Raw genomic sequence first — 133301 nt, 5'->3', positions numbered from 1 at the left:
ATGTGACACAAGCACAAATACTCTGAAAGGAACTGTGGGCTCCTGCTTCCACAGGATGAGTCCAACATCTGAGTCTTCTCACTGTGCGAGGTGCTGTATCCGCCCTGTACTACATGGTAGCAATGTCACCCATGAGCTCATGCTTCCTAAGGGAGGCAGGGAGCTGGTAGTTGAGCTACGTATGATCACACACCCATCTGGAACTCTCCTTTAAAACAAGCCGGCCAAAATTTTCTTTTGTCCAGATAGATCCAGGAAAATCCATCGTTTAGCAGCGCTCATGGCAGAAAGGAAGAACGCACACCATAGGGAGCTGTGGGGTGTCTCCACATGATAGGATTTGGGCTTATGCTAAGTGATGTGGGGAGAACTTGAGGAAGTAGGGCTGTGCTTAGGATTGGATATTGTCAGGAAACAGGTAATTCCATGATTGAGTATCTTAATCAATCTTACCTAAAAGGAGAGAAGACTAGGGGTGCCTGGGTGGCTCAGTCGGTTAAGTGTCTGACTCTTGATTTCAGCTCAGGTCATGATCTCATGGTTCATGGGATCGAGTCTGGCTTCAGGCTCTGCGCTGACAGTGTGGAGCCTGCTTGGGATTCTCTCTCTCCCCCTCTCTCTGCCCCTTTCCCACTCACATGCATGCACTCTCTCAAAATAAATAAACAAACATTAAAAAAAGAGAGAGAAGACTAGATGGAGGCTAGCCTATAATTGGTAAAGAAGCAGCAGTCATTCATATCAGGCAGGATAGAAGGCTGTTTAGTAATTTCTGTGGTTTGCACAATGTTTATGTCTGTGTGCAGACATGATTATGGAGTGGCCTTTTTTTATGGTCCTTCATGGTCATGGTCACAAAGTGGCCTTGCCTGATGTTGACATTCTATGAAATTGTTGATGTGCAACAGGAGAGCCCCAAGGCCTAGCTGACAGTACCAGGCCAATTTCCGGAGGTCAAGAGCTGCTTGTCTCTTTCTCAATACATTTCAGAAGAAAAATATAATTACCTTTGTGTTTTTTCTCAGAGTCGTATAACATGGAGATAGTAAAGTGACAGACTAGACGGAATTTTCTAGATGAAGCACATAATCTTCCAAAATGGCAATATTTGTGGGTTAGGCAGAGAGAGCAAAACCCGTGTCGCTGGTGTGACCTTTACAAATTTACAAACGTGATCACATGTTTCGTTTAATAAGTTGAGTCCATGTTAGCAAGGAGTTTCCATACTCGTCTTCCTCAAAAATGTCCAATAATGGCAGGTACAGATTCAACCTGAGCGTGGAGCTTTGTGGGTCCATCCTCTCCCAGGAATCAAGTGAACACTGGACTCTGATAAGTCGGTTGCCTCCGTTTGAGTCCACAGGTATCACCATTGAAGACCGGTTTTGCAGTTTGATGGACGATGTTGGGATGCCCTTGCTGGTCTGATCGATGGCTGCTGATCGCGGAAGTGCCATACACTGGGCACTAGGTTATAGCTGGTCTTGTTTTGTTTTGTTTTTCAGCTTCTCGGTGTCTCTTTGCAGGGCTACAGTTCCCAGATGTGGGTTAGGCAGCCAGGGTGCCAGCAAGCTGGAGAGATGCCTGGCTGCAGAGTACTAGCTGAGACCTGAGACCCAAGAAGTGAATTCAGTGCCCAGGGTAGTGTCAGGACATGCCAGTTCTTCTTTTCCTTTTCCTGAGAGAAGAGATGTGGACTTCTGCATCAAGTAGCTTTGCTTTAATTTCCAGCACAGTAACATATGAGCTGTGTATCCTTAGATAAGTTAGTCTCTCTGAGCCTTTTCTCATCTGTTAAGACCAGGAGTAACAGTGGCCTTGTGCTTTCCGCTTCCTTTGTATATGGCATCTTCCTTCACATAGCAAGCCTCTCCTTTTCCTCCCCTTTCCACTTAATGGGAATCCTACCCATCCTTGAAGACCAAGTTCAGTCGCTGTTTCCTCAGTGGCTCCAACCTACTGTGATCTCTGCTCCTTTTGAGGTTTTTATAGTAAACAGATACTCAACGTACTGCTCAGTTGGCACTTATCAGTCCTTTCCTTTGTAGAACGTTATTCTTTTTTTTTTTTTAATGTTTTTTTTTCAACGTTTTTTATTTATTTTTGGGACAGAGAGAGACAGAGCATGAACGGGGGAGGGGCAGAGAGAGAGGGAGACACAGAATCGGAAACAGGCTCCAGGCTCCGAGCCATCAGCCCAGAGCCTGACGCGGGGCTCGAACTCACGGACTGCGAGATCGTGACCTGGCTGAAGTCGGACGCTTAACCGACTGCGCCATCCAGGCGCCCCTGTAGAACGTTATTCTTATGGAGAGAGAAAAGAGCCAAAGAGGTAGGTTTAGAATAAACTGTTTTGTTTATTTTTTCACCAACTTTCTGGTTCAGGTCTCCTCTTTCTGCATCCTTTTCTTTTTATTTTCTTAAGATTTTATTTTTAAGAAATCTCTACCCCCAATGTGGGGCTCAAATTCATGACACCGAGACCAAGAGTCCACATACTCCTCTGACTGAGCCAGCCAGGCATAACCTCCTCCTGCATTCTTGATCTCTCAGCAGTAAAACATATTGCCCTGGTACTTCTTAGATATTCCACTGGGAGTTCTCATTGTAGTTTGAATGGGGGGGTGGGGGTGGGGGAAGAGGCAAAAATGCCATTGGACGCTGCTTCTCCACCAGGGGTGTGAGGCTTCTCACTTTCCTGGCCATTCCCCTCACCTCCCACTAGATTAGGAGAGCTATAGGCTTTCCCTCTAATGACTGAGATCAGCTCCACCATTGCTGCCAAATGACAAAACGTCAGGCGAATTTCTCGCCAGTTGTTGGAACCATCTGGCTAACACGGGACCCAGGCTAAACTTAAATCTTTTCACCCCTGCTGGTCTCCAGCAAGAACTTTCTCCAAATCGCTCCTGACGCTGCAACCAACGGTGTTTTCTTGCTCCCGAATCTTTGGCCAGGCCCTGCAGCGATCTAAAATGGTCATCTGGAAGCTCTACTCCATTTCTAATTTTTTTTTTCAACGTTTTTTATTTATTTTTGGGACAGAGAGAGACAGAGCATGAACGGGGGAGGGGCAGAGAGAGAGAGGGAGACACAGAATTGGAAACAGGCTCCAGGCTCCGAGCCATCAGCCCAGAGCCCGACGCGGGGCTCGAACTCACCGATCGCGAGATCGTGACCTGGCTGAAGTCGGACGCTTAACCGACTGCGCCACCCAGGCGCCCCTGGAAGCTCTACTCCATTTCAAAGCTGATCCCCAGCCTACAAAGAGCTTATTCACTCTGGCTCTGTGTCTGGCCCTACCCCACTTCTGTCTGGGATTGTGTCATACCATTAGCTTGGAATAATTTTTTATTATCATTAAAAATGTTTTTCTACCTCTTGACCCCCTTCACCCCTTTCTCTCATCCCCCACCTCTCGCCTCTGCCAACCACCAGTCTGTTCTCTGTATTTCTGAGCTTGTTTTAGTTATTTAGTTTTTCAGATTCTACCTATAAGAAGGATCATATGGTATTTTTCTTTCTCTGCCTGACTTAACTTCACTTGGCATGATGCCCTTGAGGTTCATCCATATCATCACAAACGGCAAGATTTCATTCTTTTTTGTGGCTGAACAATATTCATTGTATGTGGATATATGCCCCAATTTCTTCATCCATTCATCAGTGTACCCTTAGGTTACTTCCATACCTTGGCTATTATAAGTGATCCTGCAGAGAACATGGTGGCGCGTATATCTTTTCAAGTTGGTGCTTTTATTTTCTTCAGATAAATACCTGAAGTGGAATTACTGGATCATATGACAGTTCTATTTTTAACTTTTTGAGAAACCTGCATACTATGTTTTGTAATGGCTGCACCAATTTACATCCCCACCGACAGTGCACAAGTGTTTCCTTTTCTCTACGTCTTTGCCAACACTTATTTCTTGTCTTTTTGGCAATAGCTATTCTGACAAGTGTGAAGGGCCATCTCATGGTGGTTTTGACTTGTATTTCCTTGATGATTAATAATGTTGAGCATCTTTTCATGTACTTGTTGGTCATACATGTCTTCTCTGGAAAAGTTTATTCAGATCTTCTGCCCATTTTTAATTGGATTGTGGGGTGGTTCTTTTTTTGCTATTGTTTATGAGTTCTTTGTGTGTTTATCAAATATATAATATGCAAATATTTTCTCCCATTCAATAGGTTGTCTTTTAATTTTGTTGATGGTTTCCTTTGTTGTACAAAAGCTTTTTAATTGGATGTAGTCTCCAATTTTATTTAATTTTGTAGTCTCCAAATTTATTTTTGCTTTTGTTGCTTTTGCTTGTGGTGTCACATCCAAAAAAATTATTGCCAAGATCTATGTCAGGGAGTTTACTGCCTATGTTTTCTTCTAGGAGTTTATGGTTTTAGGTCTAAAGTTCAAGTCTTTTAATCGATTTTGAGTTGATTTTTGTGTGTGGTGTAAGAAAGTGGTCCAGTTTTCCCAGAATCATTTATTGAAGACACTATCCTCTCCCCATTGTATATTCTTGGCTCCTTTGTCATAAGTTAATCAACCATATATGTATGGGTTTATTTCTGAGCTCTTTATTGTGTCTATTGATCTATGTATCTGTTTTTATGCCAATATGTTTTAATTGCTATAGCTTTGTAATATAGTTTGGAATCAAGGAGCATAATGCCTCCAGGTTTGTTCTTCTTTCCCAAGATTGTTTTGGCTATTCACGGTCTTTTGGTTCCATACAAATTTCAAGATTATTTGTTCTATTTCCATGAACAATGCCACTGGAATGTTGATAGGGATTGCACTGAATATGTACATTGCTTTGATCAGTATGGACATTTTAACAATATTGATTCTTCCAATCCATGAGCACAGAATATCTTTCCATTTTTTTGTGTCTTCTTCAATTTCTTTCATTAGTGTCTTGTGGTTTCCAACATACAGGTCTTTCACCTTCCTGGTTAAATTTATTCCCAGGTATTTTATTCTTTTGATGCAATTGCAAATGGGATTGTTTTCTTACCTTTTCTTTTTAATAGCTCATTATTTGTGTATAGAAATGCAACCGATTTTTGTGTTATTGATTTTGTATCCTACAACTTTACTGAGTTTATTAGTTCTATCAGTGTTTTGATGGAATCTTTAGGGGTTCCTATATATAATATCATGTCATCTGCAAATAATGATGGTTTTACTTCTGTTTTTCCAATTTGGATGCCTTTTATTTCTTTTTCTTGCCTAACTGCTCTGACTAGGACTTCCCACACTATGTTAAAATGAGGAGAGGGGGCATCCTTGTCTTATTTTTGATGTTAGAGGAAAAGCTTTAGGCTTTTCACCATTGAGTATGATATTAGCTGTGGGCTTATCATATATGGCCTTATTATGTTGAGGTACATTCCTTTTGTATTCACTTTGTTGAGAGTTTTTATCATAAGTGGATGTTGAATTTTGATAAAATTTTCTACAGTTTTTCTACTTCCATTGAGATGATCATATGATTTTTATCTTTCATTTTGTTATTGTTATGTGTCACACTGATTTGCAGAAGATAAACCGTTGTTACATCCTTGAGATAAATTACGTTGATCAGGGTCGGGTGTGTGATCCTTTTAATGCAATGCATTGTTGAATTTGGTTAGCTAATATATTATTAAGAATTTTTGCATCTATATTCATGTTCTTGTGGCATCCTTGTCTGGTTCTGGTGTCGAGGTAATGCTGGCTTCATAAAATTAGTTTGGAAGTGTTCCCTCCTCTTCTATGGAATTGACTCCTGGTTCCAGTTCATTATGGCAACATAGGAAGATCCTGAACTCACCTCCACCCACAGACACACTACATACGGAACAACTCCTCTTTAAAGAACCTAAAGTGTGACTGAGTGATGACTACATTTTGGGCAAATGAGAAGAAAACCACACTGAAGCAGATAAGAAAGGCTGGGACACAATCTCACCATAAATCCCTCCTCAGCATGTTGACCCACAACCAGGACAAAAATCAAAGCCTGGAAAACTCAAAACCTCTTCACTCCAAAAAACAAGGGGTTTGTACCCCATATCAGTCAATTTAACTTTTAAGATCCGCACTGGAGAAATGAGCCCCCAGAACATCTAACTTTGGAAACCAGTGGGACTCATGTCTCAATATCTACAAGACTGAAGTGATATAAGAAACAGCTCTTAAAGGGCCAGCCCCGCCCAACCCAGCTCAGAGGCAGCTGATTGCACCCAGGCTTAAAGCGAAGAAGGCTCATATGAAAGCATCTGCTTGAAGGTCAGCTACCTAACTTAACACACACATGTAGGAGCCTGCTGGAGCATCCTCTGGGATGGACTCTAGCAGGTACCACCTTTGCTCTATCCCTTTGCCATGCTCCAGAGCACTCGCATCTTCTGGAAGGGAGCTTTTTTGTGGCTGCAGCCTGGGGGATGCCTTGGCTACCTGGCTCTGGAAGTCAGCGGAGCTTGTGTTCTTGCTCCCATGAGATTATAATTATTGGTGTCACCCAGAAAGGAGCTCATACCCCTTTCTGGTACCCCAGTTTTTGCAGCTGCCACCATGGCACTTCTATATCACCTGGCTCTGGTGGCCTGTGGGATTGTGCTCACAGGTCCCACAGGACTGTAATAAAGGGAGAAAGGATTCTTAAACAGTACTACCCCCAGAGCACAGCAAGACTCAGCAGACCCAGGAGCTTGGTCTTTCTGTGAAGGAGGCTTCTTAGCTAATCATCATGGCTGCAGCCTGTGGGGAAGGAGGCTTCTAATTGAACACCCATCTAGTGGCTGACTGTAATTCCTTCCAGAGACTTCAGAGGGTCAGCACTATCTTCACACTCTCCCTGTGCTGTGCTCCAGAGTGCAACTCTCTCCTGGAGGGGAGGGTTACATGCATCTGGTACCCTGGTTTTTCTGTCTGATGCCCTGGTTCTTGTGACTGCTACCCAGGCAACACCACCTGATTGCCTGGCTTTGGTGGCTATGGGGGCTTGCATTCCCAGATTCCACAGAACTGTGGCAATCAGAGATAGTTCTTAGTAGGCTACCACCCCCAGGCCCCTGCACAGAGAACAGAGTCTTTGTGCTGACATATATCTTCTTTTCCTGGTGTGTTCAGCTCTTGGAATCCTTGGTCAATTCTTCTTCTAGCAGACTTTGGTCACAGTTCCTTTTTGGACCCTTCACAGGTTTTTCTACACTTGAATCATGGAGATTGGAGTATGGGGCCCTGATATCTTCTCTCCAAGAAGGCCCTAGGTTTCTAACAGGGACTGAGTCATCTCGTCCCCAATGACCAGCTCAGCACACCAATGGGAGAGACAGGTTTTGTTAAGACCAAAAAAAAAAAAAAAAAAAAAAGTCCCTTATTCCAGAATGTTGGGTGTCCACTCACCCTATATTTGCATAACTAAGAGGGTTACTCAAGTGATCCTTCTCCAGATCCAGAAGCTCAAGTTCTATCAAGTTTAAAAAGGCAAAAATAAAAACAGTAGAGGATAGATATCCTGCTATATTAGCAAAGGAGAAGAAAAGTTTAAGAGGAGAACAAGAGAGACTGTGGTAAGGAAACCAGGAGTTTTATAGAGGTGAGTGATTAATAATTTCAGTCTTTATCAGGTTACATAAGTGGAGACTAAGAAGGATTTGGTCTTTGAGTCATTGTTGGGTGGACACATGATTGCACTGGTTTGAAAAATGAATGAGGGTGAAGAGATTAAGTCTGCACATTTCTTATAAGAACCTTGGCTGTGAAAAGGAAGTGAGAAGGGATGATTTTGTATGTATGTATGTCTGTGGGGAGGTGATATTGGAGCTAGCCTTTCTCAGAATAAAGGCAGCTTCAAGGAATTCCAGCCTCACTTTTATTATCTGCTTCTTTAGGGATTTTGAGTTAACTAAGACCTGGTGTTTCTTGTTACAGGATCCCATTCAGGATACATAACATTTAGTCATCATATCCCTGTGGGCTCCTCTTGGCTATGACAATGTCTCAGAGTTTCCTAGTTTTAGATGACCTTGACAGGTGGGTTTTTTTTTTTTGTTTTTTTTTTAAACTAGGCTCCACGCCCAACGTGAGGCTTGAATTTATGCCCCTGAGATCCAGAGTCTCATGTTCTACCGACTGAGCTAGCCAGGCACTCCATGACCTTGACAGTTTTGAGGAGTACTGTCCAGGTATTTTTTGTGGAATGTCCCTTGACTGGGTTTTGTCTGGTGCTTTTCTCCTAATTAGACTGGGGTTATGGGTCTCTGAGAGGAAGACCTCAGAATGTCATTTTAATCACATCATATCAAAGGTACATACCATCGACATGACTCATCACTAATGATGTTAAGCTTGATCACCTGGCCAAGGTAATATTTGTCAAATTTCTCCACTGTAAAGTTACTTCCCTCCCTCCCCTTCCATACTGTCCTGTTTGGATGGAAGTCACTATGCAAAGCCCCCTCTTAAGGAGTCAGGGGCCAGGTTCCACTTGCTTGAGGGTGGAGTATTTACATAAATTATTGGGAGTTTTTCTGAATAAGAACTTTGTCTCTTCTCTCCCAGATAAGTCAATTCTTAGTCCCCCTGTGAAAGACTCAATGACTTCTTGCCTTGCTTACTGAGATTAAACTCGTAGGACAAAGTTCATCCAGGAAGTTAGCTGTTTGATTCATATTTTTTAATACAGATTAACATACTGACATAGCAGAAATTGAGAGCTTTGAAGAAGAGCCTCACAAAAATAATACTGAAAGCGTTTTACTCACATATTTCTGCTAGCCGTTAACATTTCCACAGACCAAGAAAAAGTCATTTAACGGGACTGACTTAAAACTGAGTGATTTGAATAACATGAAGTTGAAATACTGTTATCAACACTTCTGTCATTTAAAATTTTCTAGTTTCGGGGCACCTGGGTGGCTCAGTCGGTTAAGCGTCCGACTTCGGCTCAGGTCACGATCTCACGGTCAGTGAGTTCGAGCCCCGCGTCAGGCTCTGTGCTGACAGCTCAGAGCCTGGAGCCTCTTTCAGATTCTGTGTCTCCCTCTCTCTCTGCCCCTCCCCCATTCATGCTCCGTCTCTCTCTCTCTGTCTCAAAAATAAATAAACGTTAAAAAAAAAATTAAAAAAAAATTTTTCTAGTGCCTGCATACATAAGACTGTTTAAAAAATTCAAGTTACTGAGTTTCATGTCCTGATAATTAGCATTGATAATGAAAGAGAAACTACAGAGTAAAACTGGTACAGTAAGCAGCCGTACTTTATCTAGGCTCTACCACTTACTAGTTGTGACCCACTGCTTCTGTAAGCAAACCTCCATTTCCTCACCTATAAGTTAGAAAAAGAATAATCCCTACATAACAAAATTTTTGAGGATTAAGTTTCTGTCTCTCTCTCTCTCTCTCTCTATATATATATATATATATACACACACACACACACACACATACACACATATATATGAATATATATATATATATATATATATATATATATATATATATATATTTAATTTTTTATTTAAATTCCAGTTAGGGGCACCTCTACCCCTCCTCTACTCGTACTCTCTCTCTCTCTTTCAAAAATAAGTAAACATTCCAAAAAAAAATTAAAAAACAATAAATTCCAGTAAGTTAATATACAGTGTAATATTCGTTTCAGGTATACAATATGGTGATTCAACACTTGCATACAACACTCAGTGCTCATTAAGAGAAGCACACTCCTTAATGCCCATCACCTATTTCACCCATGCCCCAACCCACATCCCCTCTGGTAACCCTCAGTCTGCTCTCTATAGTTAGTCTGTTCTTGGTTTGCTTCTCTCTCTCTTTTTCCCTTTTCTCATTTGTTTTGTTTCTTAAATTCCACAGACGACTGAAGATAATATATTTCAAGATGTATTTGTGACCTATATTTATATATATTTATGCCTCACATTCGTTAGATTGGTCACGGCCCAGGCTGCATTAGTGTTAAGTATGTTGAACATCTCTGCTGTCAGCTACTGGCGAGACACGCAGAGTCAGCTTCCCGCTGGCCCTCACAGCCATTAATTTATGTACTGTTGGAACTAGCGGTGTCATATGGGCCTGCCCTCACTACATGTAAATAATTAAGATGCCTTGATTCCCGGGGATCCGGAGGTGTGGAGCCAGGGATTGGTTCACCATGATGGATTTTGAAAGGGAAACCTTGCTCTTGCAGAAGGTATTCTTGCTTTGCCTAAATCAGCAAGGCATGCTGGGAAGCCCTTCCCAGTGTAAGCACAGACAGGTGGACACACATGCCTGTACTCACACCTGAGGTTCTGTCTGTTGGTGTGAACATTGCGGGCAGTGGACATATGAGTATTCAGTAAAGATAGTTTTGTTCTTTTCCTTGATTTCCTTTTGTTAAAATGTTACCCCAAGCAATGAACACAGGAGGGAAACCAGTCCCTGAATAATTTCCCGAGTATAAGCAAGTTAGATATCATAGAAAGCCATGAAAAATTCCAAGCCATATTTAATACTGAGTTAGGATATAGCTGCGCCAGGTGATTACAAGACATCACAGGGGTTTCTCCTCAAATACATTGTAAATTGAAGGCAGTTTATTGAATCAATTCCACTTCTGTTGTAAAAAATTTCCTAGTGCTTTTGGAAGAAATACTTAATAATATCAGAATTGTCCAATCACATTCCATGTTTTGTTTTTCCAAGTCAACATTTTGGCTAAAGCATTCAGTTTTTTATTTGTAAAACTGTATCGGTTACCTAAGATTGAATACACACATTTTAATAATTGTAAATCATTTACTAATATATATTTTTAAAGGTCATCGTTTTGGGGAAAAAAGTAATTATCTACTCTGTTTTGGTATTAAAATTTGAAATCAATAGTGCGTATGGAAAAGCAAGGACAACTCAGCCTCCTTCTTATTGCCTAACGTTAAAGATCTGACTTCCGTTTCAAGGATGTATGCCACTATTCTGGGGTAAGAATGAGAAATCAGTGCACCATTCCAGAACTTGGCGGTTTCCCTTCCATGAGTCACGAGTCTTATGGTAAAAAAAAGTATCTTCAGATAGTTCCTGGAGATAAGGTTTTTAACATCATTTTATTCTTCTATATCATCCATTAATATGTTATAGTTAAAAAAATTCTTACCACTGAGCATAACTGTCTTAGTTTAATCTTGTTAAGCATATCACTTGAAATATTGAATCTGAATTCTACTAAAAAAAATACATATTATCAAAGAAATTGGGGGTGGAACTGGCCATGAAAGCCACTCGATTTACTTACATATAGTGTGACTCATGCAATATCTGGATGTCTTTAATTGGTGCAGGAGCCAAGAATTTTAAAAACCAGAGAAGTTCTTAGAAATCATCTTCTAATTTGCATTTTTTTACAGTTGGGGAAATTGAGTTCTCAGAGTTAAGGAGCTTGTGGTGAAACAGAATGCTACTCTGAGAGAAACTGAGCCCTTTTGGGGTCCTGTGTTCTTTGAGCTGGATTTCCCTGCTCCCTCCTCCACCCCTCGCTGTGCTGATTAAGGCATACAGAGGTCCCCCATTATCTGCGGGCAGACACCTGAAAACATGGGTAACACTGAACCCTGTATATACCATGTTTTTTCCCACACAGGCGTTTCTATGATAAAATTTAATTTAGGCCCAGCAATTGCACTACTAGGCATTTATCCATGGGTGTGCTGTTTCAAAGGGACACATGCACCCCTATGTTTATAGCAGCACTACCAATAATAGCCAAAGTATGGAAAGACCCCAAAGGTCCATCGATGGATTAATGGATAAAGAAGATGTGGTATATATATATACAGTGGACTATTACTCAGCAATCAAAAAGAATGAAATCTTGCCATTTGCAACTACGTGGATGGAACTGGAGGGTATTATGCTAAGTGAAATTAGTCAGAGAAAGACAAAAATCATATGACTTCACTCATATGAGGACTTTAAGAGACAGAACAGATGAACATAAGGGAAAGGAAACAAAAATAATATAAAAACAGGGAGGGGGACAAAACAGAAGAGACTCATAAATATGGAGAATAAACTGAGGGTTACTGGAGGGGTTGTGGGAAGGGGGATGGGCTAAATGGGTAAGGGGCATTAAGGAATCCACTCCTGAAATCATTGTTGCACTATATGCTAACTAATTTGGATGTAAATTTTAAAAATAAAGAATAAAATTTAAAAAATTAATTTATAAATTAGGTACAAGAAGAGATTAAAAGCAATAATGATATGGGGCACCTGAGTGGCTCAGTCAGTTAAGCTTTTGACTTCAGCTCAAGTCATGATCTCACGGTGCTTGAGTTTGAGCCCTGAGTCAGGCTCTGTGATCACAGCTCAGAGCCTGGAGCCTGCTTTGGATTCTGTGTCTCCCTCTCTCTCTGCCCCTCCCCAGCTCTCTCTCTCTCTCTCTCTCTCTCTCTCTCTCACACACACACACTCTCTCTCTCTCTCTCTCTCTCAAAAATAAATAAACATTAAAAAAATTTAACAAGCCAATAATGCTAGAACAATTATAATGCTATAACTGTAATAAAAGTTATGTGAATGTGGTCTCTCTCCCTCAAAATACCTTGCTGTGTGGGACTCACCCTTCCTTTGATGATGTGAGATGACCAGATGCCTGCGTGAGGACATGCGGTGAGATGAGTGACCTAGACGGGTGATGGGGTGACTACTGACCTCCTGATGATTCGTCAGAAGGAGGATCATCGCTTGTCCACAGCGGTTGACCCAGGTAAGTGAAACTGCGGGAAGCAAAACTGCAGATAAGGGAGCACTACTCTAGTTTAAGTCCAATAAGAATCAGGTGCCTCTGCGGGCTTGGGCTGTAACCGAAACATTCCTATGCGGGCTCAAGTAAGTCGGTAAGGCTCAGACTTTGGGTTGAAGGTGTGTTAGAAGGAATATTTTATTATCATTAGTAAAATGTGTAAATGTATTAAAACTGTGAATTGTTACAGTAGTGTGATTTCTGTTGCAGGGGATACAATCCCAAAAAGAACCCGCTAAGACAAAGAAAGGGTGTTAAGGATGTTAGGATTCTGGGGTATCTCACACAATCGAAGAAGAGCTGCATTGCCAAATCAAGATAAATTTGTTTTCAAGAACAGCCTGAACAGAACTGAATGCTGCTAGACTCTCATTCTCTCTCTCTCTCTTCTTTAAGCTTCCACTTGGAACTTCTGGGGATGGTGGAGTAGGGGTGTTACTCTACAATTACAAACTGAACAGAGAACTGGTTCTGAACTCAGGTTTGGGTGCTTGTGGTTCCAAAATCAATACTTGAGAGAGAAGTGATGATGGAAAAGGAAAGGTTGTTTTATTCAGGAAGCTGGCAACTTGAGAAGATAGTGGACTTACGTTACCAAGACAATATTCCCAGTCTGGGGGAAGACAGAAGGCTTTTTTTTTTAAGTTTTATTTATTTATTTTTGAGAAAGGGGAGAGAGGGAGCAGGGGGCGGGGGGGAGAATATCCTAAGCAGGCTCCCCACTGTCAGTGCAGAGCCCAACGTGGGGCTCGAACTCATGAACTGAACCATGAGATCATGACCTGAGTTGAAATCAGGAGTCGGAGGCACTTAACTGACTAAGCCACCCAAGCACCCCAGCCAGAGGGTTTTAAAGGGGGAAGGCATGGAAAAAGGGAGGGGGACTACTGGCAGGAGAAGCAGGTGTCCAGGCAGTGAGTTGTATGTTGACCTGACCCTGAACAGAGTTGGTGGCAGCCATGACAGCTGTCGTCAGACAAATGTAGTCAGGCCTTATTTTCTGGCAAAGTCTGGTCCTTCACTCCTCAAGGCCAGTGGTCTGCATATCTCAAGGAAGGGAAGTTAGTTCCGCTATAGACCAAGGAGTGCAAGCAAGCAAGGAGTGCATAAACTTGAAGCAAGTTAACCCTTAAGACTAGTTGGAGTGCTGGGGCTCCTGGCCGGCTCAGTTGATAGAGCATGTGACTCTTGATCTCAGGGTTGTAGGTTTGAGCCCTATGTTGGGTGTAGAGATTATTTTTATTAAAAAAAATTTTTTTTAATGTTTATTTATTTTTGACACAGAGAGAGAGACAGAGCATGAGCGGGAGAGGGGCAGAGAGAGAGGGAGACACAGAATCGGAAGCAGGCTCCAGGCTCCGAGCTGTCAGCACAAAGCCCGACGCGGGGCTCGAACTCACAGACAGAGAGATCATGACCTGAGCTGAAGTCGGACGCTCAACCGACTGAACCACCCAGGTGCCCCTGGGTGTAGAGATTACTTTTAAAAAATGACTAGTTAGAGTGCTGTTATGGGGGAGAGGTAGGCGAAGAAGTTACTATACAAAGATCGAGAGCTTTGGGGGTCAATCAAAACTAAGTTCAAATTCAGCTTTGCAAATTTACCTATTTAATGGCTCTGAACAGACAGAAGTCAGTTCAGCAATAACTCTCTCTCAGATTTTTTGGGGAGAATTACATGTATTGATATACATAAGGCACTTAGCGTAACACTGGCCTATAGTAGCTACTCAATAAATAGTATTATTGTTATAGATTTAATATTCTTTCCTGCCTGCTCTTTCATCTCTCCCTGGCTGAAAAGCTAACATACAAAAGTTGCAAAGATCAGCTTTAATGGCATCTAAGATGCCATCACTTGTAAGATAAGCCATTATTTTATGCACCATTAAAAAATAAGATATGCCGCCAACTATACTACAGCTCACGTTCTAATCACTTAGAATTTTTCTTTATACTTCTTGAGAAAGCTTTTTTAGACCTATTTAGACACATTATCAAATACCACTATTGTGCATACATAAAAAGGAAACTATAAGCAAAAAAACGGTTAAAATATTCCTGAAACTCCTTCACATTCTGTGTCTGATGACTGTGAATCAACATATCAAGTCAGAGGCATCCATGCTTGTGTTTTTCCACATGTATCATCCTTTATTCCATCAAGAGCATCAGTGAGATGCATTTCTTTTAAAGAAGTCACTTCCACTAACACTAGTGTTCTAGAGTTTTTCCCAAATTGCTAATACCATCCTGCCATTCTGCAAGTTCTGAGACTGCTGCTTTCATGATCTCGTCAGAAATCGTGGGATCAAGGAAAACATCCAAATTAATGCATGTGCAAGCCATATCGATGTCGGCTGCCTGGCCAATAGCCAATGCAAAGTGCCATCAGTGGTATTAAAATTCTCATCTTCAGAGTTGTTAAAATGTGAAAAATATGTGCATCTAAGAATTGAGGTACAAATGGTAGATAGCCCATGTCATTACAGGTCCCTCACTTAGAAAAAAATGTCTCTATAAAATTATTTGAAATAGTGAGCTTGCTCAGCACATTAAAAAATATTTGAATAATTCCTCTTTAGTCCATATAAAATGAAGGGTACTTTTATCAATCACATTTTCTTTTTTGTACACCAACAGGGAATGATAGGCTGAAGTTTAGGCTAAAAACAACTTGCCCTAAGTGCAGGAGTGGTTTTCTTCAGTTCTATTAGCATCCTACTCATGGAGACAAGCTGGTGCCATAGAAGACACTCGAAACCTGCAGCTTTTTCTTGTCATGATTTGTTCTTATAAAGATCAAGCAGCAGCAAGGCTTAAAGATTTTTAAAAGAACAACTTCGTTTGGTTTTCAAGTTGAGGGCATACTCAGCTCAAATTCAGGAAAAAAAAAGAGTCTTAAAAAAGTATTATGAACTTACTAACCTGTCTTCTTCCCCCAGTACTCTTTTTTTTTTTAAACTGAGATATACTATATATAAAATAAAATGCATAGGTCTAAAAAGGTACAGTTAAAAGGCATAAACTCATGTAACCAGCACCCCAATCAAGAAATAGAACATTTCTGGGGCACCTGGGTGGCTCGGTCGGTTGGGCGTCCTACTCTTGGTTTCAGCTCGGGTCATGATCTCGCAGCTTTGTGGGTTTGAGCCCCACATTGGGTGCTGCACTGCTTGGGATTCTCTCTCTCTTCCTCTCTCTGCCCCTCCTCCACTTGTGCTGTTTCTGTCTCTCTCAAAATAAATAAATAAACTTAAAAAAGAAAAAGAAAAAAAAAGAGAACATTTCTATCATGACAAAAAAGTTCCCTGGGCCCCTCCCCAATCATTAGCTCTGGTCCCCTTCAACGTAACATGGTCTTTTAACTTAAATCACGGTCAACAAAATATTGTTGAAAAAGAAAAGAAAAGAAAAGAAAAGAAAAGAAAAGAAAGAAAGAAAGAAAGAAAGAAAGAAAGAAAGAAAGAGAAAGAAAGAAAGAAAGAAAGAAAGAAAGAAAGAAAGAAAGAAAAGAAAGAAAGAAAGAAAGAAAGAAAGAAAGAAAGAAAGAAAGAAAGAAAGAAAGAAAGAAAGAAAGAAAGAAAAGAAACTTCTTAAGCGATCATGAGTTATAGGGTAAAAAATCTGTTTAGTAACTTAATTTTAATTACTACATCTATGTTGTTATATACAACTAGCCTGTCTTCAAGTGACTTTGTTATTTTTTAAATGATTAATATTAACTGAGTAGTAAATAAAATACATACCCTAGTCACACACACAGGTGGAAATATGATATATTTTTAGCCAGGCTGGATCAGGTACCATGTAGTGTCCCATTTCAGTTCAGGACATAAACACTATATAGTTTTACCTACCCTATGAATTCCAGACAGCCCAGCAGTCTCAAAGCTTTATATTGTATATTAGCTGTGATAATTACTTTAAAATTTATTTTTTCTTTGCATATGATAAAGTGAAGTGGCAACTGTGGGAAACTATTACTCAAACATAGAATTACTATAAAGGTGATAATATAGTTCTCCCATTCACTTTCCTGTATGAAACTGTTGGGTATTAGTAGGAATAATCCACTCTTAATTGCCCGTTACCTCATCACTCTGAATGTGATCCCAGTAAAGACACAGGTAATAATCTACTTGCCTAATCGTTGATGTTTATTCACATGCTCAAGGGCTAATAAAATCTGGTGGGAATCGGAGTAGAAGTAATAAGAAAAAATGAACTACAGTCTATTTACTTTGACACTCTAACTCTGGGTTCACTCATTCTTGGTTTATTCCACAAACATTGCATGCCTTTTAATGCCAGCCACTGTGCCAATGTTGGAGATACAACCAAAGGTGGAATAGCCAGACCAGAACCGAAGACAATTTTGGACAGAGTCAGGGCTCATAAGTTGTCCACCCAGCAAAGAGTCAATCACTGTCCAGAGAGCTAGGACAAGCACAGTGTCTATTACTCATCTCATGAAAGTCATACTCTACTGGAGTTACAGACACGTGAGCAATTACAATGCAGTCTCGCAAGTGTGTAAATACGATAAGTGGTGGGCCCTCAACTCAGACTCAGAGGGAGGGGTGCAATTCAGATGTAAAGAATGAGTAAGAATTTACCAGGCAAAGAGGTGGGAAAGTATCTTATGAGAAAGAGAGAGGAGACAGGACGAAGTATTTGGTAATATGATCCCAATAGTAGGAACCCTGGCTATGCTTCTCCTTAAAGTGTAAAGTTCCTTTTAAAACTAAAGAAGCTATCAGTGAAGAAATTACTGGCCAATTAAGGTTTCAAACAGCAATGAGAATCACATAAATATAGCAGGATTTTTATCTGAAACAATAGACCAGGTATTCCAGCTCAACCTTCCTATTCTAAGATTGTTTTTGTATTTCTAAGGGAGACCCTTAAAAGGGTCCCTTCCAAGTGATAAAGGTGCCACAAAGGAATTTTTTTTTGCCTGCTTTCTTGACTTGGTTTGTCTCTCCATAGAAAATAGAACAAAACAGAAAAGTGAAAACAGTAGGGAAATACAGAAACCCTACCACAAAGGGACTATTGTCTTGATCCAGATTGTGTTAGAAACACTAGCAAACCAATGCTTCTCTGTTCCAATTGCTGGGAAATACATCACTGTCATTATGAAATTCTTGAGATGCAAGCAGAGAATCTCACCTACTCCCATGATTTCAACAGACTGCAGATTACCAAATGACTTACCTCTCAAAACCTATCACCTGTACTCCACTACAACTTCTGAGAGGTCTGTGTCAAAAACCATTTCCGTGGGACCTGGCATAATACTAGGCACATCGTAATGAGCTCAATAAATGCTTACTGAATGAAAGTAAAGTTTTATCTTCCAGCCATTTTGTACTCCAACTTTCCTCCTTGTAGCCTATGTTGGAGAATGTCTAACATAATGGCCAAACCAGGACTCCTCGGCCTTCTCTGAAAGCTCTCAGTTTACCTGGCAGGACGCTTATCGCCTGGTTCCAGGAAAGGTTGGTGCCTCTCCCAAACTGGATTTGGAGCTTCTGGAGGACAGTGACTGTGTCTTATTCAGTCAGGGAATGCCTGAGAGCTCCTAAAGTCACTAGCATATAGTAGGTGCTCCATAACTCTGTTGAATAAGAAATTGTATAAAGAGTTTATACACTTTGCAGTGAGCTTATTTGTATCACGAATACTCACTGAATTCCTAATTTGCTAGGCACTCTTTTAGGCATGGAGGGTACAGAGGTGAACAAGACTGATAAGGCCCTGAGCTTCCTGGAAATCAAAATTCTCATGGAGACAGACAATCAGCGGGTCGGACTCTGTTTTTGATGTCTGGCTGCTGACAGCTTTCAAGCCCCAGCCCTCCCTTTTCTCTTCTGTTCCACCTCCAGACAAGTGGGTAAGAAAGTCTGGGCACTCCCTCCCTTGTTCAGGCCACAGAAACCCCAGGGAGGCACAGGAGAATTCTAACCCCGGACCCACCCCCTAACCACAGTGAACAGCAGAGCCATCTGTCCCTGCCTTCAGTTAGGCCATTTTGAATTGCCCTGCTCTTCCCAGAAAGCCTCAGCATGTGAGCAATAAACTCTTTCAGACCCTCCTGGTGCATGTGTGTCCTCATCACTTTGTACATCTGAACCACTTTGGTGGTGCTGGTGGGGCACTGATCCTGTTTTCTGTGGAGCAACCACGAGACACATGTAAACAAATAAACAAGTTGATTTCATATAATGGTAAATGTTATGGGAAAAATAAAACGAGACAATGAGACAGACAGTGAGGGGTGGTCGCGGTCAAGGGATGGAAAAAGGGTAAATTATGTGTGTGACGACTTAATCTCTTGACTAAAACTCCACTTGATGTGGTGGGGACTGCCAGCTGCCTCCCAATATTTTCCCTTTCTCCATAATAAGAAAGGAATAATAATAATAATAATAATAATGGTTCATTTCTTCCTCTACTTTTCGCCTGATACATGGCCTCTCAGTAAAAATGACATTTTCCAGCCTCTCTTTTAGCTGGGAGTGGTCATGGAACTAGATTCCAGTCAAATAGATTGGACAGAATCCTATTCTCCTGCCCAGATATAGACTTGGTGGTTGGAGTTCCGATGGCCGCCCTGCAGCACAGCACGGCATGCACGGGGATCAAAGCTGTGCAGGGTAGGGCCACCGAAGGGAAAGACAGTAGGTCCCTACGCTGCGGGGTACCCCAGCGCTGCCTGCCTCCCTCCTCTTGAACCTTTAAGACAAAACCACTTGTCCCTTGATAAGGGCACTGAAGTTTCAGGTTTTATGCTTTTTCTTAGGAATGAATCCTAAGCCATACATTTGTTGAACACATGTATGTGAACACACGTATGAACTTTAGAACCTGTTATCTTCTTTTCTTTTCCCTTCCCTCCTATTTCCTCCCTTTTTTTTCCTGTTCTTTTTTTCCTTATGAGCAGTATGCAAAACTCAAATATCTGACATATTTTCTATTGAATACATTTTAAAAATTAACTGTTATTGTAGAGAATATAAAATACACAAGAGTAGACAGAATAAAATACCGAATCCTTCTGCACCAAAACTCTGCCTCACCAATTATTAATCTATGGTCAACTCAGCCACATCCACACTCTAGCTTCTCCCCATCTTCCTACATTATTTTGAAGCAAATCTCAGACCGCATATTATTTCCAAATGAAGTTTTCAGGTCTCTCTGTTGCTTAAAAAGCAGATGAAGCAATATTCTTCTTTTAGAAATAAAGCCAAATTTTAACTCATGTTCTTCTTTACTTCATAAAAAATCATCCTTTTTGTATCATCTTCTCAAGTGTTCCTATTTCCCAGCTCTTTGCTCCTCCCCCACTCCTCTTTTTCTCCCTCATTCCCTTGTCCCCTCCCTCTCTCTGTATCTAATACATCTTTTGCCTATAGGTCCCCCACTTTTAAAAAAAAAGGAAATCCAGGTCTAATTTTCCCATAGATGTGGTTCTTTGATCTACCTCCCTCTTTCAATTTTCAACCACAGAGAATCTATTTTGCCAAAATGGCAGAGTTTCCTCATTTATAGTCCCTTTATGAGTCTGAAAGGAAGGATTTTTAAAAAGTCACACAGTCTCCAAACTACCCCCCCCCCTTTCCCTCATAATAAAAACTGGCTACATTGGTAGTACAATGTGAGAAAATATAATTAATAAGAGGAATCCAGTTACAGTAATTGCCAAAGTTAAGTATTGGATGTTATTTTAACTATACAAACTCTAATACCCTAATGGTACTGAAGACTTGTTTTTATAAATTGATAAGGCATTGTGGACCTGGGCCATGTGGATGTTTTCCCACAAAGCAAGCTGGAACTGTTTTGCTATCACTCATGCATAAGAATCAAGCGTGTTTTTCATAGGCAGAGTGTAACCAATCTTTTGGAGTAAGTACAGATTATCTGGACCTGGTAGAGGCAGATCTTGCCACAAAATGGTATAAGAGTCACTGTCAAATTCTCATGGATTTTATTTGCTCTTATTTTGTTATCTTGGTGAAAAATAAAGTTGTTGACTTTCACACTGTAACAGAACGAAAAGAGCTATGGCCAATCAACACAACTGACTCTGTGTGCTTTTGGAAACCTACAGTGTTCCCAAGCGTTACAAACATATTCCTCCTCTGGGAACTTGTGGGAGGTACACCCATTGCTTTCACCTATTGATACTAAACTTTGCACCAATATGGAAATGTGGTGAAAGAACCTGTAATTGTTGCTCATTGTGTTTACCCAGCTAACCGAAGACTGAAGTCTTTGAGAACAAGGTTCGTTGCTTTCATCTCTATATTTCAAAACACTCAGCTCTTAGGGCCAGACCAGTCAACAGTCCAGGTGTGCCCAAGAACTTTTTGTGAAATAAGTAAATACAGAAAAATACAGAAATTCTTTAGACAAAACCAGTAGCACAACTTAACTGAAGTTCAGGTTCATTTAGCATGTTGGCATTTAATGCCTCTTTTGTTCTTTAAGTGGTTCTTTCTCTCTCTCTTTTTAAGTTTTTATTTTAATTCCAGTTAGTTAACTTAACAGTGTTATATTAGTTTCAAGTGTACAATCCTCTTGGTGGTTCTTAAAAGCATTTTTACTTGTCTTATAGTTATGATCATTTTCCTTACCACGTCTCATTACTTCAGTATTTAGCTTTTTTGACATGATACTAACGTTTAACCAACCTTTCCTAATACTCTTTTTTTTTTTAATGTTTATTTTTGAGAGGTGGGGAGAGGCAGAGAGAGAGGGAGACAGGATCCAAGGCAGATTCCACAAGGACAGCAGAGGGACGGATGCAAAGCTCAAACTCACAAACCACAAGATCGTGACTTGGGCCGAAGTTGGACGCTCAACTGACTGAACCGCCCAGGCGCCCCTCTCCTAATACTCTTAAAATTGTGTGTTCCACTTCTATGCCCAAGTGGGGTTTGACTTAAAATTTCAGATACAGAGTGAGTATTTAGATCTACACACTACTCACGATAAAGTGAATAGAAGTGTTTTCCAAGAGAAGTTAAAGGAACTATCTCCTGGGCTAGTGGTTTTAACTGGAGATGAAAGATTGAAAACTTTTCCTCCTTATGGTCTTGGGAAAACAACTATTTAGAAAAGTTGTATGTATAAATAATATTCTAGCCACCCATACACTGTTTGAGGGAGAGGAAGTGGCAGAGAGAGAGGCAGAGAAAGAGACAGTGATCTAACTAGACATTCATCCACATGTCTAGACATTCATTCCACATTTAAATATTTAGAATTTTCAGTAGCCTGTGAATACAAGAAAATTTATTACATTAAGGTAGGCTTTAGATATTTGACATGTAGCTGATATTTTCATAGTGTGAGAAATATCAAGCTGACATTATACTTTCTCTGTGATGATTATTTCCAAATGTCAGAGAGTAGAAACTTATTCATGGGATTTCAGGGCCTTAGGATAGTGTCAATTTAAAAGACATTCACATCGACTTCTTTTTTATTTAAACATGCTAAATGGAGGATGAAAAGCAGGTTAAGAAATCAACAGAGAAAGGAAGAGCAAAGAAGAAACCTATTGACAAGAAAATTTTGAATAGATTGATGTACTCTTACATAAATTTCATGGAATCCTAGCTGACAGCAGCCTTCCTGATTGTCTCCTAATATTTCTGACAACCGGAGTCTTGCTGTTCACATTACTTCACTCATATCACTTACGTTGAATTTGGGAAATTAAAAAAAAAGATATGAACTATTTGATTTTTTTATAGACCACTTTTAATAAGTCAAATAACTAATATTTGTATTTTAATACTGACATTAGACTTTAAAATTAAATAACTTAGTGATATGTTAAATTAACAATTTATTCTTTTGTTCACCAAACTCCTTAGAAACTAGTTATGAACCTACTGCACTGCTGATATTTTGGAAATAACTCAAAGAAATTTAAAAAATTATTATTAAACAAATTGGCCACCTCAGAGATAATTGTGAGTTTAAATAAACTTTCCAACTATGTGCATGGCAGTGCTCTTAATTACTTGGGGTCACGGAAATCCCATGGCAGGGCATCCTGTGAAATGCATTTCTCCCGCAGTCTATCTGGTTAGATTTCCTTTCTGTTTTTGGAAGTCAGCATCTTTCCTTTTTAAAATCCCTCTTTAGCAACAGTGGTAATGATGTTGAGGATGGTAACATGGATTCAGAATCTTAAAACCAGTCCCTTTTGTTGTGACATCTGTAGGTCAGTGACAGGAGTCACTGTGTAGCCATCTAAATTCTCTGATTTATCTTACAAAATGTTATTTCTGATACAAACAAAAATTGTGGAACTTCCAAGAGCTAGACCAGCTACTTCTTGGCATTGCAAAATTTTAAATTCTTATTTGGAAAAACAAAAGGACAAACCAAACATGCTGACTGATAGAACTATCACAGAGGATCACCGTAATCTTCTTGTTCACTAAATCAAAACTGGAACAAAAGGGATTGATAATTCTAAAACCCTACTGGTATTGCTCAAATTCTTAAACTGAGGTGCTGGATTCAAGGATGATCATTACATTATTAAGCTTTAAGAGTCACATGTTTTGTAAGCATCGAATATCACAAAATGAATAATACTGAAAAGCCAGCGATTGCTACATTTACACACTTGATTGTACCCCAAAGACCAAGGAGTCTGGGCTATCCTCTGTAAAGGCAGGAGACAAATGGGGAAGGTGAAGACGTTAAGAGGCCTATCCAGGACCACCCCAGTAACATCCGTAGAATGGCAGGACCGGCAGGTCCAGCCCTCTGCTTTTGCCGGGTTGGGAGAAAGAGGTCCCAGGAATCCAGCCCTGGTCCAGAGTCCCAGCGCCAGTTACAGCTCAGCATCTGGGGTTGTTACTGCCCCGGGGCCTTTTCCGGGAGTCCCACGCTGCCAGGGTCACTGCAAGCTTCATCGGACAGAGTCTCACCTGCTCTGTTACCTCTCATGTCCCCAACACCTACTTCAATTCTGAGCCGGACGAGGGCTCACCTCCCCGCTGGTCACTTTCCTGCTTGTTTTTATCTCCCTAATCGCCAAAGTTCCTTTCGCCCAGACTGTTCTCTACCCAGGCAGCCTAAGGCCAAGTCTGGGAGGGAATGGTGGGCGTTCAAAGCTTTAGCCTGGGCTAAATTTAGGAGATCTTGGGCTTTGCCGGGAGGCCTCCTCCCTCTGTCAGGAAAGCAACGGGTGAGCTGCACGATCGCCGCAGGCCTCCGGGAAAAGTACCCCCAGAACGACCGAGCCTCGCATCCCGAGTCAACCAGCAGGAGCTTGTGGGCAGGACTCCTACCGCCGCCGTCCCCTCGCGGTCCAGCGCGCGGGAGAGGCGCGGGGCGCCCCCCAGTGGCTGCCCAGCCGCACCGCTCGGGGCCGATGGAGGGAGGGACGGCGGGGGCGGAAGGGGAGGGGCGGCGGCGGCGGCAGCGGCGGCGGGGTGGCCATGGTGGAGTCGGCGCGGGAAGAGCTCTCGGCCCTGGCCGCGATTTTCTGCGGGCCCGGCGAGTGGGAAGTGCTGAGCCACTCAGGTGACTACCCCGCGCCGGAGGGGCCGGGCGCCCTTCCTCCCCACCACCGCGACTGGGCTCCCTGCCCCGGGGCCCGCTCTGGGGGACCCGGCTAGTTGAAGGACGGAACGACCCGCCTCGGGACCGGAGATGTGTGGGAGCTGGCGGGAGAGTGAGGAGCCCCCCCCCACCCCCTCCGACGTGAACAGTGGCGCGGAGCGCTCGCCGGCCCGCCCCGCCCCACTGGCATCGGCCGAGCGCCGGGCCCTGCTCTCGGAGCGCGCTCCCCCGCGCTTCCCCGGCCGCCCGTATCGACTTTAGATCTCACCTTGGAAAGAGGCCTACCCTGCCACCTTCTGCTTAAACCCGGCCGCCCCAAATTGCATTTTGTGCTTTGTAAGCTCTGCATTATTTCCTTCAGGTCATTCGCCATGGTTTTAACTCCATCTGGGCATTCAATGTCCCAGCTTACGGGATGGCAGGCACCCTGTGTGTTACGTAATCACAAAACTCCACGGCCCCAGGACAGTGCCAGGCATACGGTAGTCAGTAAATGTGAAATGAATTTTTGAATTCGCCCAGTGCTCTATCCAAACGTTTTCTCGGTCATGTTTCCAAGTTGATTGCTTTTTTGCTTTTTTCTAGTCCACTGAAAGGTGGCTGTCTGTTGCTCTTGGGGACTCGAACCATCAGCTCACGTGTGCTGATTCCCTGTAAACACTGACAAGGTTTCAAAGACACCGCCCGTGCCCTCTAGGAGCTTACAGTCTAGAAAGGTTCTTTTGGCTATTTGTTGATGATAGTTAAAGCTAATTCTGTCCCTGTCTGTGACTTCTGTTAAGTAAAAACCAAAACTGCAGATTATGAAAAAGTGCAGTGATGCAGATAATTTTCAGTTTTCATTTAGATTTTAAATACATTATGTACTTTTTTTGGCATGGGATTCAGCCTTCTGTTATGTTTCAGCAACTATTAAAATTGCCTTTGTGGCCATAACTTGGTTGACCTTTAAGTAGGTAGTCTAAAAATGGTCTGGGTGTTGTGAGAAAGCCATCTAGGACTAAGGTTTCCTGGTATCGTCTGGTGGCCTCTTCACACAGGAAGCCAGAGCTGGGCCTTTTCGTTTATTCTTCCTTGCATCACCTGTGTTCGTGTGACCACTGCTCTGTTCCAGACACTGTGAAGCAATTCGGATAATGGAGCTTTATAATCCATATGAAGGAATTTACCTGTAGTGTTTTCTTGTCATCCCATTTCTTATTGGATAGCATTCATAATTTCTCATCATCTTACTGTCTCCATGTCTCTTATTATTGGTAATTACTTCTGTCTGAGGCAGGCTATTTGAGAGATCATCAGTTTTCCTAAGTTCCTTCATTATGACTCAGCTGGGAATAGCCTGGAAAAATGAACATATGGTTTCCCATCACACCTCCAAGAGGATGAAATGGTAGTGGGGCTGAGCGTAAGACGCTGCCAACAGGTCAGAAAAAACCCAAAAAAGTCAGCATAGAAAGAAAGCAGTTTCTTAATAGTGAGAACACTGTGGACCCTTTATCTGCTGTTAAATTGAGCATGACTTTCAAGCCATGCCTCCTAATTAATTTAATTCAGCGTTCTGGCATCAATAAGTAATTGAATTATAAAAGAATTCAGTGTAACAACTTAGGACATTTTGTTGCTGAAAGGTTCGTTGGAGAATAGAACAATTCAGTGACTCAAATAGGGATGTTTGATGTTCACAACTGGGAATTCAGGGTAAGGTAAGGACTTCTTTAACAGACCACAATAAACATACAGTGGGCTGCTGGCTGCCATTCTCATAGTCACTGTTAGCTTGGGTTGGAGGATATAAGCTTGATACCAGAATATTCTTAACACCATCACTTCCTTTCTGGCCTCCCCGCAAATATGCTGCTTCTTGTTGCCACTGGAATCAGGAGAACATCATGGGACATTGTGGGTGGGATTGTACTTCCTGTATGAGGTAGCCCAGGAAGGGTTAGGCTGTCAACCCGAGGGTCAACTAAAAGGCCTTGAGATTGAAGAGGCTGAATCACTGGAATCAGTTAAGTTGGCCTAATTTGTGCTGGGAATTTCAGGGAAGTTAAGCACGTGGCCTCTTTACAAAGGTTATAGTAAGCTTACAGTAAGAGGCATCAGGTATAACTGTTCTCTTACGGGTACGAATTATGTAAACCCTCACACTCCTGTCTACTAGGCAGGGCTGTGGGTAGACCAAATCAGGAATATTCTGCCCTTCCCTGTACAGTGCAGTCGGGCCAGGTGCCAGATTTAATGGAGTCACCTACCATGTACCTGATACTTCAAGTGCATCGAGAAGTTCACAGATGCTCAGACTGGTTAAGTAGCCACCTGGCACCAGAATGTATGGACCCTTGCACTGTATCATACTCCTTGATAGTAATGGGGCTGCTGCGTGAGGAAGATAATTCTTAGCAAAGATAACACTCGTGAAAGAGCAATAATGAGCACCCAGAGAAAAGAGATGGGTATGACCCAACTTCTGTTCGGAATGAGTCTAAAGGGGAGTGTTGTGCATGTATATGCGTGCACACCGATCAGAGGAGAGTGATACTGTTATAAATCCTCATTTTCCTGATGAGATACTTGAGGGTCACAGATTGTATTGCTGTAGTCGGTGCTCATTATATGTGAAGTTGTATTTCTAGAAATTATCTTGCGGATCAGAAAGTTGTAAAATGGGAGCTATGTAAGACTCAATAGCATATAATATGCTTGCACGGTAGCTTCAGAGTGAATTTTTGTATTCTCTAACACTCACGTTCAGATTGGATTGGGCCCTCTTGCAAAATGAATCATGACTGTCACCCACTGACCCCTCTAAATCTGCTCAGCTCTGTTTCCTGCTGTTTGTCAGTACTGAGCTCACCTCTGTAAAACCAATTCAGCCTTGAACTTTACTTCTAAAGGATGGGATTGCCACTTTTAGCTTCCCTTATTTTTAGTTTCCCTTTTTCCTTTTTTCTCTAACCACATTTTAAACACCTAAAAACCCAGCTGTAACATAAAAACAAGCACAAGGGGGACGCATGCTTGTGGTGAGCTGCCTGGGAGCAAGAGGAAAGAACACCCTGTGCAGGGAAGTATCAGAGGATACTGGGGGCCTCTTATCGGTTTTCTGAACAAAGTCTTACTCTGAGGATATTTAAAAATTGAAAAATAAAAAGCAAGTATAAGGAAAGCCAGTTGTATATGGTTTCTTAAGTTCTTGAAGAACTTCTGTTAGATTGTTTACACTTTCCGATGTCTTCTGTTATTGGACAGCATTTACTAAGTTTCTCCTGCGTGACTATGAAGTAGGGGAAAGCCTTAAAAGTAACATTGCTGTGGAATTCGGTGTTCAGTTTTTCTAGTTTGAATTTCTGTTGTTTGGAGTGTGATTAGGTATATAATTTCTTTCATGTATTTGTAAGGAAGAATAAGGTTTGAAACCTATTTTAGTTGGTGTTTTACTTATGAAATTGATACACTTATTATAAGGCAGAGTGACTTATTTAAAAAAAAAAAAAGACTAGGGAATTTGTTAATTCTCAACCAGAGGCAAGACCTGCATCTTTTGGTGGGGTCTTTAGATTAAAATCGTCTTGGGACTTCGGAAAATTTTGGTTTTCTAGGGCAAGCATAAGTTTTCTAGGGCATAGGTGTTTATTGACAATGATGAATTTGTGAGTTAAACTTAATAATGAGTTTTTTGAGGCCAGGGAATGGCAGAGCTTAGCATTAGATTTAGAGCATGATTATTTTTCTGTTAATCGCTGTTTCTAAGCTGTTAATAATCTTAAAGCAGATAGAGACAACTTTGTTTTTTGAATCTCTTTTTTTAACGAAAAAATCAGATTGACAGTACATGTGGTTACATGAAAAATTCTGACTTGAGAGACACCCAGTTTAGTTGCATGTACAAACCAAGGCAGATATGAAATGGAGGGGTAATATGCTTACTTCTAGAGTTTTAGGAAGAAAACGAGTTTTTAAAAGAATATGTAATTTTATTATATCAGCAGAGTGGTGTATGTTATTGGGCTTTTCATTTTCCTGCAGCGATAATATCATTTTGTGTAATTTTAGTTTGCAGCCCCAGTGTGTGTGTGTGTGTGTGTGTGTGTGTGTTGGCAGGGGGGAATGGGCAGGGAGTCACTGTCACCAAGAAGACCAATTAGGAAGAATGTTAATCCTTTCCAGTTTTTGAAAGACTCAAAGCAATTTTTCTTCTAAACATACAACCAATAATTTTACAATTTTCTAAGACAAGTCAGGATTTCTCCCATTGCTTTTCTTTTTGCTGACTGGGACCAGAAAATTACTAGGAGAGGAAAATGAAAATTGGTAAGGATTTGAATGGCCAGCTCAGTAGCCTTTTCATACTTTCTCCCTGGACTGCTTGTTTCTGTCAGTTGGTTATCTGCACTGGGGAGGAACCGGTGGGTACTTATATGACAGGGATTGGAGAACACTGTGGGTTTCAGAGTTTTGTCAGAAAGAGATCCTGGCTAGAACGGAAAAGCTTGCTTTGTGGGTACAGGTATAGTATTAGTTTCCTGTGGCAACTGTAACAAATTTCTGAAAATGTGGTGGCTTAAAACACATATTTGCTTTTATAGTCCCAGAGGTCAGAAGCCTGAAATCACTTTCACTGGGCTAAAATCAAGTGGTCAGCAGGGCTGTGTTCCCACTGGGGACTCTGAGGGTGAATCCATTTCTTTGCCTCTTCCAGCTTCTGTAGCTGCATTTCTTGCACCCCTTGGCTCATGGTCCTCCTCTGTCTTCAAAGCTGACATCATGGTATCTGGCTTCAGTGACTATATTGCCTTCTGTGGTACGATCTCCCTCTTCCTTACTCTTATAAGGACACTTGTGTTATATTTTGTGCCCGTCTCGGGGTCGTTAACCTAATCACATCTGCAAAGGCCCTTTTGCCATGTTCTGGGGATCAGAACACATGCATCGTTGGACCATTGTTCAGTCTCGCACAGGTAGCAGTGACTTCTGCACCTGTGAGACCCATGGTGACGAGCTAGCCACCTAATGCTTAGAGCTGTGTAACTGTAAAATTAAAAAGTTTCTTATAACTTGTAAAATTACTTCTTGGTTGTTGTCTAAAAAGAAAATTGAGATACTCCAATGTGAAGAAAATAGTTCATTTGGTTCAACTGTAGTAATTCTGGTATGAAAGTACCACAAAATAAGTTCAAAGTACCATGGGAATCATAAGACAGATTTTAGGTGAATGTTTGTTGACTGATGAATGTATGAAGATCTTCAAAAGTTAAGCTTCCCCTCGAGAGAAAAATTGGGCTCCCTAGAGGTTTTCTGGAGAGTTTATTCAGCCTGATGGTTATACGTTGCCTGTAGGTGTATTTATAATGCCCATTTCACATAGTGAAGTGTACTGATCTGACATATACAGACCCTATTTAATAATAAAATATTTAAAAATGAGGAACTGGCCGGAAGAAACAAGGGTTTTGAGAAATGTGATGGATCGTAGAGGAATGTACTAAAATTTAGAGAATTTTTCTTTATAGAGTACACATTTTTCTTATGTCAACAAATTTTGGCTGTATCACTTTAATACGATCTTTATAATGGTTACCATTCGTGTTTCTGGGTGGTGTCTTAAAATAGTAGTGCTTTGCAGCTGATACTGAAGAGTCTATTAAAAACAAAAAACAAAACACGACAAAAACCTCTGTGCAGCAGATCTGTTTGGTCCTGTATGAATCAATGTCTGTCACAACAGCTTCTGTATTAATGGGATCAGATGGCTAGAAAGCCGTTTTAATGTTCCATTTGGTTCTCTTAAGGGAGACACATTCAGGTTCCAGTTGTTGAGGCTGTGGGGCAGCAATCCAGGTATGAAAATGAGAAAGGTTTGCCTGCCTCTCTTGTGAAGGAGAATGGAACGAGGGCGTGTGGAGAAAGAAGTAGGGGTAGAGAGAGGCAAGTCGGCTTCAAAGAGATCCGTCTGCACCCAGTTCTCTTCTACTCTGCTCTTCTGATCTGTGTGCTGCTTGCCCCCTGCAGAATGAATCAGCCTGACGTTTTATCAACTTTTTGAAAAGTGGGGTGAAGTGGTGTGGAACACATCAGAGGGGTGAAGTGGAGCAAATCTGAAAGAGAGCAGAGTGTTTCATCTCCTATCCTGTGTGTGCTTCCCCCCTCCTCCTTCTGGAGCCAGAAAGGGCTGAATTGATGTCCGCCCCATTTTAGTTCATCTTGCTACCTTCATGTTGCACTGATACTAATATATTTGAAGTAAGAAAAGAGCAGGGCCGGGCAGTTACTGTATCATGCACAGTCATCGGTTTCTCTGCCCCTGCAACCACACAGCATCCCGGTGTTTGCTTTGACTTGAATTTGCCCCAAAGTGACCTTCCTTGAACGTACTGTATCACTTTTTAATTAATTACTGATTTTATATATACACAATACTGTTTCTCTGAATGTTCATATGAGTTTATTACGAGTTTCCAGAATTATAACCAGGTCTGGATGGGAAAAAAATTTGTGATGAGAAACCCTCTGGGAAATCTGAATAAAAATGGGGCAATAGCTGGTGTAAATGCCAGAGAAGTCCTGGGTGCTGGTATGCATGAATCCATGAGTATATATGTATGGCTGAAGGAGATCATCTGTAATTCACAGCTCGCTTAGTATTATGTGTCTCTTCGCAAAATAACTCAAGTTTTCTCATGAAAAATAAGTAGATCTGGAAACACAAATTTTGACTTCTTAGTGTTCCATTCAAATCACATTATGTATAGCTAATAATTATTTTTGGGTGCTTTCCAGAGACAGATGGGACCGTGTTCAGAATTCTCACAAAAGCTGAAGGACTTATGGGTGAGGATGTACCTTTAGAATTGCTGTTCCACTTACCGGTAAATTACCCGTCGTGTCTACCTGCCATCTCGGTTCACTCGGAACACTTGACCCGGGCCCAGTCCATGACCGTGAAAGAGAAGTTACTTAAGCAAGCAGAGAACCTTTTGTCGGAACCTATGGTTCATGAGCTGGTTCTCTGGATTCAGCACAATCTCAGGCACGTCCTCAACCAACCAGAAACTGGAAGTGGCCGTGAAAAGTGTACCTTTGCAACAGGCACGACTGTGGATGATGGACTGTGGATGACTCTTTTGCATTTAGATCACATGAGAGCAAAGACCAAATATGTCCAAACTGTTGAGAAGTGGGCTTCTGATTTACAACTGACAGGAAGACTGATGTTCATGGGTAAAATAATACTGATTTTACTACAAGGAGACCGAAGCAATATCAAGGTGCCAGAAAGTTTAATGTTGAATATGAATTTGGCTATTTTCTGCCAAAATGGTGTTAATGGATCTCTATCTTCTTAAGAGTGTCTTTAACTTCTTTTAAAATTTTTTTTTTTTTTAATGTTTATTTATTTTTGAGACAGAGAGAGACAGAGCATGAATGGGGGAGGGTCAGAGAGAGAGGGAGACACAGAATCGGAAGCAGGCTCCAGGCTCTGAGCTGTCAGCACAGAGCCCGACGTGGGGCTCGAACCCACAGACCGCGAGATCATGACCTGAGCCGAAGTCGGACGCTCAACCGACTGAGCCACCCAGGCGCCCCTTAACTTCTAATTATATCTACAAACTTGTAAAGCTTGAATAAGTAGATGATATTTGAAAAATCATTCCAGGGGCGCCTGGGTGGCTCAGTCAGTTAAGCGTCTGACTTTGGCTCTGGTCTTGATCTCACAGTTCCTGGGTTCAAGCCCTGCATCAGGCTGTCTGCTGTCAGCACAAAGCCCACTTTGGGTCCTCTGTCCCCCTTTATTTCTGCCCCTCTCCTACTCTCTCTCCCAAAAAAATAAATAAACTTAAAAAAAAATCATTCCGCATAACAAAAGTAAGGGGTTATAAAAGAGATCTCTGTGGTGCATGAATGTTTGTAATTAGCTTTGAGCCTTAACTTTATAAATGTGCACGAAAAGTTTGTGCGTGTTTGTATTTCATCCTTTGGCACAGCACGGTGTCTATTTGTGGGTAGTCTGTGAAAGGTTAAACTTTTTGGCAGTTAAAAACACATTCTGACACTTTAATTTGGCTCCTCTAATACCTGGAAAGAGGCGCTGGTCCTTCCTAAGGAGGATTTAGTGTTAGTGGAAGTAGAATCGTTAGGGCTGTCAGCTTGTCACCACCCACCTAACTTTTGCTTTCCACCTGACTTGTCTCAGCAGCTGCTTTCAAAATCATCATCTTCAGATTTTCCAAGTTCGAATTCTCAACTCATCTCACCTGTTTTATGTGGTACCAGACAAGGAAAGCTGCTTATTATATTTTATATCTTGAAAGCGCTACAAATCACTTAATAGGTTTTGTGCTTTCAGATAGGTTGGGTCAAGAACACTTACAATTGAATTTATTCAAAACCGATTAAGCTTGCACAACCTATAATCTGAAAGATTTGTAAAATAACTACCTAGCTTTTTTTAGGGTGGGCGCTTATCACAATACGTAATTGGTATTTGGTTAACCGGATGAGTGCTGGGTTTATAGCATACAGATACCACAAATAATTAAAGCTTAATCTAAATCTTGGTTTGAGGTCTGACCAAAAAGCCGGGTGTTTTAAGGTGATTTATAGTATATCTACAAAACTTGATATTTCAAGTAAACTACTGACTGACAAAATGAATACAAATTAATTTCCGTGTTCGTATTTCCCTGAAAGTCTCAGATTTTTCTTTAAGCCAGCTCAGGAACGTTAGTCTAAGCGCAGCTGTTCTGCAGATGTTCTGCAGATTGGATCCATCAATCAATTAGCAAGTATTTATTCATTTGACTCGAACTTTGCTAATGTAGAGAAATTACACTTTTTAAAAAGTTCTATTATTATTATTATTATTATTATTATTATTATTATTAGCTTTCCCTAAAATGCCACTTCATGTAAATATCTCTGTTCGATTTTCTAAGATTGCGTATCAGGGTGGAGAATTACAGGTACATATTTATAGATGCCATGCCATTTGGAATGGCAAGTGCTGTGTGCCTGTTAACCTCCTCCAGACATGGAAGTAGTGACATTAATGGCAGTAGTGGGTACCATTAATTGTGCCATAGCTGTGTGTGTGGCAGCCTCTCTGAGTGCTTTGCATGTATTAACTCATTTAACCATCACAGCTTCCCATGAGGTAGGTGCTGTTATGAGTACCATGTCATGGAGCAGGCTCTGAGGCACAGAGGGTGTAGGTGGCCAGACTGGAATCTGATCTAGTAGGCTGCATGGTCCATATTTAAACCTGTGTAGTTTGCATCCTTCCACCAGCACATTATGCTGCCTAGTGTAGAAAGACACCATAGCCCTCTTATTGCTTGATTCAGAAAGGGGCTACTCTTTACGTAGGAAAATAAGCCTGCAGATTTATGGCTCCTTTGAAACTAGGACTTTGAGATTCAGAGTAGCATCTGTTTTTAATGTACTGATTTATCATTTAGGAATACCTGATTCTTCAGAAAACCTCCAAAGTAGATGTGGACTCAAGTGGAAAGAAATGCAAAGAGAAAATGATTAGTGTACTGTTTGAAACAAAAGTACAGACAGAACACAAAAGGTATAATTTAGTACTATTGCAGAACGAAAAGTAACTGAATCGATAATTATACTCTGACAAATCTAGGCATATTCATGAGTTTCTCTTGTATAATGCAGGTTTCTGGCATTTGAAGTCAAAGAGTATTCATCGTTGGATGAGTTACAAAAGGAATTTGAAACTGCAGGACTTAAGAAGCTTTTCTCCGAATTTGTGCTTGGGCTGGTAAAATGAAATGGAAGACAGGAATCTTTTAGTAAGATAGCAGTGGTTCTTTGTTTTGTTTTGTTTTGTTTTGTGTTTCACATTGGGTTTTGGGAATGGCTAATTGAAATCCTCACAAGGGAACAATTTTAAAGTTTCTCTGAAGCAAAATGATAGCTACCATTCTAACTTCAGGAACAAAACCCAATTTTGCTTATGGAATATTAAACAGTAAAAACATCCATGTATTCTAATTTTTGCCAGCAAAGACTAGGTTCAATAGATGGAATGTTATTTGCAAGATAAATATAAGATGATGATGGTAAATGAGCCCTTGTGTTTGTATAGCAGATTTGTTTGGAACTGTGCAATTTTCTGGCTAATTTTCTTGTAATTAAATGAATTTTTTTAAAGGTTTGTTTTTGTGTTTACTTTTTCTCATGTTTACATTTTTAGCATTTGATCACGATTTTCCCCTATTCAGCTTATTATATCTAATGTTTTAAGTTGAATGTTAAGAAAAATATAACACTGATTTCTTTGTGGAAGTGCATGAATTGTTAGCTTGAATAAAATCAAAGAAGTTCTGTAGAACTTGATTTATGATCGCTTTCTTTGAGGTCCCAGATAGCACAGTACCTGCCAGTTACAGGACTAGAGAGTCTATTTAAATTAGAATTCTTTTTTGAAAAATTCACCTTCTGGTTTTACAAGGGGAAAACTTTCACACAAAATGAACTTGACTTGTTGGATGGAGGAAATGATACAGAGATACCATTAAAAAAATTTTTTTTAATGTTTATTCATTTTAGAGGGAGAGAGAGAGAATGTGAGCAGAGAAGGGGCAGAGAGAGAGGGAGACAGAGAATCTGAAGCAGGCTCCAGGCTCTGAGCTGTCAGCACAGAACCGTACGCGGGACTTGAACTCACAAACAGCAAGATCATGACCTGAGCTGAAGTCAGACGCTTAACTGACTGAACCACCGACTGCGCCCCAAGATACCATTATTTTATTTCTTAGGAAATCTGTTAAAGTATGATAATCTTAAAATATATTTACTATAGGGGGCGCCTGGGTGGCTCAGTCGGTTGGGCGGCCGACTTCGGCTCAGGTCATGATCTTGCGGTCCGTGAGTTCTAGCCCCTCGTCGGGCTCTGTGCTGACAGCTCAGAGCCTGGAGCCTGCTTCATATTCTGTGTCTCCCTCTCTCTGACCCTCCCCTGTTCATGCTCTGTCTCTCCCTGTCTCAAAAATAAATAAACGTTAAAAAAATATATATATATATATTTTTACTATATAGTAAAGAAGAAGAGAAGACACCAGAAAATAAAAGCTTGCATTAAAATCTCTAACAAGTGTAAGGAGCCATTTACATTTCAGAAAGGATATTTGTGTTCACAAAGCCAACTGTACTTCTGAAATAAGGGGCCAAGTGATGGAGGAAAGGCCACACAAATCCCTCTCCCTGCGATCTATGAAGTACAGTGATGTAATTATAAAATCCTAACCGATGGGAGGCATAAGCGAGGGCATGTTCGAGCATGCCGGTAGTGTTCCTTGACAGCGTTGCTCTGGCATCGTGGTGGTTCAGTCTGATTGTCTCACTTTTCAGGCACCCTTACAATTAAGTTATTCCTACCTAATGATCATTTTATGGGGTTCCAGCGAAGGGGGATTTTTGGTTCATTTTATCTCATTCAAGGATATTTGTGATTTTTTTTCCTGGAGAACTGGTAAATGTTAGGTTGTTCTATGGGAACGGTATGGCAAGGAGACACTAGGCTACTGATACGCTAAACTGAAAATAGGCTTGAAAATTTGGGACTGGACGTTATTACCACTTTCTTTGACTTAACTAAACGAGGGGATTAAAAGTTACTGCCATCAAGGTTGTAGCAGTAGCAGTAGTAGGAGGCTGGGTCTGAATTTTATCACAAGAGAACTGTGAGTGCTTCATTTTGCCTTGACTCTTCTGTGCTCAAGTGTTTGCCACACCATGATTTAATTTATGGTTCTTCAAACTCTCATCTTCAGATTTGACCTTCCACCCCTAGAGAAGAGCTTGAATCAGGCAAAATTGAATGTTGATAATGACTTTCTCCAAATTAATTACATTTCTATTTGCTAAAATGTTTTAAAAGTATTGGTTTTGATTTTTTTTTTTTTGTGGATGTTCACATCTAAGTCTTTCACAAATGTATACACATTGGAATGCAAAACTAACCTTGACGGTGTTAGAGATTTATATGAATTTAATTTGATGATCTCTGAATAAAAGAAAATTTAAAATCATGTGCAAAAAGTCTGTAAGAGTCTCTGGTATTTTCTTAACTGGAGGAAGATGTTTTTTTATCTTCTTATATTTTTATTTTCTTAACTAGAGGAAGATTTTACTAAAACCCTGATGCTTTCTTTTCAGCTTGAGGTACTTCTGAAAAGCTAATTAGGACTTCCAGAAGATAGAAGATGGGGGGCCAAGGGCTGGGACCCCTGAAGGACTGCACTGTGAGAGTAAGTACTAGTTGTCCTAGTACTATAGCTAAAGTTGGTGAGTTCTGTTAGGTCCAGAATGTCTTAAGCTTTGAATTTGGATTAGGGTAGTCCATGATTCTAATGCCCCATATCCTCTAAGTCTTCTTTGGAATCAGATAACATTATCCTAGGTGTCAAATTTATAAGTAATTTTAAAATTCAGTATTCAGCAGATAATCAGAGATAATTGGACTCATGAAGAGACAAGATACTATTAATGAGAAACAACAGAAATAATAGACAATAGAAATAGAACCACAGGGACTCTACATGCTAGAGTTATTAGACATAGATCACGAAACAGGCTTAGTATGTTCCAGGAGATAAAAGCCAAACTTGGAACTGGAATTAGAAAATGTAAAAGGTGACATGCTATATTTATATTTGAAAAACAAAACAAAAAACAAATAGAAATTCTAGAACTGAAAAATATTAAGAATTCAAGAATGGTTCATTAGTTAAAGTGCAGTTAGGAACCCAGAAACCAGCCTAGGTATTTCAAACAGTGAATCTAAAACAGGAATTGGTTAGAAGACCAAAAGAGCAAAAAGGAGAGGGAGTGGAGCTAGGTGACAGAGAAGAAAAAAAGAGGGGAGGGCGATCTACTCAGCGTCTAGAAATTATGAAACATTTACCTGCTGCTGCACTTTAAAGACTATTGTAGTTGGTCCCAGAGCTACCGCTGCTGATAGGTACTATCTCTGGTCTATTGGAGTTGCCACTTGCTGCCACTGCAGCAAATGCCAACAGCCGTCACAGTGCTGGAAACTGTACCACTAGCAGAGTTCCCAGCAGTGCCTCCTATTGAGCAAACTCAACAGGAATCCACCTGGTAAAGAAGTCTGGGAAATGTCATTTGAATAACCCGACCCCAGGAGAACCACAAAATGTGGGAGGATGGGGGTGTGTGTGTGTGTGTGTGTGTGTGTGTGTGTGTGAAGTGAGAGGGGAGAGACCTGTGTGCCTATAGTAAGTAACCAGCACAGCCTTCCCTTTTAGCTTTTAAGCATTCACACCTACTCCCTACCCACATTTAAACTTCTGTACAAGTACAGGTTTATGCTTCTATCAGATTTAACTATTTTTTTCTGTACAGGTGAAGACTTTTAACTTTCCCCCCAAAAGTGGAGAAATAAGGTCCCATCAGTTACTATTAGACTCACTGGTGTTAATTCTTTTTTTTTTTTTTTTTTTTTTTTTACGTTTAATTCTGTATTTTGAGAGAGCATGGGGGAGAGGCAGAGGGAGAGAGATGTGGGGCTTGAACTCACAAACCGTGAGATCATGACTTGAGCCGAAGTCAGATGCTTAACCGACTGAGCCACCCAGGCGCCCCTGGTGTTAATTCTTGTTCAGTCACAATCCCACCTGGATGTTCTGTAACCTGAAGATAAACTGTAAAGTTCACCGCTACCAACCTTTCTTATATAACTTGAGAGAAGGAAAGGGAAAAACTTGAGGAAAGTGGGAAGGAAAGACAGTTAATATATACAAAGATACACAGAACAAGCAATGAAGCAAATTTGCATGAGTACTTTGATACTTGTTTCTATAACTGATCTTGAAGCTGTAGCTGATATTTATAACTTCTCCTTCTACTCCATTTTTCTTTGCTCTTGGTCAGCACATTCTCTAGTTAAGGCTCTCTATCTAGTAGGGTAGCCAACTCTTCATTTTGGAAGGATCTACGTTTTCAGGAGTTGGGTTGCTTATTAACTTTGACTATTGAACAAAAAATATTAAGAGGTATTCCCTGGGCTATTGACATAGTTCTTGTCAACCCCATGGTGTAGCAATAGCCCAGTTTTCCTGTAGTAATCTGGATCAATCACCCCTGCCATTTTGCGAACCTCTTTCTTTGCTTGTTCATTTAGTGTTCTAAGGAGCCTAATATATTCAGGTGTCAGTCTCACCTTCTAATTCATTTGAACCATTTTGTGTGGCTGGTAGAAACATTCCTTCCATGAGAACTAAGACTGCCAAACCAGCATAGCCCAAGTTTACAGAGTTGGGAATAAAAATTTTGAGTGGATTATATGTATAATACAGAAATCCATCTTATTTTAATTCCTTGATTTCTGGACCCATGTATCCTGGCAGTGGGAGAAATAATATCTTATATTGATCACGGATTCAAAGTACATCTTTGTATTGTATGATAGCACCTCAACTTTCAGAGTCTTGTCTTCTAGCTAGCCAGATAACTGACTCTTTTGTAGGTCATTATATTATTCTATCAAGCTAGCCACTTCTGGGCGATTTGGCACATGGAAGGCCTATATGTTTCATAGTCATGAGCCCATTGCTACATTTCTTTTGTTGTGAAATGAATTTTTCACTTCGAAATTATATTGTGCTCTCACAACGTCTATAATATTGTGGTTGGTAGTATTATAGAAAGGAACTTCTGATTTATAACTGAAATAAGTATTTCTCTGAGGACAAATTGCTGGCCCTTCCACTAGAGAAGAGATCCAATGTAATTAACTAGTCATGAGGCAGTAGTGTCTCCCAGGATATGAGGCCCTACTGGTGGCTCAGCATTGATCTCTGTTCATAGCAGGTTAGGCACTCAGCAGTGATAACAGCAAGATCAATATTGGGGAGAGAAATTTTATGTTGCTGAGCCCATGTATAACTTCTATCCCTGCTGCCATATTTGCTTTGTATTAGAGCCCACTGAGCAAGCACAGGGGTGCTAGGGAAAGAGGATGACTGAAGTCTACAGAATGAGTTAGCCTGTCCATTTAATCAGTGAAGGCTTTCTCTGCAGTGGTTGTCCTTTGATAAACATCACATGGGACGTAAATATTCTCATATTTTATGCTCATCCTGAGGGGTCCATTCATATATATCTGCCTCAGATCTCTGTCATTAGTCTTCTGATCTAGTTCTTTCAAAGTGACTGATTTCCCTGGCCAATCCATTAGCCAGTGCCCATGATATACTATAGATCTACACCATGGACATTTCTTTTTTAATTTTTTTTATTTTTTAATGTTTATTTATTTTTGAGAGAGAGAGAGAGAGGCAGGCTGCAAGCAGGAGGAGGAGCAGAGAGAGAGGAAGACACAGAATCAGAAGCAGGCTCCAGGCTCTGAGCTGTCAGCACAGATCCTGACGTGGGGCTCAAAACCACAAACTGTGAGATCATGACCTGAGCTGAAGTTGGACGCTCAACCGACTGAGCCACCCAGGCGCCCCACCATGGACATTTCTTTACCTAGGTAAAGTATATAACCAGAAGTACAACTCAGAGATTTACCCACTGAAAAGGTTTTTTCTCTTCACTTTCATCTCTCCAAGACACTTTAGACTGGAATGGTAATTGCTGAAGAACCATCCTCAGAAAGCCTGAGTTCGTTCTTCCTCGGCTAACAAGTTATGGGTATTCCCCGTGATGCTGGAGGCATGATCCTGGAAGAAGCAGCTATGTAGTGGTTTCTATGGTCATCTGAGTCACTTGGTCATGCAGCTTGCCTGTGCCTTCAGGACCTGCTGGAGCCTGCTCTTGGACACATCACTTCATTGTACATACCCATATTTATGACTTCATGGATGAAATAATATCCAGTTCAGGACAGGTAGCTCAGGTCACATAGTCAGTTGGTGTCCCACAGTCAAGTGTTCAGTGTCAATGAAGAACCAGGCGCAAGCTAGGAGCTCTTTTTCAAGAGAAGGATAACTATATGTAAAAGAGCATGGCTTTGATATAAAACCTTAAGTTCTATTGTACTCTGACTACATTGGGCTCCATTGCGTCATCTGGGCTGCAAGGCCCACGCAGCAAGACAGCTTATACTCAGTTTGGATCTGCAGCCTTTTCTTGCTCTGGGCCCCACTCAAAACAGGCAACTCCAAGGGTTAATCATCAAATGGGGCAGAAAATCACATTAAAATATAAAATATATTGCCTCCAGAATCCAAACATGCCTAGGAAGCATTGTATGTTAGCGGTAGGAGTGTAAGGTGAAGCAACTTGGGATATTCTGGGATATGCCTCAGAACACTGGACCCCTAAAAACTTCACCATGCTGGTGAGCTTCTGAATTTTCATGGGCTTTTATCTCCCTCTTTTTGGTAAGGCATTTAGAGTACTTGCTACTTTCTGTTTGCCAGGTCCAATCAGCATCATGTTCAGAGGGATGTTAAAATGAATGAAGAAGTCCTTGAATACTGAATTATGACACAGAGCCAGAGAGCTGACATAGTCCTAAAGTAAGATATAGTCCTGAAGTGAAAGTGTCAGGCTGTACTTGCCAGGTAAAAACAAACTACTTCTAGTGGTCTTTACAAATTGATACCAAGGAAAAGTATTTGCCAGATCCAGAGCTAGATACCACGTACCCAGGGCTATGTTGATTTGCTGCAGGATAAGACTACATCTGGAATAGCAATTATAATTGGAATCATTACCTACCCAAATTTGATATTCTGCAGCCATTCTCTGAGACCCATCTGCTTCCGCCAAGCCCAATTGTTGAGTTAAATGAGGATGTTCCAGGAATCATGCTTGGAAAGGACAGAACAAGGTCCTGGAACAACTGAGTGTCTGCATTGGAAAAAAAAAATTAAATTTTGCCCCTACTTCACAACCAAGATGAATTCCAGATGTATTAGAGGCCAAAATGTGAAAGGCAAAAATACTTTAGAAGAAAATACAGTAGCATATTTTCTTCACCTTCAGATCCTGGTGTTAAACAGGACACAAAAGCAAAATCTTGACGGGAAAAATTAGTAAGTTGGACTCCACTAAAATTAAAAACGCATGTTCATCAAAAGATACCATTAAAGATAATGGAAAGGCATGCCACAGAATGGGGAAAGGAATTTAACATTTTATTGATACAGGTCTCATTTCCAGAATATTAATAAGAAATAGGCAACCGGATAGAAAAATGGGCAAAGGAATCTTGAATAGGTACTTCACAACTGAAACTATCCAAATGGCCAAAAACAGTATGCAAAGGTACTCAATGCCATTGGTAATTGGGGGGGGGGGGGGATGCAAATAAAACCACGATGATACCACCAGCCACCCACTGGAAGAATTTATTTCTTTGTTCCATATTGAAAGACTTTTAAAATGTTTTTTATTTATTTTGAGAGAGACAGAGAGGGAGAGGGAGAAAACCCAAGCAGGGGAGGGGCAGAATGAGAGGGAGAGAGAGAAAATCCCAAGCAGGCTTCCCTGTGTCAGTGCAGAACCCGTAGCAGGGCTCTATCCCACGAAATGTGAGATCATGACCTGAGCTGAGATCATGACCTGAGCTGAAATCAAGAGTCTGCCACCTAACCGACAGAGCCACCCAGGTGCCCCCCACTAGAAGAATTTACAAGATGATTAATAATAAGAGTTGACTAAGAAGTGGAGCAAGGTCCATACTGATGCACCCTTGGCGGGAGTATAAATCCACCCAGGTACTTTGAGCGAACAGTTTGATCTAATCTAGAAAAACTGACAATTGCATACCCTATAACCCAGCATTTCTGCTGCTAGGTATGTACCCTCCAGAAACGTGCATAAATGTGTGAGGTTACCTATACAAGAATGTCCATAACAGTATTATTTTTCATAGCCCAAATGTGGCAACCCAAAACCTCCACCAACACGGAACAGACAAGTAAATTGTGGTGTAGTCATGCAATGGAATCCTATAAGCAAACTAAGTGACTGAAGTATGGCCACATAGAGCAACATGGATTCAACTTAAAAAGGCAATACTGAACAAATGAAGTGAACACAAAAGAATACGTACCATATGATTCTAAACGTTCAAAAGCAGGCACAGTGGCACTAAATTACAGATGCATTCTTGGCTTTTATTATATGGCTTACAGTTACCTGTGGGGGGAAAGGATGGGGTTGTGGTTGGTGTTGCACGTGACGATTATTTTTGGGGGGTGGGGATGAGGGTGGAGGAGGGAGAGCGATGGCTACGCTCTACTTCCTGACCAGGTGCTGGTTTCTCAGACATTTCAGTTGTAGTAATTCATTAAGCTGGATATTTAATGTGTTATTTCTACTTTTTTTTTTTCTCTTGTGAAAGTAGGCCTGGCTTTTAAAAATGCCGGTTATTACAATATATTTCGTAAATAAGAAAAATATTGAAGGTGATTCTTAAATCTTTGTAATTAATGGCAACTTCTCCCATCATAAAGGCTCATCCACATTCAAAAATTGGAAGGGAGGCACAGAAGAATAGGCTATTTTAAGTCGAGTGGTTAGGGAAATCTTCTCTAAGGGGGTGACATTTGAACCAGTGCCTGAATGAAAGAGACTGACCAGAGAAAAGTAGGCAGTGGAGAGTTCCAGGCAGCAGGCCCTGTAAGTGTAGCAAACACGAACCTGAAGGAACATAGCCTGTTTGAAGTAGACTCAACTGGCTGAGGTTTCTGTGCCAGAAGCTGTACATCCGCCTCTCTTAGCATGCCAAATGGCCTCCGTCTTCCCTCAGTGATGCTAGCTTTATGAGACTTTCGCGTGTCAGCACTATTTTTGACCCTTCAATTTGCTGTTTTCCACTTACTTTTATACAAAAGGGAAAATGTAGCATTCAAATAATTGTACAAATACAGCGATAGAAGATGAAGATGTTAACGGTTCTGGCATTGTCGCACAATAGCTTAATTTGTCTATCTGTCAGTTGATGCACCCAAGTCTGGATTTGATAAATGAAAAACTACATTTAAAGTTTCACTACTATAGATTGCAGAGGGCACAAAAATGAGTTTGAAATACGGAGACTAAAAACAGGGGCAATGCCCCCGTATTATGAAAAATAGACAAAAATGTCTGAGGATTGCAAACCTGCCATTGATGTATAAAAATTCTCAAGAGATGAGAAAAGCTGGGGAATGGAATCTTCTTCTCTGGTCACTTTGTCATTTCAGCTACTCTGATGCCTCAGTTTGCTTTCCACCATTTGGTTTTTGACTAGATTTTTTTTTCCCCCAAACAAGCTGGATCATAGGTTTCAATTGCTTCAGATCATCTGAAGTGATGTTGCTTTATTTTTTCTATACCCTCTTGTATTAGTTAGGGTTCTTCAGAGAAACAGAACCAACAGGGTATATATTTATTTATTTTACGGAATTGGCTCAAGTGATTATGGAGGCTGGTAAACCAAACATTTACAGAGTGGGCCTGCAGGCTGGAGGTTCAGTAAGAGCCGATGTTGTAGTTTAGGTCCAAGGCTGCCTGTGTGGAGCCCTGGGGAAAAAGCCAGTGAAGGCGGTCATTGTGCTGGTAGAATACCCTCTTGCTTGGGGGAGGTCAGGCTTTTGTTCTATTTGTGTTTTCAACTCATTGGGTGAGGTCCACCCACATTTTGGTGGGCAATCTGCTTTCTCAGGGTCCACCGATTAAAATGCAAACCTCACCCTGAAACACCCTCACAGGACCATCCAGAATGATGTTTGACCAAATATGTGGGCAAAGTGGCACAGCCAAGTTGACATACACAGTTAGCCCTCACACCTCTCAGGAAGTTGCCATCCGTAGCTTTGCTTTTAGAGGGGAGGAATGTGGCTTTCAGTTCCTAGCTGCTTCACTCATTGCTGTCTCTTACTGTATCTGTGTCCGTTGGCTACAAAACATTAGATACTGATATGAATCTGTAGTCGTACTGGTAAGAAAGATACTGTTAACAAAACAAGTTAAGAGCCTGACAAACTATAGTTTTCTTTGGCCTGACTGGCTCCTTTTGAGTCAGAACTGGCCACAATAATAAATTCCACAAAAAGTTGCATTTCTACTAGCCCAGGAGTATAAAAAACGTAGACTCAAAGACATGTATTGATTTTTTTTAAAAAAGTGAACTCACTTGCTTTGGGACAACTTTCCAGAGCTCTAAACTTGTGTTTGCTTAGTACATTGCTGGCAACAGACACCCTGAAGTGTTATTAGGAGAAAATTCCAGAATTGTACTCCTTCTGTGTGAACGCCAGCCTAGTTCTTTTCTGATGTGTCTGACAATCCTGCTTCTCCGTCACTGGGGGACAGTTAGTCTCTGCTAATCTTCAGCAGTAGACCTTTCATGCAACCAGGAAAGCTATGTTGTAAAGTGCTAGTGGTTTCCAAATTTCTATGCATGGAGTTTTTCACTTCTTTATTACTTGAGAATTTCATCCATTTGCAGAGCTTTCATTATCCCCTCCGTGTAGCCCAGGCTCAAGTTTACACCTCTCAGGTCCTGACCTCTTTCCTGAGCTCTACACACCCATTTCTAATTCTGCCTGACATTACAATCTAGATTTTGGATTGTACAATCTACACAACTGTATACATCAAATCTAGTATGATTAAAACAAACGATTGCATTTTTCTTGTTGTTGATATTGTTACCGAAACTGTCACTGGGCTCCTAGTAGGATTAACCTTGGATGTTTGCATTGACTTCTTCCTCACTTTTTTGCATCCAATTAGCTGTCACGTCTAGTTTCTACTGATTCTTATATTCACCCATCTTTTCCATTCTCGTGGGTACACCGTATGCCAAGTTCTTATTTTTTTCTGGCCAGGACTATTGGAAGTCTCCAATCTAGTATTCTCATCTCTGTTCTCCCTCTGTCCCATCCTATCCATTGCTACAGTTAATATTCCCTCATATAAAACTTGAGGTCAGATATGTTTCAGAACCACAGATTTTTCTTTTTGATTGTTGAAGCTTTAGAAAGGTAACACGGAGGGGCGTCTGGGTGGCTCAGTCGGTTAAGCATCCGACTTCGACTCAGGTCATGATCTTGCTGTTTGTGGGTTCGAGCCCTGCATAGGGCTCTGTGCTGACAGCTCAGCACCTGGGGTCTGCCTTGGATTCTGTGTCTCCCTCTCTTTCCCTCTCCCCTGCTCATGCTCTTTCTCTCAAAAATAAACAAACATTAAAATTTTTTTAAAAAAAGAAAGGAAATATAGAGAAGATACTTTATATTACAAAATCTCCCTAATGGAGTCTGGAGAAGCATCCTATAGTCAAACCTTGTTTTTCTGCAGTGAAATGTATGAGTATTCACTTTAAGGAAGATAAATAAAAAGTATCACTGGTTTTGTATTGTTCGTGTTAAACTTTAATGCCAAAGGAGTTTAGATAAGACTGGCTTTTGTTTCCAAGTAAACTAGCAAAAAAGAACCAAAATAACATCCCATCATTTTGATCTTTAGGACTTTTGGTTTTGGAACTGTGGGGAAGACGTGGTAGATGTGGACTAGGTAAATCTTCCTCACGTAACCATATCACTCCCATTTCCTGCTGGGTTCGTTGTAAACTCTACACTCTGCCATTTCAAATGCCTTCTCGATTTGGCCACAAGCCATTATTTTCTGCTTTTATCTTCCACTCATCTTCTACATATTGTTTTGATCTACCTCAACTGGTTAAATACTTCTTATTTTTTCTTCTACATATACTCAGGTTCATCCTTTTTCCTGTAATGTCCTTGCCTCTTGTCCATTCTTCTGCCAACTAACTATCTATTGACATTTTTCTCTGTTTTCAGAATGTTTCCCTCCATAAACAGTTTGATCCCCATTCTTGGATCAATAATTGATCTTTGGTCTGAATTCTTGTAGCAAGCTTCAGTTTTCCTGTATGCAAAATGAGAATCATATCACTGTCTTACCTCTCAGACTTGTCACTGGATTAAATCCTGCACAAATGCACCTAGCACAGTGTGAGACCCATTGTGGAACTCAACTGGAGCTAGTCCTTTTTCTTCTCTTCCTCCTTCCTTGCTTTTACTTAGAATACTCTGTAGTTTATGTTATTGTTTTAAATATACTTTTAATTTCCCCACTACTAGATCAGAAGTTTATTTTTTTTCTTAAGTCCATTTATTTATTTTGAGAGAGATAGAGACAGAGTGTGTGGGGGAAGGTCAGAGAGAATGGGAGAGAGAGAAACCCGAGGAGGTTCTACACTGCCAGTGCAGAGCTCTATGCGGGGCTTGAACCCATGAAACTGTGAGATCATGACCTAAGCTGAAACTAAGAGCTGGATGCTTAACTACTGAGCCACCCAGGTGCCCCACTATATCAGAAGATTTTTGAGGGTAGAACTTTGCTTATTAGAAGCTCAGCACTTACTGAGTTATGGGAAACGAATATGAATGGTGTTACTAGAGACATTTCAACCCCTCCTTTGGATTCTGGACAGCCTGATTTCTGTGCCTATGAATGTACATTCAAAAACTCAAAACCAGATCAAACCTATGATCACAAGACCCATCTTGATGTTTAGTGTCATAATTTCTGTTTCAGTGGAATTCTGAATGTCCAGAGACCTTATAATGGAGACTGCCCACCCAGGATCTTGGCAAGCCTCACGGCCTAGAGGGGCACATTCTTTCACGTACACTAATAGCCAACCACTGGGCGGCCTTGCCAGAAACCAGTGGGCGGGGCGACTAACACAGTTCTTCCGCATTGGTGAGATGTGGTGCTCACTTGCATGGGAGAACGCAGATTCTGTTCCTGTGCCATTTTCTGGGGCTCCCTGGAGTAGCCCTGGGCCCCCTCTGGGAGCAGGAGGCCTGAACATGACCATCGCTTTCGTGCACTGCTCCTTTCAGGTTGGTTCTTCTTATCTCCAGGCTCTGCTGTCTCTCTCCCAAAACACCTCCTCTAAAGCCCCTTTCATCCCTAGCCTCCAAGAGTAGTATATCCTCTGGAGAGAGAGAAAAGCTAGTGTTGGTAGAGATCACTAGGTGTTTTCCTAATTTCCATTCTAACCTTCTTTCTTAGTAAATTTTCTTAGTAATTTTCTAAGTAATTTCTTTCTTTTTTTAAATTCTAATGTTATTTTTTAAATTTACATCCAAATTAGTTAGCATATAGTGCAGCAATGATTTCAGGAGTAGATTCCTTAATGCCCCTTACTCATTTAGCCCATCCCCCCTCCCACAACCCCTCCAGTAACCCTCTGTTTGTTCTCCATATTTAAGAGTCTCTTATGTTTTGTCCCCCTCCCTGTTTTTATATTATTTTTGTTTCCCTTCCCTTTTGTTCATCTGTTCCGAGTCTTAACGCCCTCATATGAGTGAAGTCATATGATATTTGTCTTTCTCTGACTAATTTCGCTTAGCATAATACCCTCTAGTTCCATCCACATAGTTGCAAATGGTAAGATTTCACTCTTTTTGATTGCTGAGTAATACTCCTTTGTATATATACCACACCTTCTTTATCCATTCATCCGTCGATGGACATTTGGGCTCTTTCCATACTTTAGCTATTGTTGATAGTGCTTCTATAAACATAGGGGTGCATGTGCCCCTTCAAAACAGCATACCTGTATCCCTTGGATAGATACCTAGTAGTGCAGTTTCTGGGTCATAGGGTAGCTCTATTTTTAATTTTTTGAGGAACCTCCATACTGTTTGCCAGAGTGGCTGCACCAGTTTGCATTCCCACCAGCAGTGCAAAAGAGATCCTCTTTCTCTGCATCCTCGCCAACATCTGTTGTTACCTGAGTTGTTAATGTTAGCTATTCTGACAGGTGTAAGGTGGTATCTCATTGTGGTTTTGATTTGTATTTCCCTGATGATGAATGATGATGAGCATTTGTTTCTTGTGTCAGTTTGCCATCTGGATGTCTTCTCTGGAGAAGTGTGTATTCATGCCTTTTGCCCATTTCTTCACTGGATTATTTGTTTTTTGGGTGTTGCGTTTGATAAGTTCTTTATAGGTTTTGGATACTAACCCTTTATCTGATATATCATTTGCAAATATCTTCTCCCATTCTGTCGGTTGCCTTTTAGTTTTGCTGAGTGTTTCCGTCGCTGTGCAGAAGTTTTGCTTATCTCAATGAGGTCCCTGTAGTTCATTTTTGCTTTTGTTTCTCTTGCCTCTGGAGACATGTTGAGTAAGAAGTTGCTGTGGCCAAGATCAAAGAGGTTTTTGCCTGCTTTCTCCTCAAGGATTTTGATGGCTTCTTGTGTTAAGTTTAGGTCTTTCATCCATTTTGGGTTGATTTTTGTGTATGGTGTAAGAAAGTGGTCCAGGCTCATTCTTCTGCATGTCACTGTCCAGTTTTCCCAGCACCACTTGCTGAAGAGACTGTCTTTATTCCATCGGATGGGTATTCTTCCCTGCTTTGTCAACGATTAGTTGGCCATAAGTTTGTGGGTCCATTTCTAGGTTCTGTATTCTGTTCCATTGATCTGAGTGTCTGTTTTTGTGCCAGTACCATACTTTCTTGATGATTACAGCTTTGTAATACAGCTTGAAGTCTGGGATTGTGATGCCTCCTGCTTTGGTTTTCTTTTTCAAGATTGCTTTGGCTATTCGGGGTCTTTTCTGGTTCCATACAAATTTTAGGATTGTTTTTCCTAGTTCTGTGAAGACTGCTGGTGTTATTTTGATAGGAATTGCATTGAATATGTAGATTGTTTGGGGTAGTATCAACATTTTAACAATATTAATTCTTCTCATTCGTAAGCATGGAACACTTTTCCATTTTTTGTGTGTCTTCTTCAATTTCTTTCATAAGCTTTCTATAGTTTTCAGTGTATAGATTTTTCACCTCCTTGGTTAGGTTTATTCCTAGGTATTTTATCATGTTTGATGCAATCATAAATGGTGCAATTCCTTGATTTTTCTTTCTGTTGCTTCATTATTGGTGTATAGAAATGCAACCAATTTCTGTGTATTGATTTTATATCCTACCACGTTGCTGAATTCATGGATCAGTTCTAGCAGTTTTTTGGTGGAATTGTTTGAGTTTTCCATATAGGGTATCATGGCGTCTGCAAAGACTGAAAGTTTGACTTCCTCCTTGCTGATTTGGACGCCTTTTATTCCTTTGTGTTGTCTGATTGCTGAGGTTAGGACTTCCAGTACTATGTTGAAAACAGTGGCAACAGTGGAAACCCCTGTAGTGTTCCTGACCTTAGGGGGAAAGCTCTCAGTTTTTCCCAATTGAGGATGATATTAGCAGTGGGTCTCTCGTTTATGGCTTTTATGATCTTGAGGTATGATCCTTCTATCCCTACTTTCTTGAGGGTTTTTATCAAGAAAGGATGCTATATTTTGTCAAATGCTTACTCTGCATCTATTGAGAGGATCATGTGGTTCTTGTCCTTTCTTTTATTGATGTGATGTATCACATTGATTGTTTTGCAGGTATTGAACCAGCCCTGCATCCCAGGTATAAATCCCACTTGGTCGTGGTGAAGGATTCTTTTAATATATTGTTGGATCTGGTTGGCTAGTATCTTGTTGAGAATTGTTGCATTCATGTTCATCAGGGATATTGGTCTGTAGTTCTCTTTTTTAGTGGGTTCTTTGTCTGGTTTTGGAATCAAGGTAATGCTGGCCTCATAAAATGAGTTGGAAGTTTTCCTTCAATTTCTATTTTTTGAAACAGCTTTGAAAGAGTAAGTGTTAACTCTTCCTTAAATATTTGGTAGAATTCCCCTGGAAAGCCCTCCGGCCTTGGACTCTTGTTTTTTTGGGGAGATTTTTTATTACAAATTCGATTTCTTTACTGGTTATGGGTCTGTTCACATTTTCTATTTCTTCCTGTTTCAGTTTTGGCAATTTATATGTTTCTAGGAATTTGTCCATTTCTTCCAGACTTCCCATTTTATTGGCATATAATTGCTCATAATATTCTCTTATCATTGTTTTTATTTCTGCTGTGTTAGTTGTGATCTCTCCACTTTCATTCTTGATTTTATTTATTTGAATCCTTTCCTTTTTCTTTTTGATCAAACTGGCTAGTGGTTTATCAATTTTGTTAATTCTTTCAAAGAACCAGCTCCTGGTTTTATTGATCTGTTCTCCTGGTTTTGTTTTCTTTTTGTTTTGTTTTGTTTTTTGGTTTCAGTAGCATTGATTTCTGCTCTAATCTTTATTATTTTCTGTCTTCTGCTGGTTTTGGTTTTATTTGCTGTTTTTTGTTCAGTTCTTTAAGGTGTAAGGTTAGGTTATGTATCTGAGACCTTTCTTACTTCTTTAGGAAGGCCTGGATTGCTATATATTTCCCTGTTATGACTGCCTTTGCTGTGTCCCAGAAGTTTTAGGCTGTGGTGTTATCATTTCATTGGCTTCCCTGTACTTTTTAATTTCCTCTTTAACTTCTTGGTTAGCCCATTCGTTCTTTAGCAGGAAGGTCTTTAGTCTCCAAGTATTTGTTATCTTTCCACATTTTTTCTTGTGGTTGATTTTGAGTTTCATAGCATTGTGGTCTGGAAATATGCATAATATGATTTTGACCTGTTTGTACTTGTTGAGGGCTGATTTGTGTCCCAGTATGTGATCTATTCTGGAGAACTTTCCGTGTGCACTGGAGAAGAATGTGATTCTGCTGCTTTAGGATGAAATGTTCTGAATATATCTGTTAAGCCCATCTGGTCCCATGTGTCATTCATAGCCATTGTTTCCTTGTTGATTTTCTGTTTAGATGATCTGTCCATTGTTGTAAGTGGGGTGTTGAAGTCCCCTACTATTATGGTGTTATTATCAATGAGTTTCTTTATGTTTGAGATTAATTGATTTATATATTTGGGTTTCTCCACATTTGGAGCATAAATATTTACAATTGTTAGGTCTTCTTGGTGGCTAGACCCCTTAATTATGGTATAATGCTCTTCTTCATCTCTTACTACAGTCTTTATTTTAAAGTCTAGATTGTCTGATATAAGTATGGCTACTCTGGCTTTCTTATCTACCATTAGCATGATAGATGGTTCTCCATCCCCTTACCTTCAAAGTGAAGGTGTCTTTAGGCCTAAAGTGGGTCTCTTGTAAACAGCATATAGATGGATCTTGTTTTCTTATCCATTCTGTTACCCTGTGTCTTTTGATTGGAGCATTTAGTCCATTGACATTTAGAGTGAGTATTGAAAGATATGAATTTGTTGCCATTATGTTGCCTGTAGATTTGGAGTTTCTGGTGGTGTTCTCTGGTCCTTTCTAGTCTTTGTTGCTTTTGGTCTTTTTTTCCCCCCATCTTTTCTCCCCTCAGAGAGTCCCCTTTAAAATTTGTTACAGGGGTGGTTTAGTGTTCATGAACTCCTTTAATTTTTGTTTGTCTGGGGAACTTTTAATCTCTCCTTCTATTTTGAATGACAGCACTGCTGGATAATGAATTCTTGGCTGCATATTTTTCTGATTCAGCATATTGAATATATCCTGCTACTCTTTCCTGGCCTGCCAAGTTTCTGTGGATAGGTCTGCTGCAAACCTGATCTATCTTCCCTTGTAGGTTAAGGACTTTTTTTCCCTTGCTGCTTTCATGATTCTTTCCTTTCCTGAGTATTTTGTGAATTTGACTATGATATGCCTTCTTGATGGTCAGTTTTTGTTGAATCTAATGGGAGTAATCTGTGCTGCCTGGAATTTGATGTCTGTATCTTTCCCCATGTTAGGACTAAATTTTCCACTATGATTTCCTCCCATAACCCTTCTACTCCTTTTTCTCTCTCTTCATCTTCTGGGACCCCTATGATTCTGATGTTCATTTTTAATGAGTCACTGATTTCTCTAATTCTTAAATTGTGCTCTTTTGCCTTAGTCTCCCTCTTTTTGTCTGCTTCATTATTCTTCATAAGTTTGACCTCTGTATCACTGATTCGCTGCTCTGCCTTATCCATCCTTGTTGCTGTTGCATCCATTTGAGATTGCAGCTCAGTTACAGCATTTTTTAATTCATCCTGACTAGCTTTTACTTTTATCTCTGCAGAAAGGGATTCTAATCTATTTTCAACCCAGCTAGTATTCTTATTATCATGATTCTAAATTCTGGTTCAGATATCTTGCTTGTATCTGTGTTGATTAATTCCCTGGCTGTCATTTCCCCCTGCTCTTTCTTTTGGGGTGAATTCTTTTGTTTCCTCATTTTGAAGGAAGAAAATGAATTAGTAAGGTAAAAAAATAAAATTAAAAAATTAAAAACTACATATATACACAAAAAAAATCAAAAGATGATGCTAGATCCTAAGTGTGTTTTGGTCTGGTTGTTGAAAGGAGCTTGGTAGATCAGAGAAAAAAGAGAAAGATAAGAAAAGGAAAAAAAAGGAAAATGTTTGAAAATTTGAAAAAATGAATACAATGAAGTAGAATAAAATGAAATGATGTAAGTAAAATAGTGTTTGAAAAATTTACAAAAAAAAATATAGTAGAAAAAACATTAAAGAAAACTATTTGTAATAAAAATTGGAAATACAAATATTTTTTTCTCATTCTATAATCAAGAAAAAGAAAAGAAAAAGAAAAAAAATTGAATAGATGGACCAGCAAACAAACTGAAATACAATTGAAATTATATCTGTTTCCCCTATAAGTGAAACTATGAAGCACTTTATAGTCCATAAATTAAGCAGGTGGAGAGACTTGCAGTGTTCCTGAAGAGCGAGCTTGGCCCAGTTGGGCAGGGCTTAGTGTAACAGCTCTGTTCTCACTAGATGGTGCTGCTTAGCTTACTGGTGTCAATTGTTGTGGCACTTGTAGGTGCGTATGCGCATATGCGGGAGGGGTAAAAATGGCATCACCCAGCTACCCAGACTCTAGTATCAGAATTCTGTCCTCCCTGACCAGCAATTGTGCACCCCTCCTTCGTCTCTGGCTTTTGTTCATTCCCCACTTTTACACTGTCCGTGACTAAGCAATCAGGTTGCTGGGCGGCCCTTCCCTCCTGTGTTTTATCTCAGATGCAGCTGTGTTTCCCAACCCCTCACTTCTGAGGGACTGCAGCTTTGGCCCGCTCAGATCCTCTGGAGGAGGGTCTCATTGAGCAATGGCTGGGTGCCCACCCACCCCAGGGACATTCATGGGACCGTGCTGCTGCTGATGCCCAGAGACTGCAGCTAGGTGCCAGCCCGCCCCAGAAAATGTTCATGCAATCATGTAGTAGCAACGTTTCAGGGATTATAGTAAGTCACAACACACATCTGGCACCAGGCTTCCCCCTTAACATCTTTGTTCTGGCACCAGTAAATGTGGTTGTTCTCCAGAGTCCACTGGGACCTTTGCCTGTGGGGTGACCGCACAGCCTCTACCAAATGTCCTCCCAACAGGAAAACTGCCTCTCCTTGTTTGGCCCGAGGACCCCTTAGACCTTGCTCTCTGCTCCTGGGAATTTGCCTTCCCACCAGAGCACTGCCAGGTATTAAGCTGCGGAATTTCATACTCTGCACTCCCCCTGTTTATAGAGTCATAATGGAATTTAAACCCTCTCCTTTCTCCTTTCTCCCTTTTTTTCCCCCAGTCCCTGTGGCTGTTTACATGTTTCCACTTTCTCTTCAGCTGCTTTTTGGGGGGTCCCATACTCTCCCCCTGTCTCCATCCTCTCTCTGCAAGTAAAAACAGCACCCTGTCCTCCGCGGCTTCTCTCTCTCCCAGTTCACCTCTCCTCACTGCGTACCTGCTGTGTTCTGTGGTTCAGGTTGTGCAGATTGTGTTAATCCTCAAATCAGTTTTCTAGGTATGCAGGAAGGTTTAGTGTCGATCTGTCTGTATTTCATGGACAAGAGATGCAAAGAAAACTTCCATGCTATTCCTCCATCTTGGCCTCTCCCCCTACAAAGATGGTTTAATCCAATTGCCCCCCCCACACACACACACCTTTTTAAAAGCAGAATACTGAAGTAAGTAATTTATCTTAGAGCGTTCATACATCTGGTAGCAAAACCAGGACTAAGACATAGATCTGTAAATCTTCATTTGGAAGAGAATTATATTAGTTCCTTAGTCCAATATATAATGCAAGGAGACCTCAAGGAGCCAAGCAAACAATTGTTGTCCAGTAACTACAGTCTCCAGGGAAATATCTGCTCCATTCTGTTCTGGCACTTTCGAGAGGAGACAGAATCTCCTTTATTCTTGATTTGTAAAATTATCCCTAAATACATACTCATAGTTACTTCACAGAGTTTCTTCACAAATGAAAGCTGTTTTCCTATGATTGCAATTGTTTATGTATGGATAGAACATACATGACCCAATGCCTGAAACTTGTTTCATACATACTGTATGTTTTAAACAGCTAAATGATTCTTTTTAGTCAGGGGTAAGCACTCTGAATATCACAGAGTCTTATATTTATTTTTTAAAAAACCTTAAAAACATCTTAAAATAATGGGCATATAATAAAAATCTTTTACATTGAATTTGGGTATTTCACCTTCTCTAGAAAAGTAAATTCTGAGACTTGGACAGAAACATAGAGTTTTAGTTCAACTCCCCACCCAGTGCAGGAATTTTTAAAAGTTGTAACTCTGACAGATATCCAACTTCTGCTTGAAAACCTCCAGAGACTGGTATCATCCTTAAGAGGCAGCTGTTATTGTTACTGGACGGCACAAGTGGATAAAAAGTTCCTTCTTGCATTGCATCAGAGTCTGCCTTCCTTAACTTCTAGCTTTTTATCCTAGTTCTGGCCTCTGGAGCAACACAGAATTAGTATATGATTCTCTCCATGACAGCCCTTCAAATATTTGAAAGCAGATATTATACCTTTTCTTATTCTTTCCTTCCCAAGTTGCTTGAATAATTTATCAAAAATTACAGCTTCTCCTATTCACCTGGACATTTGCCTTTCATTACATTCTAAGTGGTCAAAGTCCCTCTTAAAATGTGGCACCCGGAATTGAATTCTATATTATAGATGTGGTTTAACTAGCTAGAAATCCAATAGAACTGTCATGGGTAGTGATCTGTGGGTAGTAATTTCTCATGGAAGCCTCCTAAGTTCCTTAAAGGAAGGTGGCTTGTATGAAAACACTTGGTAAACTGTAAAGTGCTTTATAAATGAAAAGCTTTGGTACATTCCATTTAAAAATACAAAAAATAATCAAGGAATTTTTCCCTGCCATTAACAACATTGATTTCAACCTTTGGGTCTATAGAGTTAGCAAAAAGGCTGGTATTTTTTCCTTAGCAAAAGTGTAAAAGCAATTTTAAAAACTCAGCCATTATGTTGTAGTACTGGTTAAACAAGTTTTAAATAATCAAGTCTTTTTGGAACATGTGATAAATGCATTAAAAGCATATGATAAATGCCATTTTTAACCCATGCATACTTATTTAAATAAGAAAAAGGCAGAATCTCCTATTGATGAGGCATTTAGTAAGTAGAACCATTTTCACATTTAAAGTACAGTTGCAAATATGTAATCTGTATTTCTTCCATTTTAAAATATAAATTTTAAACTTTAATTCTAAACATTTCTTATTTTAATTTTGAGTAAAGTGGGAATATGGTTTAATATTGTAATCTGACCATTCATTCTCAATTGCTTATTGAGTGTTGATTATGTGTTAAGGACTTGAAAAAGACATTAATAAATTGTTTATCCTTCTTTCTTCACTAACTCTACCAGAGTTTTGGAAAAATAACTTTTTACCTACAGTGCTTGGCATGAATTTATATCTTGAACATTCTGACCAAGGGTTTAATGTGCTGCTAAGTGGAATAATCTCAAAACTAGCTGGAGCAGTTACAGTTGGTACATATAAATGTGTATAAATGTAAATGCAAAATATAAATGTGAAACCCAAATGGGATAAAGGTATTAATGGGGGGCCCAACACACTTCCTGGCACATGCATTCTTAATCATTGGCCTCATGAATACTGACTATTAGGGAAGAATTACTCCTAATCTGGTAGTGAGCCTGGTGTGACAGCTGGAGGTTGAGTCCTGTAGATTGATGTCCCATTGCTCAAATGAGTGAGACACATTAGAGACTACACTGTATTTTAAGACCTCATATCTCTTTTGTGGGAACATTATTTCTTGGTTAAGAGAAATTACTACATTTTCTAAAACATGACAATGTTGTGGTGGTTATAGTTTGATTTGCAACATATGTCACGTACTCTAAAAAGAGCATAAATTATTTAAAACTACATAAATACTCAGATTAAAAATCCGTTACTCTGTACAGTCCAAACTGGAATGAAATTTATTAAAGAAAATAACCCAGTAAATCACTTCCAAGGATTATAGTTTTCTGATGTTTATTTAGAAAAATAAGGGAGAAATCAGAATTCTGGAAAATCATCCATATGTTGGTACACTTTTAAAAAAATTGTATAAACTTCTTTTTTCTTGTGTCAAATCCTGGTTAGTGGGGCTATGTAAATTGGAGTGGGACTGGTTTGTAAACTTGGATTGGAGTCACATCATTTACATTTATATTACTAGGTCCACAATTTCTTTCTATTGGATTTTCTTTCTTTTTAATAATTAAAAAAACTATACAAATAGGTAAACCTTTGTAGAGAAAGATCGTGTTCTGTTTATATTTTGTACGCTTAGTGTTCCAAATCTAGGTATTATTTGGTTAAACATACAATTTATACGTATACATAGACTGAAGAAATATAAATATTCTAATAACATATAGTTATTATTGTTTTTGGCTATACGGATATATGGGCTTTTATATCAATATTAGTGTTATCTACTCTTTATAGTATTTTCCTCCAGCAAAGAACTGTCACTTGGCTGAGAAGGAAAAAAAAAAAAAAGCTTGCTTATAAAATGAGGCCATTTTGCATATTAATTAGGAGGTCTTTGAACTTGAAGAATAAAATCCGTTAATGCTTTGGGTATGGAACAATTATGCATTCAAGGACTTTGATTTTATGCTAATAATGCGACAAGCTTTACATTTTTCTTTGTTTTGTTTGCATTTCCTGAAGATAATTTAATGCAAATAATCCAGCCATATACAGCACAGAGCGTGTCGGATGGTTTCCCTATAGTTAAGATTGTATCAGCACTCCCATTATAAATCTCTATTACCCATGGTTTGTAATTTAATTGAAAAAACCCACTGCAGGCAGAAACTCAACACTTAGGGTTTCAGGCTAAAAGCAATATTTCTCTTTTAAAAATTGCCTCCTCTCTTTAATTTCATAGTTAATGGAAATGTAAGAAGGATCATCCTGGAGCTGATTTTGAACAAAGCCAAACAGATCATTGTCTCTAACTAAAATAATTTCTAAATAAAAGTGGTTGATATCTTATCATTTGCCTAATACTACAACATTTAACCAAACGAGAAAACACAACAATGGAATCTGCTTATCCTTTCTCCATGCAAAAAATACACGCAAGGAAGGCAAGAAAATTCTGTAAGACCAGCTATCTATAAAAATATATGTTAGACAATACGGTGTGAGGCATTAACGTCTTTACTCGATTTTGGAGCATACACTTCACTCCTTTGAAGTGGATCGGGGTGAAGCCTTGTCGAGTCTGCTTTTTGTCAGACTGAGATCGGAAGAGGGCGCAGGGTGGAGAGACGCAAGAGCGCTGGTGCTCCGCAGTGGTTTACTTTGCCATGTAAACCTTATCTTAAGTTTACGCTTCAATTATCTTGACGGGATTCGGGGGTTAATTAACAGGCACAGCCGTTTCAACCTGCTTACACAGTAGAAATGAAAAGATCAGTTTTTAGACACATGGTGGTTTTGTCATCAGCTTTTGAACCCAAATCCTGTCGTGTAGAAAGAAAGGTGAACCTGCCAGGTAATATGCAACCTCCAATCAAGACTTCACCATAGTTTTATCAACCCGATGAGACAAAGAAACTGTGAGTTAGTTAGAATAACATGTTCTCTATTTCCTGCAACCCATCAACTTTTTTCTATTGAATTCCTACTGGTAATGCTGCATGTGAAATATATGCCATGATTACTTAACCCTAAGCAGACATCAGAAACTTGCTTAAAGATAGTCTGGCTCTGTCCACGCAATGTATTGTGTTTCTAAATCAGTTGCATTTAGGATTCTAAGGGTGATTATCAAGGACAGTAGTAGAAACTCACATCTTACAGTGCTTAGCAGTTCATAAAGGGCTTCAGTATACCTAATATACACAACTGCTCAGAAGTAGAGAAGGCAGACGCTAGGAGATTAAGTGGTGGTTAGTATTCACATTCTGTCTTGCCTACGACTCTCTCTTCTGTGACCTAGTGGCTCGTTAGTTCTCTTAGGGGGACTCATGTTTTTCACTTTGAGAAATAGTCTAGTGATTCCATGATGAGAATCTCCTGTACTTACTTGATATCTATTGTCAGAGACCATAAGGGAATTCATACAGTTTCTTTTTTTTAAAAGTTTATTGATTTTTAAGAGGGTGGGGGGAGGGAGAGGAAGAGAGAAAGAAGGAGAGAATCCCAAACAGGCTCCATGCTGTCAGCTCAGAGCCCAACACAGGGCTCAAACTCCTCTCAGGTGAGATCATGACCTGAGCCGAAATCAAGAGTTGGACACTTAGCTGACTGAGCCACCTAGGCACCCCAATATAATTTCTAAGTCCAATTCTTAAAACATTCTATATTAGCTTAGATTCATAAATTAAGAAACCCAGAGCCTAGATAAGATTCATATACATCTAAGCTACACAATAAGTCAGTGATGAAATAAAAGGAAGTCATGGATTTACTGTCCCATGTCTCTGATTGAAATTATTCTTAATGTTGATATTTTGATTATATTAGAAACATAGCTTAAGTATAAAGGTTATGAGAAATTATTTTCTGAACATATTGTATATTCTGATTGTATAGTCTTCAGAGATTTTTGAGAAAATAGTAGATAACTATTTTCCGAGGATGGTATAAATCTAGTACGGGTATAATGAAGCAGGGAATACACTTTAGGGCTGCTGTGAATCTGGCAGTCCATACTGCTTATGTATAGTGAAAGGCAGACTAGCAGACTAGCTTCTGATATTTACAAACTGATTCAAAGTTTTTTAGTTTCCATTTTAAGAATTTGAATAGGTCATTCTTTACTCCATGCCCTCCATTTTTTTTTTTTTTTTTTTTTTGCTTTAGAATAGTTTTATAAACTTAAAATGTCATGCAGGATTTACTTCTAAACTTATTAATACCAAAAAAGTTTTCTGGAATGCCTTGCTGGCTCAGTTGGTTGAGTGCTCAACTTTGGCTTAGGTCATGATCTCACAGTGAGTTCAAGCCCCATGTCGGGCTCACTGCTGTTGGCACGTATCCTGCTTTGCATCCTCTGTCCCCCTCTCTCTCTGCCCTTCCCCACTCTTGCTCTCTCTCTCAAAAAAAATTTTTTTCTGACCCTACTAGGTGTTGTGAATGATGTGTGATACTGTGTTCAGGAATTCAACTTAATATTTTATGTAAGTGAATGGTCACACCATGTGCCATTGGGAACCAATAACCTTGTTTCCTTCCCCTCCTCTGTCCTAAGCAGGTGTCATTATTTGGTGCATTTTTTACCTCACCTCCCATACAAGTACTAACCAGGCCCAACCCTACATAGCTTCTGAGATCAGGTCAGTCAGGGTGGTATGGCAGCAGACATTTTTTACCTCCCTTGTTGTTCTCCATCCCTCAAGATGAACTTGGCAGATGCTCTCCTATTTTCTTGCATTGAAATACCCTTGCTTGGGCTGCAAGAGACCGTCTAGCGGCATCATCCAATAAGTTTTAGGCAGTATCTGGATAGGTAGCAAGAGGTCCTTGACAGACAGTGTGTTTGGGATTTAGACCAGAGTTGGCAAACCTTTTTCTGTAAAGAACCAGATAGTGAATATTTTAGTCTTCTTGGGCCACATGATCACTCTCCCAACTCTACTCTGCCATCGTAGTGCCAAAGCAGCCACCAAGAAGATGTAAATCTATCTTCTCTGGCATAAATGGGCAGGATTGTGTTCCAATAAAACATTTCTGATGGACATTGAGATTTGAATTTCACATAATTTGTATGTGTCATAAAGTGTTCTCTTCCTTTGTTTCCACAATTCAAAAGTGAAAAAACCATTCTTAGCTTGTGGGCAATAAAAAAACAGGGGGCAGGTGGGATTTGGCCCACAGGTTATAGTTTGCAGACCTCTTCTTTAGACAGATCTGAGTTTACATAGCAGTTTTATTAGCTGTTGGCTTTGTGTCCTTGGGTAAATTAGTTTAATTCTCTGAGTTTAAATTTTGTCAGTAAAATGGGGACTGCACCAATTTTATGAAGTCTTTGTGAGATTTAAATTTGATTAGGTATAGACAAGTAATTATTAGTAGTAGGTATTTTGTGAAGAGTCAATATAAAAGTAATACAAATTTTAAGTAATTAGTAATTAACTTAACCTGATAGCTCTTCCTGAATTAATGTTGTTGGCCTCTCCTTTTTTTCTCGAAATGGAAACAGATTTCTTATTCATGATTAAAAGCAACATGTTCTTTTAAAACATGAAATAATATAGAAATACAGAGATAAAAAGAATAATAAGAGAATAAGAATAAGATGAACACCATCATCTCCTTTATTTTACATATGAGGAAACTGAGGGTCCGAGGTTGCCATTTATATAGTATTTATTTGCTTTTCTAGTGTCTGGAAGAAAATTTCTTATTTAGGGAGATTGTGGTTCTTCTACCCCAAACATGTGGTTGTGGTGAAAGCTAATCAAAATTCTCATGTCGTTTTTTTTTTTAAATTAATGTTTCCTTATTTACTTTGAGAGTGGGGGGACAGAAATAGAGAGGGGGAGAGAGCACAAGTGGGGAAGGAACAGAGAGAGAGAGGGAGAGAGACAATCCCAGGCTCTACAATTATCATGGAACCTTTGGGCTGACCTCATGGCTGTGAGATCATGACCTGAGTCGAAATCAAGAGTCAGACATTTAAACTACTGAGCCAGCTAGGCACCCCAAAATTCTCATGTCCTTTAGTCACAGAGTGGGGCATTTGTTCCAGAAAGGGCCAGTCACCATGCCCTCGTCCTGTGGCCTACCATATGATTCAGTCATGGTTGGCCATGTGATCTACGCTTGTCCACGCAGTGGCATTTTGTAGAAGAATCTCAACTGAAGTACTTGGGAAACTCTTTTCTCTCTAGCCTTGAGGCTTGAAGAATATACTTTTATCACTGCATTTGGCTATGGATTGAACTTGTGGGAACAGCTGGCCAGAGAGAATGAAGCCAACCAGAGGGAGCAGAGCTGGTAGCCTATGGGAGGAAAGGGACAGTGGATGGAAGGCAGAGAGAGAGAGAAAAATTTGATAAGGTCTGAGTCCCTGGATCCAGGTATTTCTGAAGGCAGACCTATCCCGAGCTTCTCCATGGTTTGGCAGTGTGAGCCTTGATGAAGACTGAACTGTCTTCATCAGGTCAGTTTGATTTTCTGTCCTTTTTTTTGTAGTAAAAAAAAAAAATACTAATTGAGCAGCTAGACTCAGGATGCAAACGCAGATCTGTCTGACCCTGCAACCCTGAGCTTCCTTCCCAACCTTCCTCAGAGACAACCTCTTCTAATGGTTTGATATTTTTGTTTTTGTCGTCTTTTTTTTTTTTAATGATTGCACAAATATTATGGTAAGTGTAAATGTTGCCAAACCATCGTTCAATTTGGCTTTCCTAATTTATACTTTTCCTAACCCTTACATGCTAGATATCTTCTGTTGCACCTTGGGGTGTACCTTCTACCCTTTTCTATCCTGTATTGAGCTCTGAGAGGCTGATCTGGATGTGTAGGTCCCTAGCCTTTGGGCTTCTGGTTGGGCTGCGGTGTCTGGGATGGGGGCACTGGCAGGAGATGAGAAGGAAGGAGGAGAATTAGGAGGAACTACTTCTCCTGGCTCCTCCTGTGGGATTACTGGGGGCTGGCTGTCTTCTCAGACCTAAGGTCACAGTTTTCTCTGCTCAGCTCTGTTTTTCTCCTTCTAGCCCTAGAGACTGCCCTATTTCTTGTGGGTTCCCTCCACCCAGCCTGACACCCTTATGAATAAATAACCCTTTTATTAAATGCTCTTTAAATTACCCAATTTGAGTGTACTCTTAATTTCCTGTCAGGACTCTGAGTAATACCACTCACAGAAGGGTATGTTTTCCCTCCACATTTCATGTCAACATGGGGTATTGCCCACGTTTTTAATCATTTCAATGCTCATAAGGGGAAAATGGTATCTGGTTTTAATTTATATTTTTTGATTATTATTGAGTTTGAACATCTGTTCCTATGTTAATTGACTATTTGCATATTTCTCTTAATTGCTTGTTAATATTCTTTGCCCATTTTTCTTTTGGGTGATCTCTCTTTCTTTCTGTTAAATTCATATTATGAGTAAAATATTTTTTCCCATTATATTTTCCAACTGATTGTTAGTATAAGTGAAAATTATTGCTTTCATATCTTGTTATTCCTCTAAATTCTTTGTTAGTTTTAATAGATGTTAATTGATTCTCTCAGATTTTCTAATATCATTTGCAAAGAATGATAATGCTCTCTCTCCCATTCTAATGCATGCCACATTTCTTTAACCCATTTTACTAACCCATTTTACTGGCTAGATTCTCCAAAACAGTCTTGGACAACAGGGGTGTCCGTGGGAATCTTTGTCTTATTACTGACTCTAACTCTGCTTTTCCCAGAGTATGTTTCACAGAATGCAAACACTGGCAGATACCCCTTGAGAAAAGTTCAGACTATATATTCTTAGACAGTCCCAATGCACATGAGCATGTTAAAAGCTCTAAGTTGTTGTTGTTGTTGGGTTTTTGTTTGTTTGTTTTTTGGTCTTTGCCTAATATAGCTCTGGTACTGAATTTTATGTAGTACATTATCAGCTTGGTAATTTGAGTAGGTCCTAGAGGATCAAAATACAAACAAAATGTTTTGTAGTAATATAGCACTGTGGTTTTATGCAAAAACTCTGAATTATTCTAAGCCTTATTTAATTTATTTAAGGCTTCTCAATGCTTATTAGTGTAGAAACTATAAACCATTGTATTTTGAATGTAAGGAATCATATGCATCATTGGCCACTTTGGTACATTTTACTCTCAAAAGAAACTACCGAGATTAAAAAACTAACTTAAATGGAAAGATGGGTATCAGGAAATCACTCTGGCTTCTCTCCCTCTCTTCCTTCACTGTTTTATGCACACACATACACACAACCAACAAACCGAACAAATAAAACATTCCAACCAACAGACCATAAGTTACCGTTTTCTTTCATGTACAGGCTTCCTTATTTTTTTTTAAGTTTATTTATTTGGAGAGAGAGAGAGAGAGAGAGCATTCATGTGCATGGGCAAACAGAGGAGGAGCAGGGAGAGAGGAAGAGAGAGAATCCCAAGCATCCTTTGCAATGTCAGCACAGAGCCAAGTGTGGGACTTGGTCTCACGACCCTGAGATCATGACGTTTGCTGAAATCAAGAGTCAGACACTTAATGGACTGAGCCACCTAGGTTCTTCTGTACAGTTTTTCTTATTAACCCTGCGTCCCTTCTTTCTAATACTTTTCTGTTGTTCCTTCTCGCCTCCTTACCTTTGTCCCAACATGCGTGAGCATGTGTGTGTGTACATGTGTACGTGTGTGTGCTTGTGCATGAGCATGCGTGAGTCTCCAGGAAAATTTCTACCATCCCTCTTTTGCCATTGCAATTATCAGTTAAAAATTACTGTTATCATTGTTGATGAAAATCAAGTGAATATTAGAGATTACTTGCAACAAGAAAAGGGAGGAACACTTGTTTTTAAACTTACCTTTACCACGTAAAGTAATACATGTTATGTTTTCACATGAAATTAAGACCTAATACCGGATTGGTGACAATAACCTCCAAAGACCTTGAAAAAGCTCAGAAGTCCTGTTCAGAATTCTCACAAATGTCTCATCTACATTTGCTTTCTCTTCCAATTAAGTCTATTATTCCCAGAGCATTTAAGAATAATAAACTATCTTTTATTCAATTTAACTTTCCATTTGCTTTAATTACTAGTATTGAAACAGTTTTGCTTTCTGCTATATTTCATTGCAAGTCTTGCAGCTATGCTATAAAGCTAAATTAAGGCTTTTATAGATTTTTTTTTAGGATGAACCTGATCCTTATTTATTGCTTCTAGGGTAATATTCATCTTAAGTTTTAAAAAACTGACATGTAAGTAAACTCTTAGAAAATAACTCACTCAAAAATTGGTGATTTTCTGTGTGGCAAATAAAAAAATAACAAAGGATGGATTTGTATTTTTACAGAATTTTTTTACCTTGTTCAATTAGGCCATTTTTGTGGGTATGAATTTACTTATTTATTTATTCTTTTAAAAAAGTTTTTTCATGTTTATTTATTTTTAAGAGAGAGAGAGACAGACAGAGTGCAAGTGGGGGAGGGGAAGAGAGAGAGGGAGATACAGAATCTGAAGCAGGCTCCAGGCTCAGCACAGAGCCCAACGTGGGGCTCAAACTCAACAAACTCTGAGATCATGACCTGAGCTGAAGTGAGACTCTGAACCAACTGAGCCACCTAGGCATCCTTGGGGTCTGAATTTAAATCACATTTCAAGGTTAATATAGAATTACAGAAATTCAGTGTTAGCTTAATTGTTACCAATTACCTCAGCTTAATTGTTATCCAATTATTTTAGTCATATGTTTTTCATTTTTAGCAAAATTTCTTTAATTTCTGGAGTTGGAATTCTAATGTTTAGAAGAATAGATCCCTGACTTTATGTTAAATGAAATGCTATACTGATTTTTTTTTTTTTTTTGGGGACATGGTAGGGGGTGGTTTCTGGCAAAATGCCTTTTTCATTAAATAGATCTATGAGAAGAAAAATTCATTATTGCTAATGAATGCAGGGATTTTACTTACTGGAAGTAGTCAAATAGTCTGGTACAAAAATGCACATTGCATTATGAACCATAACATTGTGAGGTTTGTAATATAAGAGCTGCTAAATATATTTTAAATATCACAAAGTCTGTGCTTCTTCCCTGGAGCATGCTCTTTGTTATACCCTGCTTCTCATATTCTTATCTTTTTCATGAGGAGTGAATCTCAATAAAATCTATGGATTGTGTTATGTTTAAAGGCTATTTACTGAGCCAATATTTTCACAGATAAGATCAATAATATATGTGTAAACCTTTGAAATTTAGATTGGAGAGGAAGCTGCCTAATAAAACTCTGGTACCGAATTTTATACAACTTCTTACCAGCCTTTTAATTTTATATTCGGGTCCCGAAGGATCAGAAGACAAACTGAACACTTCTGAAATTATCTGGATTTAGCCCGGATGGTTTTATGTAAAAACTCTGAATGCATTTAAGGTTTATGTATTGTGAAGGCGCTGTGTAATGGTTACTCATTTTATTTCTTTGTTAAGAACCTTTGTCTAATGTTAAAATTTTGAATGAAAGGCTTGATGTTTATATCTATTTAGTTGGACCATTAGTTCAAGATACAGACTAAGGAAGTGCTATAGTTCTAAAGCATGTTTCATCTGATGATTTTTTTACAGAGTTGGTATCTAATGCGGTATTTGTAAGGCCATCAGTTATCAAACCACGTAAGTGTTAAATTCCTTTTGAAGCTTTCAAGAGGTATTTTAATTAAGTTTTCAAAATTGGTTTTGGATCATCTTCACAATTCTTTAGTACTTTATTTCCATTAACAAAATAGTAATTAAAATTAAATTTTAAAGGAAATAACCACAGTAGGTCAGACTTTTATTAACTTGAGGTAGATAATGAATCTGTCCTATATAAAAACTGAGCTAAATCTGCTGAGAGGCTGGGGATAGTATATTTTAATTAAGGTAATCCTTGTTTGCATCTAACAAACAGCATTGCCACTTAGAAATTTAAGATCTTAGTGATGCATATTAGTACATTACCTCAACAATCTCATAGAGATTTAATACTTGTATTTGAAAGAGCAATTTGTCATAAATTAAGAGCATTTGCATAGTAAATTTCAAGGATGTTATTCTTTGCAGAGTTTTCTATAATTAAGGAATGCATTAAACATTAAAATTTTACAATTTTTGTAGTCCTAGGAAAGCTTGCTTTGTTATTAAACTGAGCCTTATTTTCAGCTACGCATAACCCTATGGAAAAGTCTGGCCTTAATAAAGACATAATGAATGTACTGTCACTAAGATTTTTTGCCCTCTTAAATCTTGAGTGAAGGTTTATGCATTTAAAGAATGTTTTATCATGCAAAATGCGGCTCTGAAGACATCTATTTACTTGGATGGAGAGTATTTAATCATTTAAAAAGTAGGCCAAAGAGACTTAACCCAACCATACCGCTAAGTAGTTATAAACTGCATCATATATAAATGAAGTGTTCTCTAATTGGGGGTATCGGTAGAGTCTTTCTTTAGTTAGCAAAGTGTTTCCAGTATTAATATCTACTTTAGTTAAAGGAATTAAAAAGCCCGTTTTAATTAAGAATGACAACGTTATTCTCAAGGTTCCTTTTATTTTGATGGTTAACAAGATAATTTCAGCATTTGCATTTTATTGATCCAGAGAGAATGATTTTATAAAATATAGTTTAGGATAAGGTTCAGCAGCCCAGTTCACCTGTGGTCATATGGATTTTTGACTTGTGGTGAAAGTCTCTGTCACTTAGACATTTTTGCCTGGAGATTACCTTAGGATATGAAAGGATATGTTCCTTGGAGAAGAAGGATTTTATACCTTATTCTGTTTACCTTAGACTGCTGTGTATTCTTTCCTCTCGTTATCTTCTCTTGTGAACCACCTCACTTCCTTTTGTTTTTCCAACCAGGAGGAAAGGATGTAGAGGGTCTTTGTCACCAGTATCTACAGAGTTCATTGGCTCAAGCTTACAGTAATTTTTAAAAATTTCCTCTTGGCAGGGAATGCAAATGTTTATTCAGCATTCACTCAGTGAATGTCTTCTATCAAAGGACTAATTCAGGTTACGTGGGTGTGGACACTATGGCTCGTGATTTTTAACTCAGCACTGCATCAATTCTAACAATAATTATAAAATATTCAGATTCTTAGTTTTATTGTATATCAGAGCCAGTATGGAAGATGATGTTTCAAGCTACTTTCATAATTTATAGATTTCTATGCTGTTCATATATCATCATTATATAATTAGCTAAGAGAGTCTAATAGTGGTAATATGTTAAAATTAGTTATACCTAAGAAATAATAGTAATGAAAGAGGATGTTTGAATTCTTCCTTTCCTTAGAAGAGCAGGTTAAAGTTGTGGAAATAGGCACCTGAGGACAGTAGGCTGTGAGTTCAAATCTCAAAATTGTAATTACTGGCTGGGTGATCTTGGGTCTGAAGTTCTACATTTGTACATTGGGATGTACGAATTTTGTTCAGTTGCAGCTCCCACTTTACTTAACTTTCAAAAGTTATATTAATTTGAAAGCTCTGGTGGTTTCATTGACAGCATTGTGGTGAAGATCCCTTCTATTTCCTGTTTGCACCACCACTTGCTCATCTCTACCCCTCAGTATTCACAAGTTGGAAAAATTAAAGCCCAGAAAGATGAAATGATTGATTAAGGTAAAACACTAATTCAAAAATGAAAATGAGTAGTGGATGCAGATAGACTTATCCAGGTCACTCAGTCCTCGGGTTGAACCAAATGTTCCCTCGGGGGATGGAGCGCTGAATTTTACCACTGGGACTTCGGAGGAATTGCCCAATTGTCCTTCATGGCAAAGAATCTACAGCCTGAGGTCTAACATTAAAGCCACTTTCAGGCTATTTCGTTATCTAGGTTATTGTATTCAATGCTCAGTAAAGCCTAGTGATTGGAAGCCGGTCAGTGAAGATACTGAATTGTGAGTGACCAAGTCTCCACTCTGTTGTAGCTGTTAAGAGCTGGAGATAGCATCTGACACCATTCAGCACTTTCTATGTCAGGCACAAAGCATTTCACATTTACTAACCTATTTAATTATCACTACAGCCTCATGAGGTTGGCATTATTTGCACTCCCATTTTATTTATGAGAAAAGTAAGGCACAATGAAGAAAATTGTCCACACAAGGAAGTCAGAGGACTGGGAAGCTAATCTAGGCAATCTGATACCATAGTCCAACAGCTAAATACCTTGCTCTTCTGCCACTTATAATCTGTGGGTTATCTAGAATTGGTATAAAGGTATGTCTGAAGACCAGATCTTTCCTTCAGTGATTGTTTTAGGTTGGAAGTAGCTCTAGTGGAGGGCATACATGGGAAAGGGTCTGAGAGAAGAGCAGTGCAATAGAGTAGTTGTGTCATAGGACTTTGGAAGCAGGAGATGTGACTTTACATGTTGGCTGTGCAACACCCTAGCTTGACCTCCGGATGAGCTGCTGAAGCTCTCGGAATTTCCTGCTTAGTGCTTGTAGTAGTGATGCTAATGTCCACTTGATGGGCTTGTCGTTCCATGTCACCCACGCAGCAGATGCCTGGTCCAGAGCAGGGGCTTTATCCACAGTAGCTGTTGTTAGAATTTACCCACTTATCACACCTTAGAGAAATAAGGGATCTCAGTTGTACCCTTTTGCCCAAAGTGTTCCTGTTCAAAAGTTAAGGTTGGCTTTATTTTTGTTAATCTTGGTGGCTTACGATGGCCCTTGTTTCTATGATATGGATTTTACAATTGTGTTTTCAAATAGATATAACTTTCTCTTCTGGTGCATCTATTTGACCACATGACAGGGTAATAAGCATCTGCGTGAGATTGGCGGTTCAATGAAAAATTCCAAGATATTTATATGAGGCACTTATTTGCAGTTAATCTCTAAGATAACACTTGGTGGGAATTAGTACTGTTTATGTTGATTTTGGAAGGACAGTCCTAACATAGTAGGTTTTCATTTGGAAAGAGGAGAGGAAGTATTGTTTTTTCATTTCAAGAAATATTTAGAGAATACCTACCATGTGCCAGATACTGTGTCTGGGTAGAGTGAATACATTTCTTTTTAAGAAGTCATTAACCAATTGATGGAAGCTGTTTGCAGTGTAACACAATTACAGCTGTGTTGAAGTGGATTGTGATCCCTAGCAGACAGGAAAGAGTGCCAGGGGTTGAAGGAGCGGGATGACAGAATTGGCCTATGTATTTACTGCATATAATGTAACTACAACAGTATAAGCAGAATCCCAACCCAAATCATGTTGTATTAGAATCTTCCTATATTGGGATGCATGGGTGGCTCCATCGGTTAAATATCCACCTCTTGGTTTCAGTAAGGTCATGATGTCTCGGTTTCATGGGTTTGAGCCCTGACATTAGACTCCATGCTGACTGTGGGGAGCCTGCTTGGGATTCTCTCTCCCCATCTCTGTCTGCCCACCCCCCACTTGCATAGTTTTGTCTCTCTCAAAATAAATAAACTTTAAAAAAAAAGAATCTTCCTGTATTTATAAAGTGTTTTGAATGTGTTGACTATTTTGGACCTTTTTCTATTATACATAATTTGTATTATGCATATATTATATGGTCATTGGTATATTTTGCCTCACCCATAGTGTCATTTTATACTAACTTGGTATGATCAGTGTATAGGAGCTTATCTTCAGAGAGACATTATTAATTATTTTCACATATATAACAAAGACACGGACACTTCTCTTGAGCAGTTTAGAGTTTAAACCAGACAGTAGTAAGACCAAAACACTCTATAAATATCAAACAGGTACCTACATTGAATAAAACATTTTGTATTTCCAGAAATGTCACTTACCTACTTTAATGAGCATGTGTGCTGGTAATTTTTGCTTCTGTTTCTGCAAAAACAGAAAGAACTAATGATTCAGTCCTAATGGGGAAAGCGCAAAGATGTCACAAAATCACACAGTTCTTTAGTTTTTTTTTCATACTTCTTATTCGGATTATGCTCTTTATCCATGATTGCTGCTCTAAAATATTAACCTTTAAAAAAGTTCATTGCAAAGTCAGTTGTAGCTCTGTGTCCTGCCCAATTACAGCATTCTGAATGTTTATACATCTTTGGGAATCCCCAGCTGGTCTACCTAACTTCCCTGAAGGGAAAGAAAAATTCCAATCATTGTTCCCCCCTTCCTGCTTTTGTTCCCAGAGAGAACAGACCTGTTCATCAAGAGCAAACACATGGAGGTGAGAGATCAGTGAAATTGTAGGACAAAGCAGCCAACTTCTGCTTCGTTGGTCATTATCAGAAGGAGTGAGCCCTACAGTTTCCAAGAGGTGTCTCACTGTCTGCCGAAGATGTGTGTGAACTGTCAGTTGAAAGCATTGACAGTGTTCCATTAGTAATGAATTATGGGAGTAATTTCATTAATTTCTTTACCTCAGTCAGTACATGTTAGTGTAAGTTGCTCAACCAAACATCAAAAGAACTAGTGCATTGTAACCTTTTAGTCTTTTACTGTGTAACCAGGAAGAGCAAAGAAATAAATTAGCGTAACGTTCCTTTAAAAAAAATGACTGGAGATAAGCAGTGGACATAATTTTTCCTGTTTTTAATTTAATAGCAGGTTTATGGTTTTATGCAAAACCATTCACATTACATTTGACCCTCTGGGAGCTGCCTGGGTTTTTTTTTTTCCCTTCTTCTTCTGTGGGTATAATTTTGAGTCTTTAATAATCTGTTGTTAAATCCGGTCTGAGTTTGATTAATGAATTGTGATGAGCCAGTGCATTAATTTGCAGGTTTGGTCTAATGCCCTAAAAGGCTGCTTTGTTGTGAATGTTATTAATGCTAAACTCCTCAGGAGGAACCATGGGATGGCAGTGTGCCCCAAATAATGGACAAGCTACATCTTTGGGAAATCCCAATGAGGGAATGATAGCTCTACAAGTGACTACAGAACTATGTTATTGAAGGAGAAAATCCTGACTGAGCTTCATGTCTTAGAACAGGGGGCTGCAGCCCAAGGGTTCCCTGGGTGGAATTTAGGAGAGCCTGTGGATTTAGATAGTAAAACAATTCTTTACTTTCCTTAAGCTCTAACTGAAATTTCACATTCTGTTCAATTATAAATGTAGGCACCAGACTGCAGAATTATTAATAGTGTCCGTGACTTTGTCATCAATAAACATCACAGATATTTTTGTAACACAGGGTTACAAGTAGCTCAGCAGGCCATTTGTGCTCATCACTGCTTCAAAATGATAGTTGTTCTTGGGACAGCTGCTGGATCTGGTTATTTAATGTGTTAGGAAAGAAATGCACATACCACAAATTGTTAAAATGATAACCATATTTCAGTGTAATTAGCTGCATTTGTACTCTTATGTTAGACATTTAAATACATGATTCTGAGAAGGGGTCTATGGCCTCCAAATGGTGATGAACTCCTCTTTCTAGAGTGGCTGTTGTCTTTGCTGCCATTTTTCTCTTTGGTAAATTGATACTTTACCTCTCCCCAGAGCTCTTTTCAGGAGCAGGTCCAAGGTCCGGATGTGTTACCCATGTGGCCACATGGTAGCAATGAGTCCATGGTGCTAACATTACCAACTTCTCAGTTATTCCCTTACTTTCCTCCTTCTGGGTTCCTGGAAGCTATGGACTGTTTGTCTTTATTCGCTGATGATTTCTCACACACATATTGTACTGTTTGATACATAGTAGGCACTTAGAAAATATTTAATGAATGAATGATAGTTTAGGTGGAAATCATTTTTTCCCCCCATTGGAATGAATCTGGGTTTTCAAATCATTTTTTAAAATGAAATAAAAATCTGGCATCCACATTCCAAAGAATTCATTGCATTATAAAAGGTATTTATAAAGCATTAGGAATGCTTATAGGAACTAATATTAACCCGTTTATTGTCCAGCAACTCAGCTGATCAGGGAACTGTAGACTCTTGTAACTGATTTTTAAAAAGTATTGTTATCATTAAACAAAGAGAACTGGAATTCTTCGAAAGCAAATATAGCTGCAGAGAGATAAGAAAATTAGATTAAGGAAAGAGATTAGCATGTGTGTTGGGAGTGTGTATAAGTGTGTGGATGTGTCTTTTGTGTGTGTCTCTGTGTGTAAAGAGACCCAGTCCACATGAGAGTCTTTAGAGCTTTAAGTTGCCTGGGAGATTATTTTTCAATTTAATTTAACAAGTATTGAAACTGAAGCACAAAGAGGTTAAATGATCAGTGACCTCCTAATTGCTAAATCCAATAAAGCCTTTCCAGACCTTATCTTACTTGACCATGCTATTGCATTTTTGTTGTTTACCTTTTACTTTTTCTGGAAGTCTATGCATATGGTGTTTGCACCACCCAGAATACCTTCCTTTCCTGCTCCTTTCTATCTCTACCCCTTCTTCCAGAAGAACACATCTGTCACACCAACCTGGTCTCCATCCCTCAGGTAGAACTTTGCTCTACTTCCGTGTTTATCAATTTGTTTCTCATTCTTGCCATCCCTAAGTAGCCTTTTTAGATATTTTTAAAAGGTCTTCTCATCCTCTCTTCCCCTATCCTCTGGTGTAATTTTAGAATCACGGATATACTATAGATCTGTTTATGTACGATAGCCTTTTGCAGGGTAACATACCATTATAATATCTAAGATATTCCTACCTCCAAGAATTAATTTCACCTCTCTGGGAGTTGGATCGCTCCTGCTGAGAATGCATGCTCTTGTAGAACTCAAATGTTGCCAGATTGTGGATTCAGAAGAGATTACGAAGGGTACCAACCTCTGCCCATTTTGCTAACAGAAATTCCAGCCTTTTCTATGGGATTTCTTCCCTCCTCCAGATTTTCAGGAGTGTTTACCTGTTTTGTATGAAAGTAGGTTTTGTTCTGTCTGCCTGTTTCTACCTGTGGGGAAACTGGGAACACAGTCAGTCTCTCAAGGATGGACTGGAAAAGAATTGTCCTCCATTTTGTCCTTGGTCATGATGGTCAAGCCCAGTGAAATGCAGCTGGTGGGCAGTGAATGTCAGAGCCCTCTATTGTTGGGGGCCTGGGTGGCTCAGTCTGTTGAGCCTCCGACTCTTGATTTTGGCTCAGGCCATGATCTCAGCATCATGGGATTGAGCCTGGCATTGAGCTCTGTGCTGAGCATGAAGCCTGCTTAAGATTCTCTCTTTCTCCCTCTCTACTCCTCTCTGACTTGCACTCTCTTTCTCTCTTTCAAATTAAAAAAAAAAAAAAAAGAACCCTGTATTGTTGTTGCCACAACTGCTTGGTGGATGGGAAGATGGTCTCCCTTGCTGCTCTTGCTTCTGGTGGCAGGTGCCTGTGTGCTGGCCTTTGCCTAGATCTCTTGTAGAGTAATTGCTCAGCCACGTGTGCTTTTTGGAGATGTTAACTCTTCCGATTCCCATCTCACACAATTATGTTCTCTAGGTATATCTAAGACATCAGGTCAACCATGCAGCTTCACAAATGTCCCAAGGTCTCTTTGTCCTCTAAGCTTGACCTACATTATTCCATCTTCCTGGGATGCTTTTCCACTTTTCAACTAGATAACTCTACTCTCAGTTACAATATGCACAGTGTATGTGTGATACCCTTCCTGTATGCTCCCATGGTGTCCTGGATTCCTAAAGTTATTATATACAGACTGCTTATTTTTCTATATATCCCATTATTGTTTAGGTTCCTTATACTCAGAAAGCATAAGGGTTGTCAGATTTAGCAAATAAAAATACAGGATGCCCAGTTAAACTTATTTTCAGAGAAACAGCAAATAAATTTTAGTATAACTATTTCCCATAATTGAATTTTTGTCTATGGAGCATACATATTTGAATGTGGGACATATATATACTAAGAATGATTCATTATTTATATGCCATTCAAATGTGGCCTTCCATCCTGTATTTTATCTGGCAATCCTAAGAACATGTCATACGTTTTGATGCATTCCTAGAGCCTAGCATAGTTCCAATCGTACAGGAGGCACTCCATAAATGCTTATGTAGTAGATGAATTTATTCTAGAAGCTGGTGATAGAGCAGTGAACAAAACAAACAAAAGTCTTTGCCTTCTTGGAGATTATATTCTAGTGGGCAAATACAGATAATAAATAAGTAAGTAAATAAAGTACATAGCATGTCAGTGTGGATAAAAGCTATGGAAGAAAATGAGGCAGAAAAGGGTTTATAACATGTCTAACATAGAGCTGTTTTTTTTTTTTTCTCTTCAAACTTGCTGTATGTTCATTCTTTCTCATTTCAGCTGATAGCGACTCCGTTCTTTTAGTTGGTTGGATCAAACCCCTGGAAAGTTATCCTTCCTCTTTCTGTTACACTCCTCATCCAATCTTTTAGGAAATTTTACTTGTTCTACCTTCAGAGTACATCCAGAATTGACCACTTGTTATCATCTCTACTAAAAAATCATTGGTGCAAGCCACCATCAACTCTCACCTGGATTATTGCAATAGCATCCATGATGGTTTTCCTTCTTTCACACTTGTCCTTCTATGCCCCATTTTCAACACAACCATAAAAAGAGTTTTTCAAACATTCCACTGGCTCCCTGTTTTCCTCATTTATTAAAATGTTTTTTAACATTTTTATTTTTGAGAGAGAGAGAGTAAGCATGAGCAGGGAGGGGCAGAGAGAGGCAGAGAGAGACAGACAGAGAGATAGAGAGACGGAGAAGCTGAAGTAGGCTCTGAGCTGTCAGTGCAAAGCCCAATATGGAGCTCAAACCCATGAACTGTGAAGTTGTGACCTGAGCTGAAGTTGGACATTCAACCGACTGAGCCACCCAGGCACCCCTATTTATTTATTTTTTACATTGTTTTTAAAGTTTATTTTTATTTTTATTTATTTAGAGAGAGATAGAGAGAGCAAGTGGGGGAGGGGCAAAGAAAGAGGGAGACACAATCTCAAGCAGGGTCTGTGATGTCATCACAGAGCCCCACACAGTGCTTGAACGCATGAACTGCGAGATCGTGACCTAAGCCGAAATCAAGAGTCAGGTGCTTAACTGACGGAGCCACCCAGGCACCCCTAAATATCTATTTATTTATTTATTTTAGAGAAAGAGAGAGAGAGTGTGTGAGCAGGAGAGGGTCAGAGAGAGAGGGAGAGAGAGAATCCCAAGCAGGCTCTGCACTGTCAGGAAAGAGATCATGATCTGAGCCAAAATCAAGAGTCATCTTAATCAGTCATCTGACTGAACCACCGACGTGCTCTGCTGTTTTCCTCATTTTAAAAATCAGGGTCCCTAAAATGACCCTCATAGATCTTCGTGATCTGGCCCCATTACTTCTTTGACCTCACCTCTTCCAACTCTTTCTCTTTAGGGTGACCAACCAACCGTCTCAATTTGTCCTGGATGCCCTGAAAGTCACACATCTCAGGAAACTTCTGAGTTCCTGGCAGACTTGGACAGTTGCTCATCCTACCCACTGTTCTAACCATATGTGCCTTTTTACTGTCCTGCCAACATGCCAGGCACATTCCTACTTCAGGCTTCTGCACTTACTCTCCATTTTCAACAATCTTCTCCCTTATCCATGTAGCTAATTCCCTTCTACTTCCAAAGTTTTGCTCAGATGTTATTGCTTTCAATAAAGCTTGCTCAGAACACCTTATTTATAACTTAAACTCCTTTCTCACCCCCTCTGAACAGTCTGAGAAACATTGCTTAACCTGTCCCAGTGTTATTTCCGGAGTATTTATTTACCTTCAACTCACTGTATAATTGGTATATCTATGCTTATTCCTTGTCTCCTCCTTCTTGAATGTAGGCCCCATGAAGGCAGGGATCTTTGTTTTGTTTACCTATTTGTCATGAGCACCTAAGTACCTGGCTTATATTGGCACTGGATAAATATCTGGTGAATTTAACTGAAAAGGGATTGGAAGTTGTTGTTTATGGGAAGAATTGCAATGATAATGGTCAGGGATGAAAGTTATATTTATACAGAGATCTGAAGAAGTAAGGGAATGAGCTGTGTGGATCTAGGTGAAGAAACATCCAGGCAAGATGGAGAAATGAGTACAAATCTCATAGAGCAGGAATGTGCCTGGCAGTTGTGCAAAGAGCAAGGAGGCAGTAAGGGTAGAACAGAGTGGTCAAGATGTGGGGGTAGGAGATGAAGTAAGTGATGGGATGGCAGTCCGGATGATGTAGACACATAGTCATGACAAATATTTGGCTCTTATTGTGAGTGAAATGAGAAGCCAACTGGACAATTTTGTGGAGAGTGGTAACGTATTTGATTCGGCTTTAACAGCTCACCCTAATGACTGTGTTGGTAAGTGGCAATAGAGAGCAAGGGCAGAAGCAGGAAGACTAGACATGAAATGGAGATGAATCAAGAAAGAGATGTTGTTGGTTTATACAAGATTAGCAGCTGGAGGTAGTGAGAAATGACCAGATTCTGGATAAATTTTGAATTGAAACTGACAGGAAATGTTGATGATCTGAATGTGAGGTGTGAGAAAAAGAAGAGTCAGGAATAATTTCTGATATTTTTAAAGTAAATCTTATTTTGCAGTATAATCATGCATACAGAAAAATGCCCAAATCATAAGTATAGAGCATGGTGAATTTTTCTCAAAGGGACAACATTCATGTAATTACCTCCTCCAGCAAGACATAGAATATTACCAGGCTCTACTCTACTATTTCTCAGTCATCTTCCCTCCTCAAAGTAACCATTGTCACTGATTTTTCCCACTAAGTGAAGTTTATCCTGTGTTCCCAAGTTTTGATGTCATGTTTTCATAATCTCTTAGTTCAAAGTATTTTCTGACTTCCATTTTGACTTCTTCTTTGACTGATTTCCAAATATTTGAGCGATATTCTAGTTTCCATTTGGTTACTGATTTCTTGCTTAATTCCACTGAGTCTGAGAATACATTAATGGTTTCAATATTTTGAAATATGGGGGGACTTGGGGACCCATTCTATGTCCCAGAATATGGTCAGTTTTGGTAAATGTCTCATGTTCCCTTATTAGATAATTTTACATATATCAATTAAGTCAATTAATACATCATTTAGTCTGATTGTTCAGTGAGTAATTTTTGAAAGTTTGTTGAAGTCTCCTACTATAATTGTGGACTTATCTCTTTCTATATTTAGTTCTGTTAATTTGAAAGACCATGAATTTAAAATGATCACATCTTTCTAGTAGGTTAAGTTTTTTTACTATTTAAAGAGTTTTCTTATTGTCAGATAAATCATACACACAAAAGAGAAATAATGTCTCAAATATATAGTTTAAAGAATAATAGAAAAATAAGAGTCTGTGAATCCACAACACAACTTAAAGATACCCTTGTTCTCCTCATTTATGTTCTTGCCTAGTTCTCTCTTACGCCACTGTCCTGAATTTTTTAATTGCCTGTACTTTTAAAGAGTCTTATCAATGGCCAACTGACACATGAAAAAATGCTCAACATAACTCATCATCAGGGAAATACAAATCAAAACCACAATGAGATACCACCTCGCACCTGACAGAATGGCTAACATTAACAACTCAGGCAACAACAGATGTTGCCAAGGATGCAGAGAGAGAAGCTCTCTTTTGCACTGCTGGTGGGAATGCAAACTGGTGCAGCCACTCTGGAAAACACTATGGAGTTTCCTCAAAAATTTAAAAATAGAACGACCCTATGATCCAGCAATTGCACTACTATTTATCCAAGGGATGTGGGTATGCTGTTTTGAAGGGGCACATGCACCCCTATGTTTATAGTAGCACTATCAACAATAGCCAAAGTATGGAAAGAGCCCAAATGTCCATTGACGGATGAATGGATAAGGAAGGTGTGGTATATATATACAATGGGGTATTCGTCAGCAATCAAAAAGAATGAAATCTTGCCATTTGCAACTATGTGGATGGAACTAGCGGCTATTATGCTAAGCGAAATTAGTCAGAGAAGGACAAATATCATATGACTTCACTCATATGAGGACTTTAAGAGACAGAACAGATGAACGTAAGAGAAGGGAAACAAAAATAATATAAAAACAGGGAGGGGGACAAAACATAAGAGACTCTTAAATATGGAGAACAAACAGAGGGTTACTGGAGGAGTTCTGGGAGGGGGATGGGCTAAATGGATAAGGGGCATTAAGGAATCTACTCCTGAAATCACTGTTGCAGTATATGCTAACTAATTTGGATGTAAATTAAAAAATTAAAAAGTCTTATCATAAGTATTAGTATCCCTAAATTATTGTTTAGTTTTATCATTTTTTCATCTTCATATCTGGCAGATTAGCTTTTAAATATTCTTATGAAATGCCCCTTTTTATGTTTAATGATAGTATTTACATATCTCTCCATTCTTTCTCTGTAATTTCGGAGTACTTATTTAGCAATGTAGAGTTGAATTTTTATTTTTTCATTTATTTTAACAAACTTTATCATTCAGTTGAAGTATTTAGTCCATTTACATTTAATGTAATTAATGTAAGGATATATTTTGGAGTATATTTACTGGGTATAACAACATGCATCCTTTACTTAATAGAGTCTAATATGAATTACCACTTCCCAGACAATGCTAAGATTTAATAACACATTGATTCCATTTATCCCCTTTGGCTATTAGAATTACTGCTGTCATGCATTTTAATCATGTATGTATTTTAAACTCCAGGGTATATTAATATTGCTTTGTAGCTAATAGTCACTTATATTTATACTCATATTTACCTTTCTGTTGCTCTTCATTTCTTCCTGCACTTCTGTCTTTCCATTTGGGGTCATTTTCCTCCTGTCTAAAAACCCCTTCAGTATTTCTTTTAATGTGGGTCTGCTGACAACAAGTGCTCTTATTTTTATTTATTTTTTTGATGGCTTTGTGTTTGAAGGATGTCTTTACTGTATATAGACTACTAAGTTGTCAAAATTTCTCTCAGCACTTCAAGATGTTATTCTGTTTTCTTCCGGCTTCCATGGTTTCTGTTCAGAACTTAGTTGTCATTGTTGTAGCTCCTTTGAAGGTAATGTGCTTTTTCATCTGGCTGTTCTTATGGTTTACTCTTTGTCTTTGCCTTTTGGCAGTTTTACTGTGATGTGACTAATACTCTATTTATCGTACTTGGAGTCTGATATCTTTCATGTATTTTAGAAAATTCTCAGACATTATGTCTTCAAACACTGATTTGGCCCCATTTCCTCTCTAATGTACTTCTGGAGCTCCAGTTGCACTTCTATTGCACTTTTGTCATCTCCCAAGTATCTCTTGCACTTTTTTCTATATTTCCATTTTTTTTCTTTCTTATTTGGTCTGAATATTTTCTATTGAGCTATCTTACAGTACTAATACTCATTTTACCTGTGTTTAATCTGCTCATAAACCCTTCTGTTGACTTCTTAATTTTAATTATTGTACCTTTCACTTCTAGAATTTCCACTTATTTTTTTAACGGATTCCATTTCTCTAGTGAAGATATGTTGTCATCTGCTTTTGAATGTATTTATCTGTATTTGATAACTTTAATATCTGAATTATCTGTGGCCCTGTTTCTATTTTCTTTCTTTTTCTTTTTTTCTGACTTTTTGGTATATCGGCTAATTTTTTATTGAATGCCAGACACTTAAAAAATTGTTAAGGCTCTGGATGATGCTATTTTCCTCTAGAGGTGGTTAACTTTATACAATGGTAGGCAGCTGGAATAGGAGCAGAGCAACTCAATCCAATCAGGGTATGACTGAATAGAATCTGGGTTTCAGAATTTGAAAGGCTCTAGAGTCATCTGCCTGGATTCAACTTGTAGGCTCGGTCATCTTGGGCACGTTATTTAGTACTTCTATTCATCACTTTTTTCATTGATAGTACAGGGAAGATAGTAGTACTTTCCTCACAGGGTGGTTAAGAAAATTAAATGAGTTCATATGTGAAAAGTACTTAGATTAGTACCTGATACATAGTAAGTGGTCAATAAGTGTTTGCTAGTGTACCTATTAATTCTTGCCCTGATCAGACAGACATCTAAGGCCAAAATCTCTCTCCATTCCTGCATTTAACAATTATATTAATTGGAGTGGCTACTGATGGAGCTCAATATGTAGAGAAAGATTAGACCTTGTTAGAGGATAGGATCAGGAAATAGGGTGGAAATGTAAACCTCTTAAAAGTTTTTGCTATATTGACAAGTCAAAGATGTAATGTAAGCATCTCAGTGCTGGTCCTTTGTTATTCCAGGTAATTTCCTACATGTAATTCAGTTAGTTCTCATAATACTAAGTGGAGTTTCAAGGTGCAAGTCTTCCACTGTGGAGGTGATTTTAAAGACTGGTCAAGTCCTTCTCAGTATCCATGAAGTGGGACTGAGGGGTGGTTAGAGAAACAAGGCTCAGCAAAAAGGAGTAAACCGTTTCTAACATTCTCTCCATTCTATCACTTGGGCTTTATTTTACTTCCTTTTGGAGTGCTGCATTCTTGATGTAAGCTCCAGGAAAGATGTTCTATCAAACCTTGAATTAGATATCATTTCATTAGAGAAGTTCCCAACTAATGTTTCTTCTTCACTTTTACAAGAATCATCCGAGTTGGATCATTCCAGTTTGATCGGATTCAAGGTACATGATTATGCCACAGACACTGTACATGAAGCAATCTGTGTTTTGACTGGTGATAAATTGATAATCACCTAGCCGGATAAGCCAGTCCAGAGAGGCAGTTAATATTGTGAAACTTCAATAAAGTCGGCTGTCAATGCAATAGATATTACAGGTGAACTCCTTGATCTCTCATTGTAATCCTTTGAATCTCTGTTATCCATCACTCTATAATACATTTGTTTAGGAGGAAAATAAGCTTCTAAAATCTCACCATCAAAGTAAGTCTCCACAATAACATTTCTAAATCTGACATACAAGTCTCAACAACACTGTCAGAACACTATTTAGCTATCAAATTTAGTGTGGTGATGTAAATTTGCAAGAGGATAGCAGGAGATTGAAAAGTGCTCCCCTTTGTTTTCTTGGACAATAAAAAAAGTATTAGAAGCATATCCTTTTCCACTCCCCTTACCAATCAGCCGTTTGAGTAACAGGTTTTGGTACTAAGCTTCTGAAATTTCCCTACTGCTACGTGTTAAGTGGTACAGAGTAAGAATTAGATTACAAAAGGTACAGCTTTATTTTTATGAATGGAAGCAAAACTCTGAAGAAGCAAATAATATTGACAGATTTTTTTTTTTTTTTTTTTTTTTTAACATTTTTTATTTATTTTTGGGACAGAGAGAGACAGAGCATGAACGGGGGAGGGGCAGAGAGAGAGGGAGACACAGAATCGGAAACAGGCTCCAGGCTCCGAGCCATCAGCCCAGAGCCTGACGCGGGGCTCGAACTCACGGACCGCGAGATCGTGACCTGGCTGAAGTCGGACGCTTAACCGACTGCGCCACCCAGGCGCCCCGACAGATTTTTTTTTTATTTAGGAAAAAGGATTAAGTTTTTTGTTTTAGTTATCTTGCACTTGGTTTCATTGTCAAAATGAGTTATCACCTCAGTAATTCTTCCTGGAGAACTTTAATCCCACAAAGGCCAAAACTCAAGAGTAAAACCAATCATGGCTCCACTTAGCATTTGTAGGGTGTTCTCTTTTAGGAAGAAGACATTTACTCTTCCCGTGGTATATTTTGAATTTATATGAAAATTGTAATGAATGATCTTACTGTATGTAGTTTAGTCTCCAGAGGAAAGAATTTTCTCCTATTTAACCTCAGGAAATAGGATCAGCTCTGCCAAAGTATTATAAAGCCCAAGGAAATACTTCCTGTATTTAAATGAAGCATATTTAAAATTGCTTACAGGGGTCTACTAATTAGAATTCCAGTGGAGAAAGCTTGGGAAGGTTTCAGAATGGTGTAACTGAATCCACTTCTCTTCTACTCCTGGTGGAAATTTTGAAGGGATTTCATGTAGTTTCCCTAGGAGATCAATTACAGACCTATTTTCCCCAATAATTTTTGAATTCATTATTCTCAAATATCAAATGCACAAAGGAAAATATAGTCTTTAAGCTATGGTATGAGACGTAGTGATTGAATCAAATGCTTCTTATAGTTTAGAAAAAAAATTGATTTTCCTCATCTTTATTCAGATTAGGCTGGGGAGTAGTATGGAATCAAAATCTTCTGAGGAAATGAACTTCATAACAGTAGGCTCCTTGAGGACAGGGATATGTATGGTGTATCCTAACTTTTCTTGGAATACCATGCACAATATTTTGTGCAAAATTTATATTCAATAAATGTGTGATTAAATCTACTGATTTATATTGCTTGGAAAAATACTTATCACTTAGGTATTCTAGAGCAGCTGGATCATTTTGAAAGAGATGGATTGTTTCAAGATGTGTTGCAAGTAAATCTTTAGAGTGTTTTACTTGTAGTTGACCTCTCATGCCAGTTGGACTTGCCTGGTGTCAGTAGAATGTCACTAACTAATAGGATGTTTGCTCTGGCTTTTGACCCCATCATAACCAAATTTAATAAAAGGGCTGGAAAGCAAGCAAGGCAGAAATAGGATTAAAAAAATCTTTTTTTACATATAATACATTATTATTTCCAAAAAGAAAATTATATCTAACATTGTAATTAAAGCAAATTTTCACAGACTTGTTGGAGGCTTTGTATAATACTTTTAATCGTAGTAATAAGCAGTAAGGTGAAATGCTCAGAGAAGAAATAGTATTAATAGCTAAATTTGTTGAATACTTAGATGAACCATGTTCTTAACCTTTAGGAGTAGTGCCTTCCAGAGATGGGTCACATTTTCCTTTTTTTAAATTTAATAAGGTGGCCAACTGTATTTTAGGCCCCGCTTAATTTCTTTTAGTCCTAGGTATGTAAGGCTGTGGTAATTTTCATAGTTATGTTAAAGTTTTTGAATCTTTTAATAGCATTTCATCAGATGCTTGTAAGGACCTGACAAAAAATTCTGTGCCCCATTTACCTTGTGTCTCTAAACCACATTCAGTTCTTCATTCTGGGACATCTTTAGTCATTGGACTCTGAGGAATTTGGAGAGCTCACGGAGGCACTTCATTTTGTTAAATGCTCCCAGTGAGCCTCCATGTGGTATGTGGAATTTCATTAATTAGGAACTCAATGTCATTGCATTCAGACAAGGCCAGTCTAGAGGGCAGGATTTCAGAGGAAGGATTTCACAGAAAGGAGGATACTAGAATACCCAAAGGAAGAACATAGAGGTAATATGCCAATATTGTTATTTACCACACAGAAGATGAGCTTCAAAGAATTTTCAGACCATTTTAAACCTATTAGTATAAAAAAGCTCATGGATAAATAAATTTATTGGATTTGGCGAAGACATGCGGCTCCTACATCGTGACACACAGTGACAAAGCTGTGGGCAGATAAACAAGAGAGCAGAAGTAGTCACTTCTCTCTCACTACTGTCTCAGGCTGGTGCATAGTAAGCGTCCAATTAACTTTTGGTGAGTGGATGAAAGAACTTGCTCTAAAGAAAGATTTTTTTAGGACATTAGAACAAAATACCAAAAACATGATCATCTCCAAAGAACATTAACTCTGGATTTACTTGTGCAAAGGAGAGGGACAGTGCCAGGGCAATGGGAACAAGTGATAAAAAATGCTTGCTCCCTCAAGAGTCAGTGTGCCCATTCACCAGCACACTTTCCAGTGTAAAGGAGGCTGGTATAAATGGGGACCTGTGGAGCCAATTAAGCTTTTGTTTGAATTTTTAAACTGTTTTTGCTTATTTGCCTCCTACCTTCAACCGTACTGCTATGTAAAAACAGTGGGGTGAGATAATCTTAGATGAGTCACTTGACTTTGGGTTTTTCATCTTTAAGGAAATGGGGTTGAACAGGTGAGACTTGAATTTTTTTTGATCTATTATCTTGGATTTTTTTCTTTCTTTCCCTTTCTATCTTGCAACTTACCTCCACTCACTTGGTTTTATTTTTTATTTATTAAAAAAATATTTTTTAATGTTTATTCATTTTTGAGAGACAGAAAGACGGAGCATTGGTGGGGGAGGGGCAGAGAGAGAGTAAGATACAGAATCCGAAGCAAGCTCCAGGCTCTGAGCTGTCAGCACAGAGCCGAAGTGGGGCTTGAACCCATGAACCGTGAGATCATGACCTGAGCTGAAGTTGGACGCCCAACCGACTGAGCCACCCACGCGCCCCTATTTTTTATTTATATTTTAGAGGCTCACCCCCATATTGAAAATCTCCAGGAGAATATACTTATGCTCGTCTTTGCCGTTTACTATTTGAGTAGAGCCCAGGCACTGTGAGGTCACACCATTAACTTGTAAATTTCTGTCTGATGGAAAAAAATAATCTCTAAGATTTAATTAATTACCCTGAGGACATTAACCAGTTTTGTACCTAATGTGACAGTTTTACTCTATCATTCCTTTATCAGATTGCCTGTAAACCCCAATTCCTCAACTGCTCTTTGTTTTTATCTTTTATTCAAATATAATTAACATATAGTGTTATATTAGTTTTGGGTGTGCAATATAATGATTCAACAATTGTATACATTTTTCAGTGCTCATTAAGATAAGTGTACTCTTAATGCCCTTTATGAACTAACTGGGTTGTCTATATGTTGGTATACACAGAGTTTCTGGTTTTAAAAATTACCTGCAAATAGAGCACAGAAAGAAAATGAAGGATTGATTGGGGTGTGGTAGTGATGTACATAGGGACAGTTGAAGAAAGACCAATTCCCTGGTCCCTTCTTTTAAGGAATTTAAAAAGATGAAGAATGGGGGCACCTTGGTGGCTCACTTGGTTAAGCATCTAACTTGGACTCAGGTCATGATCTCGTGGTTTGTGGGTTTGAGTCTCGCGTTGGCCTCTGTGCTGACAGCTTGGAGCCTGGAGCCTGCTTCATATTCTGTCTTGTCTTTCTGCCCCTCCCCTGCTCATGCTCTGTGTCTCTCTTTCAAATATAAAATAAAACATTAAAAAAATTAAAAATATGACGAATGGATTCCCCAACAGGAGAGACAGAGCAATGGATTCCTTTCTGTAGTTCAGATGTTATATAATCTTTCTAGAAAGACCTGTGCGAATCTCAACCCTGGCAGTTCTCAAGCAGGATGTCTTCCCCACCTGCGTCCCGTTTCCTACCCTCACTCACACACCTGACAGAGAAGCAGCCTGCTCCTCCCTTCTAGGAATTTGGGACAAGATTCCCAAGATGGAATGGTCTTGAGATATCAATAGGCTACCATCATCCCTCAGCTAACATGTGTCTCTATTTGTTTCTCTAGGTTGAATAGGGATGTGCTTTTCCTTGTTTTAGAAATTACCTTATTGGGACAAGCAGCTGTTGAGTTCTATGATGGGGAAGAAAGGTTATCAAGTTTATTGGTCTGAATTCTCACTTTTTGAAAGCAATTTATCCTGTAATTACTTCAGATATGAGTTCTAAGTTTCATAAAGTTAAGCTTATTGAATGTTGGGGCATTATTTCCAGTGAGCCCTGGACTGTGTATGGAAAGATGAATGTGACATCTGAGAAGCAATTCCTTAAAAAAATTATGAATAGCACTTTATTGTATGTTAGGAGTTTCATGGATTTTTTAAAAAATGTATTTTCAAAAATTAAATTAAAAAAATATAAGTTAGCTATATCCCCCAGTGAATTAGGAAACTCATGCCTTTGATAATAATACTGTTTCCTTGGGACTAAAATAGTCCCCAGTATCCCTAATCCTGGATCTTACTGTATCCAGTCATGGTGGAATATTAATGGGGCATCATTAGAACTCTACCAAAGAATCAACAACCACAGCCAGGGGTCCAAACAGAAACGCTCAGGTAGTCTCGGTAAAAGAGGTCTTGGCATGCAGAAGATGTTCAATAAACGTTTATTGAAAGAATAAACCCAAGGAAACTGCTCACTGCATGGTGCAGATGAGGAGGTTTCTGCCCATTTTCTAAGACATAGCAAAAGTAAACAATTACTTCATGCAGGAAACCACAGCATAGCAGGATTGACATGGGTAAACTAGGTGCCCGAGGTGTAGCTCAGCCTCTGCTATCAACTTGTGTCTGCAGACAAGTTATTCTAACCTCTGTGGGCCTCAGTTTCCTCTCTGTAAAAGGAAGTGGTTTCCAAACTGCGGTTTTCCTTTTTCAAACCAAATCTTCTGAAGAATTCTAATATATACAATAGGAAGAGTAGACTCTCTTGGGTTGAATCAGGGAAGGCAGACTGTATCCCGGCCGGCTCTACCTCCCCCGTCACCCCCACGGTACACAGTTTGAAAGCAATTGGACTTCATCTGTGAGGTCCTCTCTGGCCATGGTATTTGTGGGCAGTATTAATACCAGTGTTACAAGCAGCTGTCTGGAGGTCAGTAGAGGGTACTTGAGGACATATTTTGAGAAGTATTACTTTAGAGTGTCATCTTCTTCCCCTCAAACCTATTCTGGCCCCTGTACTAAGTCACTTGACAACATCACAAACTACTTTGTCTCTTACACCCAGACCCTGGGAGTTATCCAAGACAGCCCCCTCGGTGCCCATAACCACTAAGTCACTAACTGCTCTCGGTTTTCACCTGTGACGATTTCTGAAACCTACCATTTCTTCTCCAACCCTGTTACCACCCCCAGGATTCAGGTCTCTATCCTTTTTCTCTTGGACAATCACAAAAAGCCCTGACCAGTCTTCCAACCTCCAGTCTCAGTCCGCTCTCAGAAGAGCAACTCCTTAAAAAGTCTTTTCATTGCTTTCCATGGCCTAAAGGACAATCCCAATTCCCTTGGAAGGCAGGCAGGCCCTTCATGACTGGCCTTACCCATTTCCCTACATTCTATTCCTATTTACCATCTTGTACTTGGTGTTCTAGCAGTATCAAACTGCCCGAAGTTCTTTAGATCTACTGTGTAGTTTTACACCCTTACCCTTGGGTCCTAGTGATTCTCTTCCTATCTTGCCCTCTACCTCTCTTTTCTGTAGCTCATTTATAATCTTTCTTTAAGAATTTGTGTAAGTGTCATCCCTATAGAAAGCAAGATAGAGGTCTCACTTTGTCTGTTAAGACTCTGCATGCTGCTACCACATTATATTAAAATTATCTAGATAGATATAGTTCCTCCACTAGATTGTAATTCATTGGAGACTGGTATTATTTCTTTTTATACCTCTTATTCCCTAGTGTCAAATACAGTGCCCATGAGGTTCTCAGGAGGCAGCCTGTCATGGGATTATCTCTGGTCTCAACATATCAGCTCACTGATTTGGTTTCACATGAGATTAATCAAGAGATGTAAGTGGCCTCAGGGGCAAGGGAAGGGCTAATGTAAAGTATAATGCTTTCAAAATTTAAAAACCACTTTTTAATAGGAATATTATTCTAGTATTTTTAAAAATTTTTTTTAACATTTATTTATTTTTGAGACAGAGAGAGACAGAGCATGAACGGGGGAGGGTCAGAGAGAGGGAGACACAGAATCTGAAACAGGCTCCAGGCTCTGAGCTGTCAGCACAGAGCCCGACGCGGGGCTCGAACTCACGGACTGCGAGATCATGACCTGAGCCGAAGTCGGCCGCTTAACTGACTGAGCCACCCAGGCGCCCCTATTCTAGTATTTATCATAAAGCTATTGAAAGCTTTAGAAGTTCTCTTTGCGTTTCCTTTTAATAAACTGCATCATGTAAGAAGTGAAAAGTCAAAACACACAAGTGAAAGATGGTGAGTAAATTTACTCAAGTAAACCTTTGGGTATTTTGAGCAAATCACCCATTGTTCCTTTGTCCTCACACGAGCCTCATGGAGGTGAATGCCTACCATGTCCCCCAACCCTGTTACACCTGAGAATCAGGAAAGTGAACTTCGTCAGTTATAATTCTCTTCTTTCCTTGTCTAGGACCAAGGCTACCTCTAGCCTATATGGCTCACACCTTTGTGTGAATGAGGAAAAGGCAACCTCTCTGCAGCTCCAAAGGCCCAGAGCTCAGCAACAGAACCATGACTTTGTGTTAAGACACAGGTGTCTGTCCTCTAGGCAGATGGCTCCCTAGGAAGGGAAGCTGGATTTGAGCGCCTCTACCAGGCACCTTTATGAAGTGCACAGACTTACCCTGCCTAAGGCAAAGAGCCATCTTCGTCCCCAAAGATGTTGCCATCTCCTCCTTGTCCCCAAATGATAATCCGTGTTGCCAACTAAGCAGGAAAATGAATAGTCATGATCTTTCTGAAGAGCATTTTGGTGGGCTTTCTTCTAAGTCTAGCTTGCTATTTTGAGGGGGCCAGATAGTGGCATTCTGTGGTACTTTGGGAGCTGTGACCCAGAGAAATCCCTTCTTTGCATAGAATTGTCGTTTTGTATAGCTCATTTTGCTAAGTGACAAAGCTGATTCTGTCACAACATAAGCCAAACAAAATGGTGATCGCTGGCTCATGTGTGAGGGATCTCCTCGTTTCGGTGCACTCTGTGGTAAGCATTATTCACGAGCAGTTAATTATTGGTCTTCATGCATAAAATGAATGTGACATTTGAGACAGATGTTTATTGATTGTTACATATATATTTTTTTCAAAACTCCAGCTACTGAAATTGGCTACAATTACCATCACAAAGCACAGCTTTTGTACATTCAGGGTTTTATCCTGATCTCTGACCTGTAGGAACAGCACGCAGGTGTGGTGATAGGCACATGGACATACTTTTCTGTCTATTGACAGCAGGGATGGAGTTTCTTGAACAACTGTGCTCAGGCTGAAACAACTGCTGAGTTCCACCAGGGGCTGCTGTTGAACTTCTAAAAAAAAATCATATTTTGGAGAAGAAGGGGGGGTGGTGGTGGATGGGGAGGGAGGGATGGGAAGGGGGGGAGGAGGAATAGAAGGAAAATCTTGGAAGAAAACCTGACATTTCTGTCTAAGGTGGAGCATGCTTTGCTGATGCCACACGTGGAGTGTTTCAGAAGTGTCAGTAATAAATACTTCTATCGGAAATCTTCCCATTCTATATCTCTGCATATTATACCCCAAGGAGAGTCATACAAAGACATAGCTGTCAGGGTCTAATTTTGGATCTGAAAACTATGGCGGTTGTCAGGCATCATTTCCCATGTGTGATATTTATCTCCTCTCACAAACAAACTGAGTGCAGAGTTTTTAATTAATTTCCAAGTGTCTCCCATGATAATTTCCCCCCTTAATATATTAATACGATGATTTAAACCTTCATTCAGAGGCAGACTTTTGGTTGGAAATCACTAAAGGCTTAGACAGTGTTTAGTATTATCAATAAGTTACACATTCGTGGGTTTGCAGGGAATCAATAAAGTTGCCCTCTCCTCATTTTATTTTTAGAGGCATCAGTGGGATTGTATCTCTTTTAAGTATATTAAGGAAATCACGAGTGAGCTGATTTTGTTATTTTTCTTCTTGTGATTGGAGGCAGTTCTTAGGCTGCTCCTCTTATTGCTTGTGCTTAGAGTTACTTTAAGAAAAGTTCTTGATTTGATGATAAGGGAGTGAATTTTCTTCTGTAAAGTATTCCCTTCAGAGAAACTTTTTTTTTTTTTAAATAAAGGAGCTAGAAATAGACCATGGAAAGGGGCATATCCCTGAAATGTACAAATCAATGGGGGACAGCAAGTAAATTCACCTCTTCTTTCCCTGCCCAATCTCTCTCCTAACAGAAAATATGGAATAAAAAGCATAGCATCATAAAAATTCTAAGGACAGGAGTAGGTTGGAGTTATAATGTATGTTTCTTAAATAGCATATTTTTAAAAAGAAATGAAAATAAAATTTATGCCTTCCAAAGGAAGGATTTTATTTATTTATTTTTGACAATGCTTATCTCTTTATTTATTATTATTATACTCTTAGCTAAAAGGTTGCTTCAAATTTCACAAAGATTTTTTTTCTCAGTTCACCTTTAAGATATTTGATTACTGGGGTGATAGGGCAGTCCTTGAAGAAATATTTATCTTTCTCTGAAAAGGACATTCAAACACCATTGGAAAATCATGGCAATGAAAGGTAAACTCCTAAAGTCTTATATGAGGGTTCTAATTATCGGCAATCAAAATATTAAATTCTTGGAAATACACAAAACTCCTTCTTACAGGACTGCAGCTTCCATTTGTTACTTTTTTCCGTATGAGGATTTATTGCTTTCCTTCTCTTTCCCAACTCCCAGCATCTGCTATACAAACGCTTCCCCTAGGTCCCTTAGGAAAATTTAATAACCAAATATCTATCTAGTGAGAACGGAATTTTTTAAGGTTCAATTGCTCTGTTAATAATTTGTATTTTTTTCCTGTCTTGCAGTTTCTATGTAAGTGCCACAAAAATCAACCTTTTAAACACAGATTGATTCTGACAGTTTTTATTTTACGTGATTTCCAAGAATTGGTATAGAAATGCTTCTTAATTGAAATAGTTCTCCTTTTTGGCTTTTATTTTATTGTCCTTTACTTCTTGACATCTTGTACATTAAATCAGAGGCTGTTTTAGAGACATGAAATGACAGCTTTTTCAGAGCCCGATTCTGGATCCTGATAGATCTGCACTTCTCAAAGCAGACAGGCTGCTCTCCACAGCCTCCGAGAAGCTTCCTGCGTGATGGGCACGTCACCGGGAAACACAACCATAAACTGCAGGTTAATCACCAAGGACCGACTTGTGTCAATTCCCTACTGCCCTGCTCCCCATCTAAGAAGAATAAAGCCAAGAACTATTTTTTTTCTTTGCTATTTAATTTAACAGAAACTGGGCTCAACTTTAGTTTGAAATTATATTTCCTCTCCACGATGGAAAGGCTACTCACGTAATTTAGTGGTGTGTTGTAAAGAAAAATCAAAGCGTCCTCGCGGAATATTTTCCCCTATTGTATCTTCCTGTGATGAAAGAACACATAAAGTGAATGAGATGTGACACAGGCATGAACAGAGAACCCATTTGTTACACTGAAATTCTGAGAAAAATGCTATTTATATTACTGTGGTGTTTTGGAGTTAGAAAAGGGTTATTTGGGGGAAAAATATGTATTTATACCAGAGTCAGTAGGAATAACGATGAGACAGGATGCAAAAATATGATAGCACAGGAAAGAACAGCTCCACAGACCAGACCAGTTCTCCTTCAAGGTAGCAAGCAAACATTTCATAATGGGAACGCTAACAAGATGAGTGTTCTGGATTTGTTTTTCAGTTCCACCTAACTCTTTGTAACTTTACAATGTAAGATTCAGAAATTGGAGCCAATTACCATAATATGTGGTGGTTTGGTGGGAGCGTGTTCTACATCAGACAGTTAAAAGGTTTTATTGCTATTAGGAGCATGTTAATGCCCTTGATAATGTCTCTACTTGCTTTGTAATGTCTCTCGTTGAAGTATAGAATTCTTTTATCTTCTTATTACATTATGCAAAAACTTGAATTGAAAAGATATTTGCAGGAACATTTAAAGTAGTGCATCAATCAGCTTCAAAGAAGAGAAAATGTTCTCGGAATAGCTTATAAAAGGATAACTGTCAGTTTTATTTTGGATGAACAAAGGCGGCAACGTAAAAAGCACTTTATTGTAAAAGCATACTGTGCAATTCAATAAATATGCCATATAAATATAAAAGAGAAGAAAGTTCATAATTGATGACTTAAATGTAATTTAAGTAATACTTTTAAAATGCATCTACCAGTGAAGTACTCTTTTTCTTTTGGGTTCCCAGTTCTAGGCTCTAAGCCCCCATCAGGTGATAACTTAACTCTCCCTCTCTCTCTCTTTTCTCTCTGATAACGTAAGGACTTGAATGGATTAGTCATGGTCCTGTTTTTAATATATCTCAGAATGATACGGAAAGGAGTGTGTGTGTGTGTGTGTATGTGTGTGTGTGTGTGTGTAAAGCATTAGCAAAAATTTTAACAGCCACTTAATGGTGCAAGCTTTTCAAAATGATTTGTTCTTATCTGCACTGTGTTCAGTGTTTCTCATCCTGTGCCACTGCAGCTATAAGACAATTTTTCATTTGAATGTGACTGTATTGTCACTTGAAATAGCATTTCTGAGTGTTTGGTGTTTGTTAGGTAAATTTAGTAGCATTGTAAGGTCTGGACTTTCTCAATCAGGGGTCTTTTTTACTTTCTATATGAGGATCCTTGCACCCTTCCTAATATCTATATCTGTCTACCTATCTATCTATCTATCTACCTACCTACCTACCTACTTACCTATCTAAAAGTGTAGAAAGTTGGCTTTTAACTATAAATGTTAACTATATAACCTTATTTTCAAATGTGCTTCCCAGGTAATAAACTTTAGCCTGACAAATCCTGCAGAGATTGCTCTTTTTGACAAGGTTTAAAACTTTACAGTGTGAACTGTCTATTAAAGAAAATGTTCAGATCCAGCACATGGAAAACATATGTAAATATTTAGAATCAGAAAAGAACCATCTACAGAACTCAATTTTTCTATAATTTGTGTTTCTACATGTATCTATGCACATCTGGGCACAGATAGTTAGCTCCCTGCATGTACAAAGCACGTGATAAATATTTGTTGATTAAGGTTAAAATATGAAAAGAAAAATATCCCACTCAGTAAAAATCTGTCTTCTGTTTTGTAACCTGACAAAGGGATGCTAATCTCTTATGAAAATAGGAATATACATTTTTTCCCAGACTCAGGCCTTGAATGAAGATTCAAAAAAACTTCATTTGAAGTCAGGTAACCAGGCTAATTCACTCCCCCACACTGTTGTAGCTTATAAAATTATATTAATGTTTGTGACATTTCTAAGAAATAATCTCTGTTTATTTTAAAACTGTAAATATGGCACCTTGTAATAAAAAATCAATTCATAACTTTATTTGTAACATCATTTTGCTAGCAACTTCTTTCTCATCACTATTGTACATGATGCCTAATTCATTAAAATAATGTTCTCATTTCAGTCAGTGGGTTCCATCCAGACTCCGTAGGAAACAGTCTTCAGTCTGTTGTTACTCTCTGATATCCCCCATTTTCTCATCCCTTCTTTCTCTCAGCCTGTCTCAGAATGCTCTCATTTTGAAAGTACAAGGAAAATTATCTCATAAAAGAAATTGAATAACAACAGAACTTCTGAGATTTCAAAAACATAGAATTCTTAAGTTATCGAACTATGGGAAAAGCCGTAATTTATAACCAGCAAGTTAGTATGTTGTACACATCTGTGTACTGTTTCAGAAAATAAAGGTTGTTACTATAGCAACTGCCACATAATATGCAACATACGTTATTTGTGAGATGCCAGGCTTCCTGTTAAACACACACACACACACACACACACACATACACACACACACACACACACACACAACTACCTCCTCATGGCTGCTCACTGATGTTTCAAGGATTTCCACCTTTTCCTTCACTATTGTAGGGGATTCTCATCTTTAATATTGTGTTGTTTTAAATCTTTTTCTTCTTTTAAGTTTCCTGTACTTTTGGAGTTTGTTGGCTAAATTACTAAGTTTGCTTAGGACTGCTAGATTTGGTGACTACTACTGAGACATTTTTCTCAGTCTTACTTTGATTTAAAAAAAATTCTAATTAATGTTTTTGATATAGTGATAAATGCATAGGAAGGACACATATAGCACTGTGAAAACACAGATGATATACACCTAGTAACATGTCATTTGAGTTGGCCCTTCCAGGGTTTTATAATTCTGTATTGTACAACCCTTCTGGCATTAAAACCTCTTTTTTGAAAAATAAAAATGTCACAAAGTATGCACCTACTTTATGGATATCATATGCCATTTGCAAATGTGTCTATCATACTTAATTTCATTTGAAACAGTTGTTTAGACAGTATGGATCATTTTATGATGAGAAAATTAACTCCTTGTGAAGGGTAGATTTCCAGTCTTTCTTGGTCATGGTGTGTCAGAGAATAAGAAAATTGACAAAAAATTCTGAAATTTCAATTTGGGGAGCGATCCTTCTAGTTTTCTAGGCAGGATAATGAATCAATAAAAGAAACGAGATAATGATATAAAGTAGAGACTCCCTTTGATGTGGCTGGACAAGGCATCACAATGTCCAACTGTTTTGAAGCAAAAGTCTGAAAAAAACCTGACACTAAGAACAATATTTTTTGACTCTTATTGGGTCCACTTTGTGGCTGAGATTTTTGATATGTAGATGGTGTCTGATATGTGTGAATTTCTTGGGTATGGCGACTTTTTAGTCCAGATTTCATATATAATTACTGTCACTGACATATTTTGTCGTGTTAGAGGTTCATGGGGAGCAGTATCTGAGTTTCCCTTTGCACCAGAGGGGGCGCTAGGTACTAGCTCTCCATAGAGACAACTACCTCTGTACCTTCAGAATGGTCTGTGCCATCAAAATATACCACCTCAACCCTGAAAACAAAACATGTCTGGTGAAAATGGCAGAATGAATAATACCTTCCCTTTTTTCAAAAAAACCAAAAACGCCTTGATAGTTTAATCAATAAATATTTATTAAACATCTACCATGTGCCAGGCACAGTTTGGGGGATATAAAGATGAATAAAAGCTTCCTGGTTTCCAGGGTACTTACAGGTCTAGTCAGGGAGAGAAGCGTGCCACACTACCCAGCACGGAGAGGCCCATGCTGGGACCCAGTGCTCCATGGGCCTCACCAGTCAACAACAATGACTCAACAACAGAACAATAATGGCTAACATCCACTGAACACTTACTTTTTGACAGATACCTCAGGTGCGTTTGTAATTTAACCCACACAATAGTGGTCTGAGGGTTTTACTGACAAGAAACTGAGGCTGAAAGCGTTGGAGTAACTTGTGTGTGGTTATACAGCCGAGTTGGGATTCTCATGCTTGTTATATACCTGAGCGAATACATCTTGACTACTAGTCCCCATCTGCATGGATAGCATCCTCATAACTGGCTTCCCTGCTGCTACTTTGCTCCTGCAGTCCCTCTCTATGCAGTTCCCACAGTGGAGAACGTGAATCAGATCACGTGTCTCCCTTGCTTGGACCCTTTCAGGGGCTTTCCGTCACGTGTGGAATATAAGCTGACTTCTCTGCCATGGTCTGTAGTACCCTGCAGTTTGCTGCCTCCCGGCACCCCTTAAACTTCAGTTCCTATGGCTTTCACCCAGCTTGTTCACTAGGCTTTAGTCCAGAGATTGGCACACATTGTGTAAAGGGCCAGATATTAAATCTTACAGGTTTTGCAGGCCATTCAGCCTCTGTGGCAACTATTCATTTCTATTATTATAGCACTCAACTCTGCTATTATAGCACGAAAGCAGCTAGAGACAACAAATGAGTGTGGGCTGTGTTCTAATAAAACTTTATTTACATAAACAAGTAGCGGGCTGGATTTGGCCCCCATACCATAGTTTGCTGACCCTTGTTTTGGACTTACTATCCTTTTTTTTTTTTTTTTTAATTTTTTAATGTTTGTTACTTTTTGAGAGAGAGAGAGAGAGAACGAGTCAGGGAGAGATGGAGAGAGAGGGAGACCTAGAATCTGAAACAGGTTCCAGGCTCTGAGCTCTCAGCAACCGAGCCCCATGTGGGGCTCGAACTCAGGAGCAGTGAGATCATGACCTGAGCTAAAGTCGGATGCTTAACCGACTGAGCCACCCAGGCGCCCTCGGACTTACTATCCCTCTTTATGTTCCTCTAATATGCCAAGTCTCCCTACCTTAGGGTCCCACGTTCTGTCCCCAGATCGTCCCGGAGCTGCCTCTTCCTGGCTATTAGCCCTCACTGTGATGGAGAGACTTTACTTGGCTGCCATATGTAAGCAGCTCTCTCCACCCAATCTGTACACCATATCATCTATTTTATTGCCTTCATGGCTCTTAAACAGGCAAGGTCCCATTAATTTGTTTTCTTGTTATTTGTCTGTGTCCCCTCTCTAAGGTAGCTCTATGTGAGGAGGAATCCTATTTGCCTTGTTCACTGTGGTATTTCCACCGATCAGAGCAGAGCCTGGGGCATAGAATAGATGCTTAGTAAATACTTTCAGCTGAAGCACAAGTCTGTCTGAAACCAAAGCTTGTGCTTTTAATGGTGTCTCAGTATTCCCTTTCTATACAAATAAAGCCACACCGATGATAATTTGAGGAATTGATCACATTGCACCCTAGAGGACCTCTGCACCCTGGCAAAAGCCCTCCTCCCAAGTATTTTTGGGTGACCCAGAAAATATTTCCATGTGGGTAAGACTGATGTCTCACCTCGTGGGGTCCGCGGAGTAATGACCCTTCTTATGCTGCCATCCCTGTCTTTGTTGACAGTTGCTGTGTCCACTGGGTGGCTTCACTTGAACCAGGCTCCTCTATCACTTACATTGCTCTGCACTCACCGGACACCTTGGATGTCTTGCAACATCACCTCTCGGTATGACAAAGGCCACACAGTGATGGCCATTGCTCCTGATAGGCACTGCTTCTGTCTCTGCTGAGAATCGACCCCTCTGAGCACAGCTGCCCCTGTCAAGCATTGGAGCCCTCTATTTCCAGTCCCAATAGATGCCACCACTTCAAAGCGCCATGCTGCTTCTGGCCAATGGTGGAGTTGGGAAGAACACCTATTTTTGTTTTCTTTCAACTTAGTGGTTCCAAGTTAGTGCTGCATGTGCCCTAAGGCCTTATAGGATTTTCAGTTTTTTACTTAACTGTCATCTCTCTTCCTAAGTATAATAGCTGATGCTTATTATATGATGCTTATTGTGTGACAAGCACTGTTGGGGAGCTTTGTATTCATTAACTTGTATAATTCTCATGACAGAACCATGAGGCAGGAGCGCTATTATTACCATCTGCCCTGAAGCTAGAGAGGTTAACTGACTCACTCAAGGCAACTAGTATGTAACAGAAGTGAAATTTGAATCCAGACACAGAGCTTTAGAATTCACACTCTCAATCCCAGTCTATATGACCCAGGCATATGTCTGTGGGGGTAGGCTAGGGACAGATACAGGAGACCAACACCACACTGTACTCCAATTCTCCCTTTCCCTGTCATCCTGGGGCTTGTTACCTACTCAGTTAGCCCTCTCAGTGCCCTATGCGCACAATTCCTGCGTGCAAACCATTGTCTTCTAGATCTGTGCAGATGTATCTAACCATAAGCCGAGGGAGAACTGCCCTCCTGATACCCTTGATCAGATAAGTGCTAAAGTAGACGCTTGAAATGTGTCTGTAACACACAAAGGAGAAATCATGAACTCTTTAGGGAAGGAAGTGTAATTTGAACTGGATTCTGAAAGATGAATATGATTTTGCCATTCAGAGACTTTGGATAAAAGGGTATAACTAGACCGAAGTACAGACTGCATGATGTATAAGGGAACAGGTTAAGACACGGTGAGAGGTAAGCTGGGGAAAGGAGAATGGGGTGGATCTTAAAGGGCCTTGATGCATGCTAAGAAATTTGGATGTTATTTTGTAGGCAAGTATGGGGTGGAAAGACGGGAGAAGTAGCAACAGCTTTAATGCCTGAGTGCTCTAGTGTTCCTGTTGAGTAGAAGGTTTCAATTTATGGTTTAAAGTCTACTTGATGTCTGCTTGGTCTGTGGACTAACTTTTATAATATTGGTTGAGACAAGATCGTATCTTCATGGTTCTAATGTTAACTGAATACTTACAATGCCTTTATCAAAATCAGTTCCATTTTGCTCATTCCTTGTGATAAAGTTTCCTCTCCCTGTGCCTGTTCCCACCCCACCCTCAGCAGAAGTGGGGGTGATTTCTGAGTATTCTATTCTACTAGAATGGCCCTAAGAAGTTCTAGAACTTCTGCTCCAGAGGACCTCAACCATGGGAATGATGTCATACCTGATTGTCTTCAATGGCTTCATCCAAGTTAACCAGTCTTCTGGAGACCTCCGCAGAATCTTCCAGCCTCCTCCATGAAGGTTATGAAAGCATTGATTCTTAGTCTAAGAAGCTGCCTTCCAAGTACAGTCATCTCTAACAACTTTAGATACTCTTCAGTTTTTCATGGACACCTAATTAGGCATTTATTTACATTTCATTTTACTTACTCTCATGGCTCCCTTCTAAGTGGTACACTAATGAAGTTCCTCTGTGACATCACAATGCTCCAACTGATGAAGTTTGTCTTCCCTTTGGGAATCAAATGCCCATTTGAAATTAATGAGTCTCTTGTAACCAAACTACTTTTGAATTTTGTCAGCTCTGTCTGTAAGAAATATTTAGACTTGCCTGACTCTTGTCAGAACAGGTATCTTATTTCTTTGGCAAATTTACATAAAACAGTAGGGAGAATAACCCCATCAATCTAATCTATGTGTCCCTTCCACCCCACAAAGAGTAGGGGGTATGGAGAGTGGGAAATGATTTCTAAGGTCACAGAGGAGCAGGATCTAACTTAATGAGCCTTTGAGGAATTAAAAAGAAATGATCAGTCTGAAGAAACATTCACCATCCTTATAATTGGTTCTGTTTTTCCAGGGTCAATCCGGGAACATGAATTTTTCTATTCCCATGATTTTCCAAGTTTTAAAAACAGGGGCACCCTTTTATTTAAAAAAAAAAAAAAGGAACATTTTTTTGATTCCCATCTATCAGACAGGTAACAGTGGAGTTACAGTGGTCAGAGGGGATAGTGTAGTCCCAAGAGCTTGTCAAATAGTGTCTTTCTCCTTACCCTACAGCTTCTCTCCCCAGCCTCCAACTACTGCAGTGCTCTGAAGAATTTGATGGGAAAAGACCAGCTCTATCCCATCCATTCATTCTAACATTTACTCTAAGAGGTACAGTTCATATGGAAAATGGTGTAAAGAAACATTTTAAGAATGGTCTGTTTTCTCTTCATAGTGAATTACTCTAGATTTCCCTTGATTACCATTTGAAATGGCATGACTTCTTCAAATTACCACAAAGAACACCAAAATACAGTGGTTCTCAGAAGCATCCGTCTGAAGGTCTTTGTCTTCTTCCAGTCCATTAATTATTCTTATATTACATGTATACTCTTCCCACCAAGAGGAGGAAAAGGGTCCATTTGCTTCAGCTGTAATTATTGCTCTATTTTCAATGTTGGGGGTGGGAGGAGCACTGAATCATACAAAATATATATCCTAGAACCATTTATAAGTGAAAACCAACTTAGGACTATTTTTAGACTAATTCTAGTCTTTTTGGAGAACTGGAAATATAAAACTTTAAAGTCATCTACATTTAAAATTCAGAAGAAAAAATGAAAAACTTTATAGAAAGTAAATAATGAAAAACTAGATTTCTATGCCCCTATTGTCATTTCAGTTGATGAAAGACAGGAGGAGGGAGAGGGCCGGAGGGAAAGCATAAGATGTGGAGTGGCATGGAGCATGGGGAGAGAAGGATGGCTGGCAATTTAGGCACTTTCATTTGCTTCCGCCTCTGGGACTCCACCCAGGGTCTCCTTCATGGGTGGCATCACCCCAATCCTGCCCTGATGTCACCTGCTGAGCTACTAGGAATAACCTGTACCTTGTCTGCAACTTGGCCAACACTCTTCTAAAAAAATTTTTTTTATTAGTTTTCTTTATTTTTGAGAGGCAGAGAGAAACAGAGCGTGTGTAGGGGAGAGGCAGAGAGAGAGGAAAACACAGAATCGGAAGCAGGCTGCAGGCTCTGAGCTGTCAGCACAGAGCCCAGTGCTGGCCAAACTCACGAACTGTGAGATCATGACCTGAGCCAAAGTCTGACGCTCAACCGACTGAGCCACCCAGGTGCCCCTGGCCAACACTCTTCTTAATCCCTGCCTCTCTTGGCTTCTTGTGAGATGCCTTCTGGAAAAATTCCTGAATCTTCCTGAGAGTGCTTGCTCCCAATCTACTCTCCGTGTTCAAGGCAAATCACTATGCTGTAGTGGTTTTACTCTTTTTGAGAAGTGTTTTCCATGAATCCAGGAGAAAAGTAAACATTAAAATAGTTTATTCTTTCTTGAGGTGTTCATTTTCCTTGAAAATTTTTTTGAGAAATGCCCTTTTAATTAAAAAAAAAATTAAGAATTCAGGGGCACCTGGGTGGCTCAGTCAGTTAAGAGTCCAACTGCAGTTCAGGTCATGATTTTGAGACTTGTGAGTTCAAGCCCCATGTTGAGCTCTGTGTTGACAGCTCGGAGCCTGAAGCCTCCTTCAGATTCTGTGTCTCCCTCTCTCTCTGCCTCTCCCCTGCTCATGCTCTCTCTTTCTCAAAAATAAATAAACATTAATTTTTTTTTAAATTAAGAACTCAGCCCTGATAGAGAAGTGATTTTCTAGAATACTGTTTCTTAAACATAAGTCATTTCTATAACTCTTTAATGACTTTGCTATGCCTGCATACCATCTGTGATATTTTTCTCCACATTTTTCTTTAAATCAACTTAATTTTTTTAAATGTTTATTTATTTTTGAGAGAGAGAGAGAGAGACAGAGAGAGAGACAAAGCACGAGCAGGAGAGGGCAGGGGAGAGAGAGGGAGACACAGAATCCAAAGCAGGCTCCAGGCTCCAAGCTGTCAGCAAAGAGCTTGACGTGGGGCTGGAACTCATGAATCATGAGATTATGATTTGAGCTGAAGTCGGGCTCTTAACCGACTTAGCCACCTAGGCACCCCATCTTTAAATCAATTTAAAAGGGAGCAATTCTAAGTAATAAAATTGGTGAAATCAAAAGTATAATGTGATGTTATATTTTTTAAAAAATAGGTAACAATTGGGGCGCCTGGGTGGCGCAGTCGGTTAAGCGTCCGACTTCATCCAGGTCACGATCTCGCGGTCCGTGAGTTCGAGCCCCACGTCAGGCTCTGGGCCGACGGCTCGGAGCCTGGAGCCTGTTTCCGATTCTGTGTCTCCCTCTCTCTCTGCCCCTCCCCCGTTCATGCTCTGTCTCTCTCTGTCCCAAAAATAAATAAAAAACGTTGAAAAAAAAAATTAAAAAAAAAATAGGTAACAATGAAAATATTTGGCTATGTGGCAACTAAAATTATCCTCCCAGCAGTAAATGTTCTACCATTTGGGAAATACCATTCATTATGGTAAATGGTCTGCTTCTGGCTTATAACTTTGGATATAAACTTGGGGTTTATGCACCAAGAAGAAAAGAAATGGGAAAGCTATTGGACTAGATTGCCAGGAGCCTACAGGCCCCAGTATAAAATTTATTAAAATCCTAGAATTTTTTTCAATATAAATAAAATATATGTGTAATCAACATAAATAAAATATATATGCATATGTATTTTTCATTTTGTACCCTAGTTTGGAGTGATAAAATTATTCCAAGTCTGGGGGCGCCTGGGTGGCGCAGTCGGTTAAGCGTCCGACTTCAGCCAGGTCACGATCTCGCGGTCCGTGAGTTCGAGCCCCGCGTCAGGCTCTGGGCTGATGGCTCGGAGCCTGGAGCCTGTTTCCGATTCTGTGTCTCCCTCTCTCTCTGCCCCTCCCCCGTTCATGCTCTGTCTCTCTCTGTCCCAAAAATAAAAATTAAAAAAAATGTTGAAAAAAAAAAAATTATTCCAAGTCTGGGGCACAGAAGATGACGTTGCACCAGAACATCATTTAGGTAATTTGCTTGTTAGTTTCAGCCAGTCATTCCAAGTAGCGGCGCATTGTCCTGAAGGTGGTGTGGTGGCCCTCTCACTGTCCTGTATTTGTTATCCCATAAATAGACAGGGTTTCTGTGATTAAAAAAAAATCATGCTACTTAACAATACTCTGAATCAACCCAGCGCCTTTGTGGTTTCTCAGGAAAAAGATAAAATAAGGTTATGTTATTACTTTATATTTTCCTTTTGCCATAGAATTTCTTTTTCAGTTTCCAGGGCAAATAGAACAAAGGATAGGTTTTTATAATTTGTTTTTTTCCAAGAGTATGTTCTGGTGTCTCATTATTTGGAAGATTGCTATGAAAAGAAGGATCAAAAACATAGAAAAGCATACTTAATTGTGTAATTCATAATAATAGCAATTTTTCCTGTTCATATGTCTTTTTGGATGCATTTTTTTTCCTGAGAAAGACTGAATGGAATAATTTTCTCCTTTTTCTCTCGTTTTTCAAAACTATTGATGCAACACAATGCATGTTCCATAATAATCACGGTTATCATGACTTTGGGGACGCAGGATTTCAAGTGCACATGCTGTACAAAGTATTTTATGAAAATTTTGATTCTCACGTTTGAGGATAATAAAAGGATTCCTTTGCTTCTTAGAAAGAAACCCTGAAAACAAACGAACAGACGGACTCAGTGCACGGACACCTAGCCGAGTCTGCGTCTGGGAAGAATGACATGCCTTCAGCATGAAGTAGCTACAAGAAAAAGACATGTAATTAAGGAGGGGAGAAAATCAGAAACAGGAGCCATTAAAGAGACTGTGATATGAAGAACACATTGTACAGGAGATGTGACCACAGATTTCAGATCTGAGAGCTGAAAGGAAATGAAACTAGTTAAAATTCCACTGCTCATTCACTCCACAAGAGAAATAACATTCCTGTTCGATGCCACTTGCCACTTCTGTTTTAGAAACAATTAAAAGATGCAAATATTTGTGAATTGCTGTGTATGTTGCAATCCTGTTTTGAAAGCAAACAGTGCCCTGTACCTTAGGTTCTCACTGCTGGTTATGTTGGGATTCAGGGGTTAAAGCAAACCCTTCAGAATGAGTTCACCACTGCTACTCAGACAAAGGGACACAACTCTGAGACTGTGTTCTGTTTGCCTGCAAGCTGTTGCCTATGCCAAATGAGCATTTTACAAACCATTCAAATTAAGTTGAAAATTTGTAATTATATTTTCCCTTTTAATTGTAACTTATGCAAATGTTATATTCCAGCTGTAGAAATAATTTTCGCTTCAGACTACAACATCCACATCAAATCTAGCATGTAACACCCCGATACAAGATTCTTCCCAAGCTGTAGTTGCAGATTTAGAAGGCTGGAGTTGGTGCTGTTAGTTATGGCTTCCATTGCTGTTACCCTGCAGTTAAGTATAGATTGCAAAGTGGCAATAGAGAAGAGAGACACCTTTGCTATAATTTGCTGGAGACAATTTATGAATAGAGCACGTAGAAAGAGAATAGAAGGCAAACAAACAAACAAACAGGCACAAAGCCTAAGAAACCTGGATGTTTGGTAAAGTGAATATTGTATCCTTGCTGTAATTGATGAATCTGGCTTGCAGTGCATTAGATACAGGAAGAGGCTGCTTGTGACTCATTTGTTAATTGTCATGCATTTTAAACCATTTAGTGCAAACAGAAATTGAGTATTTTCCAGTTTCAATGGAAATTTCACTTGGGGAAATCATGAATACCCTTAAAATTTTTAACCAAGAGTGAAAGAAGCATGGATTGTCTTAAACACACACACACACACACACACACACACACACACACACACACACACACGATGACACATGTGTGAGAAATAAAAAAGAAAAATCCCCCCAACTGCAGTATATTCTGATTACTGAAGTGCCTTCTTTACATAAATTTGGCAAAGTTTTCATATTCCTGCTAGGCAAACATGCGGGACCTTGATTTACTACAATCCAGTTGACCAAATAATTAGCTTTTTGTGTTGAACTGTTCTGGAAGCAATGGGAGGGATGGAAGAAGAAAGTTTACTTCACATCCTTAAATAATTCACCATCTTGTTGATAAACAAGGCACTATAATAAATGACACTTGGGTGTTTGTAGAACTAGCAGAGAGCTCAACACTTCATGTCTCAGTGGGGCAAATAGATCTAGTGTGGCCTAGTGATTTGTTCAAGGTCACGCCTAATAGTGGTGAAAACATGTTTCTAACTTTGGAGGTCTAACTTCTTTTCCTCCGTTTCTTTCCATCATTAAGGCATCTGTTAATTGAAATTTGTACAACTAAAGAATCTATTTGCTAAATATGGGTCCTTCCTATACTTGCCCATAAAATGAACTTCAACTCAGTTAGAAATTGTATAGGTTTTAAAATACTTTCACAGGTCCTAGATAGAGATTGGAAGCTTTTGTTGATCTCTAATTAGCTCTGATTAGTTGAGATTGATTTTTAAACTGGGAAAATCCAAGATAAAGATCCCATGGCCCTGAAAAGGATGCTGTAAATCCATAGGCTTTAGGTCAAAGAGCAAATGATTAAAAGTCCAGATTGATTCTTCTGTAAAAGGGCAGCGCAAGGAAATGCTAAAAAAGAATGTCCATGGACGAAAACCCTGGTGGTGTGTGTCATAGCCTGGGAATGCTAATGGCCTAAGCCTCATTTATTACTGCTTTTGGCACAGTCTGTTACATAAGCAGCTCGGACAGTGACTATACTCGTGTAGAGCTTAGGGGCCAATGTCTACAAATACAACTGGTGATAGTAGGGCTGGTGCTTTGGTCTGTGTGCCAGGATTTCCTACAGATAAGTATGGCTATGCTTAGTTCTTTATAAACCTATGCATTCATTTAGCAGTTCATGTATTTACTGATTCATTCATCATGAATTTATGGGGCATTTACTATGTGACAGGCAATATTACGTTTAACAGTGGGAATACAGGTTGGCAAAGTAAAAATTAAGTAATTTATTTAATGAATATCTACTACCTACATGTAAGTTACAGTCTGATGGACCCAGAAGTTCTTCATTTCCAGTCTCAGCTCTCATCCATAATGTCAGCTGTGCTGCCTATGTCCAAAGCCAGGTTAGTGTCCCTAGACCTCTCGGCGTCTCTCATCCAGCCAAACTGAATGTAGACCCAAAGATGGAGCCTCTCCCTCCTGTGTATCTTACCAGAAGGGCAATTTTCAAGCGTAACTCACTGAAGGGATCCAGCCTCTTCTGTAGGATTGTGGGTAAAAGCACGGACTTTGGAGTTAGATTGTACGGCTGGCTCCACTAGTCACAAGATGAATGTCCTTACCACATATTTAGTTTTCTCCTCAGTAAAATGAGTGTACTCTGGAAAGGTTGCGGAGAGGATTAAATTTAAATAAATTAATGCATGACACTTAATAAGGCCTGACAAATGGTGGCTAACGAGTACCATTTTGCTAAAATTTGTTCTTCTCTCAATACTCATTTCCATTTGCAAATGATGTCTCTTGCCTGCCATGTATTAGCTTCATGTGCTCATGACATTTTGCTGTGTGAGTAGTGACTTAGACATCTGGAGTTTGCAAGAATTTTTCTGGCTCCTTTTGGCTACTTTGATATACTGCTAATTGTTTAATTTTCTAGTGGTCACCTTGAGTGGGGCCACTGAGCTCATCTATGGATACTTTCTAGAGGGCGTCTGGAAGTGCAGCCTTGAAGAAGGCCGACCTATGCTGGCTTCCTTCCACAGGATGACTGTGATTTCTGGTGTGTAAATTGCTTCAGAGTTCCTTGATCTGTTCTTCTCCTCCCCTCCCCCACCTTTGCTTTCTTATTTCTTTCTTTCTTTCTTTCTTTCTTTCTTTCTTTCTTTCTTTCTTTCTTTCTTTCTTTCTTTCTTTAAATTTTTTAATGTTTATTTTTGAGAGGGAGAGCAAGAGCACGCAAGCAGGGGCAGGGGCAGAGAGACAGGGACAGAGGATCAGAAGTGGACTCTGCACTGACAGCAGAGAGCCCAATGTGACACTCGAACTCAGGAACCATGAGATCATGACCTGAGCCAAACTCAAAGTCGGAGGCTTAACCAACTGAGCCATCCAGGTACCCTTCACTTTCTACTTTCATTTCTCTCTCTCTTCCTCCTCTTTCCATCTAGTCTCTGAGACATTTACAAACACACATTAACTCCACAGTTCCTGACTAGGGTATTATCTTTATTAATGTTTGCAATTTGTGTGGATTATAGATCTTTCATGACCTCTGCAATGCCCCAGGATATGCCACTGCCGTTTATGTGTATAGTCTTCTACTTTGATGAAATGCAGATAAATTGAAAAATCTGCCAAGAATCGTTGTCCTCGGGATATTGGGAAACAAGCACTTTCATAGTTAATTGCATGCGCGTTTTTAATCGTGGTCTAATAAATTGGCTTTTCCTTTTTATGCCTTTAAATTTGCTCTCAGAAATATCTCAGAATATTAACATTTTTGCTTCACATGTGGCCAAATGTTCATCCTCAGAGTGCATGCTGAACTGGGCAGAGCAAACAAAATCAGGCAAAGTAGGCAGAGATTTTTTGTAAGGAGGAAGTAGGAGAAATTCCTTCAAGCCTTGAAATGCTATTAGGCATTGGGGTAAGGAAAATTCACAACATAATATTTTCCCCATCTTGCTAACCTTTTTTTTTTTTCCCTGAGCAAGAGGTCTCTATCCAGAGCTTCTTAGTCTTTAGGGCACACAAGAATCACTCGGGTGGCTATTAAAATGCTGATTCCCAGGCACCACCATCCAGAGATGGATGTCACCGGATGACTTGGGTCCTAGCATCATTCACTTATCTTTTATTTTTTAAATGTTTATTTCTTTATTTTGAGAGAGAGTGAGAGAAAGTGAGTGGGGGAGGGGCAGAGACAGAGGAAGACGGAGAATCCCAAGCAGGCTCTGCACTGTCAGCACAGAGCCTGACGCGGGGCTTGAACTCATGAACCATGAAATCGTGACTTGAGCCGAAACCAAGAAATGCTTCACCAGCCGCCCCTGGTATCCTACATTTAAAACCACAATGATGCACGAGGACTGCTTTACTCTGTCCTTTGGTTTCTACTCTTGGCTCTGCACCTTTTTGCAGGCTTGGCTAAGAAAGCTGGTGCAAGAGGAGGTGCCCGGTAAAACAGATGCAGCCATGTCAGAGCTGTTTATTCAGAGCTCACAGCACTGCCTAATACTCAGTGCCATTGGGTTGTTGCTCAGGGAGACACCTATGATTCCATTAATTATTTAGGGATCCAAAGTAGCCACCATTAATGAATTTGAATGTATTACAATGATCCTAATCAGAGTAACAGATGCAAAATGACAATATGATACACACAATTTTCCCCCAGCGAGTTACACACTATTAAGGTCTGTTGCAGTCAATGAATCCAGATGCTTCCACACTCTTACTGACCATGAAAGATCCTGGTTTCATTACATGAAAGAAAATAAGTTCATCCTGTCATCTTGCAGAGTTAAAGCGGGATCCAATTCAGCAGCTGGTAAGGCATCATAAGTTGGTTTGCAATAATCCTGCTTCCATTTCAGGATTGACTGAGTGGAAGAATTCTATTGCATCTGGGCTTATCATTCCCTTTACATTATTTTTATGCTTTCCCAGATGAGATGGTTTACTCTAGCAAAGAAAGCCTCTGATGGACTAAACAAGTTTTATACACACACTGAGTGAGAAGAAAGTGAACTATTTTTATCGAGGGTAAATTCATTAAAATCAGAGTAACAAAACCAAAGTCAACCATGATAAAATGGGAAGCATAAAGCTTCTCAAGAGAAGAGTATATCCCTAATAATGTTGTCAGACTCCTGGTATGCATGAGGCTGCATGACAGCACTTCCCCCCTTCTTGTCTTAGGGATCATACAAAAGGAAAAGAAAGAAAAAAAAACAGAAAAGGAAGAGCCCCTGTCATTTTCAACCAGGAGACAAATATAAACCACAGACTTGGCAACACCTGTTAGAGCTGCCAGGAGAAGCTGACACTGTGTAGTAGCTGTAGAGGAGGAAACAAAAAGAAGCAGCCCAGATGGTGAGACATCCTGGGGATGGTGGAACATAGGGGGTGCCAGCAAAAAGTACTCTTCCTGAAGGGGCAGGGCTCACTTGAAGTGCTAATGTTAACAAAATTGCACAGGAATTCAGGTTAGCAGGGCTGGTGTGGGAGTGCTCCTCTCCTGCTTTGAGAAATACAGTAAAGGGCTTAATAAAGAATCTGAAGATGAGCTGTATTGGCAGGGAACAGCCTAATTCTAGGGCAGCAGTGAAGGAGAATGGAGCCTGGAAGGCTACCCTGGCCCCTCCCTAGTAAAAGAACTTCTTGAAAATGGCTGATTTGGGAAATTGTAACTCATTCACTGATGAAAAGTTGTGTTTTTTTTTTTAATGCATTGCTAGAAAGATCCTGTGATGAAAAAAACGTGGGAAAAAGCAACAAAACTAACCAGCAGATGGAGAACACTCCTAAGTAGATAAAAATCTTGTCCTCACAATTTTCTATGAATTAAAATAAAAATATACTCAATGAAGCAATTACCTTGATGAATGAAGACCACAAAGCAGAAATAGAAGAACACAGAAGAGAGGTGGGAGTCAAAGGAAAATATGAAAGATATACTGAAATGCAGAATAAGTTTGCTGAGTCCTCATGGGGAATAACTGACAAATTATTTTATTTAAAGCTGAGAGATAAAGTAATAAAAGTGAAAAGTTTATTTATCAGTACAAAGATAACAGAAAATTAATAATATAACAGTGGGTGATGAAGGGGAGAGAGAAATGAGTAGGAAAAAGAAAGGGAGAGTAAGAAAACAGCACAGGTGACTTTGCTGCACAGTATCTGGGGCCTCATCTGAATGGCTGGGGGCTAGACATATCTGGGAGATTCTTCACTCACATGGTTGGTGCATGGGCTGAGACGACTAAAGCCTGGGTTCAGCTGGAAATCAACCAGAGCCCCAAAGTGTGATATCTCCATATTGTCTGGGCTTCCTCACGGCATGGTGGCTTCAGGATCACCAGACTTCTTACATTGGCAATCTAAGAGCAAGTGTTCCCAGAAAAAAGGAGAAAGCTGCATGGCCCTTTATGAAGTAGCCCTAGAGTCATGTAGCATCACTTCTGCTATGGTCTACTGGCTGAAGTACCAGTCCACACAGACTCAAGGCAGGGAGCAGAGACACCCCACTTCTCTAGAGGAAGGAGTGTCAAAGAATTTGTGCCCATGTTTCAAATCTGCCACAGTGTTAAAGGATTCAAATTTTAGTCTAATAGAGTCGTTATAAATATTTATCCCAATAATATAGGGATAGATGAATACTTTCTTAATGTGATAAAATGTATTTGGCTCAATGGAAATGCCAGAATCAAGTTGACTGGCAAAAACAGTGGTATTCCTTTTAAAGACAAGTAAAAGTTAAGGATGTCTGCTATTGCTAATATTACCTAACATTGCTTGAGAAGTACTAGCCAAAGCAGGTACCTGAAAAGAAGGAAATAAAAACACCATTATTTGTAGATAATATGTAATCTTTTACCTGAAATTCTCAAGAGAATTAGTTGAAAAAAATGTTACAAATAGAGAATTTGGTAATTAGTGGGAACAAAATTAGTACAAAGAAATTGATAGCTTTCATATACGAACAGAAGATAGGATGGGGAAAAATACCCTAGATATAGTAGTGACTCATAATATTAAAAACCTAAGAATACATGTTTAAATGACCTATTTAAACAACAGTAAGAATAACAACAAACTTTAAAACACTCCCTAGGAACACAAAAGAATTCTACTGGCAAACCTTGAACAAATCAATAGAAATGCTTAACATCATAAAGATGTCATATTTTTTCTGAGCTAATTCTAATAAAAATAAGAATTTGGTTTTTTGAAACTAGATAGTTCAATTACAAAATTTACACTGAAAATTAAGAATAGCCAACAAAATGCTGAGAAGGAAGGGTATGGTGGTGGACCTGGTGGGAGGGCAACGAGACAGGTAATACCATATATCAAATCATATTTTAAAGCTTAAGTAGATGAAACCATGTGCCAGGTAAATGAATAGAAACAGATTAATGAAACAAAGTAGAGAATCTAGAAGTAGTCAAATATACACAAAAATAGACCTCAATATATATTGGAATTTAGTACATGGTGAAAGTAGATTATTCAAAAATTAGTGTTGGGCCAACTCTATAAACATCTGAAAAAAAAGATCTTCTCAACCATTATGGTAGAATATATTCCAAATGGATCAAAGATTTAAGTTAAGGAACGAAGTCTTGACAGTACTGGGAGAAAACATGGAGGCGAAGGAAATTCCCTTAAGTCCTTAGAGTGGGAAATCTTTCTGACAATGATGTAAAATCTAAAAGAAGAGCATGATAAATACAACTACACTAAAAACAAAACAAAACAAAAAACCAAATAAAACCTTTTGTACGTAAAAAACACCATAATCAAAGTCAAAAGACAATATAAATTGCAAACATTTTCAACTTCTTTTTTTTTTTTAATTTATTTTCAGAGAAAGAGAGAGAGAGAGAGAGGGAGTGGGGGAGAGGCAGAGAGAGGGAGACAGAATCTCAAGCAGGCTCCACACTGTCAGCGCAGAGCATGACCGGAGGCTCGATCTCAGGAACTGTGAGATCATGACCTGAGGTGAAATCAAGAGTCAGAGTTTTAACTGACTGAGCCACTCAGGTGTCCCCAAAATTTTCAACTTCTAAAGGGTTAATCACTCTAATATATACGGGTAAGAAATGGATAAGAAACAGGCCAATAATATAGCAGAAAATGGAAAAAAAGATACATGTAGATTACAGAAAAAGAAATCCCAGTGGCTTTTCAATGTATAAAAAAAATCCTAGACTTCATGCACAGAAAAATGCAAATTAAGTCTGCTCTGAGATGACATATTTTAACCTACAGACTGGCAAAAATCCATGTGTTTGATGACACACAGTGTTGAGGAAGTTGTAGGGAATCTCATCGATTGCTGGTGGAAGATGAATACAAACATTGTAACTTGTATTTGATTCTCATCTCAATGGCTAGGAAAAGAAGAAAATAAACTATATACCTTCCTCTTGATTTTTTTAGTTTTTTAAAGGCGGTAGAATTCCAAAGTTTGTATTAGCTCTTCTGTATGATGATGAATTGCTAACTTAGTCATTGTACCAGAGTGGATGAAAGCCCTAGATAGTGGAGTAAATATTACCCTCGCAAATTACTTAACTACTCTGACCTCAGTGTTCTCATTCAGGAAATAGAAGTGGTAACTACTTCATAAATTTGTATTGACAATCAGCAAGAGTTTTGACACATGATAAGGATGAAATAAATGCTAGCTAATAATATTACTTCAAACTATATCTTCATAAAAGAGTGGAGTTTTTTGGAGGGAGGAGGGCAAGGTTGGAAACCTTACCAAAAATACCACTTAGAAAATTCTCTCATCAATATGGACGAGTCTTTTTTTAAAGTTATTATGTGAAAAAATTTTATGTGAAGTAATGGGTACATTTAAAGGGCAATGGCAGAAAAAAAATGGAGTGATAAAAATACTCCTTTATCCCTCCTTAGCTGCTATTCTACCAATGGGGTTAGGTTGGGGTTGGGTAGACTAGAGGAAATGGATATTTTTCCTTTAGTTATCCTTTCTCTCTACCTTTTTCAGTCTATCCTCTTCTCTCTTTCCACTTGGTCAAAAAAAATCATAATGTTCATGTCTTCCTTACCTTGGACAACATCTTCCTTTGGTTTCGTTGTCTCATGGAACTCTCTCTGACCTCACTAGCAAATTTTTGGTGGAGGATGCTACCTTTGCTGCCACAGGACCATCCCCTTACTTCTTGCTGCCTGGGTTCGAGCTCCTCTTTTCACACTCCCACTGTATCTGTTGACTCTAAGGATACAACCACTCAATGACCAAGTCAAAAATTCTTGGGGGTGGTCTTCTTCCTGGACTGTACCTGCATTTAGCAGTTGATTATCTTTCTTTTGGTGCACACTTCATTCTCCTACTTCTCCCACTCTTCTGCCCATTTCTTTACTGTCTTTGACTTTGCTTTCTTTTCATTCCTTACTCGTCAGTATATACACATCCCAAAGTTTACTCTTTATCTTTCTATTCTTTTTCACCATTTTCTCCCTTGGAGATTTTATGCAGTCTCACAATTTCAACTCCTGGAACACTATAAACTATTCTGTGCAAGGAATCAGGCCCTCTCTTTAAAACTATAAACCTTCTGGGGGGTGGCTCAGTCGTTTAAGCGTCCAACTTCAGCTCAGGTCATGATCTCACAGTGTGTGAGTTTGAGCCTTTCATCGGGCTCTCTGCTGACGGTGCAGAGCCTACTTCAGATTTTCTGTTCCCCTGTCTCTGCCCCTACCCACTTGAGTGCTCTCTCTCTCAAAAATAAATAAATTTATAAAAAACAAAATAAAACAAAAAGTATAAACCTTCCAAGTTAGAGGCAGGGAGAAGAACTCTAAAGGGTGACTTTCTTTTGAGGCAGGTAACTATATACATATCCCTGACACTTGTTCCTCTTTCCCCATTTTTCTTCTCTTAAGGTTTCTCTAAATGTTTTCTTCTTTAATTGTGTCTTTACCTGGGTTTTTCCACAATAGGGAGAATTTTCACGAAAAGATATTTGGAAAATTCCAAAAAGAAAAAAAAAGAAAAGAAAAATAGAGAGGGAATAGAGAAGTAAGGGTGGATTTGTGAGATATTTATTGGAGGCAGGGCTGTGATTGATTTGCTATGCCAGTGAAGGTGAAGGAGGAGTTGAAGGTGACTCCAAGGTGACTCATTTGGGCAACTAAGTGAATAGTAGTGATATTAATCAAAATGGAAGCACAAAGGAACTCACTTTGTAGGGAGGATAATGAGTTTGATTTAGGACATTGTGAGTTTATTTATTTAAAAAAATTTTTTTTAATGTTTTATTTATTTTTGACAGAGAGAGAGACAGAGCATGAGCGGGGGAGGGGCACAGAGAGAGGGAGACACAGAATCTGAAGCAGGCTCCAGGCTCTGAGCAGTCAGCACAGAGCCCGAAGCGGGGCTCGAACTCACAGACCGCGAGATCATGACTGAGCCAAAGTCGGATGCTCAACCAACTGAGCCACCCAGGAGCCCCAGGACATCGTGAGTTTAAGCTACCAGTAGGCGCTTTGGAAATATGAGTATAGGGGTGATATTATTAAAATGTGTTTTATAATTTTCTTCCTCCCTGGGAGTAGAAGATCTCATTCATCCTCATAGCTTCACCTGTTGTCTACATGACTGTGATTCCTATGACAGTCATCAGTGTTGGTCATCCAATATTTTGGGTTTCTGCTTCCCAGATATATGGCAGGATGTACTTGCTGCCCTTTTGAAATTAGCTGTGATGACAGGGCTTTGTTTGCTAATAAAATGCAAGAAGTGACATGTGTAACTTCAGTGTGGAAGCTTGAAACCCAATACCTTATTGTCCACATTTCCTCCTCAGTCACAATGGGATTGTGAAAGTCCTTTTTTAGGCATAGAAAGGCCCTGGTGAGTATGACACAGAGCACCTGGGCATGTCATGATTTTGAGAAACAAACCTTTGTGATTTTAAGCTAGGTGTTTGTTACCACACCATAACCTCCTATTCCAATGAATATAATTCCTAAATCTTTATCTCCACCCCCCTCCTCTACTGAGTGATCATAAATCCACGAATTTTTCAGAGCAGACCTCATTTTGGGTAATTTTATCCTTTCAAAAAGGGTCAATTACTAAATGTAAAAGTAGGTTTGACTTGCTTTTTATATACCTTTATAAGATCTTAGAACGATGGCTTTAAAACTCTTTCAACCATGATATATAGTAAGAAATAATTTTACATTGGGACCTAGTAGGCACATCAATCAGAAATAAAAACTTCATGAAATAATACTTAGTGTGAAGCAGGATAGTTTATTCTATTTTATTTCACTTAAAAACACTTATTGCAAACATCTAAGTAGATGTTATGACCCAGTAATGGGTCTTAACCTATAGTTTGCAAAACCCCAACTTAGGATGTGAGCTTTGGGGTTGGAGTGTCTAAGTTCAGTCCTGGCTCCTCCATTTACTACTACTGTTGTGTAACATTCAGTAAGATGTATGTTACCAGTGAGGGGCACCTGGGTGGCTTACTCGGTTGAGCTCCTGACTGTTGATTTTGGCTCTGGTCATGATCCCAGGGATGTGGGATTGAGCCCTGCATCAGGCTCCACGCTGAGTGTGGAGCATGCTTAAGATTCTGTCTCCCTCTGCCCCATCTCCCGCTCTTCTCTCTCTCTCTCAAAAAAAAAAAAAAAAAAAAAAGGAAAAAAAAAGTATAACCAGTGAGTCTCAGTTATGTCTTCTATAAAATGAGATACTAATTTCTACCTAATTACTTATTTTGTAATTAAATTGGATTAAATGAGAACACATACAAATATATAAGCATTTGAATAGATATACAAATATACAAGTAAAATTATGTATATGTGTGTATATATATAAATTTACATTGCTGGGCATATTTCCTGAAACATTTCAAGTGGTCATAAGACCCAAACCTTATTTTTGATTGAGAAGGTAAGTCCTGGCAAGACTAACAGATCTGATGATCCAACTTTTCAGGACTGTGGTGGGACAGACATATCCGTTGCTGACATATCAAACCTCCCTGGTCTACCTGTTCCCACGGCCATTGACCTCCCCCATGTATGCTCAGTTAACACATTCCTTCTATGCAAGTTCAGCTCGTGCCAGCTCCCTATGGATGTAGGGCTTGTATACAGGGATCCCATGCATGTTGGGGACCAGAGTTTGCAGTGCCTGAGGATACTCTGCTCTTATGACCATATCATGTTGTTTTCTCAGCCTTCTTCCTGCCAGTCTCAGTGACTTTGTTAAAAAGAACACCTCCCTGGGTCACCTGGGTGGCTCAGTCGGTTAAGCACCCGACTCCGGCTCAGGTCATGATCTCATGTTTTGTGGGTTCAAGCCCCACATCCGGCTCTGTGCTGACAACTCAGAGCCTGGAGCCTTCTTCAGATTCTGTCTCTTTCTCTCTCTCTCTCTGCCCCTCCTCTGTGTCTCACTCCTTCGCACTGTGTCTCACTCTCTCTCTCTCAAAAATAAATAAACACTAAAAAAAAAAAAAAAAAAAAGAACACCTCCTTGCCTCAGGACCTAGCTCAAATTATTAACCTGTATGAACCATGTGCTCATCTTTCTTGATGGTCTGGTGGCCTTATCTCTCCACATGATTATCAGCTCATAGAAGTTGCTCAGTAGGTGTTTACTGATGAGGTCTTCCTGTAATTGTCTTTACCTCCTTTTTGTTTTCCTAGACAATGCCTATTAATCTTTCAGTTCTCTGCTTAAAAACCACTTCCTCTGTGTGCTCCTATCTTGAGCTCCGAAGGTCCCCCTTCATTTTCTTATCTTTTAATACTTTCCAAGCAGTTATGAAATTCCTTGTTTAATTGTCTGTCTTTCCTGCTGGAGTATGTTTTGAGAAGGTAAGGGCTATTGTGATTGGTTGTAACCTAGGACCAGTCACAGTACTTTTTACTAAAGAACATTTTGGTGTAGATCATTCTAGACCAAGTGTCACATACTTGAATGTCTGTATAGGTGCGACACCTCATATACGTGAGTCAAGTCAGCAGGTGGGATTTGAGGAAAGTGGAGATTGGGGGCCTCTTTACATCAGTCTAAAGGGGCAGCTACTACTTTACATCAACAGAACATTACACAGAGGAAGTAGCCTCTCATTGCTAAAAGTTCTGATTTTTTTCTTAAATTTGAAATATCCTTGGGTTTTAAATGTTGGCAGCTAATGTTATTTTTCAATTTTTTTAAGTTTATTTTTATCTGTTTTGAGAGAAAGAGACAGAGAGCAAACAGGGGAGGGGCAGAGAGAGAGGGAGACAGAATCCCACGCAGGCTTCCACCATCAGCACAAAGTCTGATGCAGGGCTGAACTCACAAATGCCAGATCATGACCTGAGCCGAAGTTAAGAGTCGTATGCTTAGCTGGCTGAGACACCCAGGTGCCCCTGATGTTTTTTTTTAACTAAAAATAAATCCCTATAAAGTACTAGATAACAATCTTTACATTAGATATATGGAATATATGCATATATTTATAAATATGTATTTATAACCTGATTTTTTAACCTGATTTGTGAGCATCTTTGTTAGTTTTACCTATAATTTTCAGTTCCCTTATTTGTCAGGTGGGGATAATAAGGTATTATTTCATAGGATTGTGTGAAGATTAAAGGAAATCGTGCGTGCAAAGCCCAGCGAGCAAAGCTAGGCCCACTGTAGGTGATCCACGAATGGGGTCCCTCTTCCTTCTCTTGTTGAGTCTTCACGTTAGAGAATCAGCAGCTCGAGAAGTGGCTAAAGAGAGTGTGCTCCCTAGAATGCTCTGTAAGGTTTTCATAGATATTGTGGTGGAGGGGCTTCTATTGGCAAATAAACTCGGAGATTGTGACCTAAGCCAATTTAAGCATATATCTTTACAACTTCTTAGAAACTTTAATATGCTACTGTGCTTCGTGACCCTTCAAAAAGAGAATAGAGATGCAATATTCCTGAAATTTAATTGACCTGAATGAGTGTCTTATGAAGCACACTTTGTAAAAAGCTGAATCCCAATGCCTGAATCCACTGAAGTCTGACTTCAAAGTTTCTTTGGACACGGTGGTCAGAGCCCAGAACACAAGCTTCCACCATGTGGGCCTGTGTTGCCCAGCTGCCTACCTTGCTAGCCTGCATGGGGTTGGCGCTAGTAATCCTACAGAGTAAGAAATCCAGGGCCCCCAAACAACTTCATTGATCCTGCAATGCTTTTGTAGCAAAGCCATAAACAAATGTGCCCACTGAACAGCAGTAAGTTGATGCTGGCTAACGAAGCCACCCCTCTTGCTAGCATTGATTTTTATCTTTAACTAGCTATTCTCCCAGAAGAACCAAAGGAGGCGATTTTATTTCTGTCGATTCCATTCTTAAGATCGTTATGTTGATTATGTGTATTCTCTTTTTTCGTGTAGATGTTTGAAATTTCCCTAGGAAACATTTTCTTCTGCCTAAGATTGCATAGAGCATCATTTTAACACGTAGTAAATGTTGCTGAGTAGAAAAATGCATGCATTACCACGTATTTTTGCAAAGTAAGAGGTTTATATCTTTGTAATTATTTTCAATGTGTGTTTATTGATTTTTATAATACAGGGATATTAACTTGAAAGGGAACAAATTACATACAACAAATTAAGCACTTGCATGGATTAGAAAATGGAGGTAGTGCACTCAAGGCATGACTAATACGAAGAGTGTTGCACGATAGAAGAACCGCGTGGTTTTACATCACATCTGGGAGAATTTCATCCAGCCACTTGTCTGAAAGGATCTTTAACTGAAATGCAGGTGCAGGATGGCATGCATTTATAGAATTGTAGTATTTGAGAACTGGAAGAGAACCGTAGCTAGGGAAACTGAGGACAAGATGAGTTAAGAACCATACACAAGGTCACAGAATATTGTTGGCATGGCCAGAACGAGAACCTAGGTTTGTGGACACTGACCCTGTGCCAACTTCCCAGCCACTCATAGTGTCTCCCTATAACCATTTATCAGCTCTGTGTCCTTGGGCAAGTAACTCTTTCCTCATTCATAAAATAAGAACAATACCTAGGTGATGGAATAATGTACATGGACATGGCATTAGTTTAGTACATTCACAACGAGTAACATCATTTCTTTGAGATGTGTATACTGAGTCTCTACTAAGTTTCAGGCATTAGATTCTCAGAGAACAGATTTTTCCTTCCAGTACAGATACATACTATGAGTTTTAACATAATTTATATGGCGAATTTTTAAGTGTGTAGGCATAATACCTCACATTTGAATGGGGAAAAAAAAACCTACAAAGAGGGTACATTTAATAAAGCAAAAATTCTAGAATCCAAGCACTTGTAATATGAATCTAGAACTCATTAGACTAAAGTTGCTATATAAACTACCTTATTAATATCATTAACCTTACCATCTTCTCATGTCTTTTTAAAAAGGGCAGTGATGAGTGATTCTCACCCTCTTAAATAATGGATCAAAAGTTCCAGGAAGGTGGAAGTGCAGGGGGGCTTTCAAATGATTTGGGTATCTCCTGTGTGTCCTATATCCAGGAGTTTCCCTTCAACTTGTTTTCTTCCCAGTTCAGTGATCTTGTTTGATTTATACTTGAGGTTTTTGGGAAAGAGGATTTCAAAATGGGAGACAAAAATTCATCAGAATCCTGGAAAGATTCAGTTCATGGTGCCCATGCCCTGGGTCTGCTTCTTTGGAGAGGTTGGAGTTGAACTTTGTAGAAATAGAAGACATGGTGAGTAGTGATCATGTAGGTCATGTAGCATTTGTTGAACAGTGCTGGGCACTTCCACCAAAGATAACCTTAGATCCGCTGGTTTTTTAGAAGTTGAAGGTGGGGTTGGAAGGAGTAGGGTGTAGAAACAGTAACAGATTTGAACATCCTCTTCATCAGGACCTGATATATATGACATATCTTGGCTAACTCTGGGCAGGGGAACTTCTGCTCACAACTATAAGAGATTGGAATTTCCTTACAGTTTCAGACTGAGAACTGGGGGATTCCGAGCAGATGACATCTACTCTTTAGGGGAAAGTCATCTCTAGATATCTCTGGTTGATTTCATTTTGGTTGATTGTTCTTCTTGGTTTCTAAAAGCCACAGAAATACTGTTGGCTCTAGAACACTTTTTTTTTAAGTTGTTTGGAGCAAGTGCCAACTTTTCTAATAAGGTAGGCAGATTTATTCTTCAATTCATATTTGGCAACCCTGGTATTGCAATAAAGTTTTCCACTTTCATAGATAATCAGTAATTATACATTGGTACTTGCTATCATCTGATTCTTGGCTTTATCTTCCTCTGTTTCATTAAATTTGAAAATACATTTTTCTGAATGTTATTATATTGCCTCAAATCTTACATATTATGTTGGTAAATGGGATGTCATCTATGGGATAGTCTTCAATTTACCGATTATTTCTTCCCTATAAATTTATTTATTTATTTTTTAAATGCTTATTTGGAACTCTGAAAGCACTTTTCCCGCATAAATATGGTGAGTTTTCCATACAACTCTTTTCATCTGTAATGCAGCTGAAATACCGTACATTTATATTGAAAAGTAGAGAAGAAAACCATTACTAAAATAGCAAATAAGACTAAAAATATAAAGATTGAAAGATAAATAAATCAATATTTATTTATATTAATTGCTACATATTGGGGAAAATGATTTTAAGTAGCAAAGAATTTTTAAACCTTTAGAAGAACACCTGAAAGGGGTTTTCAGGATCATTAAAAGGGTTTATTATATGGGCTCTTTAATATGTCAGCTTTTGTTTTTTGATCCTTTTATATGAGGGTACTAGCAGCATTATTCTTACATAGCCTCAGCTATGACCAGGTCAACTCTTTGGCTTTATATATAAATTTAAGAGATGAGGTATGATAGGTATCAGTAAAAGAATTCCTGTTAAGCCCTGAAGGTCCTGAAGAGGATGTACATCAAGAATTGGAAATAGGGCTGCTATGGACTCAATGTGTCCCCTGCCTTCCCCTGCCCCACTTGTATGTTGAAGCCCTAACCTCCAATATGATGGTATTTAGAGATAGGGCCTTTGGGCAATACTTAGGTTTAGATGAGGTCATGAGGCTTTACTGTGATATTCATATTTGGAATTTGAAGCTTTACGTTTTGTTTTTTATAAAAGTAAACCTATGGCTTTTCAATGTTTCTACTTTTTACATTAGAACACTATGAAATAGTTTTCAAGACCTCATAATAGGGCACTGTGTGATGTGCAGTTCTTTTGTTTAATGGTATTTTCTAAGCTTTGGTTCCTCTCCCTGAGTAATTTTCATATTTGGTGCTTAAATGAGGCATCACAGATTCTTGTGTGATTGTCTAATAAACTAGCCTTATTTAATTAATTTAATAAACTAGCTATTTGTACTACAAGGAGAAAAGTCAAAGCCATGAAATATTCATCGATGTCACATGTGAATATGTTGAATCCAGGGCAAGATGTTGCTGAAATATATCCTTCCCACACCTCCCTCCCAATTTTGAAAGGGAGTGGATGTGGATGGGTTTTCAGAATTTTTTCTCAACATTTTATAGATGTTTCCAAATGTCTTTTGGTGCTATAACACATGAATGCTTTTTTCCATTTGTCTCCTGAGGTTCTTTTAAGGATCAAGTGAGATACTGCTCATGAAAGCACCTTGTAAATGGTCAAGTTCTATGCATGTGTTAATTCTTCTCTGCCTTGCGACTTAGATACAATGGCTGTACTCAAACAAATGCACTGAGGGCAACTTCCAGGACCATGAGCTATAGCTCGGCACTCTTTCCTGCTACACTCCTGGGCTTACTTCTTAGTGAATGCTAAATGCATGTGGCAGGATCCTGACCCCAAATCATTACAATGGATAGACTGTGCGCGCAGAGCTTAAACTATACGTGTGCTTGCTGCAACATGATGGATATAACTGCTTGCTGAGAATTTGATTTATTTTCCAATAGTTTAGCATCCCTCTGCTTTTATCTGATATGACTATTTTACAAGCGTGTGTACCAAGCATGGCTTCAAAATTGCAGGTTATGAAATACAGAAAATGGAACAATTGCCGTGCATAGCAGAAATCTTCCTGTTCAGTCTGTGTGCTGTATATTTTAAAGTAAGATGGACTGCTGAATGGTGATGGGGGCTTTCCTTGGGCTTCATCATTTTTCCCCCTATAGGTAAAAGGAAATGCAAGACTTTCTTCTTCATTTTCAACTTCATATTGTTAGTTGGTTTTTCACAGGTTGGTTTGTGATGATGGGTTTTTGCCTTATCATTTGTTGGCATAATAAAAATGACATGATGATGGGGAAGAGAGCAGTTCCCTTTTAGGATGGAACAGAGCAGCTGATACTAGCAATGAAAACGTAGCAGGCTGATGGGGATGCCTCCCCCTTCCCATTTCACCGCAACCCAAATCTCTATTTTTTAATAATACCCTTGCTTGCTGAGAAATGCCCATCAGAAATGCACTGCTATTATGTATATGCATATGTTTGTGTGTAGAATAGGCTAGCTAGTTGGCAGTCTGTGTAGCTGATGGACCAGAATAGGGACATAGTGTCTACTAGGACAGCTTGCTTCATTGGAAGCTGTATTTATTTCAGGGTTCTTCCCTCAAATATCCCTTCTTTCCCCCCTGGTCAAAACTGACTCTGAGTTGTGAGTAATTGGCGTCTAAGAACAGAGCAAATCGAGAGCTCATTTCGACTCTGATAATACCTCTACTCTGCTGGAGGTTTCCTTTAGGTCACCTGGGCGGAAGGGATTGCCGGGCAGTGTGGGACTGTGATTGGCATCATTTGGAGCAGACTTAGGCAGAAGCCAAGCGTGACAGACCTGGGAGCTTGTGCTGGTGTGGCAGGGGGAAGGTATATTAATGGACAGTGCAGAGGCTGTACCTCTCTGATGAAGTGTGTACCTGCTCATTGGATGTATCCGGGATGTCGGTCATCTGGGACCTGGCCTGAGTCTTCACCTATGCATTACAATGCCTGCCGAAAATGCAGATTCAGACCTTATGGATAAATACCCCACTTCCAGGTTAGGCAGCATCCTGTCAACTTACATCCCATCTGTGCCTTGCACTCCTGAGTTTTTCCATTTTGAAGACACTGCATTTGCATCTCCTTCCGTTGCTTCACTGTCATCTTGGATGATTGATTGCTTGATTATTTTAAGTAAGTTAAGGTTATCTAAAATTTAGCGGTTATTTGGGAGGAGCAGATGGTTTCCCATTTCTTTTTGATAGTAGCTCCTTAAGTGGCTTTTCATATAAAATACATGCCCAAACTTTATTGAGCATTTACTATGTTTCAGACACCGTGCTGGGCTGAGCATTTTACGTGGTCCTCCTAGCACTCTTATAAAGTAGATGCGATAATTACGTCCATTTACAGAAAGGAAACTAAGCTGTAGAGGGGTTCAGTGACTTGTCTAAAGTCACACGACTGTGAATGGTAGAGAGGGATTTAAATCCAAGCATTTCGATCTTGGGGTCTGGGCTCTTAAGCCCTACCTGATGTTCCTTGGCATGGCATCTGTCAGGCACAACAAGTATTTAGTGAATGCTTCCAGTGTACTAGATTCTGATGTAGGTGCTAGAGTTGTACCTAAAATAGGTCAAATATCTCATGGAGCTTTCATTCTAGTGATATGGGGGAGGTCAGATGTCAAACAAACAAGTAAGATAATTTTAAATAAGAATAAGGAAGTATGAAAACCCAGGATCAGGTACTTGAGTGACTGGTGGAAAAGAGAAGGAGTAGACAGGGTAGTTAGAGAAGGTCTCTCTTAGGAGATGGCACTTGAACTTGGACCTTAATGAGAAGGGGCCAGACATGCCTATTTTGTGGGAAGAAGGAGCTGATGGCAAAGGCGAAGGCCATGTGGTGGGAACACATGTGCTGTGTTTAAATGCCATGAAGCAGGTCACTGAGTGTACTGAATGGAGGGAAAGCAATGAGAAATGTGAGCCAGAGATGATAAGGGACATTATCTCTTTGTGGCATAAAAGTGACTTCAGGAATGAGTATCCCATCTCCCCAGACTCCATATGCAGTGCTTTGCACTTGACACAATGCTTAACTGCTTGTGATTCCCTAGACCCCATGCAGTTTCACTCCTCTGTGCCTTAACCTTTGCTTCTCTTGCCTGGAACATCTTTTCCCCACGTTTATTCCTGGCCAACTTTCATTCTTACCTTGACACTCAGCTCAGGGGTCATTGCCTCTGGTGGAGCTTCTCAAATTGGGCCTAATGTTTGCCCTTCCTCTGGATTTCCCCGGATTTCTGTCTGAATACTTAGAATGCTTTTATAATTCTCCATTTACATACTACTCTATAAGAATAAGAGCTACCTGAGGGCAAAGAGTATGTCTTGCTCATGCTTGTATCCCCAGTACCCAGCCTGCATCTGACTTATGGAAGGTAATAAATGTGTGGTGAACTGACCTGAAGGCAAATTGAAGGGTCACAAGTGGAAGCACAGCAAATTCAGTGGCACTTAGAGTTCCTAGGGGTGGGTGTTAGATGTGTGTCATTCACCTATCCCTGCTCCATTCTAAGGGTTGGCCAGGGCTTCCTAGCTTCTTCATAACGAGGGATGATCTAGTCATTATGGCTAATGGAACATCTGCATTATCCCATTTAATTGTCTCAATAACCCATGAGAAGGGCACTCCTACTGTTCCATTTGACAGTTGAGGAAACTGAGGACAAAGGAGATTTGGCAATTTCCCCGAGGATGCACAGCCATTTAGAGGTGGGGCTGGGATTCAAGCGGAACTTTGACTCCCAAGTCATTCTGTTGACCGTGACACAATGAAGCCATTTTAGGCAAAGGCTGATTCAGCTAGCGTTTTCATCATGCGTGGCCTGATGGCTCTGGAAGCCCATAAGATCACCCAGAGAGTTTAGATGTAGGCAAAAATGCTCAACAGCATCCATCACTTTGAAGGGCAAAGGATTCTGGCCCCCTGGTCACCCCTTTCCTGAAGCCAGCTCACCATCCCCCTGCTTCCCCATATACTCTGTGTGCATTCCTGCCTCAGTGCTCCTGCTCAGAGTGCCTCCCTTCCACATGCCTTCCCCAATTCCCTCCTCCTCCAAGGCTTTGCTCACTTGGGGATTGAACTTCATGTGGCAGAGATAATAATAACAATCTAAAAAGAGCCAGCATTCATAGAGTTCTTACTACATGCCAGACATGATCTCATTTAATTCTGCAATACTTTGGGAAGTTGGTATTATGACTATGTTACAGAGGTGTAAAAAACACAGAGAGATGATATGCAGGAATAATGACTACAGTATGGTGGAGAGTTTGTTTTCTCCTCTCTTCTCTCCTCTGTCCCTTTTCTTTCTGCTCCTCCCTCCCACCTCCCTCCCTTTTCATTTTCTCCTTTTCTCCTCCCTTCTTCCCTTTCTCCTCTCTTTCTCTTTCTCCCTCCCTCCTCTTCTCTCTCTATTCTTTGTCTACTAAGCACCATGGCCCTTTTCTGTAGCTAAATAGTTAGCTCCCCGATGGCATGCAGAATTACCTTCCCCACATTGGGTGCAGCCTTGGTGAAATAGTCAATCAGGGTGACTTCTACCCCTTCTCTGTACTGCCACCTGCTCTAGCCAGGCAATGATGTGTGACCCAATCTGGGCCAGTTTTTCTCTTGAGACACTAAACTATGGCAGAATGGTACCTGGATGGAAAAGCAGCTGGAGATGATTTATCCGAGCTGTACCCTGTCAGGATATCAATTTGCTGCTGCTGCCTTGATCCCTGGAGCAACCTTTACTTTTGCCCCTTCTGCATCCATTTTTAAGCTACTCTTTCAATTCTGTGAGCCACGCTGTAGCTTTGCGATAAATCCCCATTTTGGTTGAGCTAGCCAGAGTGAATTTCAATAGTTTGTAACCAATGGATCCTATCAGATATAACTAATAACACTGACATCCATCCCATATTGTGTGACAGAACTTCCTGGATCACCTTGAGCACCCCCAAAATATCTCTTCCTTCATGACTGTCGAAGATACCTGAAGCATTCACCATAATTGCCAAATCTATTTTCTGTCAATCTAGGCTTTAGATCTCTTAATAACTATCCAACAAGTATATAGTTGGAATTATATTTTGATTCTTTTTTACTGAGTAAGTGGTGGACATTGGGGCCATCCCCCACAGAGTGTGGAACATAAAATCATCTATAAGGAAGCATAACATCTGGAGCAAACTGAAGTGTTTCTTCCTGCTTCCCCCAGTTGTATGCAGAGAGACTTCTGGCTTATCAGTGGAATTTTGATCTTTGCTCTGGTGGTGCTGTATTTAAGAATTTGTTTTGACATGACTGGTTTCGGATGTTTATTGTAGAGTTCTGAGTTTAAAATTCAGTTAGCTATTGGTGTAGCTGAGCTTACCTGTGGTCTTGACCTACCATCAGTAAAGAGGGGATTTACATTAAAAGAATGTTAGATTTAGGTGATCATCAAGGACCACTTGGGAGGGAAAAGAAAGGAGCAAAAAAAGGTCCTATTCTGCAGCCTTAGGGTGAGGAAGGTGGGCTGGAAGAGGAAGAATAGTCGTTCACTCAGTTTTCTAGGGATGGCGGTGGGCTTTGGTCCAGGGTGTGTGATCATACCCCTCAACAAGGAAAATCCATCCTTTTCTAGCACAGCTGGGTTAGCGTACGCTGTTTCCTTCCTCTCTTTACCATCTGATTGTGCAGATCCTCCAAAACACTGTGTGGGAAACTTGACAAATTCTAGGGTCAGCTGGAAATGAGTAAAATGCTTGTGGATGGGCTGAGGGTCCACCTTCGTTCATCTCCCTATAGGGAATTATTGTCTTTGTCCAGTACTTGCTCGCTTTTTTTCTGCTAACAACAACTTGATCTCATTTGTGACCATTTCTCCCGTGACTCACAGTTTATGCGGTTCTGTCTATACCCTCACTGTCAGCTCCTGGGTGGGCTTGTGCTCTATCTATTTTACCCCCTAGGATCATGGCAATGATGTACAATCTTAAGATTTGCTTGTGAGCTTCTTGGAGGAATCCCTCCTTCCAGTAGGCTTTACAGGATGATAGAAAATGGATGTGGAGCTGCTGGCAGCCTGCTTGCCATGCAGTGCAGGGGGATGGCATTGAAAGAGGCAGCTTTCTTTTCTTTCTTTCTTTTTCTTTTTGTTTAGTTTTTATTTCTTTCTTTTGAGAGAGAGAGAGAGAAAGAGAGAGAGAGAGAGAGAGAGAGAGAGAGAATCCCAAGCAGGCTCCACGCTGTCAGTGCGGCACCCAACAGAAGGCTTGATCTCAAGAACCATGGGATCATGACCTGAGCTGAGATCAAGAGTTAGACGCTTAACTGACTGAACCACTCAGGTGCCTCAAGAGGCTCCAGTTTTGGAGCACCTGAATTCAGCCTTGCCATTTGTTGTAGCTTTTGACTGACATGAACCCATACATTTCCTTTTTGTCTCAAGGATTTTGGTTCCTAACAGATCCACCTACCAGGACGCCTGCTTAGCTTCAAGGTCATTGCATCTCACAGAATGGAAGGCTAGTAAATTTGGGAGACAGGAAAACTCTCTCAGCCTCCAAAGTGCTTCTTGTATCTTTCTCTATGCAGTTCCATTGAAGAATAGCCAGAGAAGGGATATAATAACTCCTCTGTCAACTTGAACTAAAGTAGAAAAGATCTGTGCAGGTGATCAAGGTGACAGCCCCTGCAGAAATGTCCCCATGGTGTAGGTGGAGTTTCATGGGTTGGATTATTACAGCAGAGAAATACCTGGATTGTCAAAAACAGTTGTATGAAAGGAAAGAAAAACATCTTTTTTTATCCTTGTCCAGTTACTTCCTAAAAAATTTTTGTTGTAAATATGAACTGGGGAAGCTTACACCATCAAAAACAGATCCCCCCCACCACGCCCCCAAAAAACAGGCATCAGAGTTTCTGGAAGATCTCATGCTTTTATTTGAGTGGCTAGGAATAACCAGGAGCTAGCCTAGGAAGGAGAAGGGATGCCCCCTTTTCAGTTACCACTAATAGTGCCCCCTGTCTTTCTTTGGTGAAGTCTCCTCACTCCTGACAAGCTTCTTCAGGAACAGGGTCACAGTGTCCAGCAGAGTGACATGATATGATTTATCCTAAGAAATCAACTTGTCACAAACCTAAATTCTTGTTGGTTAATTAGAGCAACAAACTGTAGAACACTTCTCTGTAGCCACTTGATTTCCCTTGGAGTCACGACATCAAAGAAGCAGAGAAAAGTTTGTCTGATTGAAGGTTGAGTCACATAGAGAAGGGTCTAACGACTGCATGAAAATGAAGATATAACCAAGAAAATGGAAATGCAGAGAAGGCTTGGTATGGAGGTGGGCAGAGCCAGATGTTCTGATTGTGAGTGAAATGGAAGATATCAGGATGTTATTGGTGAGAGAGGAAGATAATGGAAAAGGGGGAAATCTCCAGGGAAATAAGACTTGACTTGCTTTCAGAACTCCTCTGGTGCTGGAAGTTGATTGGCTAAGGTCAGTCTAACACCTCAGTGACTTTTAAAATAAGTTGCATTTGTAGGGGAGAGGAAAAGAGGAGAATATGCTGATCCTTTAGAGTTGTCTTAGGAAACTGCTTTATGTATTTAAAGTGGAATGATGTTTAGATTTAGGAATAAGGCAAAAGAAGCAAGTGAGGTGTTTCATATGCTACAATTTCCTTTTACGTATTAACTCTTCTGCACTTCTGTTTTTTATTCAGATCTATGTGCACACATTTGCACAAATTTGCATTACCCAGGGTGCTGTGCTTAAAAATTAGTGGGTTTTTTTGTTTTTTTGTTTTTGTTTTTTTTTGTCTTTGCTGCTCTACTTTAGGTGGAGGAGTGAAGTTCTAAAGTGGCAGTGAGGCACTGTATGGAAAGGACCCTCTGGTAGTCATCATTTCATGGAAGCAGGGGATATATGGAATTAGACAGGATTTGGAGGTTGGAATAAGCTGAATGTCATTACTGATTTCACCTAATTATCAGACACATGATAACTTGGACAAATGGTGTTTCTTCAGGGTGTCAGTTTCCTCATCTCTAAGGCAGGGATAATAATGCCTTTCTTCCAGGAGTGTTGTGAAGATTAGATGAGATGATGTATGATGTATGAGTGTCCCCAACAAGGCTGCCATCTTGGACGCAGACTGTGATGTGAATGATGCCCTCTAGAGGTGTGCAGTGAGATTCTAGTCCCCATAACCTCTAGTTATCTGAGACCTACCTTAACTTTAAGGTAAACACAAAATGACTTAAGCCACCATCTTTTCGGTTGAGGCAAGACCAACTCCTTTCTCACGTTTCCTAGGATTCTCTTGGGTGTGGTTACTGGGAGCTCACATTTGCCTGGTTGTCTCTGGCTTTCAACTCTGGTCCCTGCTAAGACTTTGGTTGCCATCTTGCTTTCCATAGTTGCTGTTGCAGATGTGGTCCTTTCTCCTTCTTCCCCTAAAGATAATACCACATGCCTTCAGATTTTACTGAAGGTTTAAATAATGGAGCAGAGCTAGAGCATGAGATAGGAAATATATTTAAAATGAAATATTTTTAAAAAGGAGGCCACCTGCATGGCTCAGTCTGTCAGGCATCTGACTTTGATTTTGGCTCAGGTCATGATCTCCTGGTTTGTGAGATTGAGCCCTATGTCAGGCTCTGCACTGACATCAAGAATCCTGCTTAGGGTTCTCTCTCCCTCTCTCTCTGCCCCTCCCCTGCTCATTCTCTCTCTCTCTCTCTCTCTCTCTCTCTCTCTCTCTCAAAATAAATAAACATTTAAAAGAAATAAAATGAAATGTTTATTTTCACTGGTCTTAAACTCCCTGCCCATTCTGGCCCAGGGAATTCCCATTTGCTATCTTGCCTCTTCAACTTTGGCAGCCCCTCATCTCTTGGGATCCACTCCCACACTCCCTTCCACCTTTTTTCAGATGCTCATATTTCCAGGTCTCCTAATCCCCATCTTCACATCTGCCACTGGAAAGCAGAAGCATTTTCTCACTTGATTATGTAGTGCATTTAATATTGCCATTTCACATGAGGTTTCTGGAGTCCACTGTTGTTGAATCTAAAAATGCACCTAAGAATCCATCTATTCTGTAAGGAATGTCTGTCCCTCCTTTACTACATGAAAGTGCTGTAGTCCTTTCTTCTGTGAAACAATAATTGTTCCTCTACTCATTAAAACTGCAAAATATTAAGCCTGTGCAAGATGCAAATGAAAGCTAATGATAGAATGAAAACAATGATATTAACAATAAAAACAAGGCAGACATGGAGTTTATCTCTAGTCTATGGAGTATGTGATTCCTATGCTAACATTGAGGGAAGGTTGCTGGATCCTGGGGTTGACAGAAGAGGAGCTCATTCAACAACTGGGCACTGTCCCAGACACCCCAGTACACAACATGTTCTCAGATAAGGTGCTCATGTGGCTTGAGTTTGTGCCTTTGTGTTACCCGTGGCACGGGTGGTACTTGGCTAACTGCCCCAAAAGTGATATAAGAGGGTAGAAATATTAACAAATAAGGAAAATTCTGCAAATATTCTGGATCACAGTTGTGTAACGACCAAGTATATCCGAAATTGGTATCAACAAGGTGGCAGGTGGACTTCATCCCCTCCTTCGGGTTTTTGGTCAAATTGTCCTTCTTGCTGAGGAAGCCTTCCCAGTCACCCTTTCTCTGGGTTATAACCTCTCCCCTCAATGTTCCCTCTGCTCATTTTTCTTCTTTATTTTTCTCTAATGCACTTACCACCATTTGACAAACTCTATTTTTTTTATTTGTGGTGCCCTGTCTTCTCTCTGTTCCCATACTAGGATGTAAGTGCCACATGGGGTGTGATTTTATTCTGTCTTACTCATTGTGTCCTGGAGCCTAGCACAGAGCCAGGCTTGTTCCGGTCTCAGTACATATTCATTGAATGTTTATCAACTTGCTGACTGGGAAACTGGATATGATGACAATGTCCTATTCTCCTAAGTGCTGCTTTATTTTTTACAGAGAGCTTTCATGTACGACATCCTGCTTAACCTCCCACCAACTTGGAGGGCAGAGAAGGAAGGCAGGCTAGCATGGTGATGTACGCTCTTGGGGTCATCTAGCTTATGCATAGTCAAACTGGGGGCTTGAGCCCTTCTCTTTTGACTCCAAATCCCAGGGTTTTCCCCACTGCATATACCAACTCTCAGCAAACAAGTGTTGTTTGCATAAAACGTAACAAATACTTTGGGGTAGAGAGAGTGATGGAAGCATTTTGAGCTAAGCATCCCACAGCATCTCTGTCGTCCCATTATCCTAGTCTGAAATGCTTGGCTGAGTAGGTCTTGCCTGCCAAAGTGAGGCCAGGTACCATATACATCATAATGGCACCACACCAGCTGCAGTCTCAAATGTTGAGGTTCCATGCCAAGTTGAACAAAACCAGGCCAGATTCACCGTAGGCCTTTCACACACATATCTTAACTAGCTCAACAACATGGGGATGGGGGCACAGGAAAGAGCAAACCCCTGAGGGCAGATGGGCTTGGGGGCTCATGTTCATAATAATAAATCCTCACGTCTGTCAAAAGATTTGCAGTCACATTTCTTTAACATTCGCCATCAAATTTGATTAAAACAAATTTAAAGGAAGTCTCTTGATTAAAGGGGAGGCAGACATGAATTTGTCTGCTTTACAGATGAGGAAGCTGAAGCCTGGACAGATTGTGCAATTAGTCTATTGTTAGATGATTCCTAAGGGACAGAATTGAATTTTCAGGAGTTTTGAAGCTAAGATTGGCGGGTTCTTCTTTTTATTACAGAATGTTTCTCAAGGTTTAGAGTAAATGAGAATCACATGGAGAGTTCAAATACCCCCACAGATTTGATTCAGTAAGTCTGGGTGACTTCCAAGAATTTGCATTTCTTTCTTTTTTTTAACATTTATTCATTTTTTGATAGAGGGAGATAGAGCATGAGTGGGGGAGGAGCAGCGAGAGAGGGAGACACAGAATCCGAAGCAGGCTCCAGGCTCTGAACTGACAGCACAGAGCCCGATGGGGGGCTCGAACTCACGGACCGTGAGATCATGACCTGAGCTGAAGTCAGATGCTTACCTGACAGAGCCACCCAGGTGCCCCAAGAATTTGCATTTCTTATAAGCTTCCAGGTGAGGATGCTGTTGCTGATCTGCTGATCACACTTTGAGTTAGCATGGACATAGACATTAGAGCCAACTTTATAATTTCCTATCCACCTGGGCTTCCTTCTAGCCACCTCTCCCCATCCTTTGTATTACACATTTGATATTATTTCCTGCTACACACCTCTTGCTTACTGTACTCCAGCCATGCTGGCCTCCTCACCAGTTTTTGAGCACTCCATGCGTGATCCTACCTCAGGGACTTTGCACTTGCTGTCTCTTCTGCCTGCAATGTTTTTAACCCTAGATAGCCACCTGACTCACACCATCTCTTCCTTCAGCCTACTCAGATGTTACCTTTGTAGTGACACCTTCCTGACTACTCCCACTCCTAATCCTCTGTATCTATTACTTTCCATAGTATTTATCACTTTGTAAGGTACCAGGCAATTATTTCTTTAATTTCTTCATTGTCTGTCTACCCACCCTTTTATGAGTGTCAATGCTGAGGATGGATCTTCTTTTTTTCACCATTATATCCCCAGCATCTAGGACAGTGCCTGCCATAGAGCAAGCCCTTAAAAAAAAGTAGTTTCTGAAGGAATGGAAGGAAGGAGGAAAGGAAGGAGCAAAATCAAGGACTCTGCCATCTTTTAAACCCAGATTTTCTTTTTTTCTTTTTTTTTTTTTTAGCAATAAACCGAGATTTTCTTATAAAAAGAAGATTTGTTTTTGTTTATTTAAGTGAGAGAATAGGAATATATTTTCAAACCCTTAATATATTAACTTAGTTTTGAGAGATTAAAAAATGGCAGAAATTGGGGCGCCTGGGTGGCGCAGTCGGTTAAGCGTCCGACTTCAGCCAGGTCACGATCTCGCGGTCCGTGAGTTCGAGCCCCGCGTCAGGCTCTGGGCTGATGGCTCGGAGCCTGGAGCCTGTTTCCGATTCTGTGTCTCCCTCTCTCTCTGCCCCTCCCCCGTTCATGCTCTGTCTCTCTCTGTCCCAAAAATAAATAAAAAACATTGAAAAAAAAATGGCAGAAAAGCACAAGGAAATCACCCAGGTATACCTCATACACAATTAGCAATTGTTGCCATTTTGTCAGATTTACTTCAATATTTAATACAGTAAATAAAATTACAAAGTTCACATGCCTGTTGTCTCATTCTTCTCCCCAGTTCCCCAGAAAAAACCTCTGTCATGAATGTTGAATATTCTCTTCCAGTCAGTGCCAATAGATTTATCGGTATGCAGCATTATGCATCTCAAAAATCACAACTAGATGCAAAAGGAAAGTTGCCAGATGGATTTTTATAGTAGGATGTACTTAATTGAGATACACACCCACCCACAAAAAAGTGCTATATTGTTCAGGCATTAAATTAAAACTTCTTTAAGTATAAGAGAGCACTTGGATAAAATTTCAGAAAGGTCAGTGCTATTTAAGAATAACTCTTCATAAAGGAAATCTTTATAAAGGAGGGAAACAATGATCTAATATCATTTAAGATAATGTCATTTTCATTTTACATGTTGTGTTGAGTTTGTGAAGATTTTTTAAAACTTTATGGTGATAAGGTTTAGAGGAATACTAACATAGGTGGGTTTGATTTTATTCATTGATATAATTGTACAGTTCAAAGAAGTCCTGGGAATGAATTAGATGCATGATTGATTAATGATTAGCTTCGTTCATTCTTGGTGTATGGTACTTGGGGATAAAGCTTTCCATACTGTGTTTGTTTGCAGAACTCTATTTAGCAAACCTTTGGTCTTGGTGACTATATAAATTGGCAATTACATGCACTTTAAACAGAGGAATATTGTGTTGAATTAAATTGTACAGTGGTTTGGCTTGAACTTGGTTCATGCTAGCAAGTCTTTTGCTTATTAAATCTGTGCAGCAGCTATAAAATCTTTATATTATCTGAAGAGTTTTACTCTTTTACAAAACAAGCACATTATCAGATGGTTTCTCAGAGTGTGAAAAGAATAAGACACCAAAACGTATTTGAATTGTGAATCACATTTGATAGCAAATGTTCTTTTCTCTTTGCTTCGTTTACACACAGGGCTCAGTACTGGGCAGTGCATCTGAGGGCGGCTGTCAAAGTACCCCTCCTGTCAGAGGAAGGAGAAAGAGGGCTCAAGGGCACTGAGGTTTTGCTCAATGCTGCCTCCTGCAGGCAGGAAATATTTCTTTGAATGTTCATGTTTTTTAAAAATTTCTTTTCTTTAAATTAAATTGCATTCAATTCTGAAATAGTTCCATTTAAAAGGTACATATAGGGGCGCCTGGGTGGCGCAGTCGGTTAAGCGTCTGACTTCAGCCAGGTCACGATCTCGCGGTCCGTGAGTTCGAGCCCCCGCGTCAGGCTCTGGGCTGATGGCTCGGAGCCTGGAGCCTGTTTCTGATTCTGTGTCTCCCTCTCTCTCTGCCCCTCCCCCGTTCATGCTCTGTCTCTCTCTGTCCCAAAAATAAATTAAAAACGTTGAAAAAAAAATTAAAAAAAAAAAATAAAAGGTACATATATTTGG

General features: G+C 39.6%; 1 protein-coding gene and 1 long non-coding RNA gene across 13 annotated transcripts; one reads left to right on the top strand and one right to left on the bottom strand.

Moving 5' to 3' along the window:
• Positions 1-12090: 12090 nt before the first annotated feature.
• On the top strand, positions 12091-102848 carry RWDD3 (RWD domain containing 3). Of its 10 annotated transcripts, XR_009257926.1 has the most exons (7): positions 24216-24352; positions 31169-31656; positions 33847-33962; positions 34061-34197; positions 36566-36657; positions 65908-65955; positions 102504-102848. XR_009257926.1 is itself a non-coding variant. In XM_058716473.1 (4 exons), the coding sequence occupies exons 1-4, from the start codon at positions 12703-12705 to the stop codon at positions 34173-34175; spliced, it is 768 nt and encodes a 255-aa protein (XP_058572456.1). In that variant the 5' UTR covers positions 12091-12702; the 3' UTR covers positions 34176-34739. The 10 variants fall into 10 exon arrangements, 6 of the variants coding, with proteins under 6 accessions (XP_058572456.1, XP_058572455.1, XP_058572460.1 ...); XR_009257927.1 differs by lacking the exon at positions 65908-65955; XM_058716473.1 differs by lacking the exons at positions 24216-24352; positions 36566-36657; positions 65908-65955; positions 102504-102848 and adding an exon at positions 12091-12751 and having other exon boundaries at positions 34061-34739.
• On the bottom strand, positions 59976-98345 carry LOC131504336 (uncharacterized). Of its 3 annotated transcripts, XR_009257932.1 has the most exons (4): positions 98136-98345; positions 91111-91180; positions 70121-70163; positions 59976-60176 (listed from the first exon to the last, which is right to left on the bottom strand). It is a non-coding gene; the product is annotated as an uncharacterized LOC131504336 (long non-coding RNA). The 3 variants fall into 3 exon arrangements; XR_009257933.1 differs by lacking the exons at positions 59976-60176; positions 70121-70163 and adding an exon at positions 88876-89086; XR_009257931.1 differs by lacking the exons at positions 59976-60176; positions 70121-70163 and adding an exon at positions 90654-90898.
• Positions 102849-133301: the final 30453 nt, after the last annotated feature.

The sequence above is a fragment of the Neofelis nebulosa genome, chromosome 2 (genome assembly GCF_028018385.1).
Source record: "Neofelis nebulosa isolate mNeoNeb1 chromosome 2, mNeoNeb1.pri, whole genome shotgun sequence".
Lineage (NCBI taxonomy): Eukaryota > Metazoa > Chordata > Mammalia > Carnivora > Felidae > Neofelis > Neofelis nebulosa.
Note: the sequence above shows the minus strand (reverse complement) of the source record. Positions and strands in the feature narration are given on the sequence as shown.

Coding starts and splice junctions, on each gene's coding strand:
- RWDD3 (XM_058716471.1), top strand. CDS start 24,268: ATGGTGGAGTCGGCGCGGGAAGAGCTCTCGGCCCTGGCCGCGATTTTC. Junction 24,353..31,168: donor GGAAGTGCTGAGCCACTCAG/GTGACTACCCCG, acceptor GGTGCTTTCCAG/AGACAGATGGGACCGTGTTC. Junction 33,963..34,060: donor GTACAGACAGAACACAAAAG/GTATAATTTAGT, acceptor TGTATAATGCAG/GTTTCTGGCATTTGAAGTCA.